The 144,179-nt window shown below is 37.0% G+C and overlaps 1 protein-coding gene and 1 long non-coding RNA gene across 3 annotated transcripts; one reads left to right on the top strand and one right to left on the bottom strand.

Moving 5' to 3' along the window:
- Positions 1 to 61,588: 61,588 nt before the first annotated feature.
- On the top strand, positions 61,589 to 131,212 carry LOC111610368. 2 transcript variants are annotated; one of them, XR_002753633.1, is made up of 7 exons: positions 61,589 to 61,671; positions 62,376 to 62,444; positions 66,324 to 66,467; positions 75,753 to 75,849; positions 97,572 to 97,679; positions 128,794 to 128,991; positions 129,075 to 131,212. It is a non-coding gene; the product is annotated as an uncharacterized LOC111610368 (long non-coding RNA). The 2 variants fall into 2 exon arrangements; XR_002753634.1 differs by lacking the exons at positions 75,753 to 75,849; positions 97,572 to 97,679.
- rtn4r (reticulon 4 receptor) lies at positions 66,705 to 119,478 on the bottom strand. The gene is made up of 2 exons (XM_005801003.3): positions 118,902 to 119,478; positions 66,705 to 68,773 (listed from the first exon to the last, which is right to left on the bottom strand). Exons 1-2 carry the CDS (start codon positions 118,921 to 118,923, stop codon positions 67,392 to 67,394), a joined length of 1,404 nt encoding a protein of 467 aa, XP_005801060.1. The 5' UTR covers positions 118,924 to 119,478; the 3' UTR covers positions 66,705 to 67,391.
- Positions 131,213 to 144,179: the final 12,967 nt, after the last annotated feature.

The raw sequence follows: 144,179 nt of genomic DNA, 5'->3' as shown, positions 1-144,179 counted from the left end.
GACACTTAAGAATCCTGAAAAAATACATCAATGAATCACAGAGTTTAAATGTCTAGTCTAAGAAAGGTTTAAAATACAACATTTCAATACAAAGAAGTTCTTTATCATACATCTGGGGTGATAATTTTGTTAACAGATTGACATTTTTTTTAACTAAGGAGAGTGTCTCAGGTGTGTGTTTTGGGCTTTAGATAAAAAAATAAAAAGTAAAAACGTCTCAAATGGCACTAAGGTGTGCTTGTTTGATCTACCTAAATAAACAAGCAACTTAATCAGGATCCTCAGCAATAGGAAGCCACATATAGACTACATACAGGGAGGTGGTACTCATCTGGGAGGAAAGGAAAGAGAAACGTGTGCCTTTTCTCATCAAGACTTGTTTTGGCCTGGGGGCACTGGTGCCACTGTGACTCTCAAGTCAGCCCTGAAAAGGCAAAAGATCCAGGCACATAAACAGATGACTGGTGCACACAGAGCAATAGCAAGACAGAGAAGAGAAAAGTGGGAGGTGGAACAAGGGAAGAGGCTTCACCCCAGGATGAGTCAGATCTCCCCACACTGGCTGCTGCAAGGAAGAGAGGCTGTAGGGAATATCGAGTTGGGTTAGATGGGAGTTTCTCCGTTGTCGATCCTTGGCTGAAGGCAAATGAAGAAAAGTAATCACATACAGATTACTCTCTACTAATGGTCCCATTTGTGTGTTCTTGACATAAACACACACACAAGTCTCTTTCTAACTTCGCAAGTACATTGCATTGACTTTCAATAATTTTTCATTGACTTCTATAATCCTGACACTTACTCTAAACCAAACATAAACCCAATTTATGCCTTAGTCCTCAAACTAGCCCTTAGCCCAGCAACAACACTTCATTTTATGGGGTTAGGGCTTTGGCTCCAATAAGGAGAAGTGGATCCTCACAATGTAAGTATTTGGTAGAAAGATGGGCCTGCTTTAACACACCTGCTTCAGTTGATTATAATTCAATAAAAGCCTGTTAATCAGCCATCAAGTGAAAACAGGTGTGCTGAGGCAGGGAAACAGGAAACATGCAGTGTGCCATGAGGACCAGGGTTGGGAAACACTAGTTTAGTCTACCCATGTTACAAGATTTTACCACAATATACTAATGATAAAACAGTGGCCATTAAAAATTACAGTGCTCAAAACCATTTAAAAATTATCTATCCCTTTCAGGTGGTCAACTGGATACAGTGTAACCTATGCATAAGAGTAAAGCATTGGTTTAAACTTAAAGTCCAAAGAAGACAATGGCCTAGACATAAAATGAAAGCTAGCAAGAAAAATACTGCAAAGGAAAAGTGTTCCTGTGAGGCAGATGACAGGATAGTTACCACTGCAGTGGAAAGAGTGGAAACACATTTTTCAATGTCGTAGAGGACTGTAGTATTCAGTCTGTTGGAGGACTGATTTAAGACAATATGTGAAGTAAAAGATAAATTCAGAGTGTTCCTTGATGAAGTGTCACTCAAAGACCAATGTCCCAGTGAGGAGAAAAACTAACCTTCAGAGAAGAGGCGGATATTGATTGGAAAGAACTTGCCTTGGAATACAGAGGCTTTCAGAGCTGACACCTTTGGAGCTACTAATTCATAAACTTGAAACCAAGAAGATTGAGTTCCACAGAAACTTCAGTTCCACAGGATCTATCAGCAATAGTGGGGACGTTTCTTGATGCTTAAACCCTAGGCATGACTGTGTGTTCCCCAGGAAAATCTAAGTGGAATTCAAATGAATGACATGAATTACCACACAAGTTGTCAGAAAACATCTGATCAGTTTGTCAATGACCTTGAATCATGAAAAATAAAAAGCTCCATAATCTGAGAGTTGATACTGATGTGGAGACACAAACTCACGGATATTAAATGTACACATAAACCTTACATCAACAAATAAATTCTCAAGAGCCCCTGGTCATACACTTACATGATTGCCACACTCATACTGAACATTTAGTCAAATATAATTATATACATATTACAATTATTATGGATGCCACTGATCAAGTTTTTTTCAGGTCCTTTGATTTTGAGTACTATCAATGCTTTCTCATTTTGTTGCCAAGACTCCAAAAAAACCAGAGAAAGTTGCTAAATTTGTCACTAGTCTCTTTTCAGAAAGAAAAGGTTGCTAGATGGGTCTGAAAAGTCACTAAATACGCCGATGATGTTGCTAAGTTGGTAACGGTGCTCACACTTCAAACTGGTGTCATGTTCTGTTTCACTTTCCAGTCAGATTACATAAATAAGATAGCATAACTGGCTGGGGATTTGTTCTGCAATTTGTACACTGACAGAGAGGAGAGGATGTTTTTTTTTTAAATCTCTTAAATGATGTTGAAGTTTACTACTGGATTTTTGATGGTAAAATCTGATTATTAAGAAGAAACAATTATTTGTCTATTCCTGAAACGATTTTTAAAAAGGATTATTTGAATAAATATGTCTTGCAAAATACTTCTACACTAGATGCTGAATTATTCCAAAGAAGTGAAGCTACATTTTCTCCAACGATTGAATACTTTGTTAGGGTCTATACACCACGCAATACAAATTCTGTACATCGGCAAATGTAGATCGGATGTAAGTAGCTCTCACAGCTTGGCTGCATGTCACTTCATCTCTGTAATAGAAGACGAATTCTGATGAAGTAATATTAGTTTCCTTTTTTTTTTAAATGAGCAAGCTATCTTATTGCGTGAAAAATATCCCAAAGCCAATTAAAATGCACATCTGTTTTATTAAAGGAAATAATATCCATCCATCTTATCTGTCAGCGTTATCCCCCCGGACCATCATGCACATCATCAACCTCAACATGTCTTCATGGATATTTGACTGTGGAAACTAATTGAAGCAATTCTATTTCATTTCAAAGAGATGCTTCACATGGTGGATGTCTAAGTTAATATTTAAAATTTACATTTTATAAATTATTCAGTAATGTATGGGTACAGCAGAAAGTAAAGTATGACCAAAGAATAAGGAACCAGATAGATAGATAGATAGATAGATAGATAGATAGATAGATAGATAGATAGATAGATAGATAGATAGATAGATAGATAGATAGATAGATAGAAAGAAAGCTGAATTGAATTAGTAATCCTTGATGCTTTGAAGGCAGATATGATCTGATTCCTGTCAACACTTTTTCACTACAGGTAAGTCAATCATTGCTTTGTTTTAGATTGGAATTTGTCTAGCAGTGACAGTATGGTTACAAAAAAATACTACCACAGGGTTGTTATTTGTTTTTTAACCTAACTGACAGGTATGTAAGGAAACTGTCATGCTTTGGCTTTGGCAGCTGCCACTCTGTTAATAATGCTTTCTTTTTCCCCCACACAGACCAGTGGCAGGTGTTCATTTGATTGAGCGTTATTTAATACAACAATTAAATAAGGTGTGCAAACAAAATCAAAGTCCACAGTCAAAGCAGTTCCTTGCAACACTAATTGCTTTGCTTCAGAGTAATGAATAATTGTAATAGGCTATTTTAACTGTGGCTGGAAAATGTTCACTTTTTGTGTGCAGGGATATTCACAAAAAATCTGCAACTACTCTAGAGGTTTTTTTTCTGTTTGTTTTTCTCTTGTTTATTTTGCTGAGACCTAAATGTTCGACCTTGGTTAACAGAGTAGATAACTGAAATAATCTGCAATAACCAGCATCCATCAGCCAACCTGTTCTGAGCAGCACCAGCTTTAAAACTGATAATGTTATACAGCTTGGATTTGGAATAAAGTAGCAAAGCTTATTTTTATTTTTAAACTAAGTAACAATGGAGCAAGTTCTTTCTTTTTCCTTCTCTTTCTTTCTGACAGCTCTGCACATATAATGGGAAATAAAGTCTCTCCCTAATTCTTTTTCTCATTCCCTCTTCCCTTTACCTATTTATCTATGTCTTTCTCTAGTTTAGAACATGAGGAACAGAAACTGTGATCAGACAAAGGTATATTCAAATATAAAACCTCTTCCGAGAATATTTTTTAGTATTCGAAACTACGAGCTCGCTGTGACTGTCAGACATGATGGATAGCTCAAATACCATAGAGAAGGGTATTTGCAGTATGTAGCACACGAACATAGAAAAAAGATCTGAAGCTTTCTATCAATTTTTGTTATGAAAAAAGAGCTATCTCAATATCAAGAGTTGTATATCAGACACATTAAACCATCAGCTGAAAATTGAAGTATTACATGCTCCATTTCTCAGAAGTCTAAATTTGTTTTTAATGGGTCTGCTCTGTTCATTGACCCGAGTTCCAGTTTCCAAGTGTCCAACAGAATGAGTGACTCCATGGCAGCTATTTGACTATTATTCACATCAAATCATTACATCAGAGGAAAAAGTCATTTACAGGACAGTCAACTGGTGTCTGTTTCTCCACAATGGCATGAGTGCTGGTGTCTTTTCTCATTATCTTTGACATCTTTGAGAGTTGGTAATTTAAAAATGCTAAATTCAAAATATATCCTTCTAGAGAGACAATGAAAACTAAAAAAACAAAACAAAGCAGCCTTGGGGTAGATCATCCAGAATTCTAAATTGTTTGACAATATACACTTCTGATTGATATTACTTTGTACTTCTGCACTTGAATAGAAATTGAAAAAGGTATCACGTTTTTCTGTATCCAGACTACAGTTTCTTGATTTTTTTTAACATCATCTAGCATTTGCTCTTCAATCCATTGTGATCTTAATGACTGAGATCAAAGGCCCAAAAGGTCCAGGAGGGTACACAGAAATTCCACTTTTCCTTGACACTTCCAGCATATTCAAAGATATCTCAAGGTGCTCCCAGGTTCTCCCCCTAGTGTTAGATACTTGGAAAGCATTTAATGAGCTGTATCCAGGATGCATCTGGATCAAATGGCCGTACCACCAGCAGCTCTACTTAACCCTCCCACAGTATTTAGACCCTAGTGGTCTCATTTAGACTCCACATGTTATTTTATCTTATCTGTGGTCTAGCGGGGTCGCACTGACCCCATGTGCGCTTTAACAAGTTTTTTCCTTGTGTGTGTGGTTTCAGAAATTGACGGTCTGGTGGGACAACCCTCCCAATTCCTTGCTGTCTGACCATGATACTTTCAGTACTTCTACCGATCTTTGTGCTAAGACCGCAAGAGAGGTAATCACCACCAAAATACTGCAACTTATTCGTCTGATGCAGAGACTGACCTCTATCCAGGAGGAAGCAATCAGTAAGAACTATTCTCTGCATGGCCTAGCCTCTGAGGTAAATTGACATGGGAGACTGTGCAACTAAGAAAAGTGCAGAATAATATTGACCCCAAGATCAAAGGGGTTCTCAAACCCCTTCACCATGTTAAGGTGCCAGTCTTTTGGAAGATGATCCCTTTTACATGCTGTTGGATTAACCCCTCACTTTGCTTACTTTCTTAAATTGCCAGATTAGATCAATTTCAACTCTGTCATTGCATCAGGTGTTTACAGGAGCTGATGTTTCATTTTGGCTGATAACAGAAAGAAAGCTGCATTCAAACTTTCTGTACACCAATAGTTGATTACACAGAAATGGAAACAGTAAGTAAAGAAATCAAACACAAATGTGAAAAAGACAAGTGGAATGTCCACTCATGGTGTTCACACTGCAGTGTCAATAAATCAAACTAATGCTGACAAACAGAGGGAACATTTTCCTGCTGGGCCTTAAGCATTTAGCGGACAGTTATAAAGTGGGCAGTGTGTTTTTAATCGCTTCATGGACACAGTCCTCCCTTCGGAGAAGGAGAACAAGCTTGTCGATCTGTTCCAGCAAACATCAGGAGAGAACACCTTGAAGCCCAAAGCTGCTATCTGCCATGGTGCAGTGGTGGTAATGATTAAGTATCAGTCCAGCGCGCTCCGCTCATTTCCAAACTATCAGTTTCACCTCCTCTACTACATCACATTTGTGGAGCAGAAGGTAATGATCCACTTGGGTGACTGCCAAGTTATTTTCTTTCCAATGTTCTCTTACTCCCCATTTCGCTTGGTCTCTCTCTGGCTCTCTTTTTGTCTCCACACAACTTTCTGACTTGTCTTCTGTCATTCATTTTTGATATTAATTTTCAGCAATGCTGGTGGAGATAGAATACCTTTGGCCAATAGGTGAGAGAGTCATTTCTGTGAACTTTCTTCGACATGAGGTCATAAAGAGTGGCAATAATTTTACAGAGTTCTTTATAGCTGTTGCAAGACATCCAAATGAGGCAGTTAGGTGAGAAAGGTTGTGCATGCTGTGATTATTGGCTGCATGCTCTTCCCTGCTGATTTACTTTGGTTGTCAATCAATTCCTAGATTGAGGAAATGCTTGGACACAGAAAATTAGTTGCAAAACAAAACATGTTTATGTTTATTGGCAAATAAATTTAAGGACGACTCCACAAAGTATTTTTCAACCAGGTTAAATATATGGCATTGATGTAAATTCCACTCAGTTGAAGAATAATTTAAAGCTCTATTCATTGACTTTTAAGTTCAAATAGTTTGCATGTTCAAAGTCCATGATAAACAAAAGGAGTGATGGCCCACTATTGATAATAATATGGTATTCATACTGAAGACTTTCTGTAGTTTCACTGTTGTACCCAGTTTTGATGTAAAGGGAACCCTCTTCTTTGCATGCATTTGGAATGTGAAATATATTTGTTTATTATTATACCTGAATGATGCACAATTTATTATGTCTGGTATTACTGACAAACAGCTCAGCTTCACTGTAGATTCGATCCAAGCAACATGATAGAATGCATTGTTGATAGTATGTCAGTTTTTCCTTGTACACTGATCTACTATGCTGTACAAACACTGACCTTTTTCAACAAAAGTTCAAGCAATTACTCTCTGGAAATAGAAAGACCTATAGGCTTCAAAGAGGGTCAAAAGAGCTAGATGATTTCAGTACGTCCTCTGTCGTCTTCACAGAAACAGCTCAGAAATTAACATTCTGAGTAAAGCTTCCATGGTATGCAGTATGAATTTAGAGATGATCTGATTATCTGAGATGCTGACAAGGAGGAAATCCGCATCGCTGCAGCAACTGAGACTGTACCCAAAGATTCGAGATGTGACTCAGAATGAAGGATGATCCCATTTCCAACAGCGCTCACTTATAACAACTTGTTGAAATTGCAAGTTACTACTCAGCCTAAGAAACATATGTGGTGGGTATTATATATGGTGCATTATTAAAGTGCACATAAAAAAAAGGACAAGTTCACTCCATAAAATAAAATGACTTGCAGGGATTAGATTCTACAGGCAGGAAAACTTTCTTAGCCAGTGTAATTATGGTTTTAGAGCTTTAACATTAAGTTTCATTTAGGTATAATGAGAACATTTCATTCAAGTTGAAAATGTAATTTCAAAAACAGATGTGAAAGTTCACGATGTGTATACATTCAGTGTCACTCAAAATAAATTGACAATTTCCATGGTGACCAAAATCCCCAAAGTAATTACAAAATGCAGTTCTCAAATGAGGATTTGATTTACTAAGAGAAAAAGGATGATAAAATAATTTCCTCTACACATTACAACACTAGCTGTCAATAATGTGTTTACAACAATGTAGAGAAATTTTGGCCTGCTGAGTTGATTTTATTCACTATGGGTGGTCTGCTTGAGGTCATGCCACAGCATTTCAATTGGATTAAAGTCCAGACTTTGACTAGACCACTCCAAAATCTTCAATTTTTTTAATTTCCCTTTCTTTTGTTTTGTGTTGTTGACCGGCTTGGTGTGCTCTGGATTTTTGTATAAAGTGTGTTTCAGTTTAATATCACAGACTGCTTTTCCTTCAGGATTAACCACACGTGAATGAAATTCAGGTGACCTATTTGAAGGATTCCTTTATCTCTCCATTTCTGGATAAAAGTTATGTGATTCACTGGAATCCCAGAGTCCTGGAAAGGGCTTTTTAATAATTTTCAGTGTAATAGATGCGAGTGACTTTCAGGGCTTCAGAGAGTGACCAATTTGGTCACAAATGTGAAGTCTTGAAGTCGAACAAGTGTACCTATTCATTCCATGAAAACAAAGAGGTCTCCCATACTGGAGATCTCCCTATGGTTCAGTAACAGACACATTAAATCAGATCGTGGTCTAAATCAATCAAAAAGAGTGAATGAGGGAAATCTCCCCTCTGATTGCTTGTGGTCCAGCTGTTCATTGTGTACTGCAGTCAAGTAGGCTAGTTTAATCGCATAAACAGAGAGCATACACCAGGAATTTTTTGGCCCCAAACTGAGACTGGTGTAAATATATATTTATTTAAACAAAATAATTTGTGGTGTGTGTGTGTTTAAATTTCAAAATGCACACACGCGTCTTATTCTGGCACGCGCTCCTCCCTGAATCTCTTTCTGCTCGTGCGCACATCTCACATTGACTACTTGCAATGTAACAGAGTATATGTAAATGAACTACTCATAACCCCCTTCGAATCCCACTTTGGATTGAAACAAGAAGCTCAAAGCATCAATAAAACACATTACATGCAGCGATGAATATTCTGCCCAGGCACCACCCCCTTTCAGCTCCAGGCAGCAGCACACACATCATCAGATGAGGCCAAGATGGTCATCCGGCTTCATGTTGCCTGCACCTGCAGAAGCACAACTTCTCTTCACTAAATTAAAATCCAAATTAATTATCTGACAAAAATGACTTAAATGTAATGAAATGTTCAGTTTGAGATGTTTTTGAGCTGCTCAGCAAAGTTAGAACATTCACACTAATACATTAGATTTTCTATTTCATTGTTTATTTTAATTGTATTAATTTATTTTATCTCGAGATATTTTTAAGTTTAATTTAATGACATTGAAGCTCTTTAAACAATAAATTAAGTTACCTGTTTTGTACATTTCTGCTTCAAATCATTTACAACCTAACATTGCTTATATTAAAGAAAAATACTTGTAAAAATGCAATTTTAAATGTGGTGCACTTAACTTTTGAGTTTGTGCATCTAATAAAAAAGTTAGTCTGTAGCCCTAACTTTATTTCTTATCTGTCCTTGAATAACTTTAAATCAGTGTTGTTACTTCAGTGCTTATTATGCACTTCATGCATGTTGTCTAAAAGCTACTGTTTTAGTGATTTTTTGAATCTGTGCATATGATATTAATTATGCATAGGTGTGAAAACTGAAATTTAATTTAGCTTTCCAAAAAGTGTGATTAGTCACAGCTAATTCATGAGATAATAAAATATAAGGCCAGGTTGGTTTGTACTCTTAATACGCCTCCCACCCCTTCCCTTTATTCATATTATCAAAATTAAATTGATGATCTGAATCACCTAAGTGTAATAAAATGCAAAAACAGAAGAATTATGCAAAGGAGCAAATACTTTTTCGCAGCTCTGTAGAATATGAAGTGTGGTTTAAAAAGGTTTCAGCAGAGTTGAAATGCCATTTATTCACTATTGCACCACAGGTCTCGGTTATTGCAAGAGATCTCATTGAATATCTGGTTATTTTTCTGCATGCATCATGGCTGCATCCAGAGCTCAAAACACCAAAGCACTTAGGACACTCATAAACAGGTTGGATAATGAGACTGAGATAATTATCTCTGAGATATGGCACAGGATGTAACTGTGTCGTGCTCCTCAGTGCATTATTCTGTTTCAGACCCATTAACACCAAAAGTCCCAATATTATCTGGGTAATTGTTAGTTTGGTTACACTCTTTATTAATCATAGTGTATCTGTAGCCTCTGCTAATTACTTTTCAGACAAGGTGGGGATTTTATAATGGATAAAAGAGGGGCGATGGGATTTGCAAAAGCTAAATGCTTCTCTTTAGTTTGCGTACTTGTCCTTGATGTTCATCCAGAGTCAGCAATCAGTATTCTTTGTTGGTTTATGATGAAAGGGCTAATTGCCCACGCATAATATATTTCCACTTCATATGTGGCAAAGACCACTTGTGGGTGAATCAGTCAGAGAAGTGGTTTATAAACTCAGCAACAAAGCAGTATTGATGTGTCGTTATAAGAATTACTTTTTTTTTTCCTTGTGAGAGGCAAAAGTAACAAGGTCAGAGTGTGTTATGGTCTGTGAGCAGATATGCTACAGAGCAGTACTGGTCTTTAATCTGCTGCATTTATAACGTTTTTGTATTCCTTAAATAACTTGGATTGGTGCCTCAGGATGGATTTCAATAAGGAATTCTAAACACTTCATGTCATCAGAAAGCTTGATGAAAACTTGTAAAATCTTGCAAAATGAGACTTAAATTACTGAAAATTATCAGCAAATGGAGGCCTCTGTTTTACAAAAAGTTTAATTTGTGTAATTTTAAAACAATCATGCTTCACAAACTCTTTGAGAGTGAAATGTCTGTTATCATGACCAGAAAAAAACTACCTTGAACTTTTATCAAAACAAAATCAAGAAAAATCCTTTGACAAAATAAATTACTCAGAGCACCACATTTTAATTCTTGTTCAACATTTGTGTCTTTGTGTTTTTCTCACTAATGTAAATGAAGGCGAAATATGAAAAGCTAAAAACGTGGGTAATGTGGACTTATTTATCTGCTGCAAATTGTTTTTCCATCATTTAACAATAGTTTGTTACAAAAGAAATAAATAAAGAGACAAAGAGAGAGCATGCAAGACACAGAGAGAGGAATCCCTTGTAGATGTGTCACAGTTTTCACAGCATGTAGATTTCAGGCTTCAGCTCCAGTTTGAAAAATGTCCGAAAACGTTCACACATTGCGTGGTGTAGAATTTTTTTTTTTACCCTAAATCATTACTTGCTTGAAAAAAAGAACAAAAAAAACTAAACCAAATGTATTCTTCCTGCATCTCAGATTCTTTTTGTTTCAACAGTGAGCAATTCTGCAGTCAGTTACCACGAGTGTCAGAAAACAAGCAGTGTGGATCAGGATCTACACAAGCTTAACATAGTTTCATCCACTTCATGCAATATTCATGTTTCTTTGCCAGAGATGCTGTTTTTATCTTAACATTTACTCTGAATGTATACTTTTGTTATCAACTTCCAATAAGTTATAAAACGTATCCTAAGAGCTGTTGCAGACACATAACAGTTTTAGTTTGGTAAAGGCAAGTCCTGGTTGTCTCCACCTATTATTCTTTCAAAGTACATGGAAAAAAATATCTAAATATCCCTCCCTAGGTTGCAGAGGGAGTTACCACTCCTTTGTCACCCTTCTCACCATTTTTCATGTTCGACTCCTTTTCTTTGTCTTTATGTGGGCGTGACTAGCAGCTTAACTGACACAGCTGTTGCTCATCTCCTGTTCAGTATTTTCTCGGGGCATTGCTCTGCTTTTTGCCAAGTTGTTGTCATTGCCAGCTGGGTAACATAAAGTCCCAGCTGGAGTACACAAAACACTGTATTAACCCCTTGAGATTTTATGCTCGGACACACCAAGTTCCCCTGTTTGTCTAGTCCAACAATTTTACTTGCCAGACAGTCATCATGTCTTGCAGTTTCTTCTTCCAGCCAACACAAAATCAAGACAGCATTTCAGGTTGTTTTTAAAGTTACAAGAAATCGCCAGTTTCCAACTTCTTACCCATTAAACTGTGTGATCTGGGGTCAAATCTTTAATATCTGTGTGACATCTTGAAACAAGATAGATCACATGTGCTAGTTTCCTAGTTTGAAGTGCATGTCCTTGCAGCCACATAATACCATCACCATCTAGCTGTGTCTCATCAAACATTCATGCTCTATTTCCTGGCCAGAGTCCCTCGGCACTGAAAAAGTCTAGACAAGACACTTCATCTGGTGCTCTGATAGGTAATTGATTAAGATGAAAGGATGCTGTCATATTCTGTTTTGCAATGTGATTTTACATGTTAAAATATATATCACTTTTCATCCAATGCACAATGAAAGAGTGAAATGTCCAGCACTGCATAAAGGAGTAACCAAATCCCTCCACTGTGGGGGTTTGAGGGTTTTCTATTCATTTGTCGTCCAACCCTATATTAAGACTGAACACATCAAAAAGCTGCTGTCTTCATTCTGTTTTTGTCATAAGTGCTTTAATAAGTTCTCTGAAATGTATTATCCTTGAATAATTCATAGATCAGCGTAAAGAAGCTAAAAAAGTGGCTTGGTACAAGAACTGGCCTGAAAAAGAAACAAAGTAGTTAAAGTTTCAGATCTACTGGAAGCCTAGAGATAAAACTGGAGGTGACTCAATTGTAGCTTCTTTAAAGCATAACAGAGCAAAATGTGAGATATTCTGACACTTTTTCCTCGTAACTGTAGACAGATTATATTTGACCTGTGCCCTTGTTTCAAAAGCTGCCTTGAATTAATTTAAGGGATTGCTCTACCAATGTGACATATTTGAAGCAATTTGTGTGGAGAGGAATGTAATTTAGATCTTCATCATGTATATAAAAATAGATTAAATATGCTCACTTCCTTTTATTAATGTCATTGAATAAAGTAATTGGACATATAAAATGGCATATTAAGTGTTTTATTGTATTGTTTGTGTTTTAAATGAGGCTTTAGGCTCATTTAAAAGTTCCACATGAGTCTAAATTTAATTACGATGGGCCAGCGAAGCTGTCAACCCTGCTGCATGGTTTGGTTATTTATTCAGGGACTGGTAGTTTTCTTCTGGCTACACACAGTGCGGGGAAACAATGTTTTTCCTTTTACAGATTATCCATTTCTTTTTTTCACACTTGGCTCTGTGAGAAAAAGTCAAATGCCCTTCTTGTTAAATAAAGAATTAGGTGTGAGATATCACATTTTTGGAAAGCTGAGTTAAACTTTCTCTGCCACACCGAGGCGTGTTTACTGCCAGATCAATAAAATCAATTAGATCCAACTCAATTCTGCAACAGATGAGAAAATCTTTTAGTTCTATTAGTCTGTAAAGCGTTACAGAGCCGTTTCTAATGCTTCGGGACTCACACGGAATCACTCTGCAAGTCAACTCATTCAGCTCTGAATCAAAAGTTGAGAATGAGATATCAACTTTAGTATTTTTAACCACTGGCCTTAGTTTGGCCATCTTTACGCACAGTGCCTACACTGTGCAAAACACAAGGGATCCCCTCTTCCAGATGACATGACTCTACTTGTCAATCTGTCCAATGGGTTTGTCAGTAACTGGCTGATAAGCAGACTCAATTTGTTTGGAAGTCACACACCCTTATCTGGAGAAACTGAACCCACTTTATCTTGGACAAAGTTGTTAGAGTTTATCATCACAAATGTGCAGTGATCATAGAGATTTGGTGAAAAGCAATCAGAAAAAATGTTTAAACACTGTCAGTGGGGAACATTCATTTATAACATGCTCTACCCTGACAGGAATAGAGTTTATTTAATTTCCAAAACCCAAATGGATCCAGGGAAAATGTAAAAGATGGACAAATTCCTGCAACTGACCTTCTGTGCAGCTAAATGCAACACTGATGAATGACATAATTACCATGTCTGTCTGTATGAAGGTAACTGCAGGTAAATATCTCCTCTTTTGGTCATAATTGCATTGTATGCTTAATGGGTAAGTCAAAGATTAATGCATAAATCGTGGTCCAGAACAATACAAATGTGTTGTAGCTATGAATGTGTTTTCATTGGGTACATTTTTTTATTATTATTATTATTATTTTTTTTTAAAGCAGCAACTTTTTAGGCATGTGATGCAGCTATTCTTACACAGCCTGACATATGTGATCAAGGTTACAATGCTATGTCTGAGTGCCCTGTGTCTAATGCCCAGAAAATGTGGCGCAGATTAAATTTGTCAGCTGCATGTTCCACAAATTGTACAGGCAAAAGATCTGCGTGGGACAGATTAGTGCAGGTGCACTGCTGACAATATCTATGTAATTAAACCAAAACAAAAAACACCACGATCAAGTGTTAATATTGTGCCCTGATAGTTGACAAATAAAAATGAATATTAACAGTCACCAGAGACCAGAAACTCATCACGTAGCCAAAGTAATATTGAAGATAAAACAAATGAAAAGACTCTCCTCAAAGTTCCTTTTCTGGCTCATATGGAACATATATCCTAGTCTATCCTATCTTGTTTGCCATAATATTGGCTGAGAAAACAAAAATACCTCACCAAATGTCTCAGATAATGTTCTGAGCATCACTCAGAATTTTTTTTTGTTAGTAGGAGGGCTACTCAACCTGAGCTATGTGTGTGGAGAAGTCTTTCTGTGGAGTATACACCCTAACTCACACGCACACACCCCAACTGATAAAAGAATGAAGTAACTATTAAGTCGTGATCATATCCCTCATTTGTCCAGGATCACTCTGCACTGATCTGTCATGACTTTATGCTTTTACTCATTATCTAGATCTATTAGTCAGCATTTATGACAGCAAAAGCAAATACAAGTCTTGATTGATACCATATGAGAATAGCCTCTACGTCGATTGTGTCTCCTTTCGGTCTCTTTCTGTCTACCTCACTTCAACAACCGCTCTAAGCCAGGGTGCCTTGCATTATTTACATGTTTATGATTAGTTAAGCCCCACGTGGAGCTGCCATCTGCTGAAAAGTGGCATAGAATTAGTCTTCCATTATTCTCACTGAAAGAAAGAGGAGAAATGGTTAGGAACAGACAAGTGGCCTCCAACTCACAGACTTACAGTCTATTGATATGAGTACCCTAAAGTCATAAAGTCCGATATTAATGCCTCATTAAGTGCTGTATTGCTTTACATTTGTGTTTAAACGTTAACCTCAAGCTATAAAGAATGTACAGATGGTGCCTAGCAACCAAGTGCATTTACAAGACATAATTTATTGGTATTCAGCTCAATAAATTTTAAATATTGGTGACTATATTTGATATTGTTGGAGGTTAAATTAGCATACCACTGTTTATGGCAATTCTTTTCTGGTGATTTCAGCTTCAAACAGCAGTAGTTTCAATTAAGAATAAAAAAGCAAACTTTCATTGTTTGTCTGCATCCACAGGACCACAAACGGATACCAGTTTTCGATCCATATTATTCCACTGAAAAAATGGCCATTTAAAACTAATTAAGTGAAAGGATTGCACTTTATTATTAAGCCATTCTTACTGAGGACAATGGGGAGAGCTACACTGACAGGCCATTGTTAAGAAAAACAACAATTTTCAGGGTCAAAACTAATAGAACCTCTTAAGAGTGAAATTTTAGTTTAACAATTGTTTGATCTGAACCTGTGTAAACCTTGCTCTATTTTTGTTTGTATGCTTGCCATTGTTTGTTAGGCAGTGAAAGCAGCCCGTTTGCCCACTGCCACAGAAATTTTATTTATTTTATATATATATATATATATATATATATATATATATATATATATATATATATATATATCTACAAAGCTCACACAAGGGAAATCAACAATAAAATGTTCTCAAATTCATATGAGTCAGTGGCCACAGCCCATGAAGAGAACAACAGTGTTTCAGCTTGCTGCTGAGAATAGTGTTGCCCAGGAAGTGTTTATGTTGCCCTGGTGTAGCAGCACAGTCTGACTTGGCAACAGGCTTCCCTGGCTGCCTGGTGTCCAGCAGCCTGTAGCTGACAGGAGCTGCCAGGTGCAGTGAGCGAGTTTTCTTTTCTCCACTGGTTTCTTGCATTCTGGTACCTGACAAGAAAAGACGGTCTATTAAAAATATTTTTATTTTAAAGACACCACAAATGTATTACTTGCTCTTTCATTACGTCATTAATAATTGTATTTAGTTATTTCTTTAATGGTTTCTTTCCTAAAGGCTTTTTGTTTTTCAAATAAAAATAATATTACATGCCAATGTTTGGCTCATACATTTTGAAACCTTTGAAATTATCATCAGAAAGCAACTACATGCACGTCTATCTAATTTTCTCGCATCGATAGACAAACGTTTTAATGTAAATAATGCTGCAATCCAAGCTTTCTGATTGAAATGACACATTTCAACAAATTGTAATTGCCAGTCACAAATAGTAATAATAAAATGACAAGTCTGTGTTAAGAAGATGGATACCAAGTCATTTCACATGTTCCATTATTTATGAAGGTCCCTACACATTAGCTTGCATGCACATATTTTTTCAAATTTTCATTATTTTTCTAGACTTGCATTTCTAGATCAGTTTTCAGCACTTTTCAGCCATTTATTTAAGTACAAAAGTAAACTGCTTCTGTAGCAGTCTTGTCTGTAGGTTCAAGAAATCATAACCCAACACAATGCTGAAACTTACTTTGAACTACTGATGGGTAGAATAATAAAACTTATATCGCATAAAAAGATAAACAATATCATAAGACAAACAATATCATAAGACAAACAATACAATGTTAAAAGCATTGTATTTATTAAGCATTTATATATTTTTTTCTCTCTAGAAAATGTAAGAGCAGAAATACTTCTTATGGAGTTGTTTTTTACTGAGGAAATCTGGCTCCAAAACATCAATTTGACTTAGTCTCCCAACTTTCTGAAGTGGGACTGAAAGAATGTCTGGGAAATAAACTGTTTGGATAGATAAGAATAATAATTGGCTTGAATAGCACTTTTGAAACGGAGCAGATGTTGGGGGTCAATAGGTCTGAATATTCCCAAAGAAACTCCAATAAACACTCATTTAAAAGCTGATGGAATTCTTATGTAAGGACACAAGTCAAACACGGGCAGTAATGCTATTGGTCAAAACTTACCAACATACACCAGTGAAAATTAGATTCTAAGAATTCGATGAGATTTTGGGGAGATTTGACTTTGTACTGATGAAGCTGTAAGATGATCTGTGGAACAGTGTAATAAATCTCCACCCGTCGTGGCCTGCAGCAAAAGGACTCGTCTCTGAGTATTATTTCTTATCTATAAATATAATTAAGAGTTAAGACCTTTTTCAACCCTACAAAAATTGAAGACAGGAAAAAAAAGTCAAAATGCAATTTTCTTCTCATGCTTTTCTATATTGGCAAAACAAAATTCCAGACTTTTCAATGCTGCACAAGCACCCTGCTTAAAGACAGGTGGCTGAAGGTGGGTAGCACAACTAACTATATTGCACTGTTTTTATTTTAACACTAAACATGTCAAATGTCCCATTGCAGAACAGCAACAGTACAGAAATCTGTAAAAATCTCTCCACTTGTCAAAGAGGACCAATTCCTTCTGCAGGCGTTTGACTGAAATTTTTAAGCGTTTCAACACCTCTTTAGGTGCTCTGGGACCTGTGTACATTGATTAGTAATTGTCCTCCCTACATTCCTGAGAGGCTGTTTGTCCCACTGGCCGTTACACCACAGCTGACCATGGGAACCATTCAAAGGCAATCAGAGCAAACAGACTGCAGATAACCACTTAGCTGGAAATGGACTGGCTTGGGTTGGGAACAAAGTCTAGTGATGGAGCTCCGTTTGTCGGGTTTATGTGAAAATGTCACACAGAGCAGTGCTGTTCCTGCACCAAAGGGCTTTCTGAAAAGCTTTTAACAATACCCCTCATGTAAGCGAAAGCATAAAACTTTTCTTTTTCAGTGGGTGAAAGTGGATTGCTTAGTTTATAGATGCTCTAATCACAGTTAATCTAGAGAAATACCAAAAAAGACAAATAGCACTATGTTTTACAGTGTTATACAGGGGCATTCTGGCTCTATTCTGCACAGGACAGTAAAGGTATAAATTAATGGTTCAAAAGGGTTGTGTTACAGTTCCACAAATTAGCACACAAATAGCACTATAATGTGTTTACATCTGACTAATTTATAACAGTTTATGACCTGAGTGAAGTTGCCCCCAGCCACACTGCTTCCTTCTTCAAATCAAACAAAATTGATACCAATCAACGCTGTTACATTTGAGCTGTAACAGCACAAATGTGTGCTGCTTAGCAGCAGTTTGTGCTGCTATTTTTTTTTTGTTTGTGCTGCTTTGTTTTGAAGATATGTATTAAATATCTCATGAACGTTTCAATAGGTCATCAGTGGTCAAGAGCTTTCAGGAAATCAAAACTAGAAGTTTAGGAGTTTGTTGTTTTCAGTCCAGTGTCCTGTGAAGAACTTTAATCACTCTATTAATAAAGTGAGTGAAACTTATGCATCAGGTAGGTTGTAGGTGTGCACCCAGTAGCCTGACCAAGGCATATCCCTTCTCTAATCCATTAACCATTGGAGAGAAGCATCAGCAAGGCTGCAGCACTGCCAAGATTAAAGCAGGTAGAGAAAAACGGATGGGCGGATAATAGTTTATAGTATTCAGAGTTGATCCTTTTAGAATGGAAAATAAAAGTCTGATGAAAAACAGTAATAACCTTCTCCAGAAAAATGCAAAAAGCAATTAAATTCTTTCTTAAGAACCCTGTGCAGACATCTCCATAACAAGTTAGGGAGAAGATTTTTTAAAGAAAATGGCATAGAGATTTGACATTTCTAAATCCATACCAAATCAGAGGTGATGAGTTATACGCTCTCTTTTTGCTTTTTTCTTCATGTGAACTTTTGCCTCAGTATAGGCCATTACACATGCTATCTATTTTGGGATCTAAACTTCCATGTGGACAACTCTGTGTTTTTCATCTTAGAGTGTCAAATATGGAATTACAAAGATTTTAATGTGCTCAGTCATGAGTTGTACAGGATGCAAAAGATAAAGTTTTGGTTCTGCACAATTTGATTTTTGCTATACCTATTTGTATATTTACAATTACCATACATATTAGGTTACAATTTTCTGATGTATCTTGCAGCATATATATTTTCAAGTTCATTTTATAAAGAATCTCAGGATTTTGGTTTTGATTTTGTGTTTCGATTGTTCATTCATTCCTCTGTATTTGTTATTGTTAAAAAGGTGTTCCTCTAGGTTTGCTTATTTCTGGTGTTCTATTCTCTGTGTATTTTAAGTTAGATCAGTGTTAGTATTCCCTACCTCCCTGATTAGTAATTTCCTCTGTATCTAGCTTATTCTCTCTGTGTTCATTTTTCATTTTTGCTACATCTCTCTGTATTGCTCTTCTCCGCAGCTGTTCCAAATCCCTCTGATCATCTCACTTCTGTCCAACGTCATCATTCACCCTGTCATTGTTTATTGCTGATTTCTTCCTGGTTCATTCCTTGTACTTTTTCAGTTGATTTATATTAAATGCTTTTTACCTCAATCACTTTTATCAATTTTCGTCAAGCATAGCTACGGAATATTGCTCAAATACGATTAGATTCATTTGTGATTTATTTTCAAAGTCAGTTTTCTAGTAGCACAGACTAACCTCACGACATAGTGCAGCTTTCTTTGCCTTGAGAGAGAAAAACCTTAACTTCCTAGACCCCAGTACTCAGTTCCACATTAATCTTTAATGACTGAACAAGAGAAAGATTTTGATCGATGCTTTACCTCTTTGCTTCCTCACATTTTTGGAAATTATGCTGTATCATCTCTGCTGAACGTATAAATAATTTAATTGTTGCTATTAATTTATGTGGACTTGATGAGCACTCAATTTCAAAGGTTATATAAAACTGTTGACATCATTACCTGAGAATCAAAAGAAGGCTTTTTCTCCACCCTCTTTCTGAGCCTGTTTATTTTTTCTCAGAAGAAGCAAACACCAAAGCCTGCTTAAGTTTTAGCCGCCCCCGGCCTCCTACACCATACATAAAATGCCTTTTAGTCCCAAGACGTAGCATTTTTTTCATTTCTGAACCTATCATTAACAACACAAGGCTCTCTGTGGTCACAGACTGACAGAGAGATGGAATCGGCCATAGATGTATGTTATTAAACCCTTTCTTAGATCCTGCACCATTAGACATCAGGGAAAGTGACGAAAATTTAAACAGTGTTGATGGATGCTAAAAAGAGAAGCTGAAACTAAATGTGGCTCAAAGATCAGTAATAGGAGCAATAGCTCAACATCTGAAAGAGAATCATTTTAAAATTTAATAATCCATCAAAATGGAATCATATGTATGAATATGTAGCTACAAATGGCTACTATGATCAAAAGAAAGTAGGTTTGAAAGTTCAGATATTTTTTTAAAAAATGACATTTCCTTCCTTTCAGGCATTTATTTAACTTTAAACAGCTTTTGGGAATTATTTCCAGTGTGCTCTTCATTAAAGCTAGTCTATATGATGTAACATGACTTTTCTGAAATTAACCAGCAATGGATAAGAACAATGAGATTTTAAAATAGTTCTTTTAATTAGAGAAATCTCTGGCAACTCTCACTCATATTTCAGAATTTTCAATGTGCATTAACAGTGAGTTACCTTTTTAAAGATTTTAGAAAAGCATAATTACAATTCAATAAGATCATTCAAATTTTAATATGGTTAGAATGTATTTTATGTAATTTTCCACTATTAACAAGCAAAGCACCTGCATAACTGTCCTTTGGTTTCATAAATTTTATTGTAAAATGAATAAGATGATAAAAAGTAATGGATGTGTGCTAATAACGTTTACTAAAGTGGTTTTCATATGGATTCACCTACTATGGCTGGAATACGATGGAATATCAATCTGAATCTCACAAATCTGAGGTTGTAGAAAATTGTAGATTTTTCAGTGGTGTGGGAGCACAAGTCATTGTTTCAACTGTTATCGACTGCAACAATTGCATTGCAATGTTTCATTAGGAACCGTCTGAATTCATGTACAAAGATTACTGTTCATAAAAACTCCTCCTGGATGATGTTTGCCACTCCATGGCATTTTTTCTACAGCTTTTACCATCACAAAGAGACAGGAAAGTCAAAGATTTGCTGTTGTTCATTATTAATTTCTGTTAGAGAAAAATCTGACAAACAGTTAAGAAATGATATAAGTTTTTTTTTCTTGTTTATGTACATAAATTATGTGCAGAGGAATTTGAGTTTGATGACATTGTTGTGAAATCAATCACTTCTGCTAACAGATAAAAATGTGTCCTTTATGAAGCAGCAGGGGTTCGCTGTTAGTTATATTCATAATTGTAGGTCAGGAGATCTGTTGGATTCATATTAATCCATTGCAACATCTGCTGCATTTTACAAATGTTTCTTGGCACACTGGAAGACAAGTCCTGCCAGACCTGACAAATCCCCAAGCACAGTATTCTCCGAAAAGCAATTGGAGAATACTTGGGAAAAACTCGTTCCACATATTTGACATTTATTATATTCAGCTGAAACACAAAACAAAAATCTCATGAGAGTAAACACAAACAATGACAATAAATAAATATATAAATAAATGAAAGCTCCATTTGTTTCAATACCCACATTCACAGTCTTACTTGGTACACTCCTGAAAACTGTTTTAGTGAATTTGATTTACCAAAAACAAAGCTACTGCCTGGTAAAATCTTTGCTACCTTGTGCTAAAACCATGATTTACAGAGAGGTTAAAAGGTGCCAAAGATAGTTGCAAAGATTAAGCAGTCAGATAAAGGACACACATAAAGCATTATATACAATGTGGGGAACATGTAGGACAGCAATGTTAGCTTTTTCTGAATGAATGAAGCAATAATTGAGAAACTGCTTGGCTGGCAGAATGTTTGTCAAATACTGGTGTTCTGATTGGTTGGAAAGCTGCAGGTTTTGGTTCGAACTTCGTCCTTCTCTCTCTGCTCTTTGATCCCACTCCACAGCCATGAAGCCTCCATTTCAACTCCTGTGTGATTTGCCACTATTAACGGTGCAGTTCTAGAACTGAATTGAGAAATTGTATTCCTGGAATTAACATAAAAAGAGGGTCATGAACAGGTTAACCTTTTTCATGTTCCATTCACTCAGTAATGTTCACTGTTGTGTGCCTCTGCAGTTTAATAATTTTGCTGCAGATTGAGAATCACTAAAGTCTGATCGTGACTCAGACCAAAAAAAAAAAAGAAGTTGGAAATCTGCTTCCCACAACCGGGTGGTGGGTAGCGTGAAGCCAGCCCTTCTTGAACAGTTATTGATCATCTTTCTCTCAAAGTGTTGACACACTGCATAACTCCACAGAACCATCTCACCTGCTATGCACCAAATGGAATCATTGGAGACTCTGAATGTTTGCTGGCCCACAGCAACAAAACAATGCAATAAAAAATGTACAGCAGTGTTAGAGGGAGGAACAGAAGCAGGCCGACGTGTGTTTGTGTGTGTGGGGAGTGTGGGGGTGAGGGTAGTCACGATTTATTTTAAATAAAGCACAATGATTATATTTCCATTTTATGCGGTCCCCGAAAAACTCACATATCACCCTTTTAGATTTTCTTTTCTGAGCAGTTGGTTAGATGAAAGCAGGGCAGAAATCATGCAGCTTCTACATTCTCACTTGCAAATCCAGGGATGACAGGGTTCCTCCGCTAGCTTCAATTATGAATGACAGTCTTTTATCTGCTGCCTGCTAATTAGGTGAGATGATGCTGTTTGCTCACACCAAGTTCTCTTGCCTTTTTTCCGGTTTCTTAGATACCTAAATTCAGCCCTTTTATTAGTGGAGCAGATAAGTGAGAGTGAAAATGGGTCAGACAGATTTCTCTTGAAGTTCAAAGAGTTAATTTTAATGGACAGTAAGGGAAAGCAGAAAGAGGAAAAATAATAAGCCTAAAGTACGGAAAATAGAATAAAATATGAACTGCACGGCTCCTATGGAAAGAAGGTAACTGTTTAAATGTACAAAGGAAAGTATTTTGATCATGGCATTCCTTACTTTCTCTCCCGTCACAGAGAATAAATCAGAAACGGTATCTGAAATCTTAGCAAGTCATGTTTTAAATCATAAAGACCAAGCGTTTTAAAAAAATGTCAAAGGGGGCAACTTAGAAGGGTTTGGTCACAGTCGAGATGGGAAAGAATCCGGGGTCAGTCCAACTGGATCCAATTAGCCATCTCTGACAGTAGGCCATGACAAACCAAACTCTGTAGCGACACGTTTTTCTTTTTTTTTTTTTTTTACTGTGGGGTTTTTTCTTCAAAAGGGATGCAGAGATAGCAAAGCTGAACAAATGGTAGAACATACAAGTCACGATTCTGGGATAACACCTTCTATATACTCATTAGGAGAGAATCTTTGCTTTCTTTTTCATCCTCTGGTTTGCTGCCCACCTTCCCTCTTTTCCTCTCCTCATCTCCCTTGTGTTCACTTCATTGTGGATAAAATGAAAGAAATACACTTTTGTCAGGGTTTCTGGACATGGAACTTTTTTTCTCCCACTTAGCAGAATATACAGTGACCAGTACTGACAGCTCTTTTGATAGCACTCAATTAAAGGTTTTTTGAAATCTTGCTGAGATGACAGTGAGACTCGTTTCAAAGGAGTGCTATAAGACATTCATAGAGTTCTGTGCATTCCTTTGAAAGAGTGATCTGTCTTTCTATCTCTCCATCTAGTCATTGTACCACTTTGTTAAAAAAGGCATAGTCATGCCACAAAAAAGATGGGCTGAATCTAGCTCTACAACCTCAATGAATTTTTTGTTTTATATACATTCATACAGTTTTATTTTATTGGACTCCAGCTTTTGGAGTCTTAATGGGTTTTTCACTATTAGTCTATTTATCTTAGCATATTTCATTCATCCGTCCATTATCTTCTGCTCATCCAGGGTTAGGCCGAGAGGTCAGCAGCCTAAGCAGAGAGGGCAAGACTTCCCTCTTCCCAGTCACTTGGTGTATTATTACTGGACCCTTAAGAAAAGCATGTTATGAAACTTCCACAGACTAAACTTTTTATAATTTTAAACACAAGCAGAGAAACAGATATAAAAGTGATACTCATTGCTTTCTGAAGCACATCCTCCTTGTTTCTTATTGGTACAGGGTTTTATTCTCTCCACTGCTCTGGGCGAAAAAACCTGCAGCTTACACAGAAAGCTCTACAGTCTCAACACCCTATCGCATGGGGTCTTGGATGATAGCCTTGATACATGAAGTGCAAGCTGATGGGCTAATAGCATTCAGGCCTCTGAACAAGTGCCTTCTAGGTCCACTCCAGCACAGCTGTGTCTGCCTCTGAACCCTGACCAGCTGGGCTGACCAAGTCTTCCAGCAAAGGTTAAACAAGGGACATCAGCAAAGACAGGGCTCTTTGCCCTGTCTTTGCTGATGACAGGGCAAAGGAGGGAAAATGATATCGCTCACTAGTTTTATAAATAGCCAAAAGTCAAATAAACAAATAGCTTTCATTGGCTTCATTAGGCATTTGTTGGGAAAGATACTGTATGTGACAAGATAATGAACAGTATGTCAGCAGCTTAAATAATTAAAATGTGTTTTAGGATGAGAGCATCCTAACACATTTCAGCACCTCCAAAGAAGTGCTGTAACTTCTTTTTTTGTAAAGAAATTACAAAAAATAGAAATAAGTCAGTTTTATCCAACTGTTGATGTAAAATGTAGATAAAAGATTTTAAATTCTCGGAATAGCACTTGTAGTTAAAAGATTTATGTCTTTAAAACCTGGTTTCACCTACAAAAAAGGCATCAGTCTTGGAAGTTAGCTTGTTGCACAAAGACATTAGGCTGTTGGCAAAAAAAGACTTGGAATCTCATGATAGACAAAAAACAGGAAAATTTTAGTGACAACCAGGAGGTACAGATCTGACATTTGAAACTATGGCAAACAAAAGTAGATAAAAAAATTATAACAAAATTACTTGGTAAGGTATTTATTTTAAAGTTTCACCAGTGTCGCCAATACCAGAGGATACTACATTTTTGGGGCATTCATTTCTTATTTGAAGAGTTACTTAAAAATGTATTTCCCATTTTACTTTATGATACTAAATGTAGTTGCCTGCATATTTGGTTAAATGATTTTTCCCAAGTTATGCTCATGTTCATATCACATCACTGAGGCAGTACATAGAAAGAATTATACTGGACAGGATGGCTTATAAAAGCCACAATTTCATGCCAAATAAATACAAATATTTTCATATTTGTATTTATTTATTTTTTGCAAAAAGTTCCTTGGAGGATTAATGCAGGGATTTTGCACTGCAGACTCATGTTTTAGATTGGTCCAAACCATTGATCTTTCTCCTACATTATAAGATCCATGCCTCCCCATTACAACCCTCTTTTTACTCTATCTGATCAAGAGCTCTTTAATTAATTTCAAAGAGAAATTTAAGATCTTTCTTTTCTATGCCATGGACCACTTTAACTTACCCCTAAACAAAGGAGGATGTGAATCTCATGAATAATCTTGCTGCTGAAAATAATACAGATGCCATAATTACCTATTTTAATGACACACCTCTGCAGTAACAGACAGAAGCAGAGTTATGCAGAGAAAGAAGATGAAGGGAAAAGCACAGAGAATGTGAAGTGAGTTGTAACCCGCTTAGCTGCCGCTGACAGGAGGGCAGGGCTTCTCCCCATAACAAGACCGAGGCTTGTTATGCTAATTTCTGAGTATATCTGAGTGTAAAACCAAAGGGCTGAGTGGTGAAAGCCAAAGCTTCTCTGTGTAAAGTGAATTTAAATTGTCACTGTGCTGTGCTCATTGTCACTAATATTAAAGCCCTGTATTGATATTATATACAGTATATATACAGTACAGACCAAAAGTTTGGACACACCTTCTAATTCAATGGGTTTTCTTTATTTTCATGACTATTTATAAGGCAAAAAATCCCACTTATTGACCTGACAGGACACACCTATGAAGTGAAAACCATTTCAGGTGACTACCTCTTGAAGCTCATCAAGAAAATGCAGAGTGTGTGCAAAGCAGTAATCACAGCAAAAGGTTGCTACTTTGAAGAAACTAGAATATAAGGGGTATTTTCAGTTGTTTTACACTTTTTTGTTTAGTGCATATTTCCACATGTGTTATTCATAGTTTTGATGCCTTCAGTGTGAATCTACAATGTCAATAGTCATGAAAATAAAGGAAACTCATTGAATTAAAAGGTGTGTCCAAACTTTTGGTCTGTACTGTATATATATATATATATATATATATATATATATATATATATATATATATATATATATATATATATATATATATATATATATATATATATATATATATATATATATATATATATATATCCCCTCTCAGATTAAGATTATTGGTGCATCTTGGCTTTGGACTGTTGCATGGCTTTAGATGTCTGAGATAAAAAAAAATCTCAAAATTCATTTGAGATGGAGGGGATAGAGCGAAGAAGTCAAGAGGATGGACATTTTTTCCATCCAAGCTGAGGATTGCTGTTCGGACCAGGAGGAGATTGAAAGAGTGTCCTCATCAGCCCTGAGTCAAAGGCCATGCTTAAAACACTAATCCCAAAGGATGAACGAGCAGAGACATCCACCAAAGCATGCTGCAAAGATTGGACCCCTTCTGTCTGATCACATAATCACAAAACTGCACTTGTGTAGGAAAAGAGCAGCTGCAGTGGAGGTGCATACCTCTGAGTATGACCTAATGCTAACGTTCAACTAGTTGAACAGTTGCATATTTTAACAAAAACAAAAAATTCTGAGAAATATTACAAGTAGTTAATTTCTTACCAAAGGTAGGTGTCTCTCCTAGAATCTTCATTTAGTATGTATTCCCATTGGTTAGTCCTAGAGGCTGAAGCTTACTCCTGACTGAGGCCAAGACAAAAATAGGCTTTCACCGTTTTAAAGTAACCACAATCTTAAAAAGATTGCAGTGGTTAAGATATTATCGCATTTCTTTGGACAGTTGTGAAACAAACTTTCGGAGCATCTCCTTGATGCTCAGGCAGCAATTCTGAATGCTACACTGCTGGACAGGACACATATAAAAGTCAAATTACATATTTATTCAAATTAAGTCATGTCCACACTAACTGAAACAACAGCATGTTGCAGAGTAGCCTCTGTCACATCAAACATAAATCTGGTATTAGCCAGTGTAAAATTAAATGCAAAAGTTTTAACTTAAATTACAACACTAATTTTTGTGCCATGTAGCTTTTATGTCAGTTACTCTATTTGTAAGTGCTTCATTCTCTGTACATTTTTCAAACAGGAAGACAACTTGAGGTGCACAGCCTCCTTTCTTCATTTCCATCAGTATATCATTTTTATATCACTGTATTAATAACCAGACAATGCAAACCTCACAATTGTTTAAAGGTTCATGAAATATTCTTTGCAATTAAGTTTTTGGGGTCAGAGTTGTTTTAAAATAGTACAACCTTTACAGGTAGCATAGGCATCTTGGGATACGCGTTATCTTCTCCTTCCAGCACCAACCCCTTTGGAGTTATTGGTAAATATAAGCACAGAGTGAAAGCCTTTAGTGCAGATAGAATAACGTCTGCAGGTAAGATATTTACTGTGTATGATTTTTGATTAGAACCTTAATTTTAAAATGCTGAAAAAAATACCTTGGTGTTGCACACTTGGAAAGAAAATCGACATTGCTTAAATGGCAGCAATGAAATCAAACAGTTGAGTTTTGTTGAATGGAAATTTAAAAAGCATTAGATTTAGAGCATTGGCATTAGAGCTTTTTAAGAGTTCTAATGACCAGAAAAAGAAAACAAGAAAGAAATAATTTAACTATTTGGTAGAATTAAAATGGTATCTTAGCTACCATAAGTCTAGCCTGCAGGCATCACTGCTAGATTAATTGTCGTTTACATGTGACAGAGATAATTCATTAGAATGCCAGAGATGCTTTGAAATGATCAGAGACCTGCACATTTGGCACTGAGTGCAAACTAATCCAGTACTTCTTTAGTAATAAAAGAAAAAGTGTTGCTTTTTCAACCTTTGTAAGTCACCATTAATGTTGGACTCTGTTGTAATTAATGGCTCAATAATGAAACAAGTGCTGTGTTTAATTGCTGGGGAATCCATTAAGATGTCTCCCACCCACTAAAAATGTGGTCAATCTGGGATTAAGTTACTGGAGTATTGAGCCGACACTCACCATTAAACTCAAAGTCACTGGTGCACCCTTTTAGAAAAAGATATCCAATGGATCACAAAAGAAAAAAGAGAAGAGCAAAAAAACTTGACTTTTGTATTCCTGAAAATAATGAATATCAAACTATGTCTAAAGTTTTGTCCAGATTCCATGGGGATGGTGTCTTAAAGTAAACAGAAACAAACAACAACTTTAAGCATTAATTCGCTTCTAAATTTCAGAACAGAGACATTTTATTCTCATTTTGTCTGAAAACTGTCTACTTTAGGATCGACTCTTCTTCTTTGTGGACATGTTTGTGTTGCGCCAAGCTTCTAAATGTATACACCAGAGAGAGAGAGAAGCCTGGAATTGATCTTTTCACTTCTTACTCTGCTACTGCTTGCACAAAAAGGACTTATATCATGCAGCTGCTAGCATATCTTAATGGATGCATTGCAGAAGATGTTCAAAACCTCAAAGCACCTTACACCTGAGAGAGTAGCTATTGCCAAATGTGCAGTTGTCTGGTTTCAAAACAGGAATAATTCTTTATGTTTGACTCCTCAGTCTACAAATGAAGCAGAAAAATGGGATCTCAAACTAAGCAGAAAATTAGTCTTGTAACTGATGGTGGACTGTCCACATGTAGCAAATTCTGTGTGCCAGGTGTTAACTTTAGCCTAATTTTCTGCCATTTGGGGCAATATGACATTTGAACCAGAAAGAAAAGATATGCGTTTTAAAACATGGTGGTATATGCAAAGTTTCAGATTTTTTTGCATTATGATGAGTTTTGATCATTTGAAGCAAAAATTTTGACATTCAAGCTAAACACTTCTTCAAGTTTCTTAAAATCAGAAGCTTTTCTTTGGGTACTCAAAAGTCTCTAACATTATACCCAGCCTTGCTTCATTAGAGGACATAGAAAGAAATTTTCAATTCAACAAGGGCCTAATATCCTGCTTTACAGTATCATCAAACATCCTCAGAAAATAAAACATTGGATGTTTTTGGTCACCACACACTGAAGCACTTGATATTAGAATTGCTTGGTTCAAAATAAAGGAATTCAACAGAAGATTTAGATGAGAATATCTTGTTTGTTTCAGCAAGACATAAAACCAGAAAATACAGAGTCTCTCAATTCCTTAGGGGGATATTTTAATTATCACAACTCTGTAGTATAAATCGGAGAGAAGCAATACATTATTTCAGTCTTTGGGCAATTTGAAAGCTAAACCTTTGATTAATTTGAGTAAATGTGTTGATTTCATAAAAAAGTTGGCAAACATATGGCAACAAAGTATACTAAATTAAAAGCAAATGTGCACTGCTTGCCGTAAAATGCCATAGAGATCCTCTAGAGTCAAAACTGTCTGGCCTCTGGCAGTCTCACGGCCTTGAAGGTCAGCTTCTCAAAGGAAACTGATACCCTTGACTGAAGCTCTTTTTGCTCATCATCCACTTTGGCAAATGGCAAGACTGGGCAAATCAATCAAGTGCCGTCAAAAGGCCAAACAGAATCCCTTATCCTCTGTATTGACTGGTTGGATTATAGCGGATCATTCCATAGGCTCTCTACGTGAGTTGGCTATAACTCTAATGCTTCTGTTTTGATGATAACAGTGTTGGTTTGCACCAGTCCTCTTTTTTGTTCACCAATCTCTGTAATATGTTGCACATATGGTCAACTTGTGGCAGGTGAATTTAAAGGTGGTGATGAGAAATAAAAAATTATTCAGTCACTGTTCACTATTGTAAGCATATTTCTTTACAAAATAAAGATTAAATAGTCAATAAGAAAGATGGAAAATAAACTGTCACAACTGCTAAATACAACCTGTATAATGTTGCATGTAAAGGACAATTGAACAATATTTTTGAGGAATTTTCTTTTATATGAGCAATTTGTCTATTTTTTTTAAATAAAACCAAAATATACACGGAATTTCTTTGTGGTTTGGTATGGTTTATAATGTCATATATTGACAGAAAACATGTGAAGGTTGGGACTTCTCTTTTGAAAGTTAGGAAAATTAATGCAATTCTTTTAGTTTCAACATTTCTCAGCAAAGCTAAGCATAATCACTTCATCAATATGTTTTACCACCACAGGTTTTCCTCTGAAGAAAAACTTGGAGAGCATAGTCTGGTCAGATGAGACCAAATCCAACTCTTTTAATGTCATTGGACAATATGTTTGAAAAACTTGTACAAACAATTAAAATATGACCTAAGATTACAGTAGTGTGGGGATTATTTCAGCAAATGGTGCTGGTACACTTCCTAAAACTGAAGCAAGGTTGAATGAATGTAGAAATGTACCAAAACATTTTTGATATGAATCCAGGGATATAAAGTTAGGGGATTTTTCAAAAAGATAAAACACCCAAAAATAGCAAACATACAGGCAAGGAAATTCTCAGTTGATGTTAGAGGAATAAAGTCAAAGCTGCTGGCACCACAATAAAATCAAAAGACCTTGTGAAAATGCCGGCTGAAGCTGGTAGAAAATCTCACTACTGCAATGAAAACAACAAAACTAAATGCATTGTGAGTGAATAAACATAAGCAACATCTCATGACACCAGACACGAAACTAGAACTTGGATGCAGTGACTTTAAGTGTTAGGCTAGTGGCTTAATGACAACAAACTATTGCAAATGACTTAAAACCAGAGAAGTCAGGTCTAGATTAAACTTAGAAAATGAGAAATGATTACATGCATAAACCCAATCACTGAACAGATGCTTAGAACAGATAAATGTGTGGATGTGCCAAAACTTTCTCCAGCTGAACAGAAACAAAACTGAAGTTATTATTTTTGGACCTAAAGAGGAACGATCTAGAGTCAATGCACAGCTTCAGTTATTACAACTGAAAACCAGCGATCAGGCCCGAAACCTGGGAGTAGTGATGGACTCTGACCTGAACCTCCAGAGCCACATAAAGACAGTTACAAAGCCGGCCTTCTATCACCTGAAGAACATTTCCAGGATTAAAGGACTAATGTCTCAGCCAGATCTAGAGAAACTCATCCATGCGTTTATCTTCAGTCGTATTGATTATTGCAACAGCGTCTTCACAGGTCTGTCCAACAAATCAATCAAACAGCTGCAGCTGATCCAGAACGCTGCTGCTCGCGTTCTCACTAAAACCAGGAAGATAGAGCACATAACACCAGTTTTAAAGTCCCTACACTGGCTCCCTGTAGCTCAAAGAATAGACTTTAAAATACTGTTGTTAGTTTATAAATCACTGAACGGCTTAGCACCACAATACATTAAAGATATGCTTTTATTGTATCAACCTTCCAGACCTCTCAGGTCTTCCGGTTCTGGTCTGCTCTGCATCCCCAGAACCAGAACCAAACGAGGAGAAGCAGCTTTCAGCATCTATGAACCACAAATTTGGAACAAACTTTCAGAAAACTGTAAAACAGCTGAAACACTGACTTCTTTTAAATCTCAACTGAAAACCCACCTGTTTAGAATTGTATTTGAAATGTAATCAATTACAAATTTATTGATGTAACTTGACTTAATGATTGATTCTATATTGCATTGTGATTCTGTGTTTGTAATGATGTAAAGCACTTTGAAATGTCTTGCTGCTGAAATGTGCTATACAAATAAAATTTGATTGATTGATTGATTGATTGATTGATTGATTGATTGATTGATTGATTGATTGATTGATTGATTGATTGATTGATTGATTGATTGATTGATTGATTGATTGATTGATTGATTGATTGATTGATTGATTGATTGATTGATTGATAAAAGCATGTGGTTTCAACTTTGTGTGCCAGAGAACAATTACCCAGGTTGTATGTGGGTCCAGCCAGCACCGGGAATAAAACTGATAACCAGGGATGTTTAGATTGAGCTTGTCATCAGTGTCAATAGCTGCAGCATTTTACCAGAAGGAAAAGTAGCCCAGTTGGATGAATGATGTAACACATTTTATTTACCTTTATGGAAGCAAATAATAAAAAAGTAAGAATTGCTATTCTGCACAAGAACAAAAAGCAAAGTAGGTTATTTGACATTTGTCAAAATGTACAATTATTTCTGTGTCAGCAATGACCTGTAATATCACTCCATAATCCTTCCAAAATCCTGCTTGATAATTGTTTGGTCCACTATCTATAACCATTGTTCCTGTCACATAAAGGAATTGGCAACAGAAATTACAAAACAGTCCCCTGTCAGCTCTCCGGCGACTTATAATCCAAAGCAAGTTCTGTTGAATATAAATATGACACTAGGTATTCTGCAATAGTTACTGCAATTCTCAAACATTTTGCAAATCTTCAAGATCAAACATTTTGCCGCTCCTGTGTCAACCCTGTCAGGATCTTTGGGCCCTGTTGTCTGAGCTCTTTGTGATCAATACAGTCATGAATTCTCCTTGAAACAGAAAACTCTGTTATAGTAAACAGGAATTTCACAAACTTACATCATAAACTCGTCGATCCGGGGAGAAAAATGTTTAAACTTTATCCATAAATCACACTGCTCATTTTTATGTATAGATTTTGCAGTACCTAATTAGGCTACATTTCACTGTAAATGCATATTTAACGGTTAACAAAGTTGCTTGGAGGTTTAATGAATTGATGAAAAAATACTGAACCTCATTATTTCTCAATGTACAGCAATCCCAATGCAAATACAAGACCTGCTGAACTCTAGGGATACAAAAATGTAATTATTAATGCTCCCATAATGATAAAATATTATGGAAAATCTTAATGTACAACTTTTCTATCTATTTCCAAGTAGAGCTGACAATAAAAAACGTGATGTAGAATCTGTACAAAGTTTGTTTGAGCAACTTAAAGCATGCATAAAATATTAAGGATTCAGTCGCGTCAGTACAAAAAAACACTGAATATCCTCCCATCTGTGCAAGAATGGAAGAGAATGAAATAACATACAATATGCATGATGCCAAAAAGGAAGTTGCAATGCTGTTGCACACTGTGAGCAGGTGCTGGGCTGTCATATACAACTGCATAGGTTATTTGTCTTTTAATGCCAAAGATAAATCATGGCATTGACTTCATGCCTTGCTCCTCCTTTTGTTTTGTTTTTCTCTTACAGAAACTGTTAGATGTGAGGTCAGTTTGGCCATGATCTGATTAAAAAATAACTTGGTATAATTTTCAAAAAACATACACTTCTTTTGCTTGAATTCAAAGAGAGATACAGTATTTTCTCCAAATTAGGTGGTCAAACTGCATCCATTCTAATAGCTGGTTACCTCAGACAATTTCTGCAATGCACAACTTCCCTTGCCATTAGCTGCAGGGCTACAGTCACAACTCTATTCATTGACATGCCATTTTCCTCAATCAACTGAGCAGCACTCAAATCCACCGATGCACTAACCCCTGTGCAGCTTTGTGGTTTCTTGGCATTTAGGAAGCATGGCCTCTACCTCATCTCTGTAGATATACAATCAATTGCACCTCTTTGTCTTCTCTTCTCTAATACCTAAACTTTGTTCCATGTTCAATACAGTTAAGGTTCAGAGCATTCTGTTCGATGTTTTCGCCCCATCAGGTGCTCTATGGATTGAATGTCAGTAGTGTCGGGCAGCTTGTCTCTGTTTCTGTTGATGAATGCCAGGCGGTTACAGTCTCTTCATCTTGTCTCTTTTTCTGTACCTTGTCTTGCATACAGTGATGGTTGCCTCACCTTCTGTGTCTTGTTCAAATGAAAGAAAATGGTAACTATTACATGCAATTCAATTTCCACAGTTAATCATGCATAACGGGCTTTCTAGCATAATTTTTTACAGTCATTGTCAAATGAACACACTGGCATGTTAGAAGCTTTATCCTTTTTAAGATTAATAAAAGAAGTTAAGGTTCATAGCTCTGTATGTGATGCCTTTCCAATTTCACACAGTAATTTTAATGTCTGTGGAAAACTCCTTTTCAATTTTCTCTTAAGATTCGGCCACAGAGTCTACACTATGTATTTCCCTCTTTTGACATAAACGTGGAATTAAATAGTTCAGTGCAGAAGCAGTTTCTTTTTACCATCTGGTTTATTCAGATGTGTTAAATCGCTCTCACAGCAGGGAGTCTGGATGTGGGAAATCATCCTCTATGTCTGAACAAACATAACCTTTGTAACCATTAATAAGTAGATACTTTGGAAAATACCTCATTAGTAGCTTAAAAAGTAAAGAGGTGATGCCATCTCTCGGGCTTAACTATAAATATACGTGGACGTCATTTTTATTGATCTTGTCTGCAAGTGTTGATATATAGTCACTATCTAATTGCAGTGAGTGGGGTTTTTATTGGGTGGCTGTTAGGAAGGACATGTATTGATGTTTGGTCTCACATACACTCAAGATTGTTTTCCTTATCACCATCTTTTCAAAGTAAGTCAGCATATGACATTTTTGGAATATATTTCAGACTGATTAAACTACAAGCTGAAAATAAGCACGCAGAACAGTCTTGGTTGCATTTACGTTCTCATTCATGAGTTGACCTTTCATAGGTTTTATGCAATGTCTCAATGATCAGTACTTTATTCAATAGAAAATATTAGGAAAATCGATGTCATGATTTGTGAAACAGTTGATAGATGGACCAAAACATAAATGCTGAATTTCACAAAATGTACATATATATATATATATTTTTTTAGCCCTCCAGGGGTCAATTTTTTTGTGGGCTCTATTGTCCCTTATATGACAGTAGGCTGGTAGGAAATGGGGGAAGTCATGCGGCAAATGTCGTCAGGTCCGGGAGTCGAACCCGCGACGGCCGCGTCGAGGACTCAAGGACTCCAAATACGGGTCGCGCTAACCACTACGCCACCACGGCACGCTCCATATATATATTTTTATGCTTATACCCACATATATAGTAAGCTACAACAAATAGTAAAATTACAGCTTGACACTTTTAAGTTTACATTCGGCAATAAGAATGGCTGTCTTTTTTAAGAGGCTGTCTTTAAAGTGGCACTCTTTTAATCAGTCTGCAGATAAAGCAGACAGCCTAACCAACTTTTCAACTAGTTGTTCTCCAAGTCCTAATATTGACAAGCAGAATGACCACATGGTATAATATTCCAATTCTCTTTCAATTTTAAATTGAAGTAGACAGACTGTGCTATACATTTGAATTGTATTTTTTTGTTTTGTTGTGTTAATGCAGTATTAGCATAACCAGAACACTGATACACATACTAACTTAGAACACAACCAATTCATTCAATTCTATTTTTAGACCTACTAGAATAGCATTGTTTATACATTCTCAATATTAAACCAGTAGAAAATGTTCAGAACCTTAAATCTGTTCTCTTTTGACTCAATAAAGTCACATTCATCACACAGCGAACCAACCTAATTTACTTATCTTATTTTACTTGAACAAAGAAGGCTCCTTATCAAACCATTTTGCCTAATGGCTCTTTGAGTAGAGCTATTAGGCATCACCTGCTCACCTCCTTAGTTTGAAAATTCAGACAAAACTTTCAAAATAAGTCTCAAACATGTCTGAGTTGAAGTAAATAAACTTATTAAACAGAGCACTTTCAGAATACTCTTGTCACATCTCTGGAGTGTTTGGGGAATAGCGCCGGGGTGTCACGATTGTCATACTTTACAGAGAGAGCTAGAAAAGTGACAGCATGACTTCATAATCCCTTGCAGCATATTGTAAAGACCCAGATTGTCAAAAGTATTTTTTAACCTTCTAAAGGAATGCCACAAAACAGTGTGTCCCACTGCACTTGGGAAATATTCAAATAAAAAACATCAAAAGAAAAGGGAAGCATCACAAGGTTACAGAAAATCATTTGCACCATTCATCTTTATTATAGCTTTCATTAAAGTTGCTTCCAAATTTCCAATGATTAAAGTTTGCAGCGTATATAACAAACATGCAGCAAGCACAGCAAACAACTATTTATAGAGCTTTACACATATACATATATGCATGAACAAAAAGTAAATATGTATCTCAAAACATTGTTTTGCTCCAATACTTCCATCCATCCACCAAAAATAGGTTTATTCATATTTATTTTCATTGCTGTCTAAATCTTCAAGATACATCTTCTTTAATTATTTCTTCTTGGGAATTCCCTTGCATTACTGCACCTCAAGTGTCAATGAGCACATATTACCATAAATGTGATTTTATGTCCTTTTCTTCTCTCTGGCACTACCTAAGGTAGACAAAATTACACAGAGATCACAGTTGTTGCATTTTTTGTGAGGGCCCCATATGGTCCCATGATCTCTTCAGAGATCAGCTCAACACCTGGCTGTTGGCCTTGGTGAACATTAGGCTCATTAAGTACATGAATCTTCTTTGAAAACTGTGGATAATCATCCGTTCTCCATGCTGAGTTCTTGATGTATGAGGTTACAGAAGAGCCAGTGAGTTGAATTCATGAATTCCATTTATTAATACCAAAATACAACTGGTCCATTTCACATGCCACCTTTAAGAGCTAGCAAGACAAAATGGCACCCCAGAACAATTTTCCATTTTAACTTTAACTTGTGTTTTTTAAGAAAAACCCTTTCGTTTAACTGTTGGTTTTACTATAACCAGAATTCAAATTTTGTCACTAACAGAACTCCATACATTTACCGAAAATGTACTGTTCTAAACACAATATCACACATGGGCCCATACTCTCTCACACACACTGTCCGGTACCGGTTCTGGTTTTCGTTGCAGGCCTGATGAAGCTAAGATGTCGCTACGACAATCCTCTTCTCCCTGTTTAAACAATGAACCAAATCAAACCTGCTGGCTCAGCCAACATCCTCTCCGTCAAGGAGGCTTCGCGAGTCCAATTTCTTAAAACGCCACCACGCGAGTTGCAGGACTACTCCTCCGTCGCGCTGAAATCAGTGTCGCCATGTTGACGTGTTCCTCTCGCCACCTCGGATCAGCCGCAGTTGTTCCTCGGTGCTTTTGACTTGCGCAGATATCCCACACACCGTGTGCAGGGTTACTTGTGCAGAACACGCCCGAAAAATCCAGTTCCTTTCACACCTCAACCTCTGCAAACATTAGCAGCGGTCTCGATTAGCTTCCTCCTTGTCCTCTCTCCCGCTTTCTTCTAGCTTCTTCTTCTTCCCATCATTCCATTGTCCCGTTTTTTTCTCTCTGTTGAGTTCACTTGTCCCTCGTTAACCTAAACTACCTTACATAGATAGGAAATTCAATACAGTTTTTAAAACAATTAATTGATCAAACAAGAATACACTTATGTAAGTACACAAGTCACCTCCAGAGAAGTTTTGGATTTCTGTTTTTCCCATCATTTATATAATCACTTGGATTAAAAATGTACAAAAGCAATAATACACATTTCTCACTCATCCTTTTTTTTCTTTTTTACATAAAACCATCCTTGTAAATATTTTGTAAATATTAAAGGACCTTAAGTGCATAGTTTTCAACCAGGGGCTACACACAGAATTATTTATTCTCAACAAAACATAGTTTGATAATTTACCTATTATTCTATTCTGCAGTTCCCTCCAGGAATTTTGCAGCCCACGCTCCACCTCATCCTACATATTGTAGTACTTGTATGTTTCTGCTTATGCCAGCACTATTTTCCATGCTTGCTAGGTCGATCAGAATTTAGGTCCGTTACTGTGCATTTATCTCGTTAACGGAACTCTGCATGCAGTGGGTGTGTGTTCCAGGGGAATGTTTTTGGTGGTGGGACTGTTTTGCTGTTGGATGCTCGCTGACTCTGGTGTGGACGTATAAAGTTCGTCTGCATCGGCGTTAGAGCACTTAAACCACCCAGCTGTACTCCTGTTCGGTTATCTTCATTAAAGAAGGATTAACATTATTCCCTCCTGGAGTGGTTATTATCCTGCACCTTTACAATCCATCCGCGGGCCCCGTTAACAATATGAACTGGAATACATATAACTTTATTGGCTTGCACCTGCTGTTGGATATTTTCCCACCCAGACCAACCTGCTTACACACTCTCCTCCATCCTTATGGCTCCACTCCTCTGGAACTCTGCAGGAACCTCCAAAGACCCAGACCAAAAAGTCTCCTTGTAGGTTCTCTTATGAACTTTTCCTGAAACATTTGCTTCACATGGTATTGATTCTCCTCTCTTCCCCAGAATTACACCAGAGCCCTTGACCTCAAAATATATCCCATTTCGTTATTGTAAATAGAATAAAACATATTAAAAATGCTATTCTTGCATCTCTTGCTCAGCAGTTTTACATAAATGTTTTTGATATATTTTCTTGTTAACAGAGGTCAAAGCGGCAGACAAGCAATATTTTTTTTCTTTTTCAGCCATACTTTTATAAATTGAACATAGGACTAGACTTGTTGCATAAACAGCCATAAAAATTTCAATGAAGAGTACCATGATAATTTTATTTTCTGTTGCAGTTGTGAAAAACTGTGGGCTAGCAAACCTTGGAACTCTTCCAAACAGATACTAAGGTACCCAGATTGTCAGAAAGTTGCAGGTGACATTCTCAACCACTCTTTATTTGTTCCATAACGTTTGAGGTTCAGAGATTGCAGATTTGAATTTATGTGAAAATCTTCTATCCTATTTGACATTAAAATGTTATGATATTAAAGCTAATATGTGGTTTATTTTCTTTCCACGTTTTTTGGTTTCACTAAAAACATGATTTTTATGGCTCAAATTAGAAAGATCATGTGTCTCTATGGTATCAGTATTGTTTGTTATATACAGTATCCTCATTTAGGAAACAAATTATGTAAATAATTGGTGCAATTTCAGAATCTGGTATGTTGGGTTTTAACAGTATCCTTTAAAGAATATATATTTTATTTAGTTTTATCTGGGTCTCCATTACCTGTTGCCATGGCAATGGCTACTCATGAAAACATTAAACATAAATTGCAATTACAGCCTTATTGCAATTCATACAATCTACTGTTTTACAATGTTTAAGATGTGCATATAAAATTTTGACAAACTCCAAAAATACATATTGTGGACAAATTAACATTTGCATAGATATAAACTACAAAACCATAGATATTTTTAAGTGTTAAATTTGGTTTTGGTTTTTGAAACATACATATAAGGAATGGCATAACATTTGAAAGAAAATAAACAACCTTTGCCACACACCTGGATATGAAAAAAAAGCACTTTCTTTCTTACATCTTTTTAAAAGACAAACTTGAATTATTGGCTAGCCTCTTGTCCCCTTGGTGTGAGACCTTTTTGCTGCAAGTCTCAATGCAATTTCCATCCATGTAACACATTGGATTAAAGGCTACTTTCCGAGTCCTGTGAGTCCTTCTCTAATAAAATGTCAAATTGATCTGTCAGCTCGAGTCTCTGCAAATCTGGGACACTTTAGCCAACCCAAAGGCATGATTAGCCATTAAGATTCAGTACTACATTTGCCGTACAACTGGTAGCTGCTTCTGGGTGATCTTGTAAGAAAATAAATTTCATAGTTTCACTGATCAGTGCATGTCTGTGCTCCCCACACTGCTGCTGCTTTTGTTCTCCAAAACAAAGGCCGTTTCCCACCTCTAAACTCCACATGTCTCAGTATCCAGCTGTGATAAAGGATATAATTTGCAGAGTAAGTGATACATGACCATGTACTAAATTTTACTTAATTATTACAACATCAATGAATTTAAATCTTTTTTCCTTCTGGCTTTAACTGTGTTTTCTTAATGTCACAAGAGGTGAAGCGTGATTATCATTTTGATGCAGTTCCTTGTCAGAGAACAGTGCGTCCTTTGGTGTATGGCAGGAATGTGATATTCTTCCCCTAAAAGCACCTGATATGCCTGTCAGAGATAGCATAAAATGTTTGTTCCATTGAAAAGGACGTGAATGGGCTGTTTTTGAAAGTATCCCATGAGCTTTTGCTTACCACATGCTTCGTTGTGCATTTACACGGAGAAAGACTAGAGGTGCAAAGAGGTAGTCATTTGGAAGGGCAAGAGTGATGGATTCAAAGTCACGTCTTGGCAGCGTTGGTGTGCTCTACGATGGTCAACTAATGAGCTGTAGCAAAAAGACCATTTCTGCTGTGGTATCTATCATTTCTTAATCAGAATTGAGCCTTTTAAGGGCAGTCTTCCAGACGTTCTTTGATTGTACAAGCGTAAATTATCCCTGTGAAAAATAAATGTGATTAAATGTGCTACGCTGAGTTAAAACCTGAATTTTTATGGCTGTTTTTCAACACTTGTTAAGATTTGCCTTAAGTCAATTAACGTGTCAGTAAATTATGCTAAAATAGCTTCTGAGTCTTCATTAACTGGACATAGACAGTTGCTCCTAGTCTGAAGCACAGATTAGCTTTTCTTGCATGAACATAAGCACACCTTATTGTGGAAAACACTGCTGACATTACATGGGTAGATATGATCACTTTAAAGGATACAAAACCATCATTTAGTTCAATTACTGAATATTTGGTCACATTTCCCTCAAGTCAGGATGTGTAATCATCAATCACAGGTAGACAAAGGATTTTCGTTTTCCCTGAGGAGACTCATACACTAGAATGGAAAATTGCTTGTAAGTGATTTAAAGAGATGCCTCTAGGGGGGCAAAATACACCCACTGAACATCTCTCCCACACTGAAGAAAAAAGGAAATTGCATAATGTTTATGTAAATATGAATTCATATGAAAAAGAGACTTATCATATGACCTTTGTAACTAAAGTCCCTTTGTCATTAATACAAAAAATTGCACAACTTTTTGTTTGATTACTTTTATTATTTGAAAACTATAAATATACAAATTCGATTTAGTACACAACAGCAATTTTAGTTTGGTTATGTTTGCTGCACTTTTCACACATACATGAGCAAACTACATCAAAACATTTTGTTCAAGTGCACGAACAAAGGATTTAGTTATTTTTGTAACATCTGTGCAACAGTAGTTATGGTTTTTAACATTAAGAAATGTATATTGTAATCCTGAGGGTGTTATTCTCTCCTGTATTACAAAGCTGTGCATTTGCCAATGATTCTGAACTGGCTTTAACACATAACAGGCATAACATCTTGACCATGTTTTTATCAAAATTTGTATCCGTCTTTTCCTGCCTAAGCATCTCTGACTGTCTGAAGCACCATCATACTGTCCCCCTTGTAGAGCCCTGCAGGTGTGCTGTGGTATCTGGCAATGAGATGTTAGCAGCAGATGAGTGGTGTCCAAAGTCAGGTCTCAAGACCTACTGTCGTGCATATTATCTGGTTCAACATACCTGAATCAAATGATGGTTCATTTGCAGACCTCTGCAGCACTTCATGGCATTCCGAGGAGGTAGTTGGACTAATTGAATCATCTCTCCTGGAACAGATTCAAAAACTGACAGGACTCTGGCCCTTGAGAACTGGAGCAAGACACTCACTCTATGGGTCTAAACAGTTTGTAGGTGAGGCCTGAGTGGATTAATTGCAAAAATACATAATTTTATCAAGTAATTTTGGTGTAGTTTCTAGTGCAAATATCTTAGTGCACTTGAAATAGGACAAAACTAACTTGCAAGTAACTTCCCAGGAAGATGTAGGGGATTGTTTTAAGTAAATAACTCATTAAGTTTGATGAAAAAGAACTAGTTCCCTTGGCAGATAATTTCACTGATAACATGGGAAAAATGTTTTATCATTAAAATTATCTGCCGATGGAACCGTTACTTTTCTATCAATATTAAAAAAAACAAGCTCTTACATCTTGCTGAAAAGTTAACTATGAGTTAGTTTTGTCTTATTTCAAGTGTACTGAGACATTTGAACTAGAAATTAGACCAGGAATACTTAGTAAGAGTTAGTGTTTAGTTAGTGTTTTGCTACACTGCAAAAACACTGCAGTGTTGAACCTATTTGTTCAGCACATCCCACAGATGCTTAACTGAACTGAGAGTGGAGATGTTTGCAGTCTGGATCAACACTTCAAACTTGTCGTGCTACGTAAATCTTTCCTGAAGCAATTTTGCTTTTTGTCAGGGCACACTCTTCCGTTGCCATCAGGGAATATATTTCCATTAAAACGTGTGAATGGTATTTTGTCCTTGATCTGCAACATTAGGTGGGTGGTTGTTGGCAAAGTAATATCCACATCTTTGACAGGACCCATGGTTTCCCAGCAGATCATCTTCAAGAGTATCACACTGCTTCCTAGAGCTTCTCTTCCTACCAACCTTTGTAGTGTCATACATTCCCCAAATAAATGAGGCAACAACCACAATGTTCAATTATTGTAGATTATTTTACCGAGTCATCCTTTTTCATTAGATTTTGGTCTTTTTGAAACCCACACAAATCCATACTAATTCACATTTTTTCTACTTCCAACATAACTTTTAGGGCAAAATGTTCAATATATCACCACCACTATCAACTAAAAAACTAGTCCCACAATGAAAATAGTTTTTTCCCTTATATGTGGAAACATAGCAGCAGTGACAAATTAATATTTGGTTTTTAAGAGTTATCCATCATGTGTTATTTGCCAGATTCCAAATTTCAAGGTAGGAAAAGCAACAATATAACCTAGCAACATCTGTCACTGTTGTGATTAAGATGTATTTTTAAATTATGTTTCATTTGGCTCTGACATGGACATTAAGCACATCAAAAATACACAAAAAGGGGCTCCAAAAGTAGAAAAAAGTTTGTAAATGACTAAGGCATATTTTTATTTATTCTTTTCAAGGCTATAAGATATCTTTCATAGATATGACAGAAAAGTGAGGCACTTTGGATGGCATCATTAATGTCAAAATAGACTAAACCAAGAATCAGCCCCTCAAATGTGAGTGGCAATCGGAGTGTAAACATTGCACCTGTCAGCTCATTACTGGGGCCTCAGTGTGGCAGCGAAGCTGTTTGGACGATGGACAGCAGTTGCTTTGCAGCCGGGGTAAATACCTTGCCCTTCTGCTCTATTCCCTGGATTCATTATACTGAAGAGCAGCACAAAGGAGAATCTGTCAGGAGTTAGTGTTCCCATTACCTACTAAATCCTTTAACAGGAGACTTAACTTGTTGAATCAGACTGCTATTGATTTAGGGCGAGAGGTGAGTTTTGGGAGCAGAAGATTGGATGATTCAATGCACTAGTAAGAGTAAATCCTTCAACAGGACCCTTGAAAATCTGATTATTCACATCATATCATAGTTTGTCTGCATCAAGAAAGTTAGATTTTATTTGCTTAAAAAAAATGTTGTAATTTGATGACACTGTAAAACGTATCTTAAATGTATTAAATAATCTAGCAACTGAGAAAGAGCAATGTGTTTAACTGAACCCAATGTAAATACATTTCTCAAAACAACAAGTTGGCTGTTTCTTCCCAGCTGATTAAAATTACCACTACCCTCCTCTTGGCTGCAAAGATCTGGATTTATCTCAGTTGCTCAATGCAGCTCTGACTCTCAGTACTCACCTTAGTGCCTGCTGTCAATCAAAAGGTTTGTGTCACCCCGTGACTCACAAATCTGACCACAGGATGTATTCTGGATCTATTTAAACAATCTTCCCAGGCACACCACCTTCATGGTCTTGCTTCCCCCAAAACCATTAACTCTGCCTCTAAACCAGTAAAACGTCTCTCTATTTAAGTACAAGGAAGTCTAACCTCTTGATCTGCTCAAGTCTAAATTCAATCTCCCCTTCAGACTTTGTTGTACATATATTAAGCAAATGTCCTTATTATTTGAAACCTACATTGCATGATCTATTCCGCAAGTGGATTAAAAAACCTCCTCAGAACATGACAATAATATAGAAATATTTTCATATTCCTTTATTTAATCAGGTAAACCCCGTTGAGATCTATTGAGAAATATTTAATAACAATCAAAAAGATAAAGACTACACGGTCATTTATTTTCATTAACAACAACAAAGAATGTGTTAAATCAAGATAAATTACTCAGTGACTAATGTAATTTGTGATTTACTTTGACATTGGGCCCTAAACACCAATGACCTGACAATGAGTTTTAAACTGGTTATCAGCAACTTCTCTACAATTAACTGTAAGACCTGTTTCTGATTGGATTTTTGTGAAGTATTAAGATTTGGGATTAAAAAGAGAAATTAGTACTTTGCATTCTGTAATGCTCTTTAATTTATCATTGCTATCCACTCCTCTTTGAGCCTGTTTGATATATTTGATATTTGATATTTATTTGATCTTTATTAATACAAGACATGGATCTTGGATCTCAGTGCATATTGAGATCCAAGATCTTATTTACAAGAGAGACCTACATTGATAAAACAAACCAAAACGTTCTGACTATACTAATGGAAAACTCAAGGAGACCAAGTCCTGAGACTGTCTAAGTGAAAGGCATGAGGACAAGTAGGATGGGAACAATCCAAGGATAGTTTTATAGACAAAAATGTACCCAGTCTACAAACTGGTAATGATGTCCAACTCACCTGAGAATATAAATCACAGTGATGAGTGAAAGATTTACATCCTGTTATCTGATGCTGTCTGTTAATGTACCATAACAGACAGCATCCCACACATTGTCTATGATATGACAGAGAATAAACAATATACAGGCGATCTGAGAGTTATTGATGCTTTCAAGATAAACATGCTCTTCAGTCAATATTTTTTTGTAGTTGTAAACTGAACTGGCAAATTCAAACTCTTGAATGTTTTTTTTCTTTTTCTTTTTTTTTTGCAAAAGTTTCATTTTGGAATAATCAGTTTTTTGTCAAATTTTCTGATAGACTATACAAAGACAGTAATCAGACAGTATTATTGTCCTGTTGTAGTGCCTGTTGCCTAACAGACCATGGAGACAACTTTAAAAAGCCTTCATTTCTCATCTGGGTTCTTTTCCTGAGGTCAGTTTAGGCTGTGTTTAACCCACAGAAAGGCATCTCCTCAAAATCTCCTAAATGCTCCCCGGCTGCCAGTCCCCTCTGGCTCGTGTGTCACAAAATGGTTCTTCGTGACCAAAGACTAGGTTAATGTTCCTCATTAGAGGGGTGACCTTTTCTGGAAACTGCAGCGTTCTCGCCTCACTGTCCGCTGATTATCACAGTTACTCTGGTTAAAATCATGCTGCACAGTCATTTTCACAAGCGAGGGCAACATGTTTTATCAGTGCTTCTCTTGGCAGACTTGCTGGTAGAAAAGATAAAGGGAATACGGCTGACAAAGGTAGGGGTCATGAGAACTATTTTTGAGGTTAAAGAAACTGATAAAAGCTGGACAAATCTGCTCCATCTGAAAGATAACAGAAAAAAGGCACTTTAAGCTAGAAGATTTGAGAAAATACTGCATTCATGCGTTCTAAAACAAGAGATGAGAAAAAATAGCAGGGGAGAATGAATCCTTCATGAAATAATGTTACCCTTTGGCAAAAAAAACAAACATTTTTGCCCTGTCACATCTCTGCAATGCGTCCTTGTAAATGATTCAATACTTTTAAATAGCGAGAAGGCCATAAAGAAACAATTAAAGTGCTTTAACTTACGACTTTTAGAAAGTCATAAGTGACTTTTAGAAAGTGATTTCTAAACCCAAACTTTGTAGACTTTGTAAAAGGAAATACTAGCTTTGCTACTTGCTGCACAAACAGTCACTTCCTGTTCCTTTTCTACCTGGCAAAAAAATAAATCACTGTAACATGTGAGTAAACCTTAATTTCTGATAATGTAATGCTATTTATTTGCTAATTAAATAATGGACTTCTTAATTAACTAGTTAAAATTCAACAATTATGCAACATTTTGCTTGTTGCTTTGAAGCAACAGTGAACCATTATGGTATCACGATGATAACAAAAAATGTTCTTGATACGTGGTTAGATAAATGGATGTTTTCTAGGTATGCCATTCAGATTTTTTTTGTTTTGCAATTTTACACATTTCCTTTTGTTAAATATCAACATCAACATATTAACATCATTCTATTTCCCTTTGAAGAAAAAGAGAGTCTGAATCAGAGCTAGTAGTAGTGAATGTGGCTACAAGAATAGATGCTATGAAAAGGGGAAACACGGGTGAATAAGAGTGGGAATCCAGGTGAGGATGAGGGCAATGTGGCTGAAGGATTTTAATAATTTTGATCAACTTTGTTAAGGGCTATTGTCAAGGGTGGTGTTTGAGCAACAAGACATCCTGAGCAACATGCTGATGGGAGGATGGTTGGGTAAAGAATAATAATAATAATAATAATAATAATAATAATAATAAAAACAAAACTCTGACCACTAGAAGGCAGCAAAGACTTTCAAATCCAATCATTGGTGTGTGTAAAACATTCATCCAAAGGCATTAGTAGAATTAATTTGCCACTTTGGCTGGTTTCAAATGAAGGGTTGAATATATAGTGAAGCTATGTGTACAAACTTTATTACTGTTGAAGGATCCAATATAAATCTGTAGTTGACTGACTCTTTGTAAAGTTCACCAACAGTCAACTAATTGCGGGGGAGCTGTGATTGTCTGTATTTTTCATGATCTTTCATGTGGTATTGTTTTATGTGCTACCTTTTAAACCAAGAAGCCAAGAGGTATGTTTCCTTTTCAGCACTATACCAATTATCATGAAAGGCAGAATAAAAAAGTATAAACTTCAAAAACCGGATTTCATAAAAAGAAAAGGTTGTAAGAACTGACGCTAGATTTTGAGAATAATACGGAATGATGAGTATTAAAACATGGAGGTTTCAAGGGGATTTCTTTTGGTAAGTAAATATGGATGACTGACTTTCACCAAATTGTAATAAGGACTCACATCTTCAGCTGCAAGAAACTCCACTTTATATGTCTAAATCACAATATAACCCTTACAATCCAAGCAAACGACCTTAACCACATTGATCATCCCAGAAATGAAACTGGCAACAATATATAAGTATTCCTCTTGAAAGTGTTTCATTTGATCATTTTCCATGCATGTCCATCTTAAAGTCTTGTTGTAAACATTCTCTTGGCCCCAACAACATACCTGTTTTTTAGGTTGTAATTAATAACTTGACATGTTTTACTGCTTGGACTTGGGAAAATATGTTTAATGAATATTTACTGGTGTTGACTGGAAAAAAGGTGATAGTAGAGACTGCAGGTTAACCTGCAGTCTCACGATGGGGATTAACTACCATCGTTACGCTCTCTGTCTTATCCTAACACATTTTTTTGCACAAACCTACATAATCCTAATCTTCTGTTAAATTTCACCTTTACTTCTATTGTACAAACTATGTATTGTACTCTAACCCTTGGTTTCATATTAGTATTCTGTATTAGTAAAAGTATGAATTTACAAGGAGAAGCTTTCTCTGGTGCCACTGGGAAATGATTTAGAGATTTAAACATGCAGCATCCAAAGCATGGAAAATGATTGTGATAAATTATAAGTCCTGAACTACTGAAAAATGTTTGAGTCATTGCAACCAGCCAGGTAAATAGTAGTATGAAAAATGAAACTCACTTTGAATAAATCAATGCATGGTGTGTTCATCCACCTAAAGATAATAGTGTTATTCTAATATTGCATATCAATTACAGCTGTTGGCAGGGGGACCACAAAGATCCCATTTAAATTCAAAGATTTAAATGGGATTCGTCTTGAGCAACTTGCAGCTGATCCATCGAGATGACTTTTTGTCTTTATTGCTAGTTAAAGCGTAGTGTCAAATCAAAGACTGTCCCAAAGCTTGACTTTGAATTCTTTATTATTTTATTTGGGTTTACACATATATTTATGAAAATACACTTTATCATGTGGCTTGCAGCTTATAATGTTGTGTTTATACTTCTGGACTTTAAGATATGCACTAGGTTGTGCTGTGTGAAACAAATATTGTTTGTTTCGGGAGCATTAATCAAATGTTTATATGAGCTTTTTATTTGAGTTTAAAATATTTATGAAGTGTTGTACACACTGTACCAAAAATTAAATTACAGGGACATTTGTTTTCAGTGTACACAGATCTTTTGACTTGTACTGTGTTTATATTCCAGTACTATGTGTTTAGTATTAAGTATTACATTATGAAATATTAGCTGCAATGAATGGCAAAAGTTTGCTGGGAGTTCTGCCAGAGAAGAGATGTGAGTTAGAAGTTTGTTGGTAAACTATATTCACATAAATCATGGTAATAATGTACACAATCCTGCTTGATTGGTGAATGATTGGAGGTGCGGAGGAGTATTGCAAAACGCAGAGAGTTGGAAAGTGAGTGAGATGACTAAAGAATGGTCGAGTATGAGGCTGCTGATTGTGGCTGATCGAGGACCTATAGATAGATGAGGTGGAGGTGGATGGCTGCGTGACGAGAAACACAGCAGAGGATTCCTCTAATGAGTGCTGTTTTGGATGAGTGCATAGTTGTAGGCAGTAATCTGGGAAGACACATAGGAGATAAAGGTATCTAGTGCACAGAGGAGCACAACATAAGCACTTGAACATAAAGTAATACTTAAATTTCACTAAACAAAACTTGTAAAATTTAGCCACAGGCAAATAAAAAGAAGGTCCATCTCATGATGTCCAATGTTCCAGTTGAAAGAGTGTATGAAAGCAGATTTCTGGGATGATAACTGATCATAAATTGTGCTGCAAGCTTAATATAAATGATGTAATAAAGTAAATGTCTAAAACCTCTGCAATATCATATAAAACCAAAGACATTCTAGAGCATAAAAGTCTATACATGCTTTACTGCTCCCTAACGACTCTGTGAGAAAGAAAGGGGTACAGATAAAACCAACACTAAACCAATTTGTGTGCTACAAAAGAAAGCTGTAAGAATTATAACTGTTTCAGATTGAAATGATCCAACCATGAAAGATTTATTAAATGACAAGGTTTAAAATTCTACAATAGCAGAAGATTGAGTATAAATTAAACATATTTTTAGAAAAAAGAAAGGAGAGGACAAATATTTAAAGAAGTGAACAGATGTCAGAGGGCAAATGTGTTGAAAAACTATAAATAGGGCAGTGTAAATTTTAAAAACTGTACAAAAAATGAGTAAATATCAAACTCTCACACTAAGATTTACTTATTTTTAAGACATGGTCTTGACATAATTCTGAACTTTGGAACTGTTTTTGTTGTTGTTTTGATTTTGTTAGGAAATAAATCCTGCCATATGGTCATTTAACTGGTGGGTAAAAGAATAAAAATGAAAAGTAAAACATCACGACAGAGATACAAAACCATTTTTAATCACTTTTCTTCTACCAGGGAGACACAGAGATAGAGATTGATACAAAAAAAATGCTCTTCCTAAACTGGTTATATTTATCTTTACAGTGAATCTTTTCAAATGTGTAAAATTTGGAGTATAACTGTAATGATATAACCAAATTCCATGTTTTGCTCAGCAGAAGTATGCAGGGCCACTGTGCTCCAATAATTTAGTGCCTTGATTTTTAGAAGCTGATAGAAAGGATTTAACCCTCCTGGTGCAGCACAGCGCATCAGATATTGCATGATATTTTTTATACTTGACAGGTTTAGTAAATTCCTCTCATTTTTTTAATCCCACCACAATTACTTTTACTCACTTTCATCAAACTAGTATTAAGACAATTCCATTTTTATTTAAACCATCATTCATTTTTCCTTTCTCATTGAGGAAGTTACAGTTGCAACATTTTCAGGAAACTTTAGGATTTCTAAAGTTGTTTTTCAGCTTGTTTTCTGGGTTTCTCCAGTGAACTGGTTAATGTGACTGTGACGCTTTAAGTTTATTTTGTTGTGACTTTAATAACATAATACTAATGTTCTGTTTTTGATTTCATATTTATCTGTTTCACACAAGTCTGTCATGAGGGAGAACACTTTACGTCTGACATTTCATTTAATGCTCAAATTATCCAGAACATGCAGGGAGGTGTAGGAGGACATGAGAACCAGCATGTTGAAGAAGATAAATCCAGGTTAGAGACGTTTCCTTATTCAAAGGTTCAGTAAGACAGCACCTGGCAGCTTTTAGCCATAATCACACATTGCTCGCTTACATTTCCAGCAATGTGCTGTGCAGTCTTGCAAGACAGCACACAAAGAATATGGAAATTAAGTCAATTTCTTCACACTAAGTTTGCTTTTAAGGACCAATAATCTTCTAATTTTCTGAGGATGTACAATGTAAAGAAGCTTTTAAAACTTAATCATCAGGGACTGTTAGAGGCCAGTGTAACACATTGAATTAAGTATGAAATGGTCATCATATTGAAGGGGACAACACCAAAGAAATGTTGTCAAATCATTATGAATTAATAACAGTGTCTAGTTATATTTTCTAAACAGTAAATGCTGTTTCCACCTATGATTCTGTTTTAGCAGCTTCGTACCACATCAGTTTTTTTCTTCACTGAGTGTTAGTCTGACATCACTACTCTTCTACCTATTGGTTTTCAAAGAGAGTCTTCATCTGGCACAACAATGCAGCCATTTAGATACAAAAAAATGTGGCTTTTCATTCATGAAAAAATGATAGGAATAAATAAAATATGCGGAACACCTGCAAAAATGGAAACCATTAACAACTCGCTGGTAAAATGGACAATTTAAAAAACAGTGGAGATGCAGCCGGTGCTAAAAGAAATTTCACCTGAATAAATCAGCGTATGATGGAACTCAATTGGGACTCTAGAGAAAGTGTAGTCAGTTCATTCTTAGCTGTGCCAACAACAGAAATCGCTGGAGGCACATCAGACAGATCATGGTAACATACCTTATTGAAGACCCGGCTCCAGAGGAATTTAACTGGGTAAGAGAGGAGGAAGCTGTGGCTTATTGAGGGAGTAGGCCGGGGACTTTATACAATATAAATGCATAAGTAATATATGTATTATATTATTATTATTATAGCCTTTTAAATGAAACAGCCATTTATTATTAATAATAATAATAATAATAATAATAATAATAATAATAATAATAATAATAATAATAATAATAATAATAATAATAATAATAATAATAATAATAATAATAATAATAATGAGTGTCTCATGCACCATTTTCTGGTGCATGAGACACCAGAAAACGCTGGGTAATTACAGCATTTTCTGTAGCTAAGCTTTAGCTCATAAGTTGCAGAAACCTTAGCGCTGAAGTCTATGTAAGTGTAAAATCAGACTATGTGTAAAAAGTTAACTTTCTGCAAGGGTATTATAACAGTGTAGCCCATGCTAGCTATAATACAGATAAACATATTTGGACTGTGAATGAGGGACTCTTCAGATCCACTGTGATACTGGCCACTACAGGACAACACTTCCTGTTCTATGCCATCACTATAGACAATAACTTGTAAAATATGAGTTACAAGAACATTTTAATTTTCCTTCCAGATTAATAAATAGCACTTGAATTTAACTGAATTTTGAAATGCTCGGTAGGAGCATACCACAGTCAGTTGCTCTCAGAGAAAATTTGGCCAGACGAACAGAGCATGTCTGAATGTCTGATGCCAGAGGTGGGGCATACATCCATATGGTTTGTTTTTTATGAGTGTAAGGAGAAGGCAGATGGAGCTTGGCATAGAGTGGTGAAACTTTCACTTTAATCCTTATTCCCTTGGCTGAAATCTTTCTGGTGCTATTAACAGTGGCATTCTGCTCCCAACCCATTAATTAGCAGTGTAGCAAAAACTATATGTACTTTGCTGAAAAGAGATGAAAAAATGCTTATGCTGCACAATATACTTCCACATTCAGTAGAATACAAGTAGGTTGAACAGTTCAAAAGCTTTATTGTGTGAGGCTCACATTAACACATTGAAACTTTTATATAAGCCTGTATAATAACTGTATCTTGGATAAAATTAACATTTCTCCTCATCAGCTCTGGATCTCTGAAAAGGCAGGCCTTTTTGGCTTTGACATTTTGTCTCTCTTCTTTTGTGAAAGTTAAACATTTGTTAAACTTGAAATTGTATGGCTCTACATGAAAGAAAAAAGTATCAACACCTTTTAAATATGGATTACTATTTTTAAGCTGCTAAATACAGTGATGCCTTTGGTGGTAACTTAACATATCCCTCTAGTTTTCACCACTAAATGCTGGATTGATGAAAGTTAAAGTTGTGATGAAACAGAGAAGTGGTAAGACTTGTGAAATGTTGTACGATAATCCAGCTTACAGATCCCAGTAATGAGTCATAGGCAACACTGAACTAAAGCATCAGTGTTGCAGTTCTTAGCAACTGTGGTTAAGAAATCAATTAGTTCAGTGATTTAAAAGAAAGCTAGGTTTTAAGCATTTTTCAGTTTATGCCTTAAATATTTAAGTTTGTAAAAACTTGACTATTTTTTTCAGTATTTCTCACTCTCTACAGAATGATAACAAAATATTGTTATCTTAATGTCTTGATTGGAAGTAAAATGTCCAGTGATCCCCATGCTTTTATAAGAAAGTAAAGGCAATTGTAAGGATCTTGAGCTGTACACTCAGATAGTAATCAGATAACTGACCTACACAAAAGTTCTAAGGCTTGTAGCAAATTAGATAAAAACCATAAAGACCGTTGAAAATTCTCCCAGGGCTTAACTTTGAACTCTTGAAAATAACAACCTGGACAATTGTTGAGTCATTTGTATTGATTAGTCACTCTTTAATACCACTTTCTTGAATTTAGAATAGAATAGAATTCAACTTTATTGTCATTGCACTGTCACAAGTACAAGCAACGAGATGTAGTTTGCATCTATCCAGAAGTGCTCTACATTTAAAATATAAAATAACAATTGCTGCAATGAGACTATAAAAGTTCTGCTTTGTAGAGTTCTACAAACTGTAATACGTGACAAAGCTTTCAAACTAAATAACCGCAGTAAAATAATGGCAAACGCTAAAATTAAGAAAAGGCTGAGCAGAAATATAGAAAAGCAACTCCATTATGTGTATTATGTGTTATGTATGAAGTACATTTTCTGGTTTACATTAGGAATTGAGCCCATGATTACTTTCTGGTCAATGTGGTTTTTGTTCTTCATCTTAAATTGAACATTTGGACTCTGACATTTTAAGTTTATTCTTTTCCACATTTCCTCTGCTGGTTGTTATGCTTACAATAAAAATGGAACTAAATAGATCTTTGTATTTTGCTCCTGGCAAACCTTATAATCCATATTATTTGTGCAGATTTCAGTACATTCTAAATCAGATGTTTCACGTCTTAAGACTTGAGCACTTTGTTAAAAAATTCTCTGTTTTTTTTTTTTTTTGCCTTGCACAGAAAACTATATTAACTGATTTTGCTATGTTTTTCTTCAAAATCTCCTCAATACGTCTGGCTTAAACTCCCATAGTTGTCTGTGCGTAATAGTGCTGGCTCAAACAGACGTAATATATGCATGCCTCTGAAACAATCAGTCTTGTTTATTCAGAGCCCTTGAACCTCCAGGATCAGAAAGTTTCAGCAATGAATTCTGATTTGCCAAATCCCAGTCCAATAAATTGCCTCAACTCTCCACAAACATGAAAACAAACTCTCCCTTTTTCTGCCACCAGCTGTTAGTTCTTTGTGTGAATAGCAGCGGAAAAGCGGCTGGATGATAGAAACGTGGAGCATTCACAATTTGTTTAATAGTTCATTTTTATTCTTTCCTAGTGTCTTACTCCATCTTCTTTATTTCTCTTCTTCTGAAAGATATTTACATCACACAACTTTTTATTTTTACTGCCTACAATTCAATGGTACTTATTTCTGGTCAAGTCAAACTTCACTCAGGAATTATACCTCATTTTACTGAACTTCAAATTCTAGAACATGGGTTAAGTAAAGGGAGGACGTATTGTGCAGGAGGATACTGCATAATGTGCAACTTATGTTTTTTGAAGTACAGTCACTTGATGGGATCCACAGCTTTGCTGAAAATGCAAAACATCAGTTTATGGTCCAGCTGACATTTTTCAACTTGAATGAGAGTGGATTGAAAATGTAATTGGAAGAGTCAGATTGTGCATCAATTGCTGAGAAAAACACAGTTGCTGTTTGAACATCTGCTTACTTGTTGTTGTCTCTAATTAAGATGATAGATGATTAGGTATGCAAAACCACTTCTCTTAGACTTGGGGATGGTTGTGAAAATGTTGCATATCTTATTTTTCTTTTGTCTCATTTTCCAGTTGTTAAATTATCACAATTTCTAGGTGACTCATGATAGTAAGACAAAATATATGAATATTTCTGTAAAATATTCGAAGAAAAATACTTTTGTTTTAACACTAAATGTACTTGCTAACTCTAGTAACAGAGGACAGGATTCAATCTTTTCTCTCCTCCTACTCCTTTACAAAGAGGAAATGGTGAAATTTTAAGGTAATTTTTACAAAATTTCAGTGTATATATTTTGACTTTCTTGCCACATCAATAGTTTTACTTAAAACGTATTTTGATGTTCATTAAGCATGTACTGCTCACATGCTTGGAATAAAGATTTTGTTCTCTATTCGAAAAGAACAAAATCTTTCTGAATAAAGATTAGGAACAACAATCTTCTTGTTCCTACGTTGCTGCATTTTTTTGTTGGTTGTATATTGAAGCTAATCATTATGCATGTTTTTACATGAAGGTGTTTCTGTTTGTCCAACATTTCTTCCTCTCAAAAATCCAGCTCATAAAATTATCTTCTTATATATCTAAAACGTTTTCTTCAAAATACCTGAATTTAAAAAACATTTCTTTTAAATGTATTTTTCTTCGTAAAACTTAAAATCAATAAATAACAGTGAAAAATACTGACATTGCTTTCTCCAGTACATATTCTATTCCTGGAAGTAGCTTTCAATATTCTACATAATTATGTCAAATTATGTCAAAGCTTTTATTTCCCCTTTGGTTGTAAGACTTCTCATTGTGTAACCCATTGGGATTTTTGCACACGTTCTGCAAGTGTCCATCTCCAGGTCTTTGATGTTGGAAAAGCCTCATCAAAAAGCTCCAACGCCATCACTCTGGGCTGTACATCCCTTAGCAGATTCTTGACAGGATCAAAGTTTGGATTCTAGTTTAGCCACTCCAAAATTTAGGCTCTTCTTTCTGAAGCACTTCCCAGAAATATGGAAGATGTATTTTAAGTTGGAAGGCAAATGTCACCTAAAGCAGTTTTTCTCTGCAGTGTGATTGAGAATGTTTGTGTTGGGATGGCTGAGGGGGGTGATATACTGTACTTGTGTCATTGTAATTCTCTGTGTAGGGGATAAAATCTGCTTAATAATGGAAATACCTTCAAAAAAAATCACAACCAAGCTAAACCATGGGATAGTTTTGCTAATTAAACACAACACCATTACACTTCAGATGAAAGCATGGAGAAAAAGGATTAATTCAAAAATAACTCTTTCCTGTTAGCCTTACCTTCCTCAAATATTTTTATTTTTCTCCCTCACTTTCATTGTTTTCACTAATACTCTGTTTTACACATTCCTCCGAATTGAATAGAGAACAAGAGCAAAATGGAGCTAAGAGGAGAAACTTGGGCTGTGAAGTGATATACTGCATATCAGTCTATACAGAGCACTCAGATTACGCTTTTTAATCACATACCCACACCAGCAGGGCATTATGTGGTGGATCACTTTGCAATGACAAAGCATTACATTAGGACTTGAATTGGATTGGATATTCCATCACTAAAATTCCCCATGGCTGTCCAGAAGCCCTCTCTGTTTGCTGGGTTTAACATAACAGCTTGAGACTAGATGACCCGCCAGATGTTTGTAATCTCACACCGAGAAGCTCATAGCTGGGGTCACAATCAGATAAGGACACATAGGCAGGGATTATGAACAGCGAAAGTAAGGAAAAGGCTATATATTCCACTGTAAGAGCAGATATATTGCAGAACCCCTCTTTCACTATGATCAGATCAGATACGGCTCCCTAAACATCAACTTTAGCAGAAATACCACCACATATATCTCGGACATCACTGTCAGTCGTGTATATATATAGACGTGGTATATGTGACAGTACTGACAGCGATGTCAGTATTGAACATGTTCAGTTACACCAATTCTGTCCAAGAAAATGGGCCGAAATTTTAGTAAGCTATTGTGAGGAACATGTGGAAGGATACGACAAACATTTTTACCCAGGTTATAAAGGCAATACTTGGCAAAGGCAATACGACCAAATATAAAATATGGAGAAAATGTGTACAAACTCCTAACTTTGAAGAAATTAATAATAAGCCAATGAAAGTCTTGCCTACTCACTGTTAGCTTTTCATATATTTAGTCTAATTTAGTATCAGACTGTAAACGTCTGGACTGACGGACGGACAGACAGACATTTATTTTTCACCATCTATACAATGCCCAATAAAGTCAAAAAGAAAGTGCCAGCAATTTTCTTTTGCCTAGTTTGTAAAGCCCCATTGAGAGCGTATGGTTGTGTGGGCAGGTTAATGGCATCATCTTGAGAGTAGTTCTTAATCACGAACAGACTAATGAGATGGGATGAGCTGGAGTTATTCAGCAATAATCAGCAACACTGGTTGCTCCTTCACTGTCTTGCTCCATCGTTTTTCATGTGTTTTCATTTTGTGTCTTGTTTTCTTTGCTATCAAACATAATTCAAAAGGTTTGTGGAATAAATGTGAGGACAGACAGAGATGACAAGATTGTATAACAATAAACTAATTCACTTTGTATTAAAATACAAATGTAGCAAGGCCAAACCAAAGGCCCCTTTTTGTGAAATATTATGAAAGGGGTGAAAGATTTAGCTGTGACCAAATCAAAAATAATACATTTGTTGTAGGCCATTAAAATCAGATTGTACTTAAATCACAAAATCAAAGTAGCTCAACAAGGAAATCAATCTAATCACATTTTCTAATGTTTTATTATTCTCTAGCCTGCAGTGTGGTGCACAAGATAAAAATTTTTCAACTCCTCAGTACAGAAGCATGTTTCACTCCATTAGAGAGTGAAAATTGGAGCCATGAAAGTGTAAAGAATTGTACATCAGTCCCCCTAAGCCCCAGAGGTACATCAAGAAATGTTGGTTTGCCCGGCTCTTCCTGTTAAGAGCATGTTCTGACTGTGAAGATGGCTTAGCAGTAGAGAGTGCATTAATGCAAGATGTAACTCTGTCCTGTCCTGCAGTTCTGCATTTTATTCTGTAATCAATGGGACAGGATGTTGGAATGTTGCAATGAAAAAACATTTGTGTAATTTTGAGGTTTTCACCTAAAAATAAATGCTCTATGACGATGAAGGGTTGTCTGTTCATTGATTATTTTATGCATGAAGCCATTGCTGAACTGTAGAGCCAATTTAATGACAAACTGCTAGTAGTTGTAGTCTTGTTTATAAGACTGATAGTTTCATAACAAAAGTGTGATCCTTTAATGTGCATATTCACATTTTTCAGAGCTGCAAAATCTGAATGCAGGTTGTAAAAGGTGGGATTTGGGCCCCACAATGGTCCTCAGCACATAGCAATGCTTCAAAAAATAGTTTTGCAGGTCTGTGGGTTTTTGAAGTGCAAAATGTTTAAGAAAATGTATTAAAAATGGCTACAGTCAGCAGCAAAAATATTTTCTATTGTTAGGAGGTACATGATAAATGGACCCCCAACCAGGAGGGACCAATCCACTGTTTTTATTATAAGAAAGTTGTTTTCAATTTAGATCCTGAGCCAATTAGTCAGTATGTCACTAATTACATGAAAGTGTACACCAGCACTGATTTACTGTAGCTCCTCAGCATAATGGTTTCTTTTTCCATGTCAAACACATTTTTTTTATATTGCCTAAGATAAGCTTTGGGGAAACCTTAAAAGAACACTGAATTGATAAAGATTCACATAAGCATTTGTGGATTATTATACTTGTTATTTTTAGTTTGGACTCTATTTTAGTCCACAGTGGATTAACCACTCAGAATGCTGGTGAGTATTTATTTAGTGGCCCTTGTGTGAGTTCTGTTGACAGACGGGGACATTTGGTTTGGAGCAGATTACTGGACAGTATGCTAGTCTTCAGATGATAACCCCACATCAGCACAGATCTCCACATGAACTGGCATAAAATGGCTAATGGGAAAAAGAGTGTGTATTTGTGTCTGTGTGTATGAGGGGTGGTGAGGATGTGTATGTGGAGAGCTTTATTCTTTTTAATCATATTAAGTTGGATCATTAGATAGACCCATTTACACAGTGCTTTTCATGAGGTGTGTAGGACCAAATCCTATTGGATATCAGCCTAATCTACTGCAAAAGCTCCACAGTGGGTAGCTGCAGCTTTGTTGGAGAGTGTATCTCCCTCCGCTGACGCCAGGATGTGAACATCTAACATTTATTTTTCTGTATTAAAATTAGCGATAAAACCATTCTACATCCTAATGGTTACTGAAAAATCATAAACAAACAAATGGTTAGATTTTCAGCGTGAACAATACAGCTAATCTCTTTCTTCAGAAAAAGCTCACATGGTTTCAAAATGATCAAATTTGTACTATTGGAAATTTAGAAAATGTCTTTATATAGTCCAGTGGTTATACCATTAAAATTATCTCCATAATAAAAATGAACATTGTAACACTTAGCTGTTTTTTTTTTTGCTTTTTGTTTTTTTACCTTTGCAGTCTATGTCCTGTTAGTTTGAAATGAATCTAACCTTTCTCAGAGGAGGAATGCCTTACTTTAAGGCCATGTCAGTCTGAAATGCTCAAAGATTATTTCTCAGCTGCATTTTGTCGTGTGAAATGCAGTCCAGTCCTGACAAAAATAGAAGCATGATCCCCATCATTTAAAAGAGGATCAGGAAGGAGGTCCTGCTGATGTGACCTTTTGAGTGCGCTCTGGGGGTTGATGCCAGTATGGTGACAGTTGTGAAGTCGACTCATGAGACCACTTAAGCAGATCTAGTGTGGTTGAATTACAAGATTCAATTCCCTAATGATGTTCGGCTTTTAACGTTTCACTGTTAAGGCTACATGTAGTGCAAAATAACGCAACATCTTTGTGAAAAGCCATAATACTTCATAATACTTATGTAAGCACTTATGCTCCATAAAGCAATGCTAAATATACAGCTGTTGGTCAGAATGTATATTTCTGAGTACAGCTAAGATGTGTAAAAACAATATTATACATCCTATAACATTCTGGAGACATTTTGCCTTAGGACATTTAAATAAAATTTTTTGAATCAGTCTGAACTTTACTAAGCAGAGTTCAGTGAGAAAAAAAGAGTTCTGTCTTTTTTATGCAGAACATCTGGTTTTAATTTTAAATAGAAAAACAATATAGCATGTTTTTCTTTGGGGATATTTTTTAGCTGCTATAACCACTGTCTTGTATCTAGTATCACATGTTATGTGGTTTATAATTGTGAAAATATAGAGTATTTTGTGAAGCATCAAGTCCTGTTCCATTTATGAAATTTGTGTCTATTTTGGTAAGAGGGATATGAAAAAAACAAAATACTACATCCTTGACATAACAACACTCTATTTATTTTTCTTAAAAGATTTTTAATATCAAAAGTGTATATAAGAACTGTCAGAGCTTCTTCATAATGTTGTATTACATTGATATACATATTTATATAAGTATATCCATTTTGGTCTGCCTTGTGTTTTACCTGAGGCATCTAAATTTGCATAAAGAAGATAATGAGCATTTCTAAGGTCTTATGATCTTTTGCTCATTTTAAAGCTGTGTTGATAAACCCATCTATTTTGAAAAGACACATCAGTCATTTTTACTTCTAAAGCTTTAGATATATATCGGTGATATTACAATCATAAACTCTAACAGGCAAACATTTGATGATAGTAACAGAAATAGAATGCAAAATAGCAACAGATGGAGAATTGTGGAGATATTTGATTGAAACAAAGACTGATACACTTTGAGAATTTAGTATGCAGACCAGCAAGCAAACTTTTTTAGACCCTCTGTCGAAGTACTCAGCAGTGAGCAGTCTAAACTTTCACTTATAAGCCTTCGCCTTTAGCCATAATATCAAATATTTCAGTCACATTCACTGAAGCTAAAAAAAAAAGTCTTATTACTCATGATCAAAGGTGGCTGTTTTCTGGAAGAGACATCGTGTGTCTGCCAGAATTTGCATTCAAGTTGAAGGCAGGTCATTTTCAGTGAACAAATAGCCATTGAGAAACAGGCATGATCATGTTGTTCTTGCTGCATTTTAAGATATTTTACTTTTAAGAAGAGTTAAATGGGAAAATGTTGTGGATGAAAAATCTAAATGTGAAAAATCTTGTTTTACCCAGTTAATGAGGATTACCAAGTTAAAAGGAAAAAAAACTTTTTAGCTCAAGCAGTATAAATAGATGTTGTTTTTTTTGCTCTTCCCTAATGGCTTATCTTCACACCCATCCGCTATTTGTCATTCAGTCTCTCCATGAAAACATATGAACCAACAGTTTTATAAGGTACACTTTTTCCCTTTGGAACTGCCTCAATTCTCAATGGCTCAAAGTTCAAAAGGGTATCAAAACATCCCTCTGACAGTTTGGTCCATAGTGACATGATAGTATCTCACATGCTACATATTAGTTGCTTGTACAATCATAAAAAAAATATCCCATTTGGACTGATTCTATGGGTGCTCTATTGGATTGCAATGTGGTGACTGTGAAAGTCACTACAGTACAGTGAACTCATTGTTCACTTCAAGGAACCAGTTTGAGATGATTTGAGCTTTGTGACATTGTGGGAGTTGCTATCTAAAAATGGGTACACTGTTGTCATAAAGGGACGGAGATGTCACAATGTCACATTGGGTGCTGAAGCACACTCAAAGTGCTTACCAAGAAATTTGCAAGTAGTAGGATTAAATATTTTTTGAAGAAAATGTAATATTTAAAATCAACTTTTTGAGCTTTATATCATTTTAAAATGTTATCCCCTCATTGAAAACATACTTGGAGTGTTGCTTTGATCCTTTCATGCATGCTTGAGGAATCCTTGAATCTCCCGTGGCAGCCATTTGCCTCCTGTTTTCACAAAACTCCTCCTTTGAGCTGCGGTCTCCTTCCTGGTGAACTATGCACCTGCTGGCCGTATCATACAGACTGCTTCTCAGTCCAGTTCTCCTAAGAACAGTTGACAACATAATAAGAAGCATTGTTGTGGTGTGTCAGAAAGAGTAGGAGATTCTTAAAGAGACAGAGGCCCAATTTCAAATTTCTTTTAAATCATGTGTGATATATAGAGCATTTTCAAAACTGAAGTTGACTTATCAATTGTGTTATAAAATGGCTCTACATACATGGAAAATACATTATACTGACTTTTTAAAGGTTTGGAAGTGAAAACATTTTTGCTAGATACTCCAGCATAATTCTGGGGAAGTGAGAAGAGTCAGTACGAGGAAAGTTCCCATGAAATTTGCAGAAGTTTAATAATAAGATTTATGAACCATTTCTTTTTAGATAGTGTGGTGAGGTATTGCAAAGGTCCAGTTGAATCAAGGTAATTCAGAGGAATGTGGTGCACCTAAAAATGCCCCCACATTATTTTTGGTTGTTATATCATTTTGAAATATTTTCATATACTATCTATTTAATTTTTTCAAAAGATGAATAAATTATATTTTGTTAGAATTTTTTGTAATGTTATTCTGCCTGTATTTGCATTGCTTTACTGGGGTTGAGATGTGGGCAGTAGCGGCGAAGCGGAACCTTTATATAGGGATCGTTGCTTCCGGGTTGGTTTTGTGGCGGACTTCCTGTTTACCTCAGACACAATCTGAAGGCAGAGTTTCCGTGGTCTTCGCTGAATCCCGTTTTACTATTCTTCAGGTCCTTTCACAAAAACTGCTCTTTAAGATGTTTGCCTTTCATTTGATCATTTGATAGCACTGTGATAATAGTTGCTAATGGTTGTAGGTTTTTATCAGCCGAGGTTTAGATTGACAGGAAGCCAATCTGCACCGGGGAAGTCTCACGGGGTGAAATGATTGAAAGACCGCGATATCTTACTAACTCCGGGTTTTAAGAGTTTTATTTTGCATGTGTTAGAATAATATTCAATGAATGGTGCTTGGTGTCTTATAAAGTAGCTAAGAGTCTGAGAGTAAACTGAGTCTAGCTGACTTTAAATTTAGAGAAACTATTCTTTGTTCATGAAGCGTGGGAATTCAGAGGTTAAAGTTGAAATGATGCCATGTTAAATTCTGTATATAATGTTTGTAAGTCTTGTAATTCTGTTTTGATCAGTATTAAATAAGTTTGACCAGTTAATCAGCAGCTTAGTGCAGTAAAACGTTATAAATAGTTGATTTATCCTGTTTAATACACTATACTTTGGTTGTCTTCATCTAAGTGAAGGATGATGATGTGAAAATGGGTAAACGGTAAACAAGGTTTATAAAAAAATAGGTAATGTAAAATATTGATATTGTATACTATAAAAGGTTTGTTGGCTAACAAGTAAATTAGTATATCTGGACGCTAAAGGCAATGCTTTTTTCATAATTGCTGAATATTGTTTTACTATTCTTCAGATTGTGTACATCACAGTCCTGACACTTGGGACCTGTAACACGAAGGAACAGCGAGAAGTGGGCAAGCAGGTGAGTCTATATACGAGTTTATGCTTTGCAGATGTGGAAGACAGTAGATGAAGCAATTTGCTTTAGTCAATCCAGCGGAGATTAAAAGTGTGTGAGCTGCCAAAAATCAGGAGGGATTTGTAGAGGAGAAGTAAGTTCTCAAATCCAGATTCTAATGATTTCTGAACAAAACATTCATTGAGGCGCCTTTAGCAATCTGGCAGTGAGCTGATGTGTGGAGTGGGCTTTAATAGCAGCAAAAATAAAGTTTTGGAATCACCCAACCATAGTCCAGAGCTAAAATAAATAGAAAGTATGTGGGATCACAGGAAAACAGCAGTGCACAAGAAATCACAATCTGACAGATTTGGAGAAGTTTTCCGAAAAATTAACATCTTCCTATTGAAGAATACTAAATGTTCAACTTGAATTAAGAGGTGCTTTCAAGTATTAGTTGACATGTTGGGACACATACAAACAGTTTATTTTATTCTTCCTTTATACATTGTTTTTATATTGAACTGCATATTGAATCTTATACACTGGCAGTGGGAAAGGTTCTGAAAGTGGGAAAGGTCTCCTTTCTGACATGACAAAGCACAAAGTTTCACTGTGTAACACTTTTTAAATGTAACTTTGGTAGTGGCACCACCAAGGTGATATAATGCTGAGAGGTTGAGAGAAGGAAATATTCATATTCTATCAGGGTAAGAATTTTTTGTAAGGCTGTTGATAAATCACAATAAGTGATTTTCATCTTGTTTGTTTTTATGTATTTAGCTAACCCCTTTGTAATTTCCCAGAGGTATTGTATAAACAGCCTATTTATTGAATTTTGTTTGAAAAGGAAATAATAAATGTAAAACATAATAAAAGTCTCTGTTTATGATCTGATCATTTACAAATATGTATTTACTGTAGTTGATGTTGATTTATCAAACTGATAAATCCTATATAATATAGGTGTTATGTTATGCATGTGTTTTTTTTTATTGTGCTCTGCAAATCTTTTTCCCATTAGCAACCATACAAATTACCATTGAGCATTTGCAGTTGTACATGTTGCATGTTTACTAATGTTTTTTTCCATGATTATCTAAATTATGTTTGAGGAACCAATCAACGTGGCCAAAGGGTAGCTGTATAAATTAAGGACAAAAGAATAAATATATTACATATAAGGCAAAATTGTGGTCTTTCACTCGTTTGATGAGTGACAGCAAAAAAAACAACAAAAAAAAACAGATGTAAATACTTGTAAAATATTTGATGTTATCAAAAATATAAGGTCTATAATAAATAAGATCCTTAATTAACTCATTTAAATTGTCCTTTGATTCCAGGCCAATTGAATAAGTATGTTTTGACAAAGAATGTATGAATTTAATTGTCTTTTTAATGTATAACTTTATCTTTACTGCTATGTCATGTTTGTATTTATCAAACTTTTTAAATACTGATGTCACAAGATAGCTAGCATGGTAACCAGTATAAAAGCCCTTTTTAGGTACAGTCCTGTTTACCTTCTTATGTATTTCTTCAGTTTTTGATTTTTTCAGGTCTTACAGATCATTACCCATACCACATACCAAACAAGACATTCATATTCTAAAGTAATATCATGTAATGTATTAAGGAAAAAGTATTTCCTAGCTATCCTGGTTCTAAGTGAAAATAAGTTAGGATCTTGAGTTGTTTTGTGGTTTATTGTTTTGTTATTATTAGTATTATTCTTAGTATGAGTCTCCTCTTCAAAGTCTTAAAGCCAGGCTTGATTTTATCAGAATAACAAAAAAAAAATGCAGTGCAGTAATGGGAGTTTTGGAGACTAACAGCTGGTTGACTAGTAGATGAATATTACTTCTGACTGAGAAGTTGCAGTGATTTCTTTGGGTACTCCCTCCATGCCTATTGGTTACTGAAAGATTTCAAATGTTGTTCCCTTCCAAAGTGTCACTTGATTTCCTAGATCTGACGGAAAACTCTACTTCATTGATATACTCTCAACAATAGAAACAATTTTATTTCATTGTATTTTTTTAAATATATATGAAATAAAAATCTATTACTTATTTAAGTTTGCTTTCAGTCTGTATAAAACGACTACTGCTTAAAACAGCTGGATAGATGAAGTTAAGTCTAGCTGAGTTGCAGGCTGTATTGTTCATGTAGCCATTTTAACATATGGTTGCTGCGGGACTTGGCTAAGGATCTTCCCAGCCCCTATTTTTTTTATGAAACTCTATGTAGATATACAGAAGATGCTTGAATGAGTCATGTGCAACTACTGGTATCTTTGAAGGATGCAGCTCATATATGGATACAAACCCCAATGAAGCTATTTTTGCTGGGGGTTGGGACTGTGTTATTTTTCCCTGTTGTTTTCTTCCCAAAATCAATTTTCGCAGGTTCTATTACTTTATACCCCTAATTGACAACATCAAAAAAAGCTTCAGGTCTTTGTGTGGACCCAGTCTTCTAAAGATTTCTCATACAGCGAGATAAACTGAGCATTGTTGACAAGTTCTCAGCATAGATTAAAGCACACTGTAACTACATTGTCTCAGCCAGTGGACAGCCCAGCATGGATGTGTTTCAGGCGATTTGTCCCGGAAGGGATGTTTCATATGAAGCATTATGTTCTAATATCTCATACTAGTTTTTTATGCAATGCCTTGAGGGTCTCTGCTGCTCCGATAGTCAATGTTTTGATGTAAGATGTCATTTTAAAAATATTTCTATGTAATTTTCATGCACACTTACATAGGATGCACTGCATTTGCAATGTATAAACCTCTAATCATATTCTGAATTTTATTTAAACTTCCTGGGGCAAATCATTCTGTGTCATCACATTTCATGTGCAGCACCTATTTAAAACTAGTAAACATAGTGGCTGGGTCGTTGCTGACATTGAACTTTTTTGAAACATCAGTGATTATAGTATTTTTTTTCTGCAGTTTATAGCAACATCAATATCAAGAGAGCAAGAACACAACCTAGAGATGAGAGGGATCAAAGAGGACTGCTACTCTAATTCTAACAAGACCAGCTTTTTTTCCCATAATACAGTAATTTGGAAAATATGACTCCAGAAATCTAAAAACAAAGTTACAATGTGTTAATCTGCTCCCAAACCTTTTTATTTCAAACAATAAATTATTTTACCCTTCCACCTATTTGTCCTACTGCTTCATAAATTTGAACTGGCACTATGAACTCACAAGCAAGTTGTTTCTCACCACAGTACAAGAACCAATATTATTTTCATAGGTACTTCCATGAATTATCAAAATATAGTCATACATTTGCTCATATATAATTTTATGTAATTAGTTTTTGGAAAAAACATTGTCGTATACATTTTTTTTAAAATTCCGTTTCTCATTCCCTTTTTGCCAGTTGACTCTTGTATAATTTGACATATTGACCCCTGATCAAACCAAGATAACTTTTAGACGACCTCCTCAAAATGTCCTTACTGTATCAGTAAAATATAGAACATTTCACTAATCCACTGACATCCAAGCAGGTGTTAGTACTGTCAATGATTTGTATATTAGCATTGCAAGTAATGAGCAAGAAAATAGAAAAAAATATATATTCAAACCTATGTTTGTGTGCATGGCTTGGAAAACTGTAATATATACAGTATTTTGCACATTATTTTGTTGCTCTAACAAAGCTGAACTCACCCTTGCCAATGATGGTCTCAGAGAAAGAGTGTATTCATCAGTTTTTCCTAGAAATAAATGAATTATCATACTACTATGTGATTAAATATTAGATTTTTCAAGGTGTAATTTTTTCAGGTCTAATTATAGTGCCAATAATTTTCTTTAGACAAAGCTTAAAGAATATTCCTATCCTGCTTCCTAACCATGATGCTCTGTTTTACAGGTCAACGAATGTAGTGAATAATGTTCCAACAGCTCTCCCAGGATGGCAGGGGATATCTGAACAAAGTTCATGCAGCATGTCACATGTGACAGACAGAGGTAGACTGAAGAAGTCTGCCTTTCACTATCAACATTTTTGCAGAAGGTAAAAATATTTAAATTGTTAGAGAAAAACTCAGATGAGTACGATTAACAAAGTAAAATGCATCTCCAATGATACAGTTTTTCAAGTCATACATATAAAAATGGCTGTACTGACAAAAATGGCCAAAGGGCCATCGAATGGCTTACTAGGCCAATGGCTGAAAAAAATCACAGAAAACAGAACAACATATATCAAGTGTTTTTGGTATTTCAGAAAAATACCACACAAATAAACATCTATGAAATAAGAACTTTTATTCATAATATATTCATACTTGTACACAAGTAAAATAAAATGCATATCTATGATTCCATTGCAATCCCCAGTGAATAAAAGGACATCATTCATTTCATAAATGCTCCCCATATATCCTTTCTGTCATGAAAATATAGAACTAAAATTCAGGGGAGGCAAAACATTTGTTTTTATAAACATAAAAAAGAACATTACAACAAATGTATGACTTTGAATAAATAATGAAAGGGGATTGTTTTTTTTTCTTCTTTAAACAGACCAAACATTCTTTGTGTGCATTCTGTCTCTGATTTCCTGTATGAAGCCTTTTTCCCCACCTTTTTTTGTCCTTCATTTTGTCTTCCTGTGGTCTGTCTAAGCAGTAAAAGCTTTTAAGGGGGAAAAAGGAGGATTCTCCGAAGTGTATCTTAGACACAGTACAGTTGAGTACATAGAGAACAAACAATTTTGGGCACCAAATCAATATTTACATTAGATCTGTAGTGTTCTGTAAAGGCATCCGTTTCTTTTATTGTACTCTTTTCATTATTGTTTGTCTCCAGCAACGTTGGATCAACATGACTCCTTGCTTCTCAGTCACTGTCTGTTGTAGGCGTCACTGGATCTTCTGTATCATTGTCATTAGCATAAACATTCTTAAATCCTTTGTGCAGAGTGTTATCAGGAGTCCTAAGACATGGCTAGAGATATCCAAATCATGGGAATGATGAGAAAGTGCAGCACTTGCAAAGTAGAGCTTTGACTTTTACTGCAGTGGGAATCCAATTTTGTTTTTCTGGAACACTTCTTTTTCTTTTTGTTTGATGCTGTAGATGATTCTGGATTCTCTATGAATTCAGGGTTTAGGTTTTCCAATGTCTTGTCCAGGTTGTTGGATAAGGTCCCCAGTGGCCCATCATTTTGCTTATTCTGGGTCTCATTTTTTGTTCTTTCTTGCTGCTTGTATTTGGTCTTGGATATGTTCTCCTTTTCCTTAGGGGGATTATTAGTGATCTGGCGACTCTTTCCAGAAAGGATGGAGGATTTGTCATTATCTCCAAGACAACACTTGGGAATGTTGTCGCCTAGAGGGCTTTCAGTTGAGGAAAATTTCCCAGACTGTGCCTTGGAGTTAAAGAGAGTTGTCTGGATTTGTGATGTTTCAACACATCCCTCCAATTCTTCACTTTTCAGTTGTTTCAGATCCTTTCCTGCCAGGAACTCTGGGACATAGCACTCTAATTCTGAACTGGAGCCTTTGAAACGTTTGAACCAATCCCACAAGGTCCTCGCACGGCAGTCACAAATCCACTGATTCCCATTTAAGCGCAAATACTGAAGGGAAACCAGAGGATCCATTGTCTCCCCAGTCAAGACAGTAATGTTGTTGAAGAACAGGAACAAGGATTTTAGTTTTCCGAGATCACTAAAAGCCCTGGGTTGTACAAAAATTACCTGGTTCTGGTGTAGCAGTAGCCTGTCCAGATTTATTACGCCACGAAACATGTTGTCTGTTACTATCTTGATCTTGTTATTATGCAGGTAGAGATAAGTGAGATTGGCAAGGTCCACAAAGGTGTCATCATGCAGAGTGCTGATGTTATTATCCTGCAAGTAAAGATACTGGAGAGAGAACATTCCTCTGAAAACCCCAACAGGGAGCTCTGACAGGCCACACCTGTGAAGGTGGAGGGTGTGCAGCTTAGTTAAACCCCGAAAGGCCGTTGGGTTAATGGTGCGGAGGTTGCTGTTATCTCCAATATCCAGTTCCTCCAGTTTTTCCAGACCAAAAAAGGCTCCAGCCTCGATGTAGGTTATGTTGTTTGAGTAGAGCCAGAGAACAGTAAGATTGTGGCAAGAACTGAAGCTAGTGGACCTCACCACTGTCAGCTTGTTACTCTGGAGGAATATCCGTTGGCTCCGTACAGGAATCACTGTAGGAATCGAAAACAGTCCTTGTTGTTGGCAAGCCACAGTGGGCCTGGGCTCACTGTAGCACACACACTTGGCAGGGCAGCTGTCAGTTTGAGGCAATAGGTTCAGCCACATCACCAGGAAAAGGAGTCGCCCCCCTGTGGAGACATTAAGAAAAGACACAAGTGAATCAGTAAATATTAAATAAATATAACCTGGAAATCTGTAAAAAAAAAAGAGAATCTTGGAAAGTGCACACACAAAATAATAAAACAGGCAACCTTTCAGTGCTCCCTAGACAATAAATGTGCTATTTGTCTCTTTTGAATAAGTGTCAGCTGAAATGTAATAAAAATCAAGCAAAATTCCAAATATTCTTTTGAAATGAGCTCGATGTTTAACACGAAAAAACAGAACAGTTAATCCAGTTTAAAAATTGATTCACTGGATGTTTTAGCTTTGATGTTGTTTGGATTGAAAGCAGCAGGAGTCCTCTCAACTGTTGACTCATTTTGAATTGGGTGGGTGGCTGCTGTATGGAATTAGCTTGATCTAATAAGGCAGACATAACTAATGGTGTTTTAGTGTTCCTGACGCTGACATTGTGCCTGATAGTGGGAGAAAAATCACCATGCCAAGCAGAAAAAAAAATGAAAATTTGATAGTGGTACCAGGTAGCCAGAACCAATAAATTATTTTGGATGGAGCTACATTATGCCACCATTACCCTTTATTTATTATATAAAGTCTCAGTGTTAGGGTTTATATTCAGGAATGACCATAAATTCTTACCACATAAAGGGAGTATCTTGAAATTTTTTAAACAGAATATCAAATAGGTTTAGAAAGGTCATGCTAGAAGTCAATGTAACTTAGTTTATCCTCAGCAGATTATGTGGAAGATGGAAGTAGCTCTGTTGTAAAAAAAAAAAAAAGTTCCACTAAAGTGGCTTAAACTTACACTCTTGATATACTGTGCAGATCACCTCTTATGGGGGTATATAAAGACATCAATAATGTTTAATCTGTGACATTAGAAATATAAGCAGATCATAGATGTTCATTTTCTCACAATAAAGATGTAATAGACTGTTTTTGCATTTATCAAATCCACTGCTCCTTTATACTAAATTGTTCCAACTTTTATCTTCATAAAAATGCAACTCATCAGTTTTCCTTTCTGAGCAGTACATGTAACACATCCTGCATGATATTTTCATAAAAAATTGTAAAACAAGGTTTTAGAGTTACCAGATGATATGAATCAAAATCAAATAATTAAAGATCAGCTTCTGTGTTGACTCACTATGTTGTGCCAGAATCAGTTTTAACAACTAAAGAAAAAAAATGGCTTTATCAAATTTCCTTCAATCTTTACAATATAAATGATCAGACTTCGATATTAAACAGCATACAACGATCCGCTCTGATATTACACTGCTGTCCAGCTCAGTAAGAAATGAACATTATCTACAACCATTTACACATCCTTCATGTACAGATGAAGATGTCAACATGTCACAAACTGTGATAATCATACAACGGGAGATACTCCTCCAATTCTCTGAATCCCGTTCAACTCCGGTCCTTCCTCAAAATTTCCAATCTTCGCTCCAATACACATGTAAGGAATTCGAGGGATGGCAGGCATGACAGGTGGTGAGAGTGGGGAAAAATGCATGAGCTCTACTCATCCCTCCTTACATCGCACTACTCACCCCCCTCTCATTCGCCTGCAAAGTGTTGTGGTGCAGCTTATCTCTGGACCTTGTTAAACGGGGCTCTGGTGTGGCCTGACAGCAACCCTCTGCTGCACTTTCCTTCCAGCCTCCCTGCTCAGCCGTCAGACTGCCACCAGAAAGCTGTCAAGACTTTCCACTCTTTCTGCACCACAGCACTTTTCCCTCAGCACTGACTAACAATAGCGCTATTTTACCTCACAGCACGCTTCGTGTATCTCCTCTGTCGTCTTCACTTTTTTCTCCTCTCTCTTTTCTGCCTGTTCATTAGCAGTTTATTTCACCTGTCATTGCATGGATTCCACAGAACGAAGCAAAATATGTCTTGTTTTTGTTAGAAACTGTTAAATGAAAGAAATAATCCCTAAATGTCGACAAACCCCCAATAATTCTACTGATGAAATTGCGTTATTCTTTGAACAAAATTCTAGTATCCAAACAGAAGCCTTTATATAATATTAAGATTAGATCCTGTATGGTTCAATCTGCAGTAATGGTTTTCAAACTGTTGCACAGGTGGTTTTGGGGCTGCCTTCTGTGGTAATCTGAAGAAATGTTTGTATCTATGATATTTTGATGGCAAATATGAACAAAGTGATCCAGTGGTTATAGACACACACAAAACAACAAAACAAAGTATGTTTTAACACAAAGACAGATCATAAACTATAGCGTGAAAAATTTATTGTCCATGTTAATTCTTATACTATTTTGCTGTAACATATTCAGCGAAGGAAGCTTTTTTTGGTTCCAATTATAGACAACTTTTTGTTGCTTGGCAGCGATATTGGATTTGGTGGTAATGGTTCATGTGAAACACATCCAATTTTCTCACATGTAATTCTGACTTCGAGTGGCATGTAAAAATGAAATTCATTACTGAACAACGTTCTTCCACCAAACATGCAACATGTTTGATTTTATTTAAAAGAAAATCTGAAGGAATTAAATAGGTCGCTGCCATGAAGCTGTTTGAAAATACAATATCAATGTGGTGATATTTGGAGACAACTTTTTACTGTGGTGGTACTCATAAGATGACAGATTTAGGAGTACATAAAGTAGGCATAGCCCAGTTACCAGGATTAAGGTACACCAAGGATTTAAAAAGTTTCTAAAACAACTATAATGTTTTTTAATCATTTATTGAGTCTTAAGTTCTTCTAATTCAATGCTAGCAAAAGTCTCTGAGTGACCCATGTGTTGTCTGGCTGTATAGAGTTTCTCTGGGCTGACTCTCCCTCACCTGTGTCAGTGCTCTGTCTGCTAAACCTAGACATTATTTCCTTGTATTTTTGAAACAGAATGAAATTCTGGATTTTTAGGAATATGTTTAGTTGAAAGAAACTGACATGTGTACATTAAATTATCTTGACTTGTGACTGAGTGAGTGTTAACACTATCAACAAACAAAATGGGGTTCCAAGTCTCAGGTCATGTGTCAATGTATCAAATAAAAACATAGTTATTTGTTATACATAACATTGCTGTATGTGTTTTTTGGCATGGAATAGTTGACATTTTCTGCTTTTAATGATGAAAAGTAGCTTCTTTGTGTTAACAGTGTGATATTTTCACAAAGTTCAACATACCTTTACAATGGTGCAGGTAACCTGCTTAGGCTACTAATTAGCAATATGGTACTGATTGATTTCATCACTATTAAGTTTCCTTGTCTCAACTTACATTATGTGGAAAATAAATATATTTATTTTAACATTAGCAGAATTGATTGCTGCTGACTGCTTTCAAATCTTCTCTTTTGTCAAAGTACAGCTGAAAGTAGATCCTTCCCACTCTACCATCAGCCTCTTTTCTTCAAGACACACAATTGTATTACAGCAATGTCACTTTGATTAGAAGCAGAAAAATATATTTTTTTCTTACTAAGTCACAATTCTAATCTTTTCATCTTCAAGTAAATCATGTTGCATCTTACAAGGTGTTGTTAATCACTGCTGAAGTCACTGCATCCTGTTGCTGGCAGCCTATTGTGCCTCACAGCTTCATTCAGATTAGCCCACCGTAGTGACAGAGAGCAGCATTGCAATTACTTGACGGGTTTCTATTTGCATGAGAACAGGGGAGGACTTCATGTGAAGGACAATACCAACAAGTTTACAACGTTTTAATACAATATTTCACATTAAATACAGATTTATACAGCCCTGCAACCGACTCAAGCATTAAGTATTATATTTTTTATTCCTTTAAGTATGTTAAACAAATTGTATGATGGAAATACTCTTGAAAATTTTCTATTGCATGGAATGGTTTGATCTTGGCTCTTCTTTGCTTCATTTTCCATTTGAGATAGTTTCACTTCAGAGTTGGATAAACTACTTATTACTGCTGCACAGATTCAAGCTTTGGTAACAACTTAATAAAGACAACACTTTCTTGTGTGTCTATAGATTAGTTGCTTGTACTACATGTGTATCTTAGTTGATTTCTAAGTACTCACATATCTTATGTGTTCACATTGAGTAAAACAATTACGCACAAGGAAGCTAACTTTTAATATGCAGAAAAAAAGCACTGCGTAAGCCATTTTTCTTAGAGAGGGATGTAACAATACATCCATCTTACAAGACTAACATGATTTGGGCAATATTATATATTATATATTGTATTGTATATTGTATCTCTTAATGTATTTTTTCGTCTACATTAAGAGATGGTTCTAATGCCAAAAATGCACAGAGTATATTGCTTTTTATATCTTCACAAATAGATTCAAGGTTTCAGAAATATCAAATTTTATTTTATATAATCCTTATAAGCATACTTTATTTTTTATTAATCACTCTAAGCAGTTGGGGATTTGAACTACTAACTATGAAAAACTGTGAAATGGCCCTTTTCATGGGAACTAGTAGGAAGCTCCAAACCAAATGTAGACTTTGGTCTTATTAGCAATTAACTGTAAGCTAGTTGCAGTAGCTTTCATTCTTCCTACAGTTTTCAGTTTTATTCCAGTTATTGCAATAAAGTTTTATTTGCCCCTGATTGAGAAATTAAAGGCACATTGAAAAGGCACAAACACTACAACAATTAACAGTCACAGAAATACACATTGTGATTTAGTCTTTCATTGTCTTATCATTTATTTTTCTAAGTACCCAAACGATTTAGAAGTTGGCAGGGGACTTCCTTAATGCTTTTGTGTTGTCAGACAGTCTTTATGTCCGTAACTATATAATATCAAACCCAGTCGCAGCAATCAGGATCGTAATAAGAGGGTTAACCGGTTTTATCAACAAAATCAAGCAAATCAAGGCTACTTCCTGCCAGGAGAATAATATGGGACTTAAAATAATGTATTAACTTCAAACAAAGACACATACCGACAGCAACTAGATAGTACTTTCAAAGACTCAATTTAGACAAAAAATACTCTGCAGCTTTAATATATAGTGCTCTAATCGGCACTCTGTTGATATATTTCAAAGGTACACCTATTCTTTAAACAATGGAATACAGTTGACTCCTGGTAATTGCAGGGGATACGGACACCACCACACAACTGGCAGAAATTTACCGTACTTGAGACCTCCTATTGAAACACCTGTAAACAGATATAACTCAGTCTACATTAATACGCAAAGTGGAAACTGTCATGGCACTAGTTGAGAAGCTAACATCCATGGCTTTCCTTATCTCTGCTCTTGGGTGTACAGTCAATCAGCCACAAGAAAAATCATTGGGGCTCTAATGTGTAACATAATCTTGCACTACGGTATTTCAGCTTCCCAGGCTGCATTTTCTTTCAAATATTTTAGGTATGCTTCACAAAAACATTTGTGAATAGACACATTTTCTACGAAAGACTTGGAGTTATGCTTCAAAGAAAAATCTGTGAATAGGTGAATCCACAATGATGAATAAGCAGGGCTCAACTGTAAATTTTTTTTTTTTATTGCTATTCAGTACTGAATGAGTGATACATATATTTTGTAGCATCACATATTTTAGGCTCATTCAGTAGCAATCATGATGTGAAGTTAAATAATCAAATAATTTTTTAAAAACAATTTAATACTTATTCTCATTCAGCAGCAAATCGTCACATTATTGCCTTTTTCCAATTTATTGCATCATGTTGCTATGAATAAGATTGTAACAAATTAAGAACTAAATCAGACCTAATTGTAATTAAGTGGTGAAATGACTCGTATCAAATCTTTGTTTTTGGGTTATTTATCTTTTATGTATCAGCAGAGAAACAAAAACCTAGAGCCCAGATTTACATTTTCTTTTCTCAAAGAATATTGTAAAGTGTTGGTATGTTTAGGACTTCAAGGCTCATTTAGGAAACCACAGATGATGGTTGTTTTTACCAATCAGTGGTCTGAACCATTTTTAGATTGTTATTTGTAGTAAAAATGGCTCTGTATTGTTTGATTAAGCATGAGGAATATTCTGGTATCTAAAAGCAAAAAATATAAAAACACAAGAAGAGAGTCAAATTGTGTCATGTAGTATAGATTCTACACAATTTAATTTAGAAGCCACCTGGGTTCTTTCTAGCAAAGGTCTTCAGTTACTTAAGATAACCAATCAATGCTGCTATCAACTCTGAATTAGTGGAAAGTCACTACATCTGGGAGCACATTCTCCAGATTTGTTTTATTCTGTTCTCAACTTACAGTAGATTTATCAACATTCAGAGATTTGTACATTCTTCAGATTTGTAAGAGTTCGTGACTTCGTGCTTTTGGATACAATGGTGAGATAGGACTTAGCTAGCACTAAATATAATGATGAGGAGGAAAGTGTTGAGGTGTTTGTTTAAAGGGGGATTAGGCCAAAATCAGGCCTATGCTCAAATAGCATTACAAATTAAAGGTCAGACTTAAGTACAACCAAGGAAAATTGTATGTTTTACAGAAACTTTTGTGTACTTTGATGGCCTATGACATGTTTTCCCAGTTTCACAAATTTGGTTTCAGATGCCAAAAAGCTGAAAGCCAGTGGAGTGGATAAATAAAATCAATAAACCGTGGCTTCAGTTTAAATGTTGTTTTGCCAGTGCCCCAGCAGAAGCCAGAGTACATCACATTCTGTTGGAAAAAACATAAAGATGTCAACATGAGTGGAATGAGTGGGTGCAGACAGCTTTGTTTACTCATCGGGGCATCACATATCCAGATTCCTCACTCATTTGCATATGTCCCTGGCATGTTTGCAGCTTTACACAAATGCTCACTGCTCCTTTGTCTTACAGTTAAAATGCAACATTCGTTCCGACATTTTTCCATGCACCAAAATGCACAAAGTAGACAGAGGGCATGCTGGAACAGCACATTCAGCCGGCCTCTGATTCATCACGGTAGCTTTACTTTGAAGGGACAGGGAACGAGAAGCGACAGCTAACATGTCTTATCCCTTTGCTTAGAGTGGAAGTGATGTCTCTGTCAGAGATGAATCACATCATTCTCCAGAGGGACCTCCTGGCCTCTATCTGAAATTATACATTATTGTGTTGCTGCAAGGTAGGCTGTCATTTAATATACTTATAATTTCTTTCAGCTGTGTTATATATCATATGCAAGTCCATTCATACATGCATTGTTTTTATATCATGCCCAAATGGGAAACTTGGAGGAAATGCAGATGTAATGATAGCTGTATGAAAACCAGTCAAGGAAAATTGATGCAGATAAGATGAAGACAAGATTGGAAAGGGTAAAACACTATCACAAACTAAAAGCTATCAAGAATTTCACCAATAAAAAGGTAGAATTAAAGAACTGAAGAAAAAAGATTAACTTTATAAAAAGTTACACTTTGTGTTGATTACTGATTTTAATAGGTTGTGAATACTTATTTTTACATTGCTTTTTATGAGTACAAATTCGAAGCACAATAACTTAACTTATGAAAATCGGGTTAAAAACACTCTCCTCTACTATATTTAAAATTTGACATTTACACTGCTTGTGTAAATTCACAATTCAATTTATATCTAATCCAAATTTCCTGATCCTCTACTGATCCAATTAGTGCTGTCAAACTAACATTTTTTAATGCTGGGATTGATCAACTTCAGTCACTCATAATATCTAACTAGAATTTATTGCCTTTGATAGTTGAAGTTAAACTAACATTCATTAAGTCACTTCTGTTGTAAAAATATTAAAGACATACAAATATTCCTTTATGGACAAATAGGCAGGTCAGTAAAACCAGTAAAGCTACTTTAACGCTCATGGGTATATGTAAACTTCTCATCATAACTGTATTAGATGAAAATCTGAGAAATCAAGTCTTCTTTAACTGTACCACTGCAGTTGTAAATAATTAAAAATGCATATAGTTATTTTTTACCACTTAAAACTTTTAAAAGTTAAGAAGTAGTTTTCTTACAGTAAATCAGTGCTTTTTGTTCTGCTTCAAACTTTTGAAGCACATTCTAATCATGTGCTTCTACTTTTGCCCATGTGGAGTTTCTTGCTTCTTTGGGGAAAAATGTGAGAATTACAGAGTAGCCTACAGTCACACGGTCACAGCAAACCAGGAGAATATTCTATTAAAGTTTGCTTTGAACCTCTTTTCCCTTCATAAGCCTGTGAAAAGTTTTATTATATGGGGAAAATGGTCTTCATTTTCAAGAGGACCACTGAGTAGCAAAGGAATTGGTTGGTAGGGCATATTCATATGAATAAGGCTGAGTTGAAAAGGACTACGCTGACCTTTTTATTGCATCTGTTACTGGAAGTAAAGTTTTCAAATGCCATACTTTTCCTTCTTCATATTTCTTTTTGTGAAGTAAATGTTATTTCTAGAGGTAAAAATCACTGAGTTTAGCACTTTGTAATGTAAAAGTTGCCTGAATGCAGGGGAGGGTATAAGTCAGTATTTTGCAAGTCAAAGTGCAAGTCTTAAGTCTTTCCACTGAAGTTATGAGTCAAGTTGCAAAAAAGACATGCAAATCCCCAATTATGATGATTGTCTTTTATTATGATTCAGAATTAATATAAAATATCCCCACCCAAAAAAAATTAGCTGGGTGTCTGCTTCCATTTTTTAAATATGTGGGATGTCCTGCCATTATCATGCAGTTAGTCCTGAAACATATGCATGTGCAGGAAGCTCCAAGACAACGAGAAAACTAGAGAAATTGAGGAAAGAGATAGTCTACCAACCCCGTCTATGTTGTAGGGAAACATTTGGGCTCATTTTGGTTTTCAATGAGTGCCAGGGAAGACTGGAATTGACATGCACTTATGTGAAAGGTTTGTAAAATGAAGATCAAGCACTTTGGGAACACTGCAAATGTGCATAGCTATGGTACACTGAAGTCAAGATATGCCATACCCTCTCACACAGAGCTCTATGCGATGTGCTTGAGAAGAGTTTTATCAGTTGCAGTGTAAAATTATGCACATTTGTACGATTCTTCACTAAATTATCAAATTGCTCACAGTGTATGGATGAAAATTGCAATGCCTTTGCTATAAAAATCTAATGGAATTGACTTTTGTTTTCTCTCCTATCATAATTTTTAGCCGAGACATTTTATGCACTGATTTTTTTTATCAATAAATTTATGTAAACATAAAATGACCATAGGTATCATCTATTTGGATAGCTTTCAACTTCAAGTCCAAAATAGCTATTTTTGTTGCTTAAGACAGATTTTAAACCAAGTGATGTGATTGGACTCTTCATATCTGCCTTATTGCACCTGGTAATACTTACCTAAATATAGGTTTACTTATATGATTTTTTTTTATTGTTTCTCTAGATAGTTGGCAATGTTTCTTTGCTTCAGTATTGACTGAAACATTTTAAACTATATCCCTTTTTGTCTCTCCAGATGATAAAAAAAACTGACAATTGTACAATTAAAAGGTCTTGTTCTTACAACATTAATGAACCAGATGCTGTGATCTTAAATATAGATGCAGTCATCAGATGAAACAGGTTATTTAGGACATGACAGACCAGAGACTTAGGCAGTAGTCCCTTAGCTAATCAGGGTGTCTTGCAGGGGCATTAGTGTCAGCCTCAGATTGCACACTATGACACAATTAGAAGATGAACGGGAGGGACAGATGAGGTCCTGTTTGACACACATCTGACGCAGCCCTTGCCCAAGCAGATGGCTCATGAATAACTGAAGGAACCGGAGGTCTGCAGGCAGAAGGAAAGCCCAGCCCAGCATCAGACTCCTATGTTAAAAACAGTCAGAATAGATGTACATTATCAGCCTCCACATACATGGAATCCTCCTTTTCTGAAAGATGAAATCAATACACAGCATTTTTTTTCTAGCTCCGCAGAGAGATGGTGATGTCAAACTACTGGGAAGTGACAGCAGTAACAATAGGCAGTTGACTGGCAATATCCTGACAGTGATAAAATGAGCTTGCAATCAGAGGGGTGTCAGATCGAATCCCTTCTCAACTGGCAAGCAATTGGAAGGGAGAGTGGAGGTGAGGAGTTCTCCCTTTCAACAACAGCCATCAAATTACCATCGACCCTTCAATGATGCACTGACCTCCCAGATGCTCATCACTACTCAGCGGGATATCAGTCAGCACTGTGTTGTGCTCAACATTTGCAAACTGCCAACAGTATATAGTGTGCTGAAAACTAAGCCCGTAAATAAATGCAGTCAAGCATTAACTGCACTTTTTTAAGGAGCTCTTTGCTATCTCATACATTGGTTCACTTGGATTTGGTATGGATTTTGCATAATTATGTACTCTCCCACTTTAAGTTCATCTGTTCAAGTGACTCCTGACATAGTAGCGAATCAGTCACACTGCAGCAACTCAATACATTTAGGGTTGACAGAATAGGATGATGCGCTAAAGTTCAAAGTGAATCAAAAAGAGGCTAAAAAGAAGGTTTAAGAGATTTTGAATGAGGCATGGGCATTGGTGCTAGATGGTCTGAGTGTTTCAGAAACTCCTGATTGACTGGTTTGCACTAGTTTGCAGAAAAAGAGAAAACATTCATAAACATGTCCCGTTCATGCTGAAGAAAAGTCACACTAGTTTAAGATGACATCCATTCCTTAATGACCAAAATCTTATTACTATACTAGTGATTAGAGCCCCGCAAAACCCCTGCTCATTCAATGCACTGCCTATTTAACCTACTTAGCTGCCTTGTAAACTTTGAAATTTAGGACTCTAGTTGTAAGAATGCACCACTAATATAATTGTCACAATGTGTATCAGACAAATGCCTTGTTTTACTGCTATGAAATGATACGAAAATATATTATTACAATTTCTTTGACCTAATGACCCCCTACACTGAGTCGGTATTACTGAAAACAGAACACCACCTGAATTAGACAATGATTGTATAATGACTGAGTATTGTATAAAAGAGCAAAGCAGATCAAAGATACTATTCACATCAACAATTATCTGTCTCACACTTTGTGAAATTTTAATCAGCAAAGGTAAAAAAAAGTGTTTTTTTCTTCTCATTCACTAGTCATGGCTAAAATAGAGTCAGGTCTACTTAAGTACCACAAAAGTGGATTAATTAATGTGACGTGGCAAAGTTCCACTGGATTAGGAAGAAAAAAAATTGTGTTTTACTTACAACTCTATTATAGTGTTGGCAGAAAACCAAAGTGGTTTCCCACATTTCTGCTACAGCTCACTATGAAATGTTCCATGGAGGGCATCGGGAATCAAGTCTGCCCGAGAGGTTATGCAGAATGGATGAAATCCAGCTTCATGCCCGCCCCCGAGTGTCACAGTCATGGGCAATTTTCTCATGTGAAGCCATGTAAAATTCAGAAGATAAGTAATATAAGCAGAAAATAATGTAAGCATCTCCCAAGCATAAGCGTGCGGGGGTGTTGAAATGCTCTCCTCGAGTGAAAGAAGGCAAACAATTCACAATGCCCTATTATAAATTTTGCGCTGTTCTTAGTGCAGCCAAAAGATTTTTGCTTAAAAGAGGGCAAAAGGCATTATCCTATCTACACAAGGCTAGAGAGAAAATAAATGAAGGTGTCTGTTAAAGTATATGTCTTTGCCGTCTTGGTGCTGTCTCTTAGGCAGACTACCACTTGTGTTACAACATTCTTGTTTTCACTTAAACACAAATTACTTTCTAGGATTTGATCAGAGTTATCTAGGGTGTGTCCTGCCTCTTGCCGATAACCGCTGGAAATAGACACCAACTCCCTTGGGCCCTACATGGAAAAGTGGATATTGGATGGATTTAAGCAGAAATCCATATCCAAAACAACCAGGTGGGAAAGAAATTATGTCAGTTTAGATTTGAACTTCTACATAGTATTCTAAATATCCTGTGTGCTCCAACAAAATTCTGCCAATAGTTCTTCACAACAAAATGTTAAGACTTGCCTGAAGTCCTCAGGCTAATCCTCATGAGACTTTTTTTATTGCCTGGATTGCTTGTGAAATTATTTTATAGTTGGCCAAAAGCTCTGAGAAAACAAGTATGGAATTCCTATATGGTGCTAAAGACATCTAGCACTCAACTAGGCCCGGCTGAAGTTTTGCAGCTCCTGGCCTACAAACTGAAGATACGTAAATGCACCACCACATTCAAATACAATTGCTGACTCTCCAGGGTGGTACAAAGTTCAAGTATGAAGAAACAAGGATGCATCTAAAAGTTGAAAGAGAGTGGCTCTCGAGGAGTTGATCTGGGGACTCAGCTGAAAACTGTGCACTAACACTCCACAAACTTAACTGGCTAATACATGTACCACGTACTTTAATAGGAAAACATGTTCAACAGCATCTGTCAGAGTTGTGGTCTTAGCTTTTATGTTGCTTATATACTTATATTCTGAATATATGAGATAAAAATTCTACAATCTAAGACCAAGAGTATAAGTAAAGACCGTTAAGATTACTATTAAGTGACTTAAAACCAAGATTTAAGTCACCATGTCTGCTACAGAACTCAAGTTAAAAGGCACCAATTTTTTTTTTAATTCCGTTTTGGTAACCACAAGAGAAAGTTGTAATAAAAAGTGAGTAATGAATGATAGTCTTCTTCTTGATTAAGATCTTTGAAAGACTGCAGAGTGGATATAGAAAAAGGTTTTCATTCAAGTAACAACATTTGTATTCACCCCTTTTTGGGGTTCTAACATGCTCAAAATATCTCAGCTAGGCTACTGAATGGTTTCTCTTACATGTACTGATGTGTACATCAACACTTTTTGTTTCGAAATAAAAAAAATACAATATTTTAGAGTCAAAATGTTATTTTAATCCTTGAATTATGTTTTTGCAAGATTACATGTCAAGTTCTCAAAAATGATTTGAGAGAAACTGGGTAGGCTGTGAGGCCCTCAGTTTATTTACTTCACTGAAATGTGAGTGAATAAGGCCAAATGAATCATTGGCGTAGTATTTGAAAACGATAATGGCCTTAGTAAATATTGGATGACAGCTTCTGATAATGTTAACACCTCCTCATGTTTAGAGTGAGCTCACAGAGCTAGTGAGGAGTGACAGCACCCGCAGGATGCCCTGCATGTTTGCACATCTGAAGATGAGAAAGCGCACAGAAATGCCCTGGCCACAAGGCATGCTGAAATGACTGAATACAGATGTCAAAGATCTTGATGTCATTTTCAATTCATTTCAATTCGTCTGTGTTTCTTGGCATACTTAAACTCCCTAAGAATAATTCACTTTGTTACACTTGCAGCCCTCAAAGTAGAGTGGGTACAAACATGTGCGACTTAAGTTGATTTTTTTTATTTTCTGACAGTTTCATTACTCTAAAAGTCCTATGTTCGGGAACAACCCTCTTAGAATTTGCACTGTTGCTTATTGAAGAAATATTGGCTGTAGATGAATTGCTGTTTGTGCAAGAAGTAAGTGAAAAAGTTGTATAAAACAAACAGTATGTCGTATTGAATCTGACTAGTCTAGCGTAAACCAAAGTTGTTCCATAAGGAATTGATTGAGTTGTTCAGTTGCTGAGTTGCTCAGTATGAAGAAGTAAAGAGGTTTCACTACTGTTTCCTGAAAGACTGACTAGGTCTGTGCAAATTTCTGTTATTTATGTACTAAAAATTTGAAGCGATAGCAAGTGTTGGAGTGTTTTAATTTTTTTATGCGTTTTTTATAGAGCTAGAACCTCTGCAAATCAACTGCAAGAGTTGATTTCCACATCAGACTCGATGTCAGTGTTCTGCTTTGGGCCTATTCTGAAGAGATTACTTTTTTTTTTACTTAAAAAATTCTGGTGACTTAAAAGTTAACATTTAAATATGCCTTGCACTGCACTCTTTGGCCTCTCTATAGGTGCATTGTGTTACTTCTGGGTTGGCCCTTTAGAGATGCCCAGATTCTTTATTGGGATAAATTCAACAACTTGCCAGAAACATTCCCCAGAGATTTTGCTCCATATGGGTATGAAATCCTAACAGAGTAGCTGGTTTGTTAGTTATAGCTATAATGTGACTTTCCGGTTTCACCACATCCCAAAGGTACTTTATTGGATTGAGAGTGGATGACTGTGGTGGTCACTGAAATACAGTGAACTCATATCGTATTAAAGGAAGTAGTTCAGGGTCTCACATGGCTCAGTGGTAGAGCAGGCAGTAGAGGCTCCAAAATACAGTTGTCCCTGATTCGATTCCTGTCCCCAAGCCATTTACTGCACATTTTCCCCTTCTTTCTCTGCCCTTCATCCTATGCAACAACTAAAAACTGAAGTTCCACATAAGGCTTTATAAGGAATAATTGGAGGTGCTTTGATTTTTGTGACATGGTGCATTATGCTGATAGAATTATCCATCAGAAGATAGCCATCTTGGACATGGCAGGCAACGGTATTTTCTCGGTTTGTGTGAAGGCACTCCACGTCTTTGTTTGTGAAGGACTGAGCTGCTTGGAATTGCTGATTTTACATCAAATTCTGTTATTCAGCTGTTCCTAATGCATCATGGTCATTGTGTACGAGAGTGGTTCCCAACCCTGGCCTTCAAGGCACACTGTCCTGCATGTTTTAGGTGTTTTCCTCCATTAACATCAATTAAAGTCAGATGTGCATGCAGGGGTGTGCGCCTTGAGGAACAGGGTTGGAAAAAATGCTGATAATTTATAAAATATTCTTTGCTATTACCTTCCATCCAACTATTTCCTTACTTTTTGAACCTTTCTTTGTCTTTTACTTATGATGAATATTTGAATTGCCACATAAAACTTTAAATAAGTTGTTGGTTTGATACTTTCTAGATGCCTGTCTTAGTTTTCTTATAGCTTTGGTTATTCTTTCAGCCTCCCCACCATCCTCCTCACTCTCTATTGTATTAAAATACACTTGGGTCCATCCTTGCCTTGAAAGTTTGAGTTATTTTAAACTTTTTATTTATAGCTTTAGTAACACAGTAGATATGTGAAAATCTAGGTGGAAAATATTAATCATAGTAATGTCTTAACAGGGCCTGCACATGTTTCCCATTTCACATTTTAATGGTTTGTAAATTTGGTCATGTTGTGCCACATATACATTAATCTAAGTAATATGGAAGCAAATCACACAACTTCTTTTACTCAGCTGCAGTTCATTCAGTCTCATTTCTGCAGTGGACATACAGTCTAATGCAGGAAAATACAGAGTTTCTCTTTTACTGTTCTTTCTTATTCCTCATTCTGAAGATAATCTTAGAAAATAGGCCTCTGTGTGACATTATCTTTATATCCCAGGTAAATAGGGCTAAGTGCTACTCTATAATTACTCACTTGAATTTAAAAGTGGCTCTTATCAAAATAAAAAAGCACAAATAAAACATTTGTTTTCTAGTTTTTAGTGGGTCACAGGTTAATTCCAATAAAACAATTGGTTCTTAAAGAAGGGTTTCCCCAATCTCACTGCCACACTTAGATATGTGGTTAAACATTTCACTCTGACATTGTTACTGCAAGAAAAAAGTAATTTGCTTAAGTCTTTTTTTTTACTTTACCAGAGGTATTATGGAGAGCATTGTAGAAATGGAAAAATTATTACCAAGAATAGAAATAAAATAAAATACTAGATGTTGATGTGATTTTAAAAATTAGTTCAACGTTTTCTGCCTTCCTCTTGACATAGACACTCAATCTTACTGTTATATGCTCACTCTGAGTATAAAAAAAGTCCCGTTTGTCACTTTAGGGAAATGCAAAGGCGGATGTAATGCATAGCATAGAGAAGCAAACTGAGTTACACTCATGTGAAAATGCAGTAAATGACACATATTGTTCAGTGCCTGAAGGCAAGATGGTAAAAATTAGCCTGAAAATATTCCACATGACAAACTATTATTGAGACACTTTTCATGCAGTGATGGGTTTCTCAGCCTTTTTCACTCTTCTCCTGTTTTCCAATATTGGAGTCTGTTAAATCGTCCAGCTGACTGTGCAGACTGGCTGCAGATGTGTCATCTGCAGTCACCTCAACTTGTCTGAGAACTGCCACATAAAAAAAAAAAAAAAAAACTGTAACCAGTTTTTTTTTCTTTTTAAACTCAGAATAAATCTCTGAATGCAACTAAACATGCCAATGCAAACACATTTATACTGCCGAAAAGAATCAGACGCAAACAGCATATTTCATCCCATACCCATAACCACAACACTATGCAGAGATTCTTTATTCATCACAGTGGAAAACATCACCGCTGTCTTAACATGCTGAAAGTAGAACAGATGGGCTGTCACCACACAAGTCAGCTAGCTATTTGAAAGAACAAAAATCAATATTTCTAAACTGTGCACATTGTTAACGTACTATCAGCCAATTCCACAGTTTTTCTTAACACTATAAAGCATTTTACTACATTTTGTTGAGGCTCATATCTCTCATCAGGACAGTTTCCATCCAACAGCAGGAAACTAGGGTAAAAGACCAGGGCACGGAGCCACAGAAAATGCTTGTTCCCCTCAAATTTTATCAGATTGCACACTACAGGCAATACAAGCCTGATATCAAAGTTACAAGATATGTAGAGACATGGCTTATGATTAGAAACTCCTAAATAATGTAGGATTATTTTATCAATTAAATCTAGGGCTGTATGTCAATGCGAACATAACAGTAAAAACTTCAAGGTAGAAATGACCACGAATTGCCAAATGCATGGGATCGGAACCCCTGGCAAAGTCATACTTATCTTAAACTCCAGTAATATCCTCCACAGAAAAGTTAAAACAAATTCAAAGGCCCACCTCATTACAGATCATTGAGTGCAAAGGTTATGGAGACTTAGAATAAATCCGCTTCATTCAACTAAAGTGTGACTTTACAAAATGTTTCTAAGTTAGATTCTGCTATTGGAATAGAAAATAACTTTATTTTAAGGTTTTTCTGCAAGAAGTACTGCATGTCAGTCCCACTGGTAGATGAAGGAATAAGAATTGCTGTTTGCCAATTCACCTGACAGTGGTCACAAATGCAAATTAGACTAAAGTTGATGTCATTTAAAATGCTTTATATTTTAATTATGCAAATACAACAGAGTGACTTCTGTCTTCGATACCTTAAAATGATAATGTACATACTTTGTCAAATAAAAATATTAGTTCAGTCTTTCAAATGTCCTATTCAACCGATTCAATAATCATATCTCCTAAAGTGTATATGTGTTTGGCTAAATAATGTGAACAGCAGCTGTCATTATCACATTGAGCAGCTGTTTAAATTTCCTCATAGTGCCAGTGTATGACTCACCATGACCACATTGGAAGTAATACAAGCATGTATAAGAAAACGCCAGAGGAAGAAAAAGCTTTTGCTATGTGCATAAAATTAAAGGAATAATAAATAATTTTAGTGGATTATTGCACAAGCGTTCACTAATTCTGCTCAGCTTTCTCGTATATCCATCTATTTCAGATGTTCAGGCAGCCCTGGAGGCATGTTGACCTGAAAAAGACAAACCTCCTCCTTCCTTTCATCTTCAGAATCAGTTCCTGCAAACAAATGTGATGGGGCCAATACCATGAGCTCTATTTATGCCGCTCTGCCCTACAATAAGAGCTATGTTCTCAGCAGTGCTTTGCATTAGGTTTTTTTTTTCACAGGTCTTTCCAAAATAGGGTTTGTTGAAGTAACGCACTGGGATTTTGTTGCACAGTGAAAACTATTGAGAATCCAGCAAATATTTGCGAAGGCTGCAATACTCTGTGAACATGTGTGGGTGGATTTTTGACATTGGTGATGTATAGGATCTCATATACTTGCCTGCCTCCGCGCAAACATCTGATTCATTCTTTATCCCAGACCTTCTACTTAAACCAAAGCTTGTAAAAATTAGAGCTTTCAAAGTGAATTGAATATGGCCTGCTTCTGTTGAGTTGATGTTAGCTATATACATTAAAGTGAAAGTGAAGAAAAGAGGCATTTAAACACACACTTCCTTATGTTCTAAAGTGCTCCACATTTGAAGTACAACCACGACAATGACTAGTAAAATACTGTTGTGGAAACGGTGAGAACAGTTATGAAGAACACAGGAGAAAACATTATAAGGACTGTCATATGTTTTTGTATGTACGAGTGTGTGTCAAATAATCTCTCAGGTAATTCTCTGTGTATCAATTAGATTAATTATTCTCTGACACTGAGAACAGACATAATATTATTGACAGATTACAAACATGTTGCCAAAAATGAAAATAACTGAAAAAAACATAATCCTTTTCAAATTAAAATTATTTGTTTGAGACAAAAATGTAATGACAATGACAACATTTCCATGTAACATAAACTCACTGCCCATTTTATGAGGTTCACCTTGTTAGTATTGGGTTGCAAATCTTTGTGACATAGACTCAACAAGGTGTCAGAAGCATTTCTTAGATTGTGTTCCATATTGACATGACAACATCACAAAGTTGCAGTAAATTCATGCACACCAATGATGAAAATCTTCTATTCCACCACATCTCTAGGGTTGACATGTGGCTAGTTGGGTTGAGATCAGGTGACTGTGGAAGCCACTGGAGTACAGTGAACTCTTTGTCATGTTTGAGAACCAGTTTCTGATGATTTACGCTTTGTGTCATGATGCATTATTCAGCTGGCTGTAACCATCACAATGTGGATACACTGTGGGCATGGACATTTTCAGCAATAATACTCAGAAAGGCTTTGGGCTTTTAGTCCTCATTTGGAATTAAGAGGTCCAAAATTGGTCAAGAAAACTATAACAAACTATCACTATATATCAGTACAACAGCAGCCTGAACCAATATAAAAGGTTGGATGAATGCATGCTTTCATGTTGTTTATGCAACATTCTGACTCTAGCATTGAAAACCTTTTGAGTCCAGCATCAAAAAGAAAAGGCTGAAGATCAGGAGGAAAACCAGATGCAAATGTTGGCTCACATCATATGTTGCAGTGTGCGGTAAGAGTCAACAGTCATTGGGGGTGCTGTGGTGGCGCAGGGGCAAAGCAAAAGTTTGGACACACCTTCTCATTCAATTCAATGAGAAGGTGTGTCCAAACTTTTGGTCTGTATTGAGTACAGACATTATTTTGGTCTGTACTGTATATGAGTCAACAGTCATTTTCTTCTGTTTGTAGCCTCCTGTTGTACACATGGCTAGTGCTGGCACTAGTGTTAATACCAACATACGTCATTTGTTATGTTGACGCAAAACAGCGAGTTCACATCATATCCAGGAGCTGTTCGTAAATTTTAGCAAAATCTCAGGCTTTGTTTATCTTGTGCAAATATCACTTAATCACATAAAAAAAAAATGTTAGGGAGTAATTTATTTATTACATGGGGTCACCAGATAATCTTTATTCCATGCTAATAGGACTTTAGCCTGCCATCTTTCCAGTTTTGTCACGGTTCGTGTACAAACTAACCAGATCATCACTGTGGACTCTTGCAAAGGTGAGATTAGTCACGTCTTCCTTTTGAATTCTACATTTTGTTTTAAAGATGTGCCAGAGTTATGGCAAACCACTCTGCACCCAGGAGAGAACCATTTAAGCATTCACTTCCTTCTTTGGAAGAATAAAGAGAAAGACTTGTGAATTATTTACCACTGTCTCAATATGGTCACATCATCAGCAGACAAAGCAACTTGCTGCAGAAAGATGAGTTTGTCTGGTGAGAAACTCAAATATGAAGTGTAGAGACAAGAGAGGATAAAAAACTGTTGCGAATCAGATAACAAAAAGCAGCCAAGTGCAAATAAGTAACATTTTAGGAATTGCAATATTATCAGCTAATATTTCTGTCAATTTGCCCAGATATGGGACTCTTTACTTCCATGACCTGTTTGGATCTGTCACTTTTTCTTTCATTTGAAAGGTCAAATGCTGACACCATGTTCAATTCCCACAGGGAAGTCATCGTTCCTCCTCTTTATCTCTCAGGTGAGGGATGATACGAGTCTTAGAGTCATATCAGTGTGCCCTCTGTATGCCCTATAACCCCTTCAGCATATCTTTCATGTCTGCTTAGGCCCATCCCTGACCAAGGCCAACACCTTTTTGGCAGAGTGGACATCAAATAAGCGCTGCGCTAGATATGCTAGTGGAAATGTCACCGTGTCTGAGTGATGGGTTGGTTAGGCCATCTCGAAATACCCCTCTCGTGTGAATAAGTGAGTCAGGAGGTGAGTGTAATGTGAGGCGCAGGCCAGCATATGGCAGCCACCTGAGACAGTTTTTCTCCCTCAGAGAAAAAAAACAAAAAACAACCCAATTTGCACAGAATTTTTCGTTGAATTCTGACTGAGGTGTTTGTGTGTGTAAAACCGTGTGTGTGTGTTACTGTTGTCATCATTCCCAAAATGACTGCAGGACTGTAAATGATGCGCTGGCTCAATTTGAGTGCCACTGTACTGTGGGACGACTCAACTGACAAGACTTCCTGCTTTGCTGCCTGGGTAATGAGTCATTCCAGCCCTGGAGAAAAACAATCTGGTATTTTTAAACTGCATCCTTCAGCTGTTCTTTTCTCCCCGGAGCTCCAGCTTGTAAGCTCTTGGTGGCTTGTAATATGAAAGCCATTTCTACACCTAATGCTAATGTGCTTTATATGTGTGAATAATATAAATGCATTACAGAGCTTTTAATGGTACTCTCTGGCCATCCATGCTTCACTGATTTATACTTAATGCTCTGTACAAGGCAACAAAGTATCCTATATAAATTAGCTCAACCAGTAGTCTGCTGCTTTTCAGGTTATAAAACTGATGTGCTATGAATTGTAAAAAAGAAGAAATTGCTGTTTAGCTTAGTCATTAGAATAAATCCCTGCCACTTCTGTCTAGCAACAACACAAGAGTATTTATAGGAAGAAGTTTGGACTGAAATTACACAGATACCTGCAGGGAAATATTTTATTTCAATGTAACAACAAACAGACCAAAAGAGCCAAGAAAGTTAGCCATAGCTAAAGCCGTACTAGTACTCTAAGAACTTGAAAGGGTAATGCACACAGATGGACCATCAGATCCATGTCAAAAATACACCTTTTATTTACTATGACATAGCAATGAACACTGGCAACATCTTGTCTGCAGTTGATGCTTCATGGTGTGACACAGATTATTTTAATACCTGTTCTGTAGAACAGAAATGCAAATACTATTTCATCCCGAGCAATATTAATATTAGATATTCACATCAGCCCAAATCACTACACTTAATATCTAAAGACATTAGATGCTAATTGTTAAATAAAAAAAATGTTAAGATGAGTTTAAATGGAAACTGAGAAAACAGGTTATTACAATTATTCTCATATCCTTGTCGATGTAAGCTGACACCTTTAACATACTGCTTGGCATATAGACATACAAAACGTTAAGTCTTTTAACTTAATCCGCTTTTCTAAACAACCTCCCATGACTCTTTGTTACATATACAGCAGGAGGTGCTCTTATGTTCTTGTGAAGGATTTGTATTAGCTACTGGCTTTTACACATGCCTCTTCACATTATGCCTAAATGTTTGTGCACTACATAACTCACAGCCCTGATGAAAGACAAAAAAGAGACGCCACTGGATGAAATCCCTCCTGATCCTTTCTCAAACGAAAACCTTTACAGTCTTCTCTCCATCTGTTCAGATTCTGCTTAGAGAGGCTCTCACTTTCTGCCAGATCACCTTAGCAGCCATCACCTAAGGGCAGGGATTTCAATCATTGTGCTGAGCTCGTATCTCTGTCTCCTGCACCACCTCTCCTCTTTACTCCCAACGCGGCCAACTGCCTCTACTATGCTAATTTACGAGTGCACGCCAATGCGAGCACACAAATTTCAGAGCTCTCTGACAGACTCTATTATCAACTGTAAAATAAAAGTTAGCATGATTTGAATCTGCTGCACCAAAGACAATACGTTTGCTCTATTGTGAGGAAAATCTGCTGAAGAAAAGTTCATAAGAGAACAAGGCGTGTTTGTAAACATGCTTCTGAGCGAGGAAAATAGCTCAGAGTCATAGAAAACAGACAGCAGAGAGAGCTGCTGAAAGTTCACAGGTATGCAAGTGCATTTCTACAGGGCATCAAAAAATAGCAGCTGTGGAAAGACTCCAGTGCTTAACAATAGATTATGTTTGCATTTCCATTTCTTGCTGTCTGCATCTATGGTAAACCGCCTACGGAAAAGAGGGGTAAACAAGAAAAGTGAAGCTTTGCATCTGCCCTGAACAACAAATCTTCCTCCCACAGATTATCATTAGCCTCACTAGCCACCAATATGAGACAAGAACCTCATGCTGGAACTAATCCAACACATGAAGAAAAATAACAAATCACATCTTGCTTTAATTAGCCTTTTTTTTGTAAAATACCTCACAGAATACCTTTGAGAATCCTCACAGTCTCCACACAGCTGTAAATGAACCTTTAAAATCACGACACTCCACACTTGCACAGCTTCCTCATGAGTATGGACCTTCATTTATGATTAATAGCATTATTGCCTGGGCTGAGATAAGAGCTCAATTAGCTGTGTGGGCAAGGACCTTGACTCTATCTCCAATGACTAATCCCATGGCTTTTGTTATGATTATCTTGAGCAGAGTTTTAATCTTGATTTTTGAATGGCTGACATTGGCCAAAAAAACAAGCTGGCCATTAGCACTTAAAAAATGCACTCCTGCTGCAGGAGATATGAATCTGCACTGCATAATAGGGGCGATATAAATGGTAGATTACTCAGCAAACAAGTCTGTGGCACTGGTGTGTTTTGGTTAGATTACTCAGCAAACAAGTCTGTGGCACTGGTGTGTTTTGGTTATATCAGTGGCAACACTCATGGGCAGTAAATTGCATTAAGTCGTCAGAGTAATATGAATCCATCCACCTTGTTAATATTTTGCCAAGAGGTGTCTCCAGAGAAGGAGCCTTCACAGAAACCCCGGCCATCCTGCTGGGCGTGGCTGGAAGTCTGTGTGGGTCCAGGATGCCAACAAATGTAATTTTAATTAAAGCAGGAATGCCCACAGTGAACTGAAAATTTTGAAAATAAATCACATCTTATAAGATATGAGGTATTCTTAAGGATAGCTCCTGAGAACTGGTCAGTTGTGTGTTGGAAAGAGTTCAATTTTAATCTGGAAAGAAAAGTATTATGCAGAACTAATGTGTAAAAGTAGTGTTCAGGATACATTTTTCAATATATGAAGAGTTCCACACAGTTTGGGAAAGTATATGATTAGAACTAAATATTTCCATTTCAACTCTTTAAATGTTGTCCATTTCCATCCACCCTTGCATCCATCTGTTTGTCCATCCATCCATTCTTTTCCCATTTTTCTTTCTTTTCTTCCTTTCTTCTTTTTCACAGGTTTCAGACTATGGCAGAAATACTGTACCTTCTATAGATTTATAGTGAATAGCACATATTGTTTAAAATTTGTTTTAGATAAATAGCCTTTAGACTAACTGGCACATTTACTAAACTGTATGTGTACTGTATAAATGAAACCTATATTTACAATCATTCCTACAGAAATCTCATGTGTAAATGACAGACCTTTTCAGACTTAACTTCCCAGAGTTCTCAATTTTATACATCAAATCTGAATTTTAAAATGATAAAGTTTGTCATGTCTTAGCAGATATTTCATGCTTTATATATATACTCTGCACAGACAGAGATAATAAAAGCAGGAAGGGGTCTGGGAATAGAATGGAGGATACAAGGATAAAAGAAGCAGCCCCAGGAAGAAAAGAAGGACAGGAGTAAACTCGGCATACTCTACACAATATTTTCAGTTGTTGTATTGTTGCGTGACACAAAATACAAAAGTTAGATCAACACTGAACTTGAGGTTCTCTTTCCTCCTGACCATCGTGGGGGACTCTGTTGCGCATTCATGAAAATACTGAAAACAAACCCTATACCTCTTAAGACTGTGAATCAGAAATAATTTAGAAATCTGGATGTTTTTACTGTGAGAAAATTAGATTTTTTTATTTTACATGAAATATGTTTAAGAAATCTATAAGTACATGTATGATAAACAACACTAAAAAATGTCCTCAGAGGATTACTCTGTCTGCAGAGCAAAATACAGTAACACTTATATTGGTATATAGTCACATGTAGATGCATTAGCAGAAGCGATTTCTGCAGTACAAAGCCCATCCTGTATGATGCTGCACTTTGAATCACTCACCCTCTGCAGGGGGAAGCACAGCACACCATCTGTTCTTCAATCCCTACTAACAAACAACGAACACACCGACACAGCAGACACAGAGACCAGCAGACACAGGCGGTCACTATTCCTACACCAGCAAAGAATTGTGGGAAGCAAGGCGGCTGCCGCATGAAACACGAGTAAGCTAAATATGGGATGAAAGCTCTCATCAGCTGCTGGGATTTGATCAGGAGGTCAGGGATGAGACTGCACAGAGATAAATGATGCAAATTGAGTCAGACACTGCAAAGGAGACACCTGCAAGAAGTGGCACTCTATCTAGAGAGGTTGGAAGAGCTGTAACCCATGGCGTGAGGCAGAACACAAGTGGGAAAGAGAACGATGAAGGATGTAGAAAGAATTTAACAAGGAAACGGCCAAGGGAAGGCTGGTGCATTTAAAGAGTTGATCTGCAAAAACAGACATTACAATATCTGCAAGCAGAGGAAAAGATCTGGAGATGAAATTCATTTTTATTCTAAACCACCAGAAATGTAAACAACCCACCAAACAGAACATTATAAACTCTTAAACACTTTGATCAATTTTTAGGAATAAAACTTATGAAGTCGACTTATCACATAAAACGTGAGAATTCACACCCTGCAACAAGCATATAGCCTGGTGATGGGTGCAAACAAAACAAAAAGAAGTGTTATGAGCTAAGAAGAGGAAAAAGAAAACACTAAAAGACACCATGGAACATGTGAGACAGGGTTAAGCTTGCCCCCTAGTGTTCATTCCTTTTTCCTAACAAGACAATACAGTGTATTCCAGTAATTATGAGAAAGTGAGAACAGGTTATGATAGATAGATAGATAGATAGATAGATAGATAGATAGATAGATAGATAGATAGATAGATAGATAGATAGATAGATAGATAGATAGATACTATATGTGAATAAATTTCAAATGTATGTGTACTTTTATTTTAATGAATCAGAACTAAATTCAGTTCTATAATAGAGATTTATATTTTGAAAGAGATGAAAAAAGAATACAGTCCACAAACAAGACTTTCTTCAACTCAGCTTTTAAAATCTTCCATTGTGTACTGCCAGTGTGATTAAATATTGTGTGAAGATTTAACATTGAAGGGCTAAGGTGAGAACAGCAAAACAAACACAGAACGCTTTCACATTCAACTTGTTTTGGACTATGGAAATAACATAAAGTTGTTTAATGACAATGAAAATGAAAAGAGATGGTGCAAAATTAATGTGACCCAATTGCATGAGGGATAAAGTTTAATGGGCCAGCAATCCCGTTAAAAAACCCTGAAGTTTAATTGAACAAACACCAGCATTATAAGCACAGTATATCATCCTGTCATCATAAACTTTGACCAGTGAGGGCAGAGAAATATCTGCAGTGCTCCTTCCATTTGTACAACCGTTTGCAGGTGTTTTAAAAGCTCATAGTTTGTAACAAGTAATTTCTGTCCTTACACTTTACTCTTGGTCATGGAGGGTGCAATGTCACTTCCATTTAATTGCAAGGCATTTTGCAATTAAGCTGGACAGTTTAAAATAATGATCACAAATTAAAACTCTTCATTTATTTATATAGACAGAATAAATTGCATGTCTGAAAAAGCTGACTTTTAGAAACATGAACACAGCTATTAGGGTTACAGCATCAAATGTTAACAGGATAAGACACACAGTCTTGAACATGTAAAGTAACAAAAGCCCATCTCCATTCATCAGTTATTATGTAATGGCTACTGTGAAAAAGCCTTTGGATGGATGGTAACTGTTTTTTTTTTCATTAATCTTCTTATTTTCAAGGAATCAAGAGTTTCAAAGTCTTAAAAATAGCTTTGGTTATTCTGATACATCCAACCAAACATCCTTCCTCCTCACAGGAATGTAGGTCAGCTGATGATCTTCAGTGGGTATTGTATGGTAGAGCACACCCAGGTCAGGTCAGAGAGCCAAGCATGTACAAACTCACAACCAAAAGCTATGTAGAATGCATGTTTTTCAATAGTCCAAATACTCAGAAAGAACCCATACATTCACTGGGAGAGTTTGCAAACTTGATAGAGATGGGATTCACTCAAAGGGAGAAGAGATTCAAACACAGAACAGGTCAACAGTGATGCAAGCCCCCAAATATTTTGACATAATCAGTAGTCTTTGAGTTTAATAAAATACCCACACCAAATAGACAATCTTTGAGAATTGCATATTTTGAGTAATGCACAGAAGAGCTGACACAACATCCAACAGATGCACAATTTCTTTTAGCTAAATGTCAACTATGCAAGTTGAGTTCTCTGGTAAAAACTCTTTGACAACTGCTTTTGTTAGTGGAAAAACAAACAATTTGCCACTGTTATTTGCAGTTTTGGTGGTTTTGTGCCTGAAGTTTGTCTGGTACAAAATAACCCCAATCATCTAGAACTGCACATTTCGTTCATAAAGTTCATTTGCACTGGGGACATTTTGTGCTAGCTTTGACAGCCAATGATTTTATTTTCCAAAATCTAATTATAGTGTACTGTATGATAACAGTGTCATGTGACTCCAACACTTAACACCTACCACCAGGAGGTGGTTCATAAATATTTTCTTTTTATCATAAAGGTAAAAGGTAAAGGTAATTTTATTTATACAGCACATTTTCAGCAACAAGGCAATACAAAGTGAATACAAGGCAATACCTATGTCATTACATAAGTCATAACTTTTCATATCTCTTAAAAGCTAATAAATGTTAAAAGAACAATAATAAGCATTTTTCTTATGTTTATTAAAATCAAAAGTCTTAAGATATATATGAAAACTAGAAATGAAGAAGTGGGGGCTACAAACTGACAAGGGAGCAAAATGATTTGGAGCTAAGATAACATGGAGTCAAAAGTAATTTTGCCTGACAACACTGAGTCAACTAGTGAGTTGGGCTGGTACCTATGTCCAATGGTCACTGGGCAACAGGCGGGGTACACCCTGGACAGGCAAGCAGTTCATTACAGGGCATCACAGAAACACATTGGAAAAAACAACCATGAGTGCATTGACTCATTTAGAGCTAGAGTATCCAAGTGAAATGCTCATATACATGAGGAGAACATGCAAACTACAGACAGAAAGAGCCCAAATCAAGATTCAAACTCAGGACCTTCTTGCTGCAAGGCAACAGTACCAACTGTTGAGTCTTTAACAGTCTTTAAAAAATTGAGTCTTTAATAAAATCATATAAGCCTGTAGCACTGAAAATTTGACTATTTTGAAGCAAGACATGAAGAACGATTTCATAAGACTAATATATTTACTGTACCTCAGCCCTCTCATGTTTGTCTTTTGTTTTTTTCTGTTTATTATGATTTATATGGCATAGGCAATCAATATATGCAACCTCATGACGTGTTATTTGATTTGTGTTGCTTACCTCAACTGGACAAAATGCTCGTCTTAGTCATGGTACTTTTACACAACCATAAAACATATTTGCTTCAAAGTGAAGCTTTCCATTATGCAGCTTTTTACAATGTTGCCTGTTGTGTTTTTCACTAAAGAGCTTGTTCCCTACCAGAGATAACTGGTTGACACAGAGCAGGACAGGAGCGTTATGACCTACAGTGCAGCATAGTCTTGAGACCACAAGGATATTACACAGGCAAGATAAACAACTGCCCATTAGAACTGGAGAGACCCATTAAGTTGGGTAACACAAATTTCTCTCTACCAACTGCCTTCTGATGCAGGCGTGAATAAAAATGCAAAGCCTTCACCTTATTGGAAAGAGAAACAGGCTCGTGGATTACTAGTTTTTCATGTTTTTTTCCCCCCTTAAACTGAGGCACAAAGAAGGGATAAGCGAGCCACAGCAGGAAATCCGCTTGAATACTTAAATGTACTATCAGGCCTGTTTGCACTGAAAATACTCCCTGTTCTATGTGTGTGGTTACACAAGGGACATATTTTTTTGAGAAGCTTTCACATTTGATGCTCACTAATAGTGGGCCAGTTGAAATGTTGCAAGCAGAATGAACCCAAAAGTGAAAAGAAAATCAAAATATCACTGGATAATTGTCACCTTTACAAATGTCATTTATCCAAAAGGCTTTTCTGTCAATAAGACTCTCCACTTAGAAATGAACAGTTGGTTTCTGGCATATTCTCAGGACTAATATCCTAGTGGGAGAACTTATCTGATGGGAGCTTACATTTAAATTGACATTTTAAAGATCAGACTTGGGGTCACCATTTGGAGTCTATTCCCTAAAGAAATGTAGATGTTCTTGGGAACATTGCGACTTGACACGCTCCCCCAAACAAAGTCGATAAAATATCTGCTCATCAGGAGATTCTGTCAGTCAGAGAGACAAGATCACCTCAATCATGTGGACTCCAGTTCTGTGGCTCAGAAAAAGTAGGGATCATGGATGGACTGTGCTTTAAATAGACACCAAATGCAAAGAATACAGACCATTTCTCTTACGTCAAGTATTCTTAAGTTGCTCATGAGCTTTTGCACTGATGTCAAGAATAAATTCATACCTGACTTGCATGTTAGTGTAAATTGCATTTACAGTTGAATTCTTCACTGACAAAAGAAAAATTATGTGTTTACAGGTACATTTATTTCTGTAGTTGGACCATTTAAGAAGGATGCATTGCAAGTAATGGAGAAAAAGTCTTTGTGTTTGCACCTGACAAATTAAACTTCAAATAAAAAATCAGGTAAGACCTTTTTTTTTGGACTGTCATTTTTTTTCTTTGTTATCCTACTTTTGGTGACCATGTTGTTTGGGAAAGAAGGACTGATAAGTGAGGCTGAACTTTAAAGAACATGCTGAACTGATTCAAAGCTGACCACTTACAGTATATGTAGGGTTTTGAGTAAAAGAAGTAGACAAGCTCATCGCATAAATTTACATTCACGAGCTAGTGCTTATTACTAAGCTACATTTTATGAGGAATATTTCTATTTAAAGACTATCCTACTTTATTCCAGGCCATGCAAAGTGAGCAAGAAATGACAGGGGATGAATGACCATAATCTAAAGGACTAAAGACATCAGATTAAAAAGTTAGCTTTCTTCAATTCACAGCAAGTCATTCTTGCTACATTTTTTTTCCCTTTAGCTTTAACTCTGAGTTTTTATGTTGATTAAAATATGGAAATGTAACAGTAACAGACTAAATACTGATTGCAACATGAGACTGGACATATTTGATAGCTGTTAGCTGATGGATAATGTCAGTTGTAAAATGCCATATGGTAACAATGATGGCGGCCTGCTGAAATATCCTGAGTAATAGCAAACTGCTCTAAAAGTCACCAAATTTGAAATTTTTTGTAATGTGTTAGTTTCATACTTTCCTCCCTCAATTACCCATAAAGAGACATAACTCACTCATTTATTTATGATTATCTGCTTTTTTTCTCTTTTTTTAAATTTTCTGTTTTGTTTTCTTTTTGGTTTTTATATATACAGGATTATTGTTAATTTCTTTTTGACAATAGAAATTTTGTGATTTATCTAAGAGCAAATAATTATTTTAAATAAAGAACATTTACCATTTACATCAAGTGCTTTGTAATAGAGGATTTGGTTATGCTCATTTTTAATTGCAGTCTAGATACAGAAGGAAAAAAATCAAAAGCAGCTCAGAGGGAGTCCTGCAAAACAACAAGGCCACCTGTCGTTTTGCACCCGATGCAGATTGAATAAAGTAAAACAACACATTCTTTTACGAGTCTCCAAAAGTCTCTAAAAGCTCCACAAAAAGTCACTAAATTTGCTGTTCACAGCGATTTTATTAAAAGAGCCAAGCCATCACTGAGGTCTGAATACTAATTATTGCAACAAAGTTGCTATGTAACTTTGTTGTAAGGTAACGTAGTGGAATACACTTTAACCTAATCCCATACGAGATCCTTCCCTCAACTTCATCTGATAATTACAATTTAAATCAGAAGCTGAAAAGGTTTACTTCTCTGCAGATGTGTATCAGTGTGTAAATTATTTTTCCACACATTTCCGACATTTTGAATCCAAACACAAGTGAAAATTCTGCACAATTTAAAAAGTTTTCAAGAAGGTAAATATTTCAGATAGCCAATTTTACTTTAAGCAACAACTGTTCATAACTTTAAGACGGAGATGATATGTGAATATTTTTCATAAAAAAATAAAACTAGTAGACCATTTTTGCCCATTAAGTGCAGCGAGGACATTCAGCTCCTCAGGCTAACTTATGAATAGGGCAGTCAAAGCGGCAGGTGTTATGTTATTGCATCCATTTACTATCCTGGAGCTTCTTTGAATCCCTTTTTTTTTTTTTGCTTCTGGGGAATTATGGACTTTGTTCAGAAGCATTTTGTTGCTGGTGGGAATGCCGACTTTTTACACATGCCAGCATCTGACATGCTTTCTTTTATGGAGCTGTGTTTTGACATTCTCTGTCCAACCTCCAACCCTGCAGTTCAACACTGCTTTTCGTTTCTTTTCCCCAACGCAAGTCAAGTCAAATCTTTTTCACCTTGCACTTATTTTAAAAATACCTCCTGAATGCTTAGAGGTATACTTTGCAAGTTCAAAAAGCCAATGAATTTTAAAGGGAGCAATTTGTTGACTTCTGGCATATGACAGCCCAAATCAAGTGGGCCAAAGACAAATAAGCTTTTATGATTATATAGTCTAGTTATCTAAGTTATGCTTAAGACTGTTACCCAGATGCATAATACTTTCAGAAAAGCCTATCCTTAAGGTGTTTTATTTTGCCAATATGCTTGATAAAGCAGAATACCTAATGCAAGGAAAAGGAAAATTAGATACTGTTTGTTTTTTTAGACAATCCTATATCTGATTTAATAAAATGAACATGTTTTTAAGACATAATAAATAGGCACAACTGCAGAGTATAACATTATGTATATCAGTGATGTGCGGTGAGGTTCATAGCTGGTGAGGCTGACTTAATCATAATCAGATTTACAAATATAGACCCTGCATGTTATTGTTTACATAAGGAAATTTTGCGCATGCATGCAACGCTGGAGGGCAAAAAGATAATTCTTTTACATGTCATGCATAGCCGCGCTGCTGCCGTAGAATAATTCCGTTAACTCAGTCAAACTTCTGAGATGTAGATATTATTAATTTCGTGCTGTGCTCCACAGCACAGGGAAAAACTGTTAAAAGTACAAATAAAAACCTAGTTTTTCTCGCTCTCTGTATCAGTTCAGCTATGCGTAGATTAGTTGCTTTACCAATTGACAACAACGCCACAAAAAAACCCACTCAAATATTTCCCACACAAAGAGCAGAACATTCAGCCTGTTGCAGTCGTATGGTTTTATGCTTACTGTTTATTTTGCGATTATTTATAAGTGATTGCTGTAGTAAGAGGAGAAAACTATAAATATATCACTTCACTTGACTTTAGTGTATGGCTAGCTCGCTGTTACTGTCTCTTACTCTGCAGTTGTGGAGTCACACCTGCCTCCCCTCACCGCACGTCACTGATGTATAGCCACATGGGTCTCCCATAGTCATTTGTTACAAATGATCTCACCCTTTTTCTAAAAGCTGATAGTCAGCATCAGTCACATTCATCTGTTTTCATCAACTCCTCTCAGATAGATAACCCATCTGAGCAGCTCTTCCACTAGTCACTCCGGTACAGTACACAGCTAATGGCGTAAATATAATAAAGGCACCAAGTCATTTATCTTCTTAGTACTGTTATTTCTAAGTCAATTAGCCAAATCAATATGCTGGAAAAGTTATTAAACACATTATATCACAGGAAAATTAATTCCGTGCAGTTTGGTCGCCTTTATCAGGTTGACACCAAGGTAAAGGCAGCTGGATGAGAAATAAGGATGATCGATTGACACAACTGAAAGGCGCTAACCTCAGCTTGAAACAGTGGGAAAATTGAGAAGGAGGTACAGAAAGTGAAATCTAAATCTTGAGAAAAGATCACTGTGCAAAGTAGCAGGAAAAAAAGATAGACCATAGTGCAGAGAGTGGCATTAGTATGCATGCCTTTATTCCCTTTTTTAAACTGCCTTTCTCAGTTCCCTGGCTTCTCCGCTGCTGTCTGATCTTCAGCGCCATCACCAATCCCGCTAGATCATTTTCCAAGGTCTCTTTTCCCCTGTTTTATCTAAAACATGCCATGTTGGTGACAGCAATGTCGTACGGGGAAGAGGCAGCTGAAATGTTTCTTTGAGAAACTTATGAAACTGTGGTGACACTCCATCCTTTCCTGCTGCATGGCAATGCAGGGGATGTATACTTCACCAAGGGGATGTGTTTGAAAGATAGGATTTGTTTTAAGATACAAAGAGGGGCAAAAAGAAATTTTCACAAAAAAAAAGCTTTCAAAGAAATGACAGCTTTTTGAAATACATAAACATGCACAGAGTGGCAGAGAGAAGGAGGATTTTTGTCTTGCAGTCATACTGTATGTTTTGCAGTTTTGTGTAGTTGATCCAGAATAAACTATTTCATATCCCCTACAGACTTAAACTAAAAAAAGTATTGAACAAGTATGAAAAAGTATAGAAAAGTAGAAAGAATTTTAAATTTAACCAGAGGAAATAAAAAAGGTATTTGGAAAAGAGTCAACAAAGTGTAGGTGTTAAATCCCCCTGAGAAAAATTTGTTGAAACAATGATTGTCCCTATTGTCTGAACAAAGTGCAGTAGTTGAAAGGTGAACAGTTGTCCAAGACAACTACTACATGTAGGCTAGGCGATGAGACTTGTAGTGGCTTTTAATTGCCAAAAGCTTCTTTTTTTTCTTACTGTGGTGTTGACAAAACCATGTGATAACAGCAATGAAACAGACTTCATTTTGATATCATGATGTTTTATTATTGGAAGTTCTTGTGCTACGAATGACGATTCATCTATTACAACCTGATTTTTTTTGTTTAAACCTAAGAGCTGTTTTGGCTTATTATCATAGAACCCAAGAAATGCTAGAATGGAGCAGTGGAAAATATGACCTGAATTATTTCAGTTTAATTATTTGTGCACACTCCTTTTTTTTATTATTATTTTTAGTTCTTTGTGTTTTGGGTTTATTTTGGTCACATTACATTTTAATTTGGGATGGCATCCTTGGAATTAAAGGAAGATAAAAGAAAAACTGGTGCTCTGTTAAAATCTCTTTGAAGAAGGAGTCGATATGCCAGGAGAATGCCTTGGCCTTATTTCCCTTCCCTTTCCTGTCTTCCTGTATGCAGCACAGTAGATGAGAGATAACCGCATACTCAGCTTAACAACAGCTTACCTAAGGTGGAGGAACTCTTAAAGCAATCTTGTTTCATCTTGCTTCTTGTGGCAGAAGCTAGGCTTTGTTTTGTCTTTTTAATCGACATCTGGACAATGAATATTTATTTATGTGTAATTTCTGCTTATCTGTACATCCTACCCCGCAGAGAGAAACAGGCTGCACCTGTCTCGATGGATATTCAGAAATATAAATTAATATTATGGTTCGTGTGATAAGCATATGTTTACGTAAAGAAGTGCAAACAAAACACTTTATGCTTTTAGCCTGCAGCCTGTTAATGGCTCCTCCGAAATAACATTTTTTCTACCATAGTAGCTATTATGCAAGTCCTTCATGCATTTAACCTGCATAATCCTCCATTAGAGTGGCAGATTATGGTAATGGGGAAAAAGTACAAACAACTTGGAACATTGTAGGTCAAAACTGGATAGACAATTTTGTATGTTAATTTTGATGATGTAACATGTAATTTCCCAACGGTTACATTAGACTGTTGTTCCAAATCAACTTTCAGCAAAGGCACTTGTATGTGCAGAGACATGTTCCTTCTAAAATCAGCAGTAGAAGAACACATTTACTAACACAGAAATCACATTTCATCTTTTATTTAATAAGAGATTTGCTTCTATCCCTACATTACTCTCTTTTTTCATATGAATTTAATGCATAGACTCAAACATTTACTCACTAATGAAGCTAAAAGCACATCCACTCATTAAATTCTATTGAAGGCAAAACATCTGAAGTTATTCTGTTTTCATATTGCCATGGATTTTATTTAAAAGGTGAATCTCTAGCAAAGTGTCTGAGCCAACTAGTGGGAAGTCTGGGAAGCAATCAGTCACAGTTTCGATGACACCCATATCAGCACTCTATGCCCAGGCCACCATCTTGACGAGTCACGAACAAGTCTCACTGCGAGTTTAATAAGCAGTTAATTACTCCTGTCTTGACCTGCCGCTAAAATGAGCCAATGTTTCTGTTATCTGTGCAAAACTGCATTAGCGTATGCACCCTTTTTCCCCCCTCCTTCTCTTAATGGCCCTAATTAGTTGTAAGAGGAGCTTATTCTCCATTTAAGTGGATGAGGAGTCGATACTGTAATACGGTCCCAATATGCTCGGCTCCAACTCTATCTCATTGAGAAGGTGGCACACAAGAGGATAGCTCTCACAGCAACAGTGGAGAGCCGATAAACCCACTCTGTGATAAAGAAGGAATTACATACAGGCAGCACTCACTCGCTGCTGATATGAAAAAAAAAAACATAATTAGTTTGATGATTAACTGACAGAGGGATCGTTACAGTAAGGCTGTTTCAGTGGCAGTTACATAATATGGAAAAAGTTTCCACCCGAGAAGATGAGGTATCAGCAGGGCCCATTATCAGGAGACAAAAAAGGAGTCATCTTCTAGTCAATATAAATGAAAACATGCTTGAGATTACTGAAAGAGAAGAGCTGTATTCCACTAAAGTAGAAAACGTTTGTTTTTTGCTGTTATGAGTAGAAAAAACAAGAAACATAAAACAAATTGAAATAATTTCTGCTTTGACTGCTAGGTGTCTGACTGTTTGCCAATAAGTATGGAACTGGAAAAAAAACACACACACTTTTAAGAGCGAGTAATATCCATAGATATGTCAATATATAGACATACGACAGATAAGTTCTCTTCTGAAAGAAAAAAATCTTTACAGTCTAGGATTTCAGAAAAAATGCTGTAAGACATACGGCATGGTAGTAGGTCCATAAATATTAATACTTAATAATACTTTGGAGCCACATTGCAAACTGAAATCAAAATTTCAACTTCAATGCTATATTTTCGCACTATTGACAAAAATACAGAAAATGCAGCTTCCAAAAGACAACATAGGTTGGTTATGGCTAGAGATACTCAGAACCACCTCTAATTCTTGTTTTCCTTCACGCTATTTCCTTTTCCTCTCAGTCCTTAACATTTTCATCTTACTTTTGACGTTTAAGGAAAGCAGAGTCAGGATAATGTGCTGACTCTGTTTGATAATAGTAAAAAAACATTACCAACGTTGTGGTTTCTAGTCCAGAAAACCTGTGTGGGCATGTGCCAAGTGAGCCTTAATTTCATTGCCTTCAATACCCTCTGGACAGCCAGTCGACATGTACAGACCACAGGCAGACATTTTAAAAAACACTTTTAAGACAGAAGGTGAAAATGGAGCAGATGTGTTTTGCAAAATTTAAAAACATAAGAGTGATATTGTGAATATGGTTAAAATATCATTGACTTTGATACCAAAACTCTATTTGCAGGTGAATGTAAGGTGGAAGAAAAGTAGAAAATCTCGTAAAATGTCCAGATGGATGTAGAGAAGGCCTATGTCTCGTCGCTTATTCCCATCTGTAATAAAGTTTCCAGTCTCCTGTCCTTCTGTTTCCGGCCAATTGCTGTGTATAGAGAGCACTGATGCACAGTGCTCCCATAACAGAAATACCTAATGGTTGTTTATACTTTCTTATTCATGATGCTAAGGGTTTTGACTCAGCCTATCTCCATTACAGAATAAAGTATGGATAGAACTGATGGGAATTGAAGTGAAACTCTAAATGAGTCCAAATACTTCCCCACCAAAGTGCTTCCATTAACAGCTCAACCAAGCGTGTGATAGCCATTTTCAGTTAAGTCTAGCTAAAAGTGTTGCCTTTTATTAATTGTTGCTACAAGATTCACTTTGCTATATAATGTTTTATTTTTGAATAACACCAATTTACAACAAATATCATCTTGAGGCATTGTATGATTTTTTTGTTTCAATTCAATCATACATACATGCTAATTTATATTTATCAAACAGTATAATAAGCTTGAATAATTATTCAAATTAGTCTAAAATGTTTCTATCTAGGAAAACCCAGGAGATTGGGTTTTCCTTAGGTAGATGGAAACCCAAACCTCTTATCAGATTAGATTCATGTCTAATCTGCTAATGGAAATTTAATAATATCTAATAGCAGTGCTGTGTTCATTTTAGTTTGATCGAGAGTCTACAAGCTCCGTAAGTACTATGAACATTTTCTTTTCAAAAATTATTTACCAGCAGTAGAGAGCAACTGACTTATTGGGGTTAAAATTTTAAAATGGAGCTAGGTTGAGACAAAACAGTAACTTGTGGACAAATTGGCAAAGGGGTTGACCCAGATCCACTTCTTCTTCACATCTATATTGAAAATCAACAACAATATATATACAGCTTGTATATATATATATATATATATATATATATATATATACATTTCTGAAAACAGATGACACACAGATGGCCAATTTTTAGCAATTTTGTTGTCTGCTGCTGTGACACTTGAATTTCCCCATAGTGTCGCTATCTATCTAATAACATTACTGTAAGAAACACAATAACTCAGATGTACCAATCTTGGTATTAAATTTATAACAGGAAATAATGTTCTATAATTTGGGGCTTTATTCGTTCAGAAGTACATATTAACATATTGTAAAAATGTTATTTTTAACATCTGCGGCATGATTTACTTTTACTTCTAACAGCTTTTAGCAGATTACAGCAAAAGCAAAGACATTACTGAACAATTGAGAAAAAAAATCTTGACCAATAATAGAACAAAATAACTGGAACCTGGTATGAACTCCTGTTGAGTGATTCAAAATGTTTTCATAAAGATCGTGTTTTTCAAACACACCAGTTCAAGTTATCAAGTGAGCAAAAGCGAACATGGAAATTACCCTCATTGCCCAACCATTTTCTCCAACTGGTGCAATTTGACATCTAACAAATCACAAGTGAGAACTATCTTGTACATTCACATACACAAGTAATTTCACAGAAGATCATCTGAGCTAGACAACATGTATTTGAAACACAGACCATAAATCACAGGTTGTAGATGAGTGGTGCTTTGGTGATATGGGCAGAATAAAAGCTGGAAAGTTCGGAAGGCATATGTATCAAGACTTTCATAGAATGCCAAAGTGTAAAAATCTGTTTTTGATGTAAAATGTATACTTCTCCAATTTGTCCATGGATACTTTTCAAATCTGTAGTGAAATTCAAGGAAGCTTTTGATGGACATTGTCGCTCCATAACATGCAGTTAATGATTCCCACCGTTACTGAAAGGGTGACTTACTTATTGGAAGAGGTTTTTATGTGTAAGCTAAAACCTGAAATTGTCACATGGCAATTTGTTACTATGGGGACATGGGCACAACCTTTATTCAGAGACAATGCTGATCAAAGGGTCACACAGATTTCTAAGATATATTTTCTTCTTACCTGGGCATCAAAGGATGTGAAAGGTGTTTCTATTGTGCTGTTTCTTTTATTTCAAAGTCTGTTTTGTTGTGATTGTAGCCCCTTCCAAGTGAAGATCAGATTTAAGTTCTCTATTTTGATTTGTCATGATTCAGAAACAGTAAATAGGATTCAGGGGGCTTTGTGGAGTCACAAATGTCATTAACCTAGAGGTGAATTCAAAGCAATTTCCGGTCTGTTTCACCATGTTACTCTCCTAAGTTGTAGGAGAGTAACATGAACCCTTTACCGCTACTAAAAATATTGTTCACCTGCTAAGCCTTGTGTAAGTAAGCAAGCAAACAACAGCAGATTTAGGCAGTCCCGTTTCTTTTACTTTCATATATATTTACTTCAATGTTAGGTTGGTACTTCTAAATTATGTGTGTGAGTCCAGACAAAAAGGGGCTGAAGACTGTTCTGTCTCATATTTCACCGTTTCAATAGACACTTGTTCTTGTAATGCCTTTTAAATGCCAGGTAGGAAATACTTAACAGCTAGGCACAAATTCAATATGCTAATGCCTTTTAGCGTGGCTACAGAACAGAAGAAAACATAACCTGTCAATTACCCGGAATACAATTGCTAAACCACCTGGAATCTCCACAATACAAATGAGCTTAAATTCATGCTGCAAGTTGTGCTGTTAATTACAAATAATGTCAGAAAAATTAACCTTTTCTGACTTATTGGGATCACGTTGAATTGCATTAAGTTTAAAGAGGCATATGCCAGTAGTAACTTCATCAAGTGCTTAATTAAAGTGCCAGGTGTAAATTTCTGGCTTTGATTTATGCTAACAGAGGAAATGCTGATCTGTCAACACTCATTACCCAAACAAATGGATGAGGGTGCACTTTAGAAGACAGATGCAAAATGGAAAAACAGCAAAAAAGTGACTAAAAATACAGACTACATCAAAAAGTATTGATATTACAGCCAATTTCATTCCTTGTTGGCAATTTTTACTCACAAGAATTTGCTGGTCAAGGACCTAAGATGGCACAGTGGGACTGAATTGACTTCAGACTACTTTGTTTTTCATACAGATATCATTGAGACCCCCTCAGCATAATTTGTTTACAGCTCAGAAATGGAGAGGTTGCTAGGCTCATTTCTCTCCCTGGGATAATTGCTGTGATGATGGGCTTTGCTGAGAACATGAACAGGCATGAGAACAAGCATGTGAGATCTGCAGGAGTGGAAAAAAATGTTTGCTCCCGCAGACCTCAAGATATGGGGGCGTCAAGACAAAGTCAAACCAATGTACATCAGTTTGTCATTCTTCTGAGCTTCATCAGATATCACTTCTTGTCATCAATCCACTTAAGATTGACTTTAGAACTACTGTTTGTTACTTTTAAGACAGAATCAGTTTTTAAACATCATAGCTTATTTTTCCTTAGAGTACACATTATTTTGGGTTTTGACTCTCTCTCAAACTTTGTAGTCTCTTGTTTTGGTATCTCTGGAAATGTGGAATTAAACCACTTACAAACTATAAAATTTCAGGGTATTGCAATCTCAAAATGTTATTGGAAATCTAGCTTTCAGGGGAAAATGCAGCAATCCAGGAAAAACTAACCAGATGACAAATTGTATCAGCATGGAATTGATTTTCAGCAAGGTTCAGAAGAACAGTTGTAATGGAGTTTAAGTGTGTAAGAGCTTTGGTTAACTCAAAAAGCAGTCACGATTATACAGAAATTTCATCAGCGGAGGGAGATTTGTTGCATGTCAGAAACAGAGAAATCATTGTGGTTTTATGAGGGTGCAGGTGTAGAAAAAAATTTAAAAGGGGTGAGGGATAAACGAATAACCAAAAATAACAGTAAAAAATGAAAACTGAGTGGCATAATCTCTAGCTAGAACTAGCAAAAGTTTCATCTGATTTTGAAATGGCAAACGGACAAAAATGTGAAAAGTTTGGTTAAGACAGATTGCCAGTTTTAAAAAGAACTGACAGATAATAAGTTCTGAAATCTTATGAATAACATGACTGCTGTAAGTGGAACACAATCAAATTACTAATGTAGACCATGCAATACTGATGAAATATAGTATTTTACATAACAGCACTTTAAAGGTGCTGTGTTTTCAAGTTTATATTGGGTTCTGAATGACTTGCAAATATCTGAATTCCTCCAATTATAATTCAGAACACATGAATAAGGAACATGTCTGAAACAGTCCAACCTTTTGACTGTCTGAAACAGTCAAACAAAAACAGACAAAGGAGGGGAAAACTAACTCATGACAGACAATTTTCTAATTTCATCTACTGATGATGTGACAATCTTGGAAGGAACTTTAGTTCACATAATTCTGAAGCCATGCATAACATATGGTCGATGTGAAACCCGTTGTGGGCTAAGTGGCTGAAGTCCATGCTTGCCTCTTTCCTGCCAGCCTCCAGATCCGTAATAAATCCCCTCACATTACCCTCCCTCTATCTTTCCAACCATCCTCACTACCTCCCCTGAGCCCAGCAGATTACAGATATCATTATAATGGACGTCCTGGCAGGCTAGTTGTGGTCACATTTAATTTGCCATGGCCTGATATCTACACAAGATAATCAGCATTTACACCTGAGAGTGATGACAGAAACAGCAACAAGGTGTTCCAGGGTGAAACGGTAATAGAATTATAAAAAGAAGATTGATCAACACAGCGTAAGCTGAGTTGGAGAAAGCAACAGTAAGAGAGCAATATACAGAATATGGAAGAATATGCATTTAGCACACAGTCCACAGGGACAGAGGAGAGCAAAGATGAAGCAGGGTTGTCAGATTTGCATTTAAATAAGAATAGCCTACTTTGAGCCCCTAGATGACTGTGAGCAAAACCTGATTCACCTGGACACAAGACTTACCAGCTTAAAAGGAGCTCTTTTCCTTTGTGGAATGTTTTGCTTTGTGGAGGCTGGCCTGTGAATTACACGTAGATAAACCTAAATGTTCTTGCAAAGTGAAGGTTATAGGCTGTTCTTACTATGAGACAAGTGGGATTTCCTCTGATTCCACTGTTATGCTTCCGAGAATGTTTAGTGTCTTACTTCCCTCTAGCTGTTGTAGGATTATGTCTTTCCTGCTTTACAAATCCTTTGCTCCCACCTGCAACTCACCTCATTCATTGGTGTATGAACAAAAGGTATCACCTGATGAAAATTTTAAAATCTAGTATACAGCCGTCAATGCGATTGATTAAAAAAGTTTAACATATTAATATTACAGAATACAGACCACTGTGCCAAAAGATTTTAAAAAGAAAAGAAAAAAAACAGCGATGGATATTTGGATAAAACCAAGGTAGTATGTAGCTAATTAATTGCAATGGTGACTTATCCTTTTACCAAAGCACAATCAGTTATAGTTAACTTTTATAAAATACCTTTGAAACAAATTGACTTCTTTTAAATCTCCCCGAATATGGAAACCTGAAAAAAATAGGTGTTTGGGTTTTATGTTTGTTTTTTTCCGGAATTTATGAAAGTACTTTAAAACCACATACAAATTTATGCACAATCGTTTGAGAACAAGGCAACAAAATGGGTTGTTTACAGGTACAAAGGATGGGCCAAAGTTATGACGCATAGGTATGAAATGAAGCATAAATAAGTAAAGAGGCAAATTTAGATGGAGCCATTTATAGCTTTGTATTGAGCCACAGACATACATTTTAAAATGTACCTGTAGTATAATTTTGATGGCTATTAAAAATTTAAACTCTCATGTAAAAGGCATTTTTTTCCGTCTCTTGGTATTTATCTATAATCCTGGCTTCACTCTGACGCTGCTCACATCCTGGATCAGTGAGCTACTTCATCTGAATGGCAGTGCAGCCTGCATAAGGAAGAGCCAAGATGGGTTGACTTATAAGGCTGACAATGTATCCATTCACACATCTAATTTAAGAGCAGCTTCTGCTCTGCCTAATTAACAATTTACTAGGACATCAGTCACTTTCCACTGTGGTATAATCAGCATCACCGGTGTTCAAGTAGCTATTTGCACACCTCCATATCTGCAACAAGATTAGAAATGACATTCAACTTTTAAGGATGCACAAATAGAAAAGAGGCCACTGGTTCAAGGATTGTCAGAGAATTTCATGAAAGAACAGACTGAACTGAAAGATGTTCCCTCCACTACAGAACTAGATGAAGTGCGTTTGACAAATTAACCATCTCTCTTTGTGCACATTAGGAGCTTACACCACATAATGTCTTCGCCATTACAGAATCCTTTGCAGAAGCACATTCACTCAGATGGGCAGCTTTTATCTTTGAATTTGTGGTTTATTTAATTTATGTCTCAGTATTGTCAGGCCATTTTTTTTATATATTTACTGTTTGGGGGTAAAGCCACTAAAGGCTTTGAAGGATTATGATCCAGCGGATTTTTATGAAAATAAAAATACATGCCCCCAAGTGAGTCCACTTGCGTCATCCTGAAATTGCATTCATTGCGTTAACCCATCTAGTTGGCCCTATTTAACAGCCTACTCAAGATGAGAGCTAACATTTATTTTCCTTTTATCATATTAAGAAACAAGTTGAGGGTGTATGTGTGTGTTTGTGTTCTGGTGGGGGTGGGGTGCAACATGTTCTCAGTAGGTTGTCTCTCCAAATTTTCTAACAGCACAATAATAACCCACAGAGAGGATTAAGGACTGGCAATCTGGGGGAATAGCATATTCTGTTTCGACTGCTTTACATTTCACCCCTCAGCTTCCTGTGTATAAACAAATGGAATTTTGCTCGTTTATCCACTTAGTTCCTCTGTCTTGCTGATTAGCGGTGTAGGGCTGGAAGAATTGGATAACCTAGAGTAGTGGGTTCCAAGGATATCTGGGGCCAGCATGCATCTGTGTATCTACTTGTGTGTGTGTGTGTGTGTGTTGCTGAGGATATACATGTGTATGTGTGATTGTGCGGTATAAGTGCTACTTCAAGGGTGCGGCCAATTAAAGAAGCTCCCAAAGCAGTGTGCTCATCAGGATGCAGTGAACATAGCTGATCCACTCCTGGATAGCTCACAGCAGTCTGTCACTGGAACTGAGGCATTAATACCCCCTAGCTTTGCAGCATATAGTATTGACATCCTTATCCTGTAAACACTGAGGAATCCATAGGAAGATGGATACAATCTGACATAAATGTTTGCAAAAAAGCTTTCTTGCATGTACTGGTTGTGCTATACAACAGCACAGATTTTAGGTAAATTAAAATGTGTTGCTGATCCCATTAACCGGTGTTCTATAAAAAGAGCATCTATTTTTAAGTATTGTAAAAATGGGCAAACAACAGAGTGCTTATTTCTGCACATTTATGTGGCTTCCCAAGTCCATATTCAGGATGAAAGCAAAAGTTGTTAACTCAGGATTTCCAAAGGCGGTCCTCAAGGGCTGGCATCCAGTATATTTTGGTTCTATCCCTGGTTCAATGCACTTGGATAAATGATGGGTTGTTAGCAGATCTCTTTCAAACATCTTTATATTGAGGAGGTAGTAACCATCATCAGGGAGAGAATCAAAACATACAGGATACCGATCCTTGAGGACTGACGTGTTATGCCCCTGTTGTAATTGTGTGTCTTATTTTCTTATTAGACATATTAAAACTTAAAATGTCAACACTTCTATGAGACGTTATATGAGAATTACAAAGCAATTACACTTTGGATAGATGTTTACATGTGAGAAAAGAAGGAGGTAGTGACTTTTTTATGGGGGAGCTATAAATACTGCATTAAAGTGTTGACATTTTAAGGTTTAAATTATTAAACTTCAAGTTTTTGTAAGTAATTGGATGTAAATTATCTAAATAGGATTAGATTTTTTCGATCTTACACTTCTGTTGTTCGAATTTTCTTTATGAATAAATAAATGAATACTGTTGACTAAACTGATTTGAACTCAATGCTTACTTTTGAGAGTCCACTGTTGTCCATCAGCCAAAAACTTTCATCGCATCTGGTGTTTCAGAATCTTGATCTTTCAACAAGTTGCCACAGAACTAACAGTGCACATTACAATGGCTTAAATCGAAGGCAATCAGAGTTTTGCTCAGTTTTTCCTGAATATGTTTTGACACATATCCAGGAGTCTTTGTCAATTCTGTAGGCTCACAGTTCAGTCCAACTTGCTTGCTCAACTGCATGCCTCCAGAATTGAAAATGTCTCCTGGATAGGTCTAGAAATGTTTTCAGAAAAATTTGAGCAAAAGACTGGTTGTCTTCAATTTATGTCAGTGGTAGAATACATAATTCGGAGGACTAAGAATATACACAGGCATACTGGTGCACATCTTGGAAAAAACACGGATGAACACAAAACAGCTAACACTTTTAAAGCAATTATGGTTTTAACAGTTATTTGGGATTCTTAGTACTTGATACTCAGGTGCTGTCCTCAGTTGTTACAGGTTTAGTAATATCTTGTTAAGTTTGCTCTTCCACCTTTAAGCATGTAGATACAGTAACTACTTCAACTGCAACTGTGGTGACATCCTGGTACAACATGGCTGGCCGTGATTATATAAATATATTTTTAAAATGAAATCATCAACTATATTTTGTCATGATTTTAGTCAAATACAGGTGCAGTATTGCTGCTGTTTCAACAGTCCGCCCCACGCCCCCACTACAACTTTTAAATCCAACAAAACCGAAAGGGACAATCAGGCTGGAGAGTTGAGAATAAATGCTGGAAATCTTGTAGTTTAGCAGGAACAATCACTGTGTCTGCAGCACTGGTCACTATTCTTCCCAAATTCTGGTCGTGTGTGCTGTTACATTACAATTCAGTGATCCGTGCAGACTGCTCCTATGGGCTCTTTGCACCTGCCGCGCTGACGTCACAACCGCATGCGCAAATGCGGCTCTCTTTTTTCTGCTTTGAGTTACCATGACAGCTAGAAAAGACAAAGTAGTATTTCAGACGCAAATAAAACAATACTATGCACTTTGTTGCCTTCCTAATATAATGGACTTCTAAGTTTTCATTGATTTCCAAGCGGTCCTGAATTAAGAAGACGGTGGCTTGTAAATATTTGTCGCTACCAGTTACAGCTAACGCCGCACAGCAAAGTTTACAGCCTTCACTTCACTCTGGATCAGCTTCTTCAACCTAAAGAAGAAGGTAAAGGAGCCTCCTGTGTTATTTTCATGGAATCACTTCTGTATTCACACTGAAAGAGCAAGTGTATGGGAACGAGAGAGCAGACCAGAGCCAGACAGCCGAGCTACTGATCTACCTGTACACACTGCTGTAAACACCGTCCTGCTTCACAAGAAGCATGCAAAACTAATAAAACGAAATAACACGGAGACCTTAAGGAACATGGCCATATTTTTCTAAAAGCAACAACTTTGAGCATGAACAATCAGCTGAACTAGACCTCTGACACCAGAGCTGCTCTACTGTTAAGCTATGGGCTTGTTGTTTCTCAGGCTTCATGAGCAAAAAGCCTGAACCGTAAAATCCCCCGTTACTTGGTCTCTGACACTAACGACAATAAACGCACGTAATATACTTGAAAATAAGGTAAAAATATTGTCCGTTAGAATGGATGAAAAATGTTTAGATACTTTAATAGCACATTTTTACAAGACAAATGTCCGAGAATATTGCCTACTAGCATAAGCTAAAGCTAATGTTAGCCACAAAGTTTAAAGAAATTAAAACTCACCTTTGTATCTGTGTATAACGAGGCGTACATCTTAAAACCTTTCTCCAGCTTACTTGTTGGGGCTTCGGATCAATGTACATCATTAATTGTTGCCTTGGACAAGCCCTGCAAACACCCAGTGTAAAGTGCCATTTTCAGTAGATCGGAAACGATCGAGCCGCTTTTCCCTGAACGCGGAAGCTGACGTGCAAAGAGCCCATTGTGCTGAACTATGGTGCACTCATTGGTCATATTGGCTGATTATGAACAATTGTGAAAAATTAATGTAAGCTGCATTCCCAAAGTAGCAGCTAATCTTTCCAGCGCATTGTTGCAGCATCCTGGAGCATCCTGATAATAGACACTTCAGCAGGAAAATATATTTCTGTCTTCATTCCGTTTTACTACCTGCACCTTCTTCAGACCTCCCCATAACTCACAGGACACTACACACACACACACACACACACACACACACACACACACACACACACACACACGCACACACACGCACACACACACACACACACACACACACACACACAAGCACACACCCACGCACACACACACACATGATCCAGGTAGCTCTCATCCTGGGCTTGTGTAAACATCCATACAAGCACTACTGTAAGATGGATCAATTTTACATTCCCTTTTAAGAGGCTTGAGACGTCTTGTCTCATTGGGAAGTTATGACTTGGTGTTTGTTCTCATCTTTTTTTAAGAAATACTCTATCCATTAAAAGCTTAATGTTCTCTGCATCCATCTTGTGGCCTGCTTTTAACAAAGCTGAACGTTTTTGTGGATGGGGGGGGGGAATGTACTAATTTGACATAAAAAAAAAACCTCATTGTTTTGTGGTTTAAGACCCTTGAAGAAAAAGGTTTCAGTTCCACCATAATGGTTTTATCCATTCATTTGCACTTTATTGGCTTTGCTTGGCAGTAGACAGGGAGCAACGGCACCCCCGAGCAACAGCTTTCCCACAGAGGCATTTGATCATATGCTGACTGGGTGAAAAAGAGTGTAAATTAAAGTCCCTCCTCACCCTGACACTTTAAACACGAGACACGACAGGCCATATTTTCTCAGCCAAATCAGGAGCCCAAGAGATGGATACCAATTATAATTGCAGCAGAAATAAAAAAAAAAGAAATCAGACATAGGAGTGTGTCAGTAGCCTGGTGCTAAATCACAACAGCACCAGTTGGATGATGAAAACTTGCCTGGAGGGTTTGAGGAACCCAGAGCCATTCTTTGCACAGTGATGGAATGTGCACTTGAATTTGCATCATTCTGTGACATATCAAAGAGAATACACAAGCAGATGTGCCTCTTTGATTTTCCTAGTTGTGAGATGCAGAGTTATTTTGTGGGTCCACAATAATCTGCGGCTTTCTTACCATAATCCTCCAGTTTTAGCCAAGTAATGAACATCGTGAGGAAGATAAAGTGTGTACAGCATGTTGTATAAGCTCTACATATCTCTGTTTGTGTGTCTATGTGTGTGTTTGGAGAGAGGGACAAACTGCGTGTTCTTACGACTTTGGGTAGCAACTGGCTTATAGCACATGCTAATGTAACAAACTAGACAGTACAGATACACACACGTAAATACAAAAACACTTTATTCTTAACAGGATGTTATATTGAGTACCATTCACTTAACTAACTCTATCCCTGACCTAGGTCTGAATTCAAACCTCCAAGTCTGATCTACAGTCTGAGGTGAATTTCACAATTTGCATCTGCCCACTGGGGTTTGTCACAACTTTCCATGGACATGTATCTGCAGCCAAGACTTTGTGAGCACTCTGACTGAATGCTAACAGTAAGAATAATGGAACCAATTTAAAGGGTTGCCTCAAATAGACAACTGTTAAACAAAACCACAAGTAGGATCTTCTCAACCGAAGAAGAAACACAACAGGGGACACTTGTGTATAAGTATATTTTTTGTAAATGGAAAAACTTTAACCTTCACTTTAGATTACTTTTTTCTGCATCTGCTCTGAGTAGAATGTGTGGAAACAAGCCTGGTATTTCCCCATATCGGACTATATTTAGTAAAAACCTGTTTATCTCTGAGTGGAATGTTGTGGTTTAATGGGTCCAAAAAATAAGCTTCGGCGCTATCCCGGACCTTAACCATTATTGGTACATACTAAACCCTATAACCTTGAGCTTAGCCTAAACTTAGTTAATATCCTTACTAAAGCCATTAACCCCGAAAAATATAGTACACCACATTTAAGCTAGAGTTTAGTCCAAATAAGATCTACTGGCTTTAACATCATAAGTTTTTACTAGAAAATGGTCTGAAGAGGAACACAGACAAGCGCAAGCACAAATCTACAAATTAATTTATATTTAGATTGTTTTTAAGATATTGTATTGACTACTAATTATTTGAATAACTCCATGATTAGCGCTAACACAAATCATAACTTTGGTCCCTGAAAGGAACATATCTAAGCAGGCTCTTGGCGAGTTTGCATCTTACACTATTGTAGACTATTGTTCTGCCATTTTGTTCTCATCTTCATACATCATTGCATATGAGGTTATGCTTTTTGTTAAATAATTATTTCTATATGACTTATACAGATACATACTAGAAAAAAGTTCAAAATTTATGTTTTTATTTGGGGGTGGACTTTAAATAACATCATACTTCTTTTTATTTTGGTTCTTATTCTCATTTCTGCCAACTGGCTCTTATGAAATGTGGCAAAACAGTGATCAAACCAAAATAACTATGAATAAGCTCCTGATTGCAATATTACATGTGAGCATTACATAACCACATTTTCTTACAGAATAACAACTTAAATTGTCAGTTGTCAGCTCTTGGTCTGTTTTCCCTTTCATCAACCCATAACCCACTTGCATTCTTTTCATTCCTTCATTATTCCATTTCAAACTTGCATACAGACTATTTTGTATCCATTTACCTAATGCATGACATTACTTTGTTGTTGCAGTGGAGTACTTACAAGATTTGTGGAGTTCAAGTAACACAAAAATGTTTGTTAATGTAATTTGAATATGTAGTGTCTGTACATTTACTATTGCATTATGTTCTCTTATTTTGGTATTAGTCCTCATTTAGGTCTCCTGGCTCTTATAAAATATGTCTAAATATGATCTGACTAAAGTGACTAAGAGGCCTCTGGTTTGTAGATATTATTTATTGGATTCATTTGGCCACACTGTCTTGGCAGACTGCCCAAAGATTATAGAAAATAACTTTTAAAGTGGTGGTTATGCTCTTTGCAGCTTTGCTGAAAAAACATCCTGTAGCCTATTAGACTCTTCCATTTTGTACCTGAAGAAGCCAATACAAAACAACCAAAAAACAGAAAGGTATGAGATGAAGGATGTAGTTTGAAAGGGCAACTTAAACAAGTACACATATAAAAGTTTCTATTTCTATCTCTATTGGGACACTATATTTCCTTCCATTCAGTCCAGTAGTATCTGTGACCATCTCTGACTAGATTTACTGTAGCCCTAACCCTAACCCCCACCTCTACACCACAAACGTATGTTCCAACACATTAGGACTGGGTTTTAATCCCCATTATGACCATCAGTCAAGAGAAGGTAGGTGATTGTCCTTGGAAAGGTTCTAAAGAGGCTACATAGCGCACGGGTGCACACACACGCAGAGAGAGAGAGGGAGATAGACACAGAGAGAGAGTTATCTCATAGTGCTGCTTGTCAAGCAGCACTCACCGTGTCCATATTATTATCTCTGCACTGCATTAAACATAAGCTTTTTGCACATAAAAGTAGGCTCGGGTACATGCAGGTGCAGGAAGACAAGCATGCCAGGTGCTTCTCCATCCTTCCTCTTCGATTTCTCCTTCCTCCGCGCGCAAACGTGCGCGCTCTCACGCACACACGCGCGCGCACACGCACAAAAAAATACCCCTGGCTTGCCAACAACATGCTCTTCCCTTCTCCCCCCCGCCAGGGAATTAAATTCTTAACCATTTCTGGCGGGAATGGGATCGCGTCCGCGCTCTCATTATTACACCTCCAGACACAGTCCAAAAGCGACGCGGCCCAGTTTCCCCTCACTTTGGCGGCGGCACCCTGCGAGCGGCGATGCCACAAAAACACTAATTATAAGCCAAGAAGCTGGAGAGGGATGTGGTGTTAGTGAGCCGCCAAGCGGACCATCTGCAGCCTCCATCAAAAAAAAAAAAAAAAAAAAGTCAGAGCGGATGCCTCGGTTAAGTTGCGAAATTGGTCACCATAAACAGAATACTCTGGCTCATTTATATAGAGAAACAGCGGAGAAGCTAATAATTATTCTGAACTATAACTCAATTAGTCAAGGTCGTTTGCATTACCAACTAATGTTGGCCATTGTCCTATAATATAAAAACACATATTGTGACAATGCAAATTAAAAGTCGTTTTGTCGTATTATCCGTCATGGCTTATGCATCAGTTTCTCTAAAACACATTAGAGCCTGCGGAGTAAACTCCAATAAGAGCAGCTGGATTATTTCTCCCACTGTTCTGTCACAACGCACCGACGTGGATTTAACCACTGTGCACAAACCCATCGAAATCATCCAATTTAATAATAATAATAATACTAATAATTAATTATTATTATTATAATTATAATAAAAACTTATTCTCTACTTACCATCAAAAACGACGGTCCTCATGGTTTAGATGGGGGTGAAATCCTGGAGCGCTATAAATCCAAGTCGAACGACTCCCGGTCGTGCGCAGAGATAGGTGAGATATCCGTTATTTAGTGAAATTTGTGGGGTGTATGCAAATCCCAGCAAGTAAAGGTGGGGGAAACGAACAGCTTTGCACCCTTCAAACTTTAGCCGTAGGTCTTCCCAGGTGGGGAGCCACGTCTCCGCTCGTACCCTGGCTCAGTCATGTGGATGAGGATTTCAGGAAAAAGTCAGCAGTAAATATCCAAATTTAGATCAGCAGACTCGACACCTCCCCGAAAAATGTGGGACGAGCAGACAGCTCTGGAATAACAACAATAAAAGAAAAAGAGCTCAAAGTGTTATTGCAGTTGTTGAGAATCAACAAAATAATAACAGAAAAAAGAAGCCAGCACTGAATCCAAAGGTTGTAATCGCAGAACACATCCAGTTCGATCAACGATCAACTGTTCGTGTTTGTCACAGTATATTTTCCAAGTGCACAGAGAGGAAAGTGTGCGGCATGAGCGTGGACGACGGCCGCACTGGTGCGCATCCGTGTGCGTTCATCGGGCGGGGAGGAGATGAGGGCGGGGCGGCGAGGTGCGTCTGGCGGAAAAAAGAGACAGAAAGAGAGGGGGAGAGAAAATTCAAAGGATGAATCTTTTATGGCTATGTGTCAGGGTACAAAAAAAATATCCCCCCTTTTATTCAAAAAGAAAAGTTGGAATATTTATAATGGCAAAAAAATGTCTCCAGGCTATTTCCTGCCAGCGTTTTATGATACCCGCATTAAAGCTATTAATAGAAAGTGGTGAAATTTTCAGATTTTACAGAGTGACTCGCAGACCTAATGCCATTTCTTGTAGCGCCGTGCCTGCGCTCTGATGAATGTTTTATGTGCAGGGGCTTAGGGTTGGTGGTGTGGCTGTGTAGGACGATGACGTGCGGCGAATCTATTTGTATCGGACTCAAGGCGCACAACATGCATAGAAAAATAAGCTCTAAAATAGAGGCACAGAGCCAAGCCTAATCCTGGGACCCGAGTTTTCTCCAGAGAAACTCCTGCTTTTATGTCTTCGTCAAGTTCTCATACACCACCTGGAAAAAAAAAAAGATTTTCATCCTGTCTGGTTAGAATAAACTTTATTTTACGAAAGTACTTGTGTATAATAGGCAACTCAAACAATTCCCTGATATGCACGACGTGTTAGATGCACAGAACCTTTCATTTATTTTGCACATATTAGTGATAACATTTACTAAGTGACTAGATGTTAAATAGTCACTGCTGATAGTACCACTAATTCAGCGGCGCTCATCGGGTCTGCATGTACTGCCGAGCCTTGCTCAGACCCATGAGAATTGGGGGTCTCCACACAAGAACGTTATCTTTAGGTGTTACACGCCCCCTACCGGCGAACATTAAAATAACATTATTTCTCATCTGAGGAACAGAGAATCTCTAGTGATATCCAAGGTACTCCTGTAGATTAATATTAGACGTCACATTGCTAACTTACTGTGTCTTACTTCCTTAAGGATATTACCTCACTGTGTATTACTTCCATCATGATTAACAAATGTAGACCAGTTACAACTACAGCAGGTAAGTATTTATTTCCACTGCAGGAAAACTTTACTCTGCTTTATATGTATTTGAGCTGATGACATCACACGATGTAAAAGAATCAAACTGATCAGTTGGAATAATAAGATATGTTATTTTGGTGCTTGTTTATTTTTTTATAATTTTTTTTATAGATTTGAGAGACCATCAAAAGAGGGAAAATTTGTGGTGGTCTAGCAGATAAAATCTCAATTTATACATTAAAATTTGTGGTTGAAATATGGCAAAACATGGAACAATCAAGGCTTATAAAATGTTTTTAAGTCTCTGTATGCCTGGCACAATATTAATGCCTACAATAATTACAGTACACTTTGTAGTTTGAGACAGATAATAACCGAAAGATTACCACAGTGAGCAGGTGAATGGAAGCCACTGTCAGGTGGACGGTTTAGACCAGTGAAACAGGAATAGGCTAATCCCAAGCTTACAACCACCACCAATGTTGAATCACACCATCAGAATATGTCAACGAGCTGCTCGCCTGGTATTTGCTCTCAGTGGGGATGAGCAGAGCCAGATGGCCTGTAGAGACGTGGGCCAAAGCCGCCACGGCAACCTGCTGAGAACGAGGTCACCCCACACAAAAGAAAATGGTGTCACCTTTCGTGATTGTCTTTGTCTCTCCTACTTTATCCAAATACGTCTGGCTGGGTAAACACATGCATGAGTGTCATCCTGTCACGTTGTTGTATAGCTTTGCTTTTGAAGCAGAGACAGTTTAGTTCAGGTAAAGAGATGGAAATAAAACCATGTGTAAAGAAACAGACATCAAACACCTGTGTACTTTCCTTACTTAACATTATTAGTAGCACGTTTTTAATTTTAACACCTTTGTCTTGCACAGACCAACAGACAATACAGTACCAGAGTAACCCAGTTCTGGAGGCATATTAAGTGATAACAACTCTTCAAACAGAAACTGCTGTCGACAGAATAAGAATAAGCCTTGCATGCAAAAAGGATCCTAAATAAGTCAAAGCAACGTTGTTACTTCTACATTATTACAACACGACGTTCTCGGACAATAATCACTCCTAAATATATATAAGAAGGATAATTATATGCTAAGATACTTCCAAAGGCCAGGAAGTTTATGGGGTGCATGACACCTGATTACTTCCTCTAGAACATTAAATAACAAGCTTATAAATACTCCTCTCATTTTGCTGTTATATATCACAAAGACATGAGGGAGCAAGTGAAAAGGACACCTTCCACAATAAGCAACTATAAATTAACTAACAGCAGATCATTGCCATGTGAAGTAAAAAAAAAAAATAAGATTGAGGATCTTTAATTCATGACAGTAATGAAATGAGTCAAGCTGTTGAGTCTCAAAGGCAACGGATCCCTATAGGCTGGAGCTCTACCATTCTTTTCATCATAAGTCTGACAGATCAAAAGGAGAGCAGGGGCATAAATGACTTCCTTTGGTAATGGGGAAGTTAGTTGTATCCTGCTGCTACAGGAACTGCAACGGGCTCAATATTAATCACAGTTTATGAATAAAAGCTAAGGATTTTACTCAGTTTATATTACAGAATGAGCAAGTTGAACATGAAATTTAATTTGTGATTATGTCAAAGGTCCTGGAGGCCTTCTACACTAACTCATCCTGTGGCATATCCATATTTCTTCTTGAATGATCTTCCCCCGTGTCTCCTATGAGGTTCAGAATTACAGAAATATTCAAAAATGGTGCTGGCATTTGCTTTCGTAAAGTTCTCCGCTGCATTTGGCCGTTGTTGGCCCATAAGTATACTATAAGTATAAGTATAGCTTCATTTGTCACTTTAGGCCATATTGCTTTTTTAGCTTTTGCCTAAACCAGAAGCAGATGGAGTCTTATAAAGAAATGTTTTGATTCATTAAAAGGGGAAGATATGTATAAAAAGAAAAAAGTAAAACAAAATCCTAATCAGGGAGGGAATCCCTATTGGTTTAGCAGCACAAAAGGTTTTTGTAAAATATAAGTCTTTCTATAATATGTAAAAAAAAAAAAAACAAGGCACAGTTTTATTAGTTGTTAGAATGTAAGTTATACAACACTGTAAAATACTATTTGCCCTCGTATAGTTTTGAAAAAATAAATATTTACATTTTCTTTAGCCTACTTCATTGGGTTAGACAGGTTCTAATTAATTTTACTTTAGTTAATATTCAAGAGGTTATCCACTAACTAGAGTGTGAACACTTTAATTAACCCCAACCCAAAAGTATTTAATAATCAAAATCAATTTGACTTTCAACAGAGAAGGGAAAATGTATTCTTATGGATTGTTTTGGATGTTTTTTTTTTTATTATAATTGCCACCTCAGCCTGACAAAAAGACAAAATTAGAAAAAAAAATTCTGATGGAATAAACGTTTTCACAGCACTGTATGTTTTGGCAAGAAAGTTCCTAACATGACAAACAAATTGTTTACCTTTCTGTATATTCAGTAAATAAACATACAGGTGCATCATTGTCACTTCATAAAAAATATGATTGTAACGTAGGTTTATTTATTTCACTAAACCTTTATAATCAAACCATGTATTTTTTTTCCTAAAGCAATAGCAATAGAAATCGTGACAGACAAAGAGCTATGGACTGTTTATAGAATAATAATGGCTTCCTGGGTACTGACATGAAAGAGGCACCCTCTTGGACTGTGTCTTACTGAGGAGCAATGCACCCAAATTAAAAATGAGCAAAGCAAACAAAACCAGGCATGTAAATTTCCTGCTGGCTTTCTGTCTCTAATTGGGTGTCTTACAGATCTGCTACGTAATCATAAATCTCATTCTAGTTGAGTCACATCTTATTTGAGGATTTGTTCAGATGTGTGCTTCTAACTTTTTTTTTTTACATCACCCTGTGGTTCTCTTCTTCTCTATTTGTATTTGATCCTCCTAATATTCAGTCATGCAGTTGCGCATGACTGAACCTAATTGCCTGCTATTGTTTTTTCTTTTCATTTTCTCCATTGCATTTTGCATTTCTGTTTTTACTTTGGTTATTTTTGTATTACAGTACAGACCAAAAGTTTGGACACACCTTTTAATTCACTGAGTTTCCTTTATTTTCATGACTATTGACATTGTAGATTCACACTGAAGGCATCAAAACTATGAATAACACATGTGGAAATATGCACTAAACAAAATAGTGTAAAACAACTGAAAATACCCCTTATATTCTAGTTTCTTCAAAGTAGCAACCTTTTGCTGTGATTACTACTTTGCACACACTCTGCATTTTCTTGATGAGCTTCAAGAGGTAGTCACCTGAAATGGTTTTCACTTCATAGGTCAACCTGCCCTGTCAGGTTAATAAGTGGGATTTCTTGCCTTATAAATAGTCATGAAAATAAAGAAAACCCATTGAATTAGAAGGTGTGTCCAAACATTTGGTCTGTACTGTACATTTGATGAGGTTTTACGTCTTCATTTTAGTCTGTTGATGAGTGGATTATATGTAAAACAGTAAATAAGTCAAGAAAAAAAGGCAAGCATGCCATGAAAAGTGGTTTCTTATAGGTAAGGGACAAAAAGTCAAAGCTTGAGGGTACGATGCTTCCAGGTAAATAAGAGATCATAATTCAAACTGCAAATAACGTGCAATACACAGTAAATTAAAATAAATTAAAATACACATGGCTGAAGTGTTTTTTTTATATTTATTCATTACTAATAAAATACTTAAGTATAGAGATTAGTAAGGAAATAAAATGCTATTGTTGAAGCACATGGAATGGTTTGTGTGCAAATGGAAGTAGGAATACCGGAAATGCAACATGTATGAAATAAGGGTACAAATTAGCAATGTAATTAACCATAACCTACAGGTTATGACTAAAGCTTTTTTTTCAGCCACAACTAACAGAACATAGCTGTTACAATAAATAACTTGTAAAAACTATATGACACATTTTATTGGAATATGTCACCACACCACTCCCAATAAGACTCTTTGAACTTAAACAGTACCTCTGAAGCATAGTCCAGGCTTACTCCCAAGCAACATCCATTTCTATTTTGTGTTTTCTTTTCTTTTTTTTTTGTTCTGCCTTTTTTTCCCCCAAACTTCCAGTACAAAAAGTTCAGTCTGTTAGCCAGGCCCTTGCTCATTAGGCCTGGGAGTCAGATATTAATTCTGGCTTGGGTGAAAACCCTGTCGCCATTAAGATCGGGTGACAGCTCATTTTCCTTGGTGGCCAGCAGTAGACAATAGCTGTGATGGAATTGTTTTTTTTCAGTCTGTAACCTCATTAACTCATTGGAATAAAGACAATGTGGAGTTGTTTGCATTAAGCTGTAATTATGCTGATTCACTCACTTTCTGCCTCTCTTACTCACTCTCTCTTCTTTCCATTTGCCACTTTTAATTAGATTCCCCTCCACTCAAATACCGACAATGTGGACTGGGTTGTGTCTCGTAAATTAAGCACCTACCTACCCATCACTTTTTGTGGTGTTTTGTGTTTCATGCATAAGGATAGGGAGGAAACGGACAGAGGAAAGGAAGTGGACATCTTCACTACTCATATATAACTTGGCCATATAGGTTACATTCCTCGAAACTGTCAATGGGTCAAAAAGGACAAGAATTGGTACATTTATTCTTATATAGCTTCACATAGTCTGGTGCCTGACCTTGATTTCTTGTCTTTTTGTTTTCTCAAGTGAGAGACTTGTGAAATGAAAGAGCTGAAGGAAAAACAAGAAGACAGAAAGATGGAAAGAAATTGTGAATCTTGGATGAACACAGGCTTTGTGCATCTGTCTTATGTCGATTTGTTCTCATATTCTGGGTAGTGTGAACATACATAAGTAGATATATGACATGACTGTTTAAAATGACTTAAAATCAAATCCTAAATAGCTGTCTACATTTGGAGAATTGGCTTTTTGGGACTTTTCCTCTCTGTCAATAGAGAGTAATATTTGAGTTTACCTTCCTCATATTTGTAAGAAACCTGTTGGCAGGGATGAAAACTTTCATATTTAGATTAGATTAGAAAGGTATAAAGGTATAACAGATCCCAGAGGGCCCAGGATTTTTCCACACCTCTTACAGCAAGCGTGTGAAGTACGCTGGATGATTATAACAAGACCATCAACATTTTGGTATCTTGCCTAAGGCCTAAAAATATAGTTGTTTTTCCTCAGGCTTTTCAAAGCAGAAAAAGGAAATTAAAAACATTTTATTTTAAGAACTTGGATTTATGAAAGAACATTTTTTTAATAATTAAAATCTTCTTTGGATGTTCTTTGGATTATCCATATACGAGGGCTTAATTAACAAATACCATTGGTTTGGGCTAAATTTACACAAAGTTCTTATTTTGGGGAAAGTTTAAGAAGTTGGCAGGCTTATGCTGAACAAAGAGTTCTCCCATCTTAACAGACATAATTAGACCCTGGTTTCACTTTAAAAACTCTTGTTTTCCTTATGCTTCTGGGAAAAAAGTAAATCAGTTGTGACTCAGTTTTATTTTAGATGAATCAAGAAGGATCCTCATTATTCTTCACAGAATGTCATTTTAAACCATAAAGCAAGCAGATCAGAGTTCACAGAATCTCCCCCGTTGGGTGGATTAAAAGTAGTAAGATGTTAAAACATATTGAGTAATTATTTTTAATAACCATGAGTTGTGGTGAACTTTAGTTCACTCTGGAGAACAAGTTTGGTCACACAAGATGTTAGTCTTTTACCTGCTGAGCAGTTAGCACAGCCTAGTTCGACATTCACACTAACCCAAGAAGTGTATAGTTAAAAATTCAAAATATAGTTGTATCTCAATAAATTAGAATATTGTTGAAGCATATTCACAAAGCTTAATCCAGTTAAAAAACTGACTTATTGCATGTTTTTTTTTTGTGCATTTGAATGGTGTTGTAATTGTGTAAATTTTATGACCACCTTTTAATGTTTTCAAATTAGCTTGTGGTTCAGTTCATTTAGAATGTAAAAGTTTAAAAAAAAAAAAAAACATTGTTTACATAATCATGTTCAAAATGTGTCAGGTTAACAAGTTTTTTAATTTAGTAAATATTTGAATTTGTATGTTAGGGGTCAGACTCTGAAAGGCGAGTGCCATTGCAGGAGAATCTCCTCCTGGCCCTCAGTATTATCAACATTCACATTAAAGCACTTTGTAGAAGCTGGGTAATACATAAACGGGTCTGTGCTGTCAATCGACCTTTCTAAACTCTCAAATGTTCTAAAAATGTTCTTGTAAATTCTGGCAACAGTAACCAAAGCTTACACTGACACGAACACATAATTATCTTATCAACAGTGATGTTGTATTGGTAGCAGTTTGAGCTCAAGAATATTCTGTCCTCTGTTCAGTGACATTTTTTGTCTAGAGCTTTTTTATTGTCACTTTTTTTTATTCATAAAGAGACAGATTTATGCTTTTTTCATATACAGCACTGTGGTCATTGTATTCGCAAGACAAGCTGCTCTGCCAGCATTGTGATCAAAAACATGTCTTTCATGTTGTCGGCTTTGTGCTACAATGTAACAGCTGGACAACAGAGCAATTTGTCCTGACATGCCCTCAACAAAGAAGCCATATTGCTCTGTCTGAAATTCCTGGTCTGTTCTGGGCCGGATTATTAATCTGTGTTTTTCAATTTTATCTGACACCCTACTCTTGGTTCTATTTCCCTTAGTAATTCCCACCGCAGATTATTTAGGGGTCTAATGTCTTCACTCTGTCTGGTAAAGTCAATTACACACCCTAAATTAAGTTAGTTAATTTTCCTCACTTCAGTGAGGCAGTCTCTGCTGCCAGCAGCTCTTCACATGACTTTCATTTCTACAGACTTTTATAGTTCCTTGATTTCAAACATTAGATAAGACCATGAAAAATATTTGTAATAATTGCAAAATAATGACATGCTTCCATAGAAGTCTTCTTTTAAATGGAAATGTCCTTCTAAAAACATAAAACTGATTGTTTGGAGGAAGTTCCAAGCTTTTATTGTGCTGTTGAAACAGATTAGATGATCCTTTCTTTTTATTTGTGATACATAATGTAATTAGGTATTGTCAGGTTTGATCTATTTAACAAAATAATTGCAGTCTGCATTAATAACATAAAATACCACCAACCCATTTAACTTCTATTAAATTCAAAATGACTTTATGAAAAGCCTTATAAGACAATCTTTTATTTAATCTAAAATTAGTATTATAATTCACCTTTTGTTTGTATTGGGGAATCATCTAATACAATGTTTTTATTCCATAGTGTATTGATATGATCAGATGATAGCATCAGCAAATTTCAGTGTCATGTGTCACACATCAATAGGCCCAGATTGAAAGACTGAGGGCATGTCCATCCTTAAATCTAAATGAATCTCTGCTGGTAAATCTTTCAAAGTATTAGGCTGTACCGTGAGAAACTGGAAGTGTTTGAAGGCAAACAATCAATCTTGAACAGAATCTAAATCTTTTGTCTTTAAGCCTACAAAAGACGATAAGACATGGCCATCAAGATTGCAGCTCAGTGGTCTAAAACACAACCTTTACCATGTGATGAATAATGAGAAAAGACATGCCACATTTTCAAAACATGAAATTAATTCACCAATGTAGACGTCAGAGCATTTAATATCCCTTGGAAGGCTTTAAGAAAAATGCAAGCCTTTCATCTCTACATATAGACATGTATTTTGTTTAGAAATTCCATTATAAGTAGAGTATTCCAAATTAATGCAAAATTAAGATTCTCAGTTTATTTTGACAAATTAGTCCATGTAGACCAAGCAACAAAGAAGACTTTAGCCGGACAGGATAGAGTAGGATATTTAGAACTCTGTTTGCTTTTAATGCACTACTGATGTGAATAGTGCATGTGCATTAGGACAAAGGCTGTAGAATTCACAGAAATAATGATTAACTGCAGCAGGACAGGGTACATTACTTTTGTCATAAAGTTACTGTTGTGTGACTGTTCTCTATTCCACTAAACCTTTTTGATTCCAAGTGGTCATATAGCCTGTCTTATTGATTTTTTCCATAGAGTACTTCTCCTTCTCCTAAAAAGTCTAATGAATATTAGATGAATTCTTGAAAACGCAGGTCATGCCATTAGTTTCACTTTAAGTTTCAAACATGTGTCATTTCATGGCCGTGAAACTCCATCAGTAAGAACAACACTTTTGCCCAATGTTGCAACATTTAATGGGTATTTGCTTCAATATTTGAGTAACAGTTGTGCCTGTTCTGTATCAGTTGCACAGATATGGTAGGTGTGGTGCATGGACACTATGGTTGTCAGGATTCAGGTTGGAGTGAGGGTTCTTTCCAGAGACGAGCTACGCGGAGGAGTTTGACAGCCTGACGCACCTGCAACAGATTCCGGTAACCAGCGGCAGGCTTCTTAAGAAGCGGTGGAACCACCAGTCATCGCTCGATGGTTACCACTTGTTGGTCAGACTCAGCCCTAAGATCTCTCATAGTCCATGTTAAGTATTGTCCAGTCATTTTGTCCTTTTCTCTCTGTTACCTCTCAGACCTTGATCCCGCTTCCCGGAGCCAAGCCTGGAACTTCGCTGGTCGGGCACGTCTCGCTGTTTGGCACCTCCAAGCCGTTCCAATCCGCTGCTGTCCCGGACCCCCGAACTTACCTGGACTCTCGTTTCCTTCTGACGTCCTCTAGTCTCGATTCTTGAACAATCGTTTGACTGATTAAAAACAAACCCTCTTAACAGTAAAGTCTGTTCTTCGGTGCGCACCTGCATGTGGGCAAGGAAACTAAAATCCAACATGACAATGGTGGGCGTGCTGCATATTTCTTTACATGTCAACAAATGCTGACAAATTATGTATGCTACAGCATTAAATGTATTGTAAAGCAATGCATTCTCATCTTCCCACACTACTGAAGTGCAAGGCAAAAATCTAATTGTGTGAGAGAGATACAGTAGTTAATTGTGTATTCTGTTGAGTTAACCCCTTGCTGCACAAAAGCACTGACATGTGAGACAATGGTGTCATGAAGACACCAGTGTCCTCAAGACAGAGATTAATGCAACATCACTGTCTAATGATGCCCGGAAATAACAGAGGTCTATTCAAGTATCAATTCTGTCAAAAATAAAATACCTACTCAAAATCGACTGGAATAAGCCAAACAACATAAACATGTATGAACAAAATGCTGAAAAAAACACATCTATTTCTATTTCTCAAGAAGTTTCCATCACTGACCAGACATGCTTTCTACATATGTATGCTCATTCTTTTTAAACTTTGCATTCAGGAGAGTGAAATGATTTTTTAATATAGAAAAGATACAGGCAACTATCTCATTGCAGTCCAGAGCCTAACAGCTCCCAGTTTGTCTCTCTCCAGGCTTCTGGCCCAGGGCTACCGGCTATCTCTTCGGAAAAAGGGTCAGCAGGAGCACTCTGCACTCATAAAACCAAGCCAATTAACACACCCTCTTTCGGAAACCTGCATTACTTATTCAGTATCCCTGCTTAGGATCAGGACTGGGTTGAGGGAGGAGATAGGAAGGATGCAGGAAGAGATGAAGGAGATCAGTGGATATGTGGAGTTTAATTACCAAAGCTCAGCAAGCCATCTTCATAGAACTAATTTCTTGGCAGGAGCCAACGGAAGCAGGCTAGCAGCACCCGGAGCTAGTATCTGTGTTTCTGACATGTTACTCATTCACAGAGGTGTTCTATTTAACCACACTTAGATCAGGGTGAAACAACTCCTATTTGACAAGGCTGACACACTTTTAGATGAATAATGAAGGAAGTGTTTTTGTCAAATCCCCTAATTGGTTTAACGGGAAAAATAATTTCCTTGTAGTTTGAGGAACCGTCCTTGTTGTCAGGAAGTGACTCAATGTCCTGTGTAGATAACTTTCCAATCATGATGTCCTCAAAATATCACTAAACAGAAATGTGTTGGCTTGGTGCAAGGATAAACACTTAGTTTCACACCAAAAGAAGGAAATGTGATTAAGTCCCCACATTTCCACATCAAGCGATAAACATCATTAGATGGAAATTGCCCCCATCTAATTTGTTGTGAAGTGTCTGTGATGTCACGATTGGATGTGCTCCTCTGAATAAGATACTGGCAACCTCAGCCTGTTCGAAAAACACTTTGATTTGATTGATCATGCTATGTTGTTGGCACCAGTAATACTGGCATAGCAAAAATGGATTCTCTGCTTTAACTAAGCATTGAGAGAGAAGGAAAGAAGGTCCTATGACCCATCTCAGTTTACAAGTGTCATAATGTTTATGTATTTGTTTGATAAAATGACAAATGCAATCTAGTACTAGATCAAGCCAATAATCAACAAAACACCATCATCTATACATTTCTATATTACCTATGCATGATTTTTTAATAATTTCAGTCTTCAATAGGAATTTGAATCTCTTTGCATGTCCTGGATTTGTTGTTAAATAATGAACAAACTGTTGTTTAATTCAAGGGAGTAAATATGATACATTCTTAATTCAGAAACGACAGGTTCTATCTTCCCTGACTGCTTCTACTTATGCATGATTTCTCATTATGCAGACACTCAAACACTCAAACCCAATTAAAGGTTCCTTCTTATGGTATAGAGTGTTTCTTATAGCGTTTCTCATTCCATATCACTTTTATAAAACAGAATAGAAAACACCAGGCCTCATGTAGTCATCAGTTTCTGAGTCTATTTAACCCATATTGAGCACAATGTTTCCTCACCCTGGCAGCAATATTCTTTTGTGTTTACATATATTGATTTCCATGATATAGTAAACTAAACATTTCCGTTCTAAGTATCTCCTTTGACAGTCCCAGTGCCCAGGTCTGTCATATATTTTCAGCACAAACAAAGCAATGTGCATAAGTGCACTATATCTCTTGAACTGAAGTGGCTAACTATGTACTTCAGAGAAAACAAGTAGGTGTTAGTCATTAGTCACTGCTGGGGTTGCTGTTGATTTTCTATTTGTGTGGGTGCATGATAGATATTATGAGATTACAGCAATGAAGATCACATCTTCACACTTATAATTAACAGATGACTAGAGGTTGGCTGGAAAGCAAATGGATTTCAGTAGATGAAAACTCTCTAATGTAATAGAAATAATGCTTTTTTTTAAAATGATTTTACTTTAGTGTCCTAGACTTCTCTTCTCTTGAGGTTTGATATCAAGAGAAATATGTTTTGTTTTAATAAGAACAAGCAGCATTTATTGACATTACATTGTCTTAAAGTCAGAAGTGAGCACCACAGATTAGAGAAGAGGACAAGAATATGAGGTTTTTTTGATACAAGCAGCCAAAATGAGTTTCCTCCACAGGGTGTCTGGATTCTCCCCTAGAGATCCGGTGAGAAGCTTGGTTATCCAGGAGATAACCAAGTTGAGGTGGCTCTGGCATCTGGTACCCAGGTTGTGCTAGACGGACTGTGTTTCTCCGCTGGGAACACCTTAGGACTCCCCTGGAGGAGTTGTTCCATATGGCTGGGGAAAGGGAAGTCTGGGCCTTTCTGTTTAGGCTGCTGCCTCTGTGACATGATCCTGGATTAGCAGAGGATAATGGATGGATAGATGGATCTAACCTGTATAGCACTTCCATTATACTAAATGTTGAAAGTGCTTTTACACTGGAGGCACAATTATACAGTCTTAAACCCTTTTTTTCTTTTCTTTTTTTAACATGTCCTCAGAATTGTTGTCTGGGTACCAAGTAGAAGCTCAATATAGAGATGCAAAATGTGCTTGTTAACCTAAGTAAACTTTATTTTCCCACATGATACTAATTTGTACAATTAATTTGTTTGACAGTCATGTGATGCCAAAAATCTTTAAATAATGATGTACATTAATTTTCTCACTTTATTCTAACGGTATGTGATTCTTCACATACTGTTAGAACATACATTTATTCTTCATGACAGTATGTGAATTGCACAAAATTAATCCCAGTATAGCCGAATGCTATCCTGACAATTAGCAAAAACAAAAACATAACATCAGGAATAAAACAACAGTGCAAGTACATTGCTATTTCTGGTAATAACTTATGTATCCGTTTTGGCAGAAAATTTAAACAGAACTTCATAAACATCATGCTGATTGACAAGATTTCAGCACAGCTGGTGACTGTTTTAAGTGGGTTTTCACAAAAGCTCCATCTCACCACCAGAAAATGAAGCGAAGAGAAAAAAGTGCAGAGCCTCTTCTAATCTTCTGCTACTTCAATTTGTATAGCTTGAAGCAATGAAGACGCCTAAATTTCTTCTGTGGCTTTGTGATTTTATTGCTTTATCATGGAAACAACAAAAAAGCTTTTTAGGGCTTTTTCTTAAGAAGCACTTTAAAATGATCTGTTTTTCAATTTTTCAATGCTTAAAGTGAGTGACCAAGTGAAGAAAAAAAATCTACTCTAAGTAAAATTATAATATTCGTTTTAGGTTTTATATTCATCAAAACATGGGATGCAAAGCTACTCCAATAACATACAAAAGCTTTGCAAAAGTATTCATGCCTCTTGAACATTTTACATGTTGTCATATTGAAACTTACACAAACAATATACAAAGCATTTTATTAGGACTTAATAGATCAACACAAAACTGCAAAGTGTGGTATTTGTATTTCACTCAATTTTTCTGTACAACTGTTCACAGTTCTTGCGATGGCAAAACCTTTTGGGTATGTCTCTACCAGACTGAAATGTTTGGTCATTCTTCTTTGTAGAATATCTTATGTTAAGACTGGACATATATATATTTCAATCTGGAGAGACTCAGACGGAGATGAGAAGACAATTAGAAGAGTTTATTGACAAACAGAATTTAAAGTCTTTGGCGCTCGGGCCCCGGCTGGGGATAACGGTTATCGCAGCGTTAGCGATAGGCTTCAGATGAGCATCCCCGATGCTGTTAGGAACGTCATCCCCCGGGGCCCGGCACTGGTGGTGGAGGTTGAAGAAGGGTGCGGGCCTCAGGACCGGGCGAATGGAGGAGAAGGGGTGGTGGTGGGTTGAGCTCGGCTGGAGAGCGAAGGACGCCATGAATGAAGGTCCTTATCAGCTGGGACTTGGTCGGTGATTGGACGTGACGTGGCTTGGTCCGGCGTTGATAGGTCGACGATTGTGGGCAGGTCGCTTCAATTAACGGGTCCCGGTGGGGATAAAAGAGTCTTCCAGTTTGAATTTGCGCCTAGGCTTCATTTCAATCTGGAGAGACTCAGACGGAGATGAGAAGACAATTAGAAGAGTTTATTGACAAACAGAATTTAAAGTCTTTAGCGCTCGGGCCCCGGCTGGGGATAACGGTTATCGCAGCGTTAGCGATAGGCTTCAGATGAGCATCCCCGATGCTGTTAGGAACGTCATCCCCCAAAAAGAGGCCGAGGCCGGGGCCGAGGCCGTGAATATAAGGCAGAAAGTAAAAAGGGGGAAAGAAGTTGCGCTGACTTTGGCTACCGAGTTAATAACGTAAAGGACGTGACATGACAGTTAAAGGAGAGGGAGAGTAGGACGGGAAGTGAAGACCAGCTGGGAATGCTGCAGGGCAAGAGGCGGTAGAATACACAAAACACAGGGCATAGGGACGTGGTGTGAGAGCCGGCTGGGGATACGGCAGGACAAGGGAGGAAGGGATGTTGGGAGGTGACGGCCGGCTGAGGACACAACGGGGCATGGGGTAGCAGAACGCAGGGCATAGGGATGCTGGAGGATGAGCCGGCTGGAAATGCTGCGGGACTAGTGGGATGGACGTGGGCTGGCGATAGTTGGCAGAGGACACGGCAGGGCATGATGATAGGAAAGCCGGCAGGGAATGCGTGGGGTGAGAATGAAGGGATAGAAGCAGGGCTTAGAAGAGGGGATGCTGGTTTAAAAAACGCCAGCATTAACTAAAGAGGGTTGTAGGATGAGGGGAGCAGGGCATAAGACAGGGGATGCTGGTTGAAAAACGCCAGCATTAACTAAAGGAGGGTGTAGGATGAGGGGAGCAGGGCATAAGACAGGGGATGCTGGTTGAAAAACGCCAGCATTAACTAAAGGAGGGTGTAGGATGAGGGGAACAGGGCATAAGACAGGGGATGCTGGTTGAAAAACGCCAGCATTAACTAAAGAGGGGTGTAGGATGAGGGGAGCAGGGCATAAGACGGGATGCTGGTTGAAAAACGCCAGCATTAACTAAAGGAGGGTGTAGGATGAGGGGAACAGGGCATAAGACAGGGGATGCTGGTTGAAAAACGCCAGCATTAACTAAAGGAGGGTGTAGGATGAGGGGAACAGGGCATAAGACAGGGGATGCTGGTTGAAAAACGCCAGCATTAACTAAAGAGGGGTGTAGGATGAGGGGAGCAGGGCATATGATGGGGGGATGCTGGTTAAAAAACGCCAGCATTAACTAAAGCAGGGTATAGGATAGAGGGAGCAGGGCTTAAGATAAAGGGACGCATTGAATAGAGGAGATGGAGCGGGGAAAAGGATACGGGGCAGCTGGCTAGAAAAAGAAGCCAGCTGGTAGCGGCAGGGCTTAGGAGGTAACGAAGACATGGAAGGGACCAGCAGAGGAAGGAACAGGACAAGGGATGAGGGGCAGCTGGTTAGAAAAAGAAGCAAGCTGGAAGCGCAGCGAGGCATTAGAGGAGAGAGGCAGATGGCTGAAGGACAGCTGGGAATGGTTCGAGGCATAGGGAGAAGTGCCGCTGGGAGAAGAGTGATCACTATGGGTGAGCGGGGACACAGCGGGGCAAGAGAAGGTGGAATGCTGATGGGTGAAGGCCAGTAGAGGTGAAATAATGATACTATGGAGTGATATTACTGATAGAGAATGAAATCCCCCCAAAAAGAGCTGAGGCCAGGGCCGAAGCTCAGAATTAGAGGCAGGAGGAGCTAGGCTAACTAGGGGCTTACGGGCTATGTCTCGAGGAGTAATTAGAAGATGATTGCAGAGATAGAGGTAAGAGACGAGAAGATTGTAGATGAAGGTTAACAAAGGTAAAGTGGATGCTATGAAAAGATATGTAAGCTGGTGGAAGGAAGCTAGCTGTGAGATAGCAAAAGAGGATGGAGAATGAATAGACTAGAGTGAGAAAATAACTGCCTGCTACTGTAGGTGGGATGCTGATGCTAGGATCAGACTCGGAGGGTGACGTTAGAGGAAACGGGCGAAAGACAAGATCATTCTAGAATGAACCTGAAAATAAAAGTGTGAAGGATGATGAGGGGAAGGACATGCATCACGATTGCTGCATAAGAGTGTGCACTTTTGCCTGAGGTTGACCAACCACCACCACCAGTGGATCGTGCAGTGCTCGTCTGGCACTGAGGGAAGCTGCGAACACGGAGGAGAGATACTCATTACGTGAAAAGAATGCTGAAGATGAACTGGGGATTTTTATATATATATGCCCATATATAAATTATGTAAAAACATTTTTCGCACTTATTGGAATAAAGAACAACGACTCGCCAGATCTAGATCATCATCCATGTGTTTATCTTCAGTTACATTGGTTACTGCCACGCGACTTTGCGGGTCTTTCCGACAAATCAATCGAACGCTGCAGCTGGTCAGAAATGCTACTGATCGCGTTCTCGCTAAAAACCAGGAAGATGGAGCACGAAACGCCAGTTTTAAGATCCCGACACTGGCTCCCTGTTGCCCAAAGAATTGACTTTGAAATACCGTTGTTAGTTTGCAAATCACTGAACGACTTGGCACCACGAAACAATGAGGATCTGCCGTAAAGCATCAACGTCCCAGGCTCATGAGGTCTTTCGGTTTGAGCCGCTCTACGACCCCGGGACCAGGCCAGAAAGAGAAGGAGCATTCAGCATCTAAACCCCACGGATTGGAGCAACTCCCGGGAGACCCTAAAACAGCTGAAACACGACTTTGATTAATCTCGACTAAAACCCGCCTGTTTAGAATGTATTGGAAACATGCTCAATTACAAAGTTAATGACGGAACTTAACTTGATATCATATTTTGTTTGTTGCTTCCCTATGCATGACTTTGGTTCTTGAGCTGTTATGATATAAAAGCACTTGCGCTGAAGACACCTTGCTGCTAAAAAGCTTTGTTGAGTGAGATCTTTAAATACTACAGCAGCCACGAGCATCCGGTAAGGGATGAGAGGAGAGATTTCTGGTTCGAAATTTATTAAATAGAGCTGAGAGTGGTCTACGAGAAATACAGAAGATGAGACAAATGAAGCTATTATTTTCACTCGCTATGGAGTTAATTTTTTTTTTTTTTTTGTACCAGCAGATGGCAGCGAGACGACAAATAAACCGCAAAAACGTTATCGTGATGATAACTCTTTAGATTGTCATACCTGAATTTAAGTTGCTCGGATATACGAATCCTGCTTGAACGCGGAGAAAACTTACTTTTATTCGTTGACCCGCTCCCGGTCTCTTGAACAAACAGCTCTGAACGGCCTCCAACAATAACTTCATAACGCTGAACGTGAGCTCTTACAACAACGGCTGATGCAGCTTGAGAGTACAAGGAACCAATCAAGGTAAATGTGAATCGGACGGTTTCCTGAGCTCTTAAAGCGCAGTTATGTTAATCCATTTACGACATGCTATACGATAGGAATTTGATTGATTGATTTGGCTGGCTAGTTGAAAAGTGCCGTGCGACTACTTGACTTGGACCCAGGCGATGATGAGGGGGTTTGGTTCCTTTATAAAAAGACGTGGCTTCAGGGCGGCTTGTAAGTGCTGATGGCCGTGTTAACGAATCCGTAAGGGAAACCGGAGGTGCTTTATGATGATTAGTTCAGAAGAGAGATGGAACGAACGCATCTGAGCCTGGAACCTGAGTGAGCTAGAGGACAAGCTGAGTGAACCAGGAAGTGGCAGGATAATCTGAGAAAAATGGTATGCAGATTTCAGATGAGAGATGAAGCGTAAAAGCACTGGACGGGACATGAGCTTGAAATATGAGAAAATGGGACAGCTTGCTTATTAGCGGAGAACCGCCCTGGCTCAGGATAAAATTTAACGGGTAGGGCGAAATGAATCTACGAGGCTGAACATGTACCACAACATCGGTAGCCTGCAGGCTACTTGTCAACGAGCTTAAGGTATTACTGGAGTCAACTCTTAGCCATCTGTATTACTAGAATCACCTTTTAGCTAACTGAATTACTAGAGTCACCTTTTAGCTAACTGAATTACTAGAGTCACCTTTTAGCTAACTGAATTACTAGAGTCACCTTTTAGCCAACTGAATTACTAGAGTCACCTTTTAGCTAACTGAATTACTAGAGTCACTTTTTAGCTAACTGAATTACTAGTCACGTTTTGGCCATCTGTAGTACTAGAGTCGCCTTTTAGCTAACTGAAGTGCTAGAGTCGCCTTTTAGCTATCTGTATTATGAGAGTGAACTTTTAGCTATGATTGCCTGTATCAAACGGCCCTATTCGCCTCAGTCGGTTGGTTTGGGGAAACATTTGCACGGTTCTTTGCGTTTGCTGATTGTTGCCGAGGTTCTAACGCGCCTGCGCTCTCCTTCGCTGCCCTCTGGGTAACCCAGCGCGAGCGTCTCAGCACTCATGATGCGTTTAAAGGCGGCTTGGAGAAAAAGGCCACGACATGAAAACATCAGATAAGCAGTTGTAACTGCGAAAAAGAGCGAGAACACATGCATGGGAAGTACGGAAGCCCCCAATGTAACTAACTGATGTAAGAATGATGAAGTTTGGAACGCAGCCTGAAAGGCGCATGCGAGTAGGGCCTGCGAGTTCAGGAAGGGGATAAACTAATAAAGTTCCTACGTTTTGTCGCGTTGTAAAGAGTGAATGAGCCACGTGAAGGCTACATCTTACCCCCGAAGCGCGAGGCGGGCGTGGCGTGGGAAGTCCGATGGGAGGTGCTGACGGGCGGGCTGACAGCGGCCTTGCGGATTTGAGCCAAAGCGGGGAACCAGTGGGAAGGCGGTGCGATGAACGCTGGCGGTGGAAAAGAAGATGGTGGACGATGAGCTGGGAGGAAACGGCAGCGTAGATCGAAGCAGCGAGACGTTGCGGCCCGGCCGGGGCGGAGAAAGGCTGCCAGGGGACGTATGCAACGTAGACGGTGGGATTATGTGTCCACTTGCCAGAGACGGATCGTGAAGCGGGTGGCATAGGAGCGAGGGCCGGTAGATCCCAGATCGGCGAGAGAGCGGCGGGAGAAGCTGTCCGGAATGAATGAGGCCTGGACCGGGAGGAACTCTTCTTCCATCTGAGGAGCGTCTGAAGGAAAAGAAGGAGCCGAGCCCGCGGCTAAGCAGCTTTTGTGACTGACATTAGAGGTGGAAGGACGAGCAATAACGACGAAAAGGATCTGGTGAGATAGCTGACGGAGAGCTGAGGCGTGCAGCTGAACAGGTTGAGCTCGACTGGAGAGCGAAGGACGCCATGAATGAAGGTCCTTATCAGCTGGGACTTGGTCGGTGATTGGACGTGACGTGGCTTGGTCCGGCGTTGATAGGTCGACGATTGTGGGCAGGTCGCTTCAATTAACGGGTCCCGGTGGGGATAAAAGAGTCTTCCAGTTTGAATTTGCGCCTAGGCTTCATATATACTGTATATAGTATATATATATTGTCCTTGAGCAACAGTTGCAATTATTCTCAAAAATTAACAATTGGAATCAAATCTGGACTTTTACTTTGTCATTGTGACACATGAATATTCTTTTATGCAAATTATTTATTTGTAGATGTGGTTTCGTGCTTAGAGCGATTGTCCCTCTGGAAGATGTTTTCTGGGCCTTTAAAGGATTTGTTCCCAGGATTGCAATGTATTTATCTCCATGTATTTACCCATCAACACAGACCAGCTTCCCTTCACAGCTACAAAAAGGCAAACAATCCCAACAGCATGTATTCATATATGTCTCACGTATTCTAATGTCTCTGTTGTCCACTCCTCCTGCTCCACCTCAAATTTGTAATTTATGTCTCATCATATCAGAGCGCCATCTTTTACGTGTTTGCTTTTTCCCCTTCATACTTTGTCTTTCTTTCAGCAATGGCATTTATCTTGCTACCCCCTTTAATAAAGTATGTATGGCTTATTGAACTCATCAACTCAAGATGAATGCCAGATATGTTGAGTGCACAGCTGATAGTTTTCATGTCAATAGATTCTCCCACTGGAACAGATTTGCCATGGACTTCTCAGCTGCTTCTTAGCAATCTGTCAACTTAGGTAAACTGTCACATCTCTCAGTTGTGCCTAACTCTTTTAGTTTTTGTTTGAGAAACTGTCACAACTTCAAGTGTATTCATGAAGCTACTTATTCACCAGTATTTTGTAATACTTCTGAGCCTTTCACAGGACAGTTCAATTTATACCTAAATTATGCACAGATCGGACATATTTACTAGTTAGATAAATTACGGCATTTAGTTACACTGGATTTTATTTAGGGGTATCAGAGTAAAGGGGACCACACTTTTCAAATTATTAACATTAATAACAATATGATAAACTGTGCTAAAAGTCCATATTTTTAAATTCTCCCTGGGAATGCAGTACATGACTTAAAGGCTGCCTTGCTGGTGTCTGTATTCTCCTCCATCCCCTCCTGCTGCTGTATTCTAATATCTCATTTGTCCACTGCTCCTGTCTCTGCCGCTCCAGACTTGTCAGCGAAAGGTCACTCTGGCCCTCCAAGCAGAGTGCACACTTTCTCCAGGGAAATTAATGGTTTGAGCCTTCAAGTCTTGCCCCTCTCTCTTTCTTTGTATCGTGTTGCATCTCCTCAAAAGGTAAATGGCGGAGTAGGGCTGCAATCATGTGGGCATTCATCTTGAGTTGATGAGTTCAATAAGCTAGAAAAACACAACCACAAGGTACAACAGACAAAGCTCCTCTAGGCTGTTTTTTGTGCAAATATGATAATAACATTTCATATTTCTGTGTGTGATTGTGTGTTCCGCAACAGCAGGGCTGAAGAAATTCCTTTGGATTCGATTTAATTTCTCTACATCTTATGGAGGTGTCAGTGGGAGGTTTTTGTAGACAACACAGCTGACATATCTGCCACAGATGCTACAATTTTGACAATGATCTCATCCTCCCGGAAAATCAACAGAGACATATAGAACGGCTAAGGGAAAATTATGTCTTCTTTTTTCTTTCAGGAGGGTTTACAGGCAGCTGATGTTTAAGCTCCAAGCACAGCCTACAAAATAGATTAAGAGACATGGTGCTGGATTTGAAAAGTTTGTGATAAGGACAGTACAACCTTCACAAAGACATAAATATTATGGGACACATTAATTTGCATGTGATGACTTTGCATATAAAGTAGAACATTTTTTCCCCCTTACAGATTTATTCTGTTCATAGATTTATTGCCAAAAATGTCCCCTCCCAAAAACGATACAATTTTACATCAAAGTTAAATCTGGTTAGAATCTCTGGAATCTTTGTAGAATTATTTTAATTGCACTGGGTTTGCCGGCGCTGGACAGGGAGTTGGGTGGCTTTCTTTTCGGATCACCGTCGTATCCAGGAGGGATGTCTGTGGACATGTTTCAGATTTGCAGTGTTGTATGTTTGCAGGAGCATTGTCGGTGGGAGCCATCCTCCCCAGAGTGCGTACCGCCTGGCAGGGATTGTTTGTCAGGCTTGTCGATCCTGTCCTGTTGTTGGGTCAGAAGATCCAGTGTGGTTACATAGCTCGGTGGCATCCCTTCTGTTGCGTTTGCATGCGGGGATTGGGGAGGTTTCGTTCAGGGACATTGTCTTGCTATTGCAGCATACCGTGTGGTGGAGAGCGGGACGTGGCGAGGGTGTTTGGAGTAGAGTCTGTGTTTGGATCTTGCACTGTGTGGGTGGGTTCTGGGTTGGCTATTTATGGCATCCATGTTTTTTCCATGTGTTTGACGTTTGTGTGCTGGCCCTATGGGAGAATTCTTGTTAGGTTTGTGGGTGGTGGAAAGTTCATGGAGTTAGGATTGGAGCTGTTTTGTCCTGTGGCTGATCTAGTTGGCTGGTTTTTTTTTGTTTGTTTTTTTGGCCTGATAGAGGTGGGGTCTGAGCCAGGGTTGTTCAGCTGGTTCCAGGCTTTTGTCTTGGCTAATGGGCTGCTCCTCTATTGGGGATGTTTGGATAGGCTTTTTTTGGTCACTAGAGGTTTTTTTGCTTGGAACTTTGCTATGGATACCTTAATTGAGGCAAGTGAGACTTGTAGTGCTTTAGGTAGCTCTGTGTTCCTTTGTGAACTTCTGCATGAGTAATTGATGAAGTAATGTCAAATTGCCTACCGATCTGCGTATCGGTGTATAAATGTGTGTGTTTGTGAGTGCGACTGGGTGAATGTGACTCTAGTGTAAAGCGCTTTGAGTGGTCAAAATGACTGGAAAAGTGCTATATAAGTTCAGTCCATTTACCATTTAATGGAGTCATTTGGTGGACTGGCCACTGGCAAGGGTCACCATTACTCCGTGTTTTCTCAGATTGCAAATAAGGAATCTCAGGGTAGTTTTCTGGAATTCCTAAGCCTGTGGGATTGTCATTGCAGACCAGAGCTTGCGTTAATGAAATATTTTCCGTATTTGACTGGTTATTTTTTTAAACGACAGGAAAATTTGAAGCCATTTGACAGGTAATAATTCACACTCCTGACTGGTGTACATGGGCAGACATTATAGACTTTACGCAAAATTGTTTTGACCTTATACATTTCAGAGTAACAAAAAAAGGACAAATAGAAGAAATATGTAAGGGTGCAACTAGGTTTTCACAGCACCATGGGATGTCAATGTTTCTTGTTCAGTTTATTTATGGAGTTCATTTGAAAGGAATAAAAATTGACAGAACTGCATTACAGTCTAAATAAAATTTACAATATAAACAACAAAGCACCAAGAGGCAATAAATTATAAATCCACAATAAATGGACAATGAAATGAGAAAAACAGGGCAATGCTATAAATCTGTGTGGGCTTTCTACTCCACTAGAGGTGAAAACAAAAACGGAAGATGTAAGGAATAAAGGACACTGTGAAAGCTCAATCACCTCCATGTTTCAAACTTGGTCACTAGACAGCTTTGGTGTTATAACAATTTGGGTTTTATGTAATGATATCAGTTATTGTCTGTGACTGAAAGGAACAGACTGTATAACTCCACCAAAAAGAGTTATTTCCCCTGGAACACTTTATTTTCTTTCACGTTATATTCCCCATCTTTTGTACAGAGTCAGCTTTACCACTCTGTCCAATTCTTTTGTGGCTTAAATGTGGGCTTAGCTGTCTAGTTATAACAATAAGCCTGACCAAGCTCAATAAATCTCATAGGTAGTGAATTTAGGCCTCCAGTGGTATGGGAAAAAGAAAGAAAACTTATATTTTGAATTATACTCTATAAATAGCAAATTGGTCTATTAAAAAATGCTAATAGTGAAAACAAAGGTCAATTTTTTTCAAAAACCAATCTCAGAAAAATATATTCTGATGTACAACTGCAGTGGTATGCAGAAGTATGTTTTGGATCAAAGGAATTTGGACTTAAACAAGGTTATAAAATGACTGCTTAAAATCAAATTTTCTAAAACATCATAGTTGTCAGGAATTTGATTTGAAATTATCTAGTTCCACATGTAAAAAGACTTAAAGACACAAATATAAATTAACTGAATTTTAAAATAAGAATCCTAAAATGAGTAACACGGCTTATGGAAAATGATAATGAATTTTTTACATTAGACAAAAATAACCAGAGAAAGCACAGAATCTAGTTTTTAAAATCTATTTTTCTTTATTATTTATTTTATCATTTTCAATCAAACTATCTGAGCCAACTTGGCCTTGTCTGAAAATATCCCCGACAATTGCTCCCGAAACCTAATAACTGGTTGTGGCACTCTTGGAAGCAGCAACTGCCATCAAGTACTTCTGATAACTAGTAATGCATATACTGAATCAGTGTGGAGGAATTTTATCCCACTCTTCTTTTCAGCCAGGCTGAAGGACTTTGGAGCAAAAAATGGTTTGTTTGATTTCATGCTTCAACATATTATTAAACAAGACAGCAAGCCCAGATTTTGGCTGTTTTGCTCCAAACACTTTATTTATTTTTTCTCATTCAGAGGACAATTTTCTGATCTGTTTTGGACCACTGTATGACAAAGAAGTATGAACTAGATGACATTCAGTGACTTCACTTGTATTGCATTAATGTAAACTCTGGTTACAAATGTAAATAAGAATCAAAATAAGTTTTAACATTTCATGATGTTTTGAATTATGAAATCTGCCTGAGTTACCCATAACATTTTAAAGTGGTTTCATGTTTTTTTCATGTAAGTTAAATCTAATAATTTTCTAAGAAAGAGAAGCAGAGTTCTTTGATAATGTGTCGATGTGATCAATACTTGTGATGTGTGTGAGGGTGCAATAAAGCTAATGTGCTGCATGTGGGGGAAGTGTGAGGAAGATAGGGGGGGTCTGTCTCTTTATGGCTGCAGGCGAGATATGACAGATTGGAGGCCAAACCACAGGCCCTATCAGGTCTCTGGTGAGTGCCTTGGGCATCCACAGTTCAAAGTCCAGAGTGCAAAAACATTTGAAGCAGATGCAACTCTGGATGACTGAGAGGCTATCTAATGTTTGTGAGGGAA

This window comes from Xiphophorus maculatus, chromosome 12 (genome assembly GCF_002775205.1).
Source record: "Xiphophorus maculatus strain JP 163 A chromosome 12, X_maculatus-5.0-male, whole genome shotgun sequence".
Lineage (NCBI taxonomy): Eukaryota > Metazoa > Chordata > Actinopteri > Cyprinodontiformes > Poeciliidae > Xiphophorus > Xiphophorus maculatus.
Note: the sequence above shows the minus strand (reverse complement) of the source record. Positions and strands in the feature narration are given on the sequence as shown.

Excerpts from the sequence above, each read along its gene's own strand:
- rtn4r (XM_005801003.3), bottom strand. The coding sequence starts at position 118,923 with ATGAGGACCGTCGTTTTTGATG. Across the intron at positions 68,774-118,901 it reads GAGGACCGTCGTTTTTGATG|GGGGGCGACTCCTTTTCCTG; the intron begins GTAAGTAGAGAA and ends ATGTCTCCACAG.